At 40.4% G+C, this 113,925-nt stretch overlaps 1 protein-coding gene across 1 annotated transcript; it reads right to left on the bottom strand.

Moving 5' to 3' along the window:
• Positions 1 to 5,423: 5,423 nt before the first annotated feature.
• slc24a3 (solute carrier family 24 member 3) lies at positions 5,424 to 107,581 on the bottom strand. Its single transcript, XM_061040822.1, has 17 exons — positions 107,258 to 107,581; positions 74,409 to 74,534; positions 32,575 to 32,651; positions 25,959 to 26,033; positions 25,740 to 25,824; positions 24,786 to 24,889; positions 23,640 to 23,714; positions 23,151 to 23,176; positions 22,972 to 23,025; positions 22,349 to 22,476; positions 21,037 to 21,197; positions 19,305 to 19,545; positions 18,625 to 18,791; positions 15,479 to 15,593; positions 14,792 to 14,904; positions 10,397 to 10,462; positions 5,424 to 10,293 (listed from the first exon to the last, which is right to left on the bottom strand). Exons 1-17 carry the CDS (start codon positions 107,436 to 107,438, stop codon positions 10,144 to 10,146), a joined length of 1,944 nt encoding a protein of 647 aa, XP_060896805.1. The 5' UTR covers positions 107,439 to 107,581; the 3' UTR covers positions 5,424 to 10,143.
• Between the last annotated feature and the right edge of the window lie 6,344 nt (positions 107,582 to 113,925).

Below are 113,925 nucleotides of genomic sequence, written 5' to 3'. Positions count from 1 at the left end.
AAAAGTATTTTCCTCTGCAGACAACTTCCTCCCAGTCAGTGTGGTTCTTTCTTCAGTTTCTTTCAGTGTCTTTTCAGGGTTCTGATATTTTAAAGACAATGTGAAGATGTGCCAAAAGCATGTGTAGTTTCATATCTGCATAAGTAAAGCCCCAACACAACTATTTGTGTCTGTTATCGGTCTGCCTTGTTAAAGTTGTAGAAGAGTAAATGCTCTTGAACAATCAGACAGAGACTATGGCTTGTGAATTGAGGATCTGTTTATTTCTCTCGGAGCAGTTCTTTTATAGCATCCCAATCATCCCGTTATTGGCAATCATCACACTGGGCAGTTACAACATGTGTGCTATATAAAGACCATGTCCTAGAAGTTTCTTGGGCGGACACCTGGTCTATTACCAGGAAAGAGTGTGCGTGTATGTGTGTCTTGTGTATCAGAACATGATCTTATGACCTGGCTAAATTCAGAGGTTAGATAACTATTGCTTTGTGCCTGTTGCTGTCCAGATTGTGTGTTTCTGTTGAGTCAACCTTTCAAACTACAACAAAGTGTCTCGTGCGGAGCCAGTTTGTGTCCTGCTCATCATTTTACAGATAAACAAGGTCTTGCAAGTTGAAGAACTGAAAACTTCTCTTGAACTGTTTTTACCGACTACACAAGGAAGTATCCTATTTCCTTATTAGTGAAACCTTTAGGACAAGATGCTCCATGTTTGTCATTTGAGAACAGGATGCTGCTGCTCTTCTGATATAGACTAAAATAACCACTTTATTCTTTTAGACTTTAAAGACTTTAAGAGTTCTACTTTCATCATTTTCGCGTAGGCTGGTCTCGAACGACTTTATTCTCGTAGATTTTCGACTTTAATCTCGTAAATTTATGACTTCTTGAAATTCAAAAAAATAATAATTTTTAATGTGGCCCTATCCTCCATCGTACCTGACAGTGTAGAATGAATGAAGTTAAAAAATGGCCAATATGTTTTGTCTTTTCTTTATTACTGTGGGAGAGTTCAATCATCCAATCCAACAAGCAACTCTGAAAAAGAGTGAATACCAACAGAAGAACATTAGGGGCAAAAACATTACCCACACCTTTAGCTGTGTTGCTCATTCCACTAATGCACGATTCTTACAAGTTATACCTCGTTGTAAAGGTGACTAATCAGGCTTTCCAACGATGTATAATAGAACACCAATAAGTATTATTAAAGGGGCAAAAATAATTGACAGATATAACGTTTCCAAACTTTTTTGAGGAGTTTATTTAAGACGCTTTTTTTAAAATTATATTTTGCAGTTTTTAAATATTGAGGTTAAATATTGACGTGGAATTTGCTAATCCTGTCAATGACTATTGTTTTATGATACCTACCTTCTCAGCCACAACTGTGACACTTACTCACTGCTGATCTGTGGTGGGAGCTGACTCTTGATTTTGATTTGCCTGGATGAAGATTTGTAAGATGAAACACAAGGACAACTGCAAAGCATTTCACTGAGAGCAAAAATATTTAAAGAAACGCAAAAATGTTTCATGAAAGACTAAACTATTTAAAAGATAAATAAAACATTCAATAAAACACTGTTTTTGCATTTGATGAAATATTTCTTTCATGAGATGTTTTTCAGTTTTCACAAAATGCTTAGGCGTTTCTGAAAAAATGCGTTTTGTGGATTTTTTTTGCGTTTGGTAAATATGTTTCTTTTTTGGTTTAGTAAAATGTTTTTCCCGATGACCTTCAGGGCCCCCATAGGCACATTTATTAAAGGCTCTTTACTCTTCACAAAGCAGTGTGCCTTGGAATTTTTGGGTGAAGACTTATTTACCACAAGTCAAACCTTTGCCCTCCTGTTTTTTGTTGTTTGTTTTTTTTGCTACATTTGACGTAAAATCAAAATCAAGAGCTCCAGGCAGTTGGAGCGGATCATCAGCTCAGTCTTAAAGGATGAGTCCCATCCTCTGCATTGTTGAGTTTCAGCTCCTTCCCTCTGGACGAAGACTCTTAGTTCCAAAGTGCAGAATAAAGCGCTAAAGAAACAGCTTTTTCCCAGCAGCCGGTATAGAGCAGAACAAGTCGTAGGGTATCTGTGTGGATCATGTTTTTCCTCTTGGCTGTTTGATGTGGTTGTTGTAATTTCATGAAGGTCTTGGAGGGACAGAGATAGCAGGCTGGGAAGCTGTTATCATGCTTCTTCGAGGTTCTTTATTCATTTATTATTTATTCCGGTGTTCTCTGTAACTTTTACAGATCAACTTGTTTTATGAATCGTACAATTGGAACCTGCACACTTTTTGCACCTCAGCACTTTTAGTGATGTACCGTGCATTTGAACTTTGTATGTTTTATATATTGTCTGTGTTGAATTAAGTGACTCTACCTGCAACCTAATTTAGCTACGGGTATAAATAAAGTAACCTGAACCTGATGTCTGGAAACAAAATGTCCAGAAAATGACAAGATGAGAAAGATGATAAATAAAGAAATCCAAAGCGTGTACTGGGTTAATCTGATAGGAACATTGCACATTAATAAACTTTACTTTAATGCACCTGATAAAACCAAAATGTTAAATTTCATTTGAACTCCTGTGCAGACATTACAAAGTTATCCTGAAAAGAAACATACAATAAGTTTCAGGTTACATAACTTACATATTAAGCAGTACTACAGGTCTGTTGAAACATACAATAAGGAGAGAGCTCCTCTCTCTCTCTCTCTCTCTCTCTCTGTGTGCATATACAGTACATCATATTACTGCATGTATCTATCTGTAAATCTCAGTCACTAACCACCTACTTTCCTGGGAGCTCTTGAGCTCTCTTAGGCTCCTCAAGATCGTCGGTTGACGGCTTGCCAGAACAACCCCCCCTATCCCCTTCCAAGCCCGGTGCAGTCTAGTCCTGTGAAGACTGTTTCGTCATGAGCCGGGGATCCGGCCGAAGATTTCTGCCTTTTAATAAGGCAGTTTTTCTTACCACTGTAACTTTTGCTGCTTTGCTAAAGTGCTCATGATGGATAGGCCGGATCTTTGTAACATAACAATGAGTAAGGTCTTTTACCTGCTTTTTGTAACATAACAATGAGTAAGGTCTTTTTACCTGCTTTTTTGTAATGTTAACAGACAAAGAGTAAGGTCTTTTACTCGCTTTTTGTAAAGTGTCTTGAAATAAAACTTGTTATGAGTTGATGCTATACAAATAAAAATTGATTGATTGATTGATTTCCTGTGTCTACACTCTGCTAACAGTGCTATCTGCAAAGTGTTTGTCTTAGAATGCAATGAAAGTAGTGCAATGACAAAAGTTTAGTAGTGTGCTGGATGTTTGTCTGAGGTCGCTGAGTATTTAGAGCGCAGTCTGAGATTACTACCTGCAGTAGCTCATTAACAAACAGCAGGTGGAGCAGTCTGTCACTGAATGAGCTGCTCAGAGAATCCATACCTTTTTTAAGTGTGTTAATGAGCATACGGTCTACAATGCAAAAATTATGATTTTTGATAGCTGTTGATGTTCTAGGCCGAGAGGAATGTGCACCTTCCTCTCGGCCTAGAACATCATCAGCTCAAGAGTCGATGCTTGTGTCAAAATATGTAAATAATTTATTTAACTAAAAGTACTTATATTGACTTGACATAATTTATAAATCAAACTTTTTCCCTGTTTGAAGTGAAAGGAAACTGAATATTTTTTGTTTTATTTTTCTTTGATATGTTTGGACTTAAGAAGTGAAGTTTGGTATTTTTTAAAATTGTATTAATCTTACTGCTTGAGTCTCATTCACTTCAGGGGAGGTGAGATTAATTACACCTGGAGTCAATCTGGCACTGATTGAAGCTCCTTTCTGATTGGCCAAAGAGAACAGGTAACATGGTATTTAGGGTGCGTTCGAATTGTCCCTCCTATCTCCTTTCACTATCCACTTTACCTTAACCCCGGGGAAAACGTCATGAGGTTAAGGAAAGATGTTAGGAGAATTCATAAAGGACTTAGGGAAATCGTTGCTCTGACAATCCGACCACATTTCCACTAGACCACGTCATTAAATGCGATGAGCCGGCGGAGGTTAATGACGTGGGTCTGCCGTGTTGAAACTACAATGTTCTGAAAATAGACGCCAAAAAGCGCATCTAAAAAACTTTCCCCTGTGCCTTCTTACCGGTGAAATAATCCTAATCACCACAAGGTTGGGATTGAAATAAAATCAATATAGACTACCAGGCTACAAGTAAGAAAAGTGAAACCATCAGCTTCCTGTCCACTCAGAAATCAACATCAACATTATTAGTATGAAATTAATTGTTACATTAATGTAAGATATAACCTCCACATAATGTTTTAAACATACAAATGTACAACTGCACAAAGCATTCTTAAGTGAATGAAATATGTTGAATAAAACATCATCTGGATAAAAATGTCTCTTATCTTTTTATCCCTTACATGATCTGTGTCACTTTACGATCATCGTTAATGTTCATGAACGGTCGGATGCGCGACTCACTTTAAATGTTGCAGCTGCAAGGAATTGTGGGGCGTCATATCTCATCTCCTTTGGTAAAGGATGGTCCAGTGTATCATAAGCTAAAGGAGGTTATAAAGGAAGCATTGACCCACCTTTCCTTAGCTTTTAGAGAATTCAAACTTCAATCAATCATGGCCGCACCCTTAATGTCTGTGAGATCGGCAGACTGGGGGATGTGTTGTTTTGAGATGGCTGTGAGGAGAGCCAGTTTTTCGGTTTAAATAAACTAGTGCAGTGCCCGTTCAGAATGTGCTTGTTTGTAATGTGTTTGGTGAGAACGTGACTGGTCAGGATTGGCTAGAGGCAACGTGTAGTTCTGTGGTCAATCAAAGTGCCCAAATGAGCTTTTAAGTGAGGGATTTCATTAGACTTTTGTTAACGACGGTTATTGAACGTGTACCTTCAAGACATTGCCTTCGGCAAGTCTCCTGTGCGTGGGTGTGTTGTTTATGGAAAGGTGGACCTGATTAGTACTAAAGATAGCCTCCATTTAGCAAAACGAAAGGGTAAACCTATGTTGCAATGTCGAGTGTGTCCTGTCTAGTCCACTCAGCGACCTTAATACAGTATGTGTAAATAACTGGGCGAGTCTCCTTCTGCAGTGCGCTGTGTGTGTTGTTTCCACTGGTGTTGTGTTTCTCAGTAGTTTTTGATTCCATTGTACTGCGCCACAGCAAAACTATTTAAAATGTTTTAGCAACAATATGAGCCCATCTGCACTTCCTCAGGTCCACAGCTATACACCTGCCAAGTCTGTCGTCGAGGAATGGTTGTGTAGATTCTCGACTGACTAAAACACACACACACACACACACACTCAGAGGTCTTTGTTATGGACAACTTTCTGCGTGCATTTAAGAGTACGTTGATCCAAGAAAAAAGAACCACACAACAAGGATTTATTACCTTAAGCAAAGACAACTTTATTAATGCTCAGGTAGCAAAATGATCTCTAAAAGTACATTTGAAACACTTAAACACAAAGTAAACAATTCTATTGAAAAGTTTCTTGTGTAGAAAGAGGTAACGCTTGGACACGTAGAGAACCGTATCGTCTGCAAACACTCTCACTCTCCATCTCGAATATCCTATGCTAGCAACAGCATGCAGTCATCTAGGACATCCAGTTTGAATTAAATCCAGTGCCATCTAAAACACAATGGACTCTCATCCCAAATGTCATAAAGATTTACCATAAATAATTGATCATATTGAAATATCTCCATGCGAGTAAACAAAGGACGTTAGCTTCAGAGGTCTCAAACACATTGAAACAAAGGGAAGTACAAGGGAGACCTAGTATCTATGAAAATATATTCAACAGATATACAGATTGAGACAAAAAATATATAAATACATTTACACCTATCTATGTACATATGTACACCAGCAATATCATCCATGTGAATATCACAAATTTATAAGAAATCTCCTCTACAAGATGCTTCTTTACTTTTCAATGTGAGCGTCTTTGTGGTTGTTTGGTTGGTTTTAAGGACATGGTACCCCCATGTTTAGGTGTTAGGTCCATGTAGTGAATAGCAGCACAGAAGGTAATGAACCAAATAATCGATATAGTCAGTTGTAAAACAATAAAGTGCATGATACAGATAATCTCTGATATATACGAATAAACTGGAAAATAAAATGCCCTGGTTTGTAAAGATACTGCTTATACTTTGAGGCATTAAAGGATGATTTATGCCGTGTAGCCAGCATCATGTCTGACAAAGAGACTGCATGGCTCTATTAGTCACCTTATCAAGACCTGATCCTATTCCTAGAGACTAGTATGTGCCAGCAATGCTACAATACAGATACTTAAAGGTCCTATGTTGATGTTAACAAGTGACTACCAACAGTCATTGGGATTTTGGAACAGTTCAGATGTATTAAATAACACTTTGTTTAATTAGCCCTATGGCTTCTTACAAAGAAATATGTGTGTAATTGTAGATTCTGAGAGAGGAAAATCCCTGGAAACTGCAGTTTGTAACATTTATTATTAGAATTGATAATAGCCAGCTTAAGGGGAAAAGGTCAGAGGAATATGCAAAAATTAAGAAGAAAAGAAAAGCCCGAGCACAAAATAATGAATGGAGATTTAAATAATGAATAAATATAAGATACAAGATATTAACTTGTGGGAACAAGATAGTTATATTGTGCTCACATGATATTAACTAACTAAATGCTGCCATAAATACTCAGAACTGTTACTCAGAAAAAATAACCTGTACAAACTCCCACCTATCACTGCCATGAGGTCTGGATGGAAAGTACCAATCAAATGCCTCGTTGGCTCCCTGTGCTTAGCACCAGTCCACGTTTAAACCGCTTCCTTATTTATGTGACTAAAGACCGTGTTAACTAATGTGACGAATAGTGTATGCTGGATAAAATGACCAAACCTACCTTTAAAAGTGAAAAACGATTGAATTTAGTCGGTTTAAAAGATGTGATACTGAGTCAGAGATATGATGGTCAAAATGTTTCACTCAAAACTTAAAACAGTTCAAAATTACTTTTTTATTTTTGCTTCTTAATTTGACTTACGTCACTTTGTTTAATTTGTAAAATCTAAGTATATAAGTAATTGAAGCTTGTGAGTTCAAATGTCATAACTGTTTTGCTAACCCTTGTGCCACTTCTTACATTGAATCTATTGGTTCTTCTTCCTCACTGATGTTATTAAGCCTCCATAGAATTTCCCTTGATAGAAGTTAATGCTTATAAAGTCACACCATGATCTAAACCCGTGGTTCTCAAATGGTGGGTCGGGATCTAAAAGTGGGTTGCGAACATGTGACTGGAGAAAAAAAAAAGTTAAAGTCTATGAAGCTCTCTTAAAACATCTTGGTTTTGTTCCTTCTCTTTGTTCAGTCATACGTTTCATACCATCTGTGGTCCAAACTGCACTCTTTTTCATTCAATAAATCTGATTGGTTGAAGGACCTTCGAATAGACCAGTTGAGAACCACTGATCTAAACCAAGATGTTTCTTTGTTTCCTGTCTCAGAACATTAAATCTTAACTCCAGTTAGAATTTCATTTGTTTGAAAATGTTGAGAAAGATGGGACCTGAAAACATGCATTTGTATAAAGCTCTGTCTTTGTACACTGAGGTGCAACCGTTTTTCTGCACAGATACGACAGATTCTGAACTGTAGCCAAACATTTAGACCAGAACGGACCGTATCTGATGATGCTTTCGGTAATTCTGCTTACTAGGAATTTGACTGTGCTGTGTGGTAGTGCCGGCCATGCTGATGGGCTCTTTATGTTCATAACAGTCCTGTTTGGATTTGTTGAAAAGTCATTAACAAATAATTTCATCAGGAATGACGAGCTGTTACAGTGTCACATATAGAGAAAACATAATTTACAATTTGAATACATCTTTTTAAACTCTTATAAATTCATCTTTGATCTTTAAAGCATATTTACATATTTGTAAGGTCATATTATTATTGCATTACATAAGATTCAAAAGACATTGAAACCCTGTTTCCCGGTCATAGCACAGAGTTCTCTACCTGTGTCACTAAAAGAAATAAATACGTATGAAATATAAACACAAAAGCACATTAATTATTTGTACATTCAAACGACAATACCTCTCAGATTTGATATCTCATATGTCTGATCAATAAATTAAAATATACCTGCAAAAGAAGTTCGACTTTGTTTCGACACTTGCATTCCCTCAACGGGGAAAAGAGAGTGGGGCACTTGACATTTCAAATGAACCTTTCTGGAGGAAAAGCTGACATTTGGATGCATTCTGAGTGAGAATCAACGGGCCCTGACGGACGAGTGTTCACTTCTGCAGGGACGGAAGTCTTTGAGGAAAAAAAAAAGTGACTTCGCTGGCGTGCATCGACTCTCATAAATTGGAAATAAAAAAATCCTCATGTAGGGTTCACAAACCACGTTGTACATGCTTCTAAAAACTAGTAGGAATATTTATGTACCACAAACCTACCATAGCTGGACAAAAGTTAGACATTAGGCATTACAAAATACAAAGAACTCCTGGAAAAAAAAATAAACATCCCAACTTTTAAATATTTCAAGCTGGGACTAAAGTCCTGATGCTTTATATTGCATCTTTACTCTACTCCTACGGTAACACCACTAACATATCTCAGTCCCTCTTTGGGACCACAAAGGAGTAAGAACCCAGGACATCCATCCAACATCGAGGACACACCTCGTCCAACTTGCTTGGCTCTTCTCTTTCATAATGCCGCCACTGTTTTTGAGTCTATTTGGTCAGTTTCTTTGCAAAAACAAAAACAAAAAAGCAGCAGTGCATGAACCCATGACAACCTGCTGGAACCTAAAATCTAAAGTCTTCACTACGATAAACTCACAAACACTGCTTCATTTTACAAGGAGGCTGTCCCTGTAATCAGCATGCATTATGAGGAGGAGCACTTCCTGTCTCCCTGTGAAGCCTCTTTCAGCTCTTCAGTGCATGTTTGACTTCTGTTTTTTTTTACATCATCACAAAACTAAAAAACGCTATAAATGAAATCCACCTCCAGAGAAAATTGTGCTTGCTTCAACACCAGTGGTCTTCTGAATTTGGTGGTCTTAGGTGTGGACTTAAGCTACCCCTGGATTCATAAATAAAAACCTGCCTGGGTGTTTTGTGACCTCCAGAGGAGAAATGTGCGTTTGACATGAATAAATAATACATATCACATCTGGGGGGTATTTACACAGGTGGGCTATTTACACAAGAGAAAAGAAATACAAACTCTCCACAAATCTAATAAACTCTCAGTACAAAAGACAGAAGCTACAGCTGTGATGCTATTTCAGTTAATTTATAAAAATGGGGGGGTAATTCTGTGTCGTAGGACGGGGTCGTGCAGTTCTGATTTGCTGTATGTCTGAAAATGTTGTGAACATTATTGGAAAAAGTCACAACTCAACAATGGAGTGGGACAAAATGTGTCAGATTCCGTTCTTTTTCTGAAACGAATGCTCATTATCTGCGACACCGCACGCAACCCCCCCCCCCCCAAACCCTTTACATCATTGCTTTTATCAATATAACTCCCAATATCTATACGATTCTTCTTTCTTCTCAGGAAAGGTTAGCAGCTAGTAAACAATACACCTTTTACACCAAAACACTGTGGGGGAAAAAAAGGTCCTCGCGTCAGAAGCAAGCAGTAGTCGGTAAACAAGTTTTTGTTGTTGTGTTGTCGTCGTCGTTGTTGTTGTTGTTGTTGTTGTTGTCTTCAGTGCAGTCCTTTGGGAAGGCTTAGAAACAGTCAGTCATTCCTATCTCTGCGCCTGAAATGAATCCCACACTCTGGTTGTGAGCAAACACCAGAGCAGCTTCATATTGCACTGTGCAGAAAGACCAAGAAAAAAAAAAAAGAGAAAAAGAGCAGAACCGGATCTCTCCTCACAAAAGAGATAAAAGCAGGACACTTTTTTTTTTCTTCAAATCATTTCTGCTGTTTTACAGTTTTTTTAAATTCTACTTCCTCGTTCTCAATCTATCATCAAATACCACGTCTCTTTCACGCAAACACCACTTCTCGTGCGAGTGTGTGCATCAGTGTGTGTGTGTGTGTATGCGACTGTGTTTGTGTGTCTCATTCATCACGGCAGGTCGGCAGGTTGACGAAGGTGAAGATGTTGTACTCAATGAGGCAGGAGAAACACAGGAAGACCGAGTAGAGAAAGAGACACATGAAACCCAGACGCTTGTTCAACGTCCACTTGTTGAGGTGGACTCCCAGGACCTGGACCGAAGACGGAGACAGGATGAGCAGACAGGTAGAGAGACAGGCAGGGAAACAGACCAATAGACAGAACTCTGAATCTGACATGTTGTTGTGTACTCACAGTCATAAACACAGAGGCCAGCAGGAGGCCGACGGAGAAGATCAGTCCTTTGCTGTTGAGTTTGATCTGCAACAAGAGAAAGTGTCAACATAATCCATCAGTACTTCAAATACATGTACAACTCAAAACAATGCTAACTACATCTCAGCAAGATTTGTGATCTGGAAACAGCAGAATCCAAACCGGAAACATTTTCAATCAAATAAATTCTTGTTATAGATCACACCATTTATTGCCAACTTGTAATAGAGTTGACCTTGGTGCTGAGAGCTCAGCAATAAAGATGCTCACCGGGTTAGCTGAGCAGCATGCCACCACAGCTTTCCAGGGAGAGCAATGAGGGTGCACCAAAAGCTTAAGGCTAGAAAGGAGGAGGCTGTGGTGGTGGACGCAAAGCTTAGCCAGCAGCAGCGGTGCAGTGTGAGCAGCATTGGTGTAGCAGGGATCAAATGAACCACCGTGTTGTGAGAATGAGATGAGATTGGTTACTGAGTGAAAAAAAGCAATAATTCAATCAGCAGGCTGTTAGCCAATTACCGCTGGGCCACGTCACCTGCATGGACGCAAAGCTTCATTTAATTTCAATCAATTAGCCAGATCAGGGAATGGTAAATGGACTTGAGCTTATACAGCGCTGTTTTAGTCTTCTGACACAGGTCACACCTACACATTCACACCCTGATGGCAGAGGTTGTCAGCCCACAACAATCAAAGCATCAAAACCCAAGAGCCCCTGGCAGCAGTGTCAGTGCCTTAATAATCTTCATTTATGACATCATCCAGTATATCACAGTACTACTGAGGTCTGACTCACCAGCACTGATTTTGGCCGATTAAAAATCTATTATTGACAGCAAAAACAACATTTTCGGTCAATTTTTCAGAATAAAACACTGACGGTTAATTTACCAGTTTATTAAGGAAAGTCCTGGTTACCGGGCCTCATTAGATATCAGACAATGCCCCCCTTTTAAAACTACATTGCTTAAGTGGTTTCTTTTGTACACAATATACATGGGAAGTGGTAAATGGATTTTGTAGTACAAGCTAGTTTGACCATTTATAGTCATAAATTAAGTCACTCATTAAATGGTAAATGGACTTGAGCTTGTACAGCGCTTTTCTAGTCTTCTGACTATTCAAAGTGTTTTTACACCGCAGGTCACACCTACACATTCACACACTGATGGTAGAGGCTGCTGAGTAAAGTGACCATCAGGAGTAACTAATCCCATGCAAACAGGTTCATACTCCACGACAAAGCAGTGGGAGAAACTTGGGGTCTTGCCCAAGGACACATGGGACATGTGACTGCAGGAGCTGAGGATTGAGTATGCTGTAGGCTACATGGCAGTGTACTTAAGAAAATCTTCAAACACAGAAACTATTGTATGTCCCTGAGGTACTTAAGGTCGATCTTGTTTACTTGATCTTGACAACTATGCTTTTGTTCAAAAACTATTAATTAACTAATTTGAAAAAACTGAACAAATAACAACAATGTAGTTAAGAGCACTTTAATTCCTCTGAGCTACTTTTTCTTCGTACAAGACAAAAGCACTAATCTTACATGTTTGTTGATAATTTTGGATAGTGTAGTTCACGTACTTCCGTGACAGTCTCTGTTCATGCTTATTTCCACTTGATGATTTCTATCTTGTGTTCAGATTGAGTGTTATCGTGTGATGCTGGGTATCAGATTGCACTGCAGCTGGTTTCAGGGAAAAAACTTCAGGGAAAAAAGCAGTTTCATAATCTCAAACACACTACAGGGCTTCTTTTATGTTTTTATCATACTTTCTTACTTTTTTTTCTGTCAGCTGCTGTGTTCAAACACTGCACAAACAAGTGAAGAATCAAGTAGAGGAGAAATGATGTGCATCTTATCTGTTTAGCTGCAAAATGAGGACTGAGTTGAAAGACACAGTTTGACAGAACTTTTTCTTTTTTTTATACTTTACACTTGAATGTGGATTTCACATTAAGAGATGAGGGTATGTCTGAAACTGCTTATGGTTCCCAGTTTGCCTAAAACCAAGTGATAACAGCATTAAACAAAGGCTGACGTCAAGTCAGTGTTCATCAAAATCATTTTTTTAAATGTGTAGATTTGATGTGATCTAAAGGCGATATAAGCAATTATTAAATGTAATTTCTCCCTTTTTTACTGAATAAAGGAAACTAAATTCCCCTACAATGCAAATGTTTAAGATCTCACTTGATGGGCAAATAACACTTTGAATATAAGTTGAACATTGCAGGAAAAGATCAGTCTAAGTTTCTATCATGCACAAACAAATGTATCTGCAAATTCAAGATCAAAATCATCATAATCATATTTTGTGATCAATCCTGACTCCTGGGTTTATGTCATAGCTGCTCCAGATTGTCATATAGTGTCATTAGGCTTCTCAGCGTCTGACAGGTGAGTGGGAACACACGGGATTAAGAGCACTTTGTATTAAGAATGAATGAATAATGGAGCAGGGTGTTGGATAATAAATGAATGGATGGAGGAGCCTGTCGGTGTTTTAGGGATAAAACGGCTGTTGTTAGAGGGATACAGTGTTAAACCATAATACTGTCATAACATAACCAAGCCTCTAATAAAGTCTTTGAACAACTCTACTTTCCAGTATGAATACAGTGTAACGATTTAGCCTGTATTAAGCAGAGATAACCTAACCAAGAAGCATATAACACCAACCCCGCCGTTGCACACACTGACTCTAGACATGTTGATTGGTAAAAACCTTTTGAGTAGACATATGAGAGCTGGGACTTAAGTTCAAATAAGTTCAGCTATGAAAACTTGATGCTATCTGCTTCCCCAATGCTCTAAGCTTTTAAAGCTTAGAGCCCCCCCACAAGAGACACTCCATGGACTGGCAGCAGTCTTCATAGAACATGAACACGCACAATGAATTGAAATAGTGTTTCTGTGTGTTTCTGTGTGTGTGACCCAGATGACAAAGAGTTGTATGGGGGCGATTTGATGTGGATTTGTTTATTTTAAGGAGCCACAATGTGGTTGTTTGAATCAAAGTCGTGCATGTTGTTCTGACCCTGCTGTGGAGAAGTTTGAATCAGGTTATTGAAGGTATTATGCATACCTGATATTTTTAAAGGTGCCTACGCAGCTGCAAAATGCCCACATGTTGACTCCTGCATACTGTAATAATACTGTCATTTTAAGCACACAGCATACTCAGAGCTTTCATTTATGTGACCGGTGTGGAGGATTGGAGGGCAAAGAGATCATAGGAGGGTAACAGTCACCATTGAACACACTGCGGAGCTGCAGCACAGGCTTGTTAACTGTCCATCTCTTTTTTTACATTGTGACAACACCAGAAAAACAGAGATCTTAAGATAAACTGCAAGTTTGGGGCGGCATTAGCTCAGTCTGTATGGACTTGGGTTGGGAACTGGTTTAAGTCCCGGTGCGGACCAAAGTATGGAAGTTGGTCTGGTGGCTGGAGAGGTGCCAGGTCCCTTACCAAGCACTGCCATGGTCCCCATGGAACCACCAACAAGCTCTGGCCTGCTCCCTGTGTAGCAGCCCCCTCACTCTGACATCTCTCCAGTATTGTGTGTCCACAGGTCCTGTTTGTGCATGTGTGTGTATTTCAGGTCTATGTGTGTGAGATGCATGTGAGTGTAAACCCAAATTTCCCCTTGGGATAAACAAGGTATGTAAAAAAATAAAATAAATAAAAGGATCAGGGCACTTGCAACCCTCATATAGCACACAGGACACTATTTCAATCGCTAAAAACGGCACTGCTGCAGGATGAAATTTGAAAAATGAAGGCTTGGCTTTAATGTGTTTTTGTTGAGTCTGGGTCAATAATGCTTCCAAAATGGGATGTGTATCTCACCATCATAGCATAAGTGAGTGTTAATAAGCTAGCTAAGCTAGTTGACTTACCTAACAATACTGTCAGTGTTCTCGGGAAAGAATGTTAGTTAAAAGGAAGTAATACTTTGCTCAAGTGAACACACAGGGGACAGAGGAGCGTCTAATGGCCTTAATACACACTCTCCTCGTCCTTGGGGAGGAATGCATGTCCATAGGATCCTGTTTCTGCATGTGTGTGTATATTTCAGCCTATGTGTGTGTTCATGACTTACAGAGTGTAAAAACTGAAATTTCCCCTTGCGGGGATTAACTTAGACTTCCTTCCTACCACTGTGAACAGGTAACTGCTGAAACTGAAAGAAGGTCCAGATATCCGTCAAAGTCGTAAGAGGTACCTATTTTTATTCTCTGTTCTCTAAATAAAGTTAGATATTAGCCCTACCACTGGTTTGAATCTGCTGTGCTGACTAAAGTGTGACATTCACAGGTTCCAGTGTGACCCCGAGAAGAAGGGGAAGGAGAGTGGTACTTACGTCAGAGCCATAGTTGATAGCCAGAGTCTTCAGGGCCCAGGGGAGACCGAGGCCCACCAAGATGTCAAACACGTTACTGCCGATGGAGTTGGACACCGCCATGTCTCCCATTCCTGAGCAGACACACAGAGTTTAAACTTTAAGAACAGAGAAAGGCAAAGGGAGGTACAGAGAGAGAAAAAATCTAATGAGTAGGCAATGGATGCACAAGGAGTCGTGGGATGACACAGCAACAGGTTAAAACATAGGTAGGACGATCAGTGAAGCTATAAATCCGTTTGACGCCCACAGGAGGTGGTAAAGCAACAAAGCAAAGGATGGAGGACTAAACGGTGGTGGCAAGTGTGAGTTTCCAAGCGAGCCCCCCACACACAGACAGTGGCGTTTAAATATTTGATGACAGGAGCAAGAATAAACACAGATGAAAGGACAGAGAGGCACCCTGTTGGGCTGTCTTCTTTTACTGCCTCACCAAGCGGATGGATGAGGGACAGTGGAAAAAAAATAACAGGCCCACAATCTCTATCCCCCCCATCACTCCTTTCCACCCCATCTCTATCGCTGTCATCTCCTCCCCTCTCTGATCGTGGCTCCACTTTGATTCTGTTGTTTATCTTCCATCTGTGTGTCTGTGTGTTTGTGTAAAATGACAACTCCTAGCCTGTCATTTCATGTGAGAGTGATTACCTTGTCTTGCCACTATCAGGCTGGCCATGCAGTCGGGGACACTGGTGCCGGCTGCCAGGAAGGTAATGCCCATGATGACATCTGGGATACCGAGCGTGAAGCCTATAATTGTTACCTGACAGAACAGACCCAGAGAGAGACAGAATAGTACAGCTTGGTTTTTTTTCATAGTTTTGTGTCCTCGTGTGACACGACATGTCATCTTATCAAGCAAAAGATAAACAAAAAATGAGGAGACACTCATACAGAGAAGAGCTCAGTAGTCTGAAACTCCAGGGGGAACCTTTAGAGGGGATTGGTTTCTGCATGTATAAACCTCATCTCATCATCCATAAGCCTTTTTTTTGCATGCTTTTGGGTACGAATGACTAAAGGGTTTCTCCAGTAGTTCACTGGAGCTGGCAGAAGAGAAATTGCAGGAATAGCTGTGACATAATCATCCTCTAATCTTTCACCCCATCAAGTATGTCCATTAAAAGTACATCTCTTTGTTACATAAGCCCCGTTTCCAGCAAGCGGTCTGATTTGGTTGAGTACAGTTTGGTACGGTGAACCCTGATCTTGCTTGCTTTTCCACAGCAGCACAGCAGCGCGACATAGTGTGGACAGCCTAAAGAAGAATAACGTGACACAATAAACTAAGATCAATGACTCTTGGGGAGGTCTGCATCTCCGAGCTTGTCAATGGGGCGGTGTTACGCACTGACAGTAGTCGTAAAAAAAAAAAACAGCCTCCAAATCCAGAGGATATCTAAACATGGTGCGTTTTGTGTTTGTCCTTTATTACCACCGTCGCACAGGAAGTGAAGATTCTTTCGACCAATAATCGGACTGCATGTTGTCTAGCTCCAGCCTTTAGGGTCAGATCAGTACGCTTGACACCCCCACCAAAGAGTACCAAAAAAGTAGAATAGTACGGTTATTTTGGTATCATTCCCAAGTTTTGACAGTGGAAACGCCAATAAATGTGTACCGTACTGAACCAAACTGAACCAAACTGAACCGCACCACTAGGTGGAAACGGGGCTATACAGACTCAGATTGTTATCACCAGTGTCCAACAACACTATGTCGGTGATTCCTGGAGATATAGACCTATTTGTTAAAGGCTTTATATGTGATTTTTTGATCCAGCAGATGTCGCCCTTGAGCACCAGCATGAAACCAAAACAACTTGCGCTGCATTGTTGTGTTAGCATGCTAATGCTAGCGATCTTTATTATGCTCGTATCTTCACACTGCATGTAAATTTACCTGAAATGAGCGTGATCTAGAAACACAGTTAAGCAGTGAGTACAGTATGTTATTCTTCTTTTCTCTAGTCCCTCAATTAAACAACTTTTACACACGAGGGGAGGAGTCAGCCGGCCGTCCAGGCGATGTAAACAAAGTGAAGATAGGACTCTGAAAACTCTGAAAGCATCACAGACAGTGGGACTCGGGTGTTACACCCATTGTAGACAGTCATGACTCACAGAGTTATTTTCAGAGGATATACTTGATTTCTATTACATTTAAGTGTGAAAAATCACATATAAAGACTTTAAGTAACAACATTTTATTCAAACCAAAAATGCAGTTACAAGAATTATCTATCAAGCAACCAAACTCCATTGACACATATAGTCATTGAACAGTAAAGAACATTAGAGTCTCTGGACTTTCACCATCTCAGCTGCACCATCTCCCCCTTTAAAAGTTTATTCTATTATTTAAAAGAGCTCTGTCTGCTCTCTCATTGCTCTGACCTGCCTTAGCACTTCGCTTTTGATTTCAGCCTCACCACCACCCCAGCATCAACTTGTAGGCTCCCGGTAGGGGGTTTAGGGTGTTATATCATCACTCCTCAAGTTTCTGCATGTAAAGTCATCCGTGAGGAGTGTTGATGACGGAGTCTAGACGCCAAACACAAACTGTGTTCTGCTGCTTCATTAAACATTTGAAACGAATACAGTAAAAACACGAGTTGTCTGACTGAACTGAATGGCTCTGGTGTTGTAGCGGGTCGGCTGGATTCACTTAAACACGATGACTTAAACAAGATAACCAGCAGTGGCATTGGAAGAGCAGATCTCGTCTGTTCTTCAATCTAGAAAATACAATTCAAAACTAGTTTTAGTTTATCAGTCACCGTATCAATGCTGTTTGTTTCTACTCAAACTATTCATCTGACTGCATTCTAGTTCATATGACTGATATACAGAATCATTTATGCATTTTCCTGGAATTGTAACCTGAGATATTTAGAAATATTGGAAATAAAGTTAATTTGGAAAGAGTAAAACCTTGTAATGAGTTTCTGGTTTAAGTTTTGTGTGGTTGTTTATTTCAGTGTTAAGATTTAAATTAGTTTTATTTTGACATCCATCCTTGTATTTTTTGCCATGTAGCTTTAATCTCTCTGTGTGTCTTAATGGTCATATTTCTAGGTAAAGCTTTCAGTGTTCTGTTCTGTTTTTTCATTTGTATCATCATGTTTCTCTTTTTCTCTGTTTGTGCATTTCCCTAGTCTTGTCTTTAGTGTTTCCTGTTTTATTTTGTAGTTCTTGTCCCCTGTGTTTCTCTCCCTTTGTCCAGTTTCCCTCCAGTTTGAGCACCCTGATTGTCTTCACCTGTGTCTGATTGTGTCTATCTAGTCTCAGTGTTCCTTCCCTCTTCTTGTCAGATCTTCCTTGTGTTGCTTTGATAACGTGTCCTTGTGGCTTAAGGTTTTCTTCTTTGGGATTTGTTTGTTGTTGGACTTTTTTCTACTTAAAGAAATACATTTTGGTTTTTCCCTTTTTTGTTTAAATAAATATTTTTTGTTTCTGCACGTGGGTCCTGCTCGTTGTTTTTCCACCATTGTGGCACCGCCACAGTTAGTAATCACAAGCCCCTTACAGACACTACAGACCTCGGCGGATTGCCCGCAGGTTTGACTCCAACCTGTGCCCTTTGATGCATGACTACCCCACGCTATCCCCCTACTTTTTTTCTCTTTCTTTAGTTGACCTATCAAAAAAAGCAGAAAGGATTAAATAGTAACATCAAGAAGGCTAAGGCTGAGTAGCATCACTGGAAAAGCTAGGGCCCAACATGACGTTGTTTAACATTAAAAAGTGTTTATTTACATCTCTGTAAATAGTTAGCCATTATCCATCTCTTACCATCCAGACCATGATGTAGGAGAAGCCAGCGATCCACAGGGTGGAGGCTACGAAGGACAGCATGAACCAGTTCTCCCAGCGGGGCTTGGAGCAGTTAGGGACGGTAAAGTACAGCAGCAGGCACAGAGGCCAAGCTAGAAGCCACTTTAGCTTGTTGCATACACCCGCTGCAAAAAAACACACAGAGCAAGATACAGTGTCAAGACTGAGATACATTGTTGTAGTAAACAGAAAGAAAGGGCAAAGAGAGACAGATGATTATGTCCTCTTACAGTAAATACTGCTGTCTACTAATGACCACAGCTGTCTTTCTGATTCATCAGTTTTAAATTAGATGCAGGTCCATTTCCGACTTCATAGCTTTTAAATGTAGGGACATTTTCACGCTATTGTTTATGCATACAATAGATGCATTTTAATTGAATGCACGAGTAATATATGGGTAGTTACAGAATCTGATCAACAGGATGTGTATCATTGGTAAGTGTGACACAGATGAATGAAAGACTATTTAAAGAAGGCAAGATGGAGGAGTGAGACAAACGCAGCAGGAATATGTGCACCCAAAATTCAGGAGGCGGGGGTGATGACATCGCACATCTTTAACAGCTAATATCACTCATTAGCTGACACTGTGAAATATTTCTGTAGGTGAACACAGATATGTCTCCAACAGGTACCTGGGCACTGGAAGGGAACCAATGGTCCCTCTCCATCATCTTCCTCTTCCTCTTCATCATTCTCATTGTTCTCGTTGTCCTCGTTCTCTGTCTCGTTGCCCCCCTCTCGGTCGTCATGGTGACCGCTGACGGCCCTCTCGGCTCCAGACAGGCCATTTTCTACGCCCCGCCTACTTCCTCCTTTCACCGGGACATCAGAGTCACCGTTGGTCAAAGTCCGTGTGTTGATGAGACGTTGCCTCTATATCACGCGCACACACACACACACGCAGAGCGTGTCATGGAGAGAGCATGATAATGCCTGAAACTTTTCAATATCAAAATTTGAATTTAGATTTAGCTTTAGTATAGAAGCGACACTGGATCTTTTTTCTTCTTATATTACAGTAAACTGTGATTAAACCCAATCTAAAGGTATGTTAGTAACTGTGGTCACGTTGATTGGTGGGATAGTTGAAAGGCTGCATGGAGACACAATGTAAAAAAATCTTTATTTCGAATCTGACTGACAGATGATGTTATTTTTGGCTAGCTGTCGTGCCGAAAAGGAAGTCAGTGTTTTCCAAAGAGCTCCAGGACCGTTACAGTCTTCTTTGAAAAGTACCAGGCAGTGAATATGCTGCGTTTTGCATACATTTTTGCCCACTGTGGAAAGTCGCCATACAAAGCCATATTAAAACGAGCAAACAGTATGTACAGGCTGGAAGTAGCCCTGTTACCATCTACTTCAATGACCTGTGACAACCAACTTAACCTGGCTGCTCTGGAGGGCACCTTAGATCACCACCTCGTGTGACCAGTGCAGGTCACCGATCTGTGAATCAATCGTTTGGGTTTGCGGTGGATTTAAAAAAATATGGTCACCCTTACTATGATGCTCTGAATTTAGACATCCATCATTAAGACTACATCATTAAGCTCATGTTGTGTGTACAGCTAGGCGTTAGCTAAAGCAGCTAACTAGCAGAGCTGTCTACTGGATCATCAGTCGATACCAGTTTGTCACTGTCATACTTACTGTATTCATGGAAATGTCATTTCAAAAGTGATTACAGCTTGTAAACAAGTTTTGGATATAATGATTTAAATGGAAGGATCCATGTAAAGGATTGTGTCTATAAAGACAACTAGCTGAACTGTGAGTAGAGTCAGCACTGACAACGGTACAATTCAGAAACCAAAGAAATATGCAAAACTTTCTAGGTATCATCTCTGCACAGCATGGACTCCTAAATTAAACGAGCACGTACTCTTTGTATGCTGTGGCAGGAAAAACTTAATTTGAAGAAGACCAAAGAGGAGAGAGAGAGAGAGAGAGAGAGAGAGAGAGAGAGAGAGAGAGAGAGAGAGAGAGAGAGAGAGAGAGAGAGAGAGAGAGAGAGAATTTAGCTGCAACAGCTTGGCATTGTGGGTAGGACTTTGATTTATGGACTTTATTTAATTTACAAGTGTGAAATGCCAAATGATAAATGATCATTTTTGACCTAGGTGTCTACATCATGCCTTGACCAGTCCTTTGAGAAACGCACAAGAACACAGAAAGCTGATTTGTAGGCTGTGGCCTCTACTCAGCACCAGAACACCTTGTTGAAGAAGCTGTCTGAAACACCTTTCCCTTCTGAGAAATACACACTGCAGTCTGCTACAAATTGGAAATGGCAGCAATCTTTTTTTTTTCTCTACCCTTTTCCAATCAAAGGTGCTGTTTCAGAGCGCCTGTGTGAATCCTTACCTCAGTGATGAGCATTCGTGAGGCCATGGTGAGGCGCGTTCTGGGGGAGAAGTGGCTGGTGATCATGATTCTCATGCCGGCCTCAGAGAAGGAGAGCTGGTGGGGGTACGCTGACAGCAGCTCGTCCACCATCAGCACTGATGGTTTCCTGTGGTGGTTCGCTGTAGGACACACACACACACACACACACACACACATGCAGGTTATTACACATGTACACATGCATTTATGACTGCGAGAGAACAAGTCTTTCTCCTTTATTTTGCAGCTTCTAAAATCTTTGTGAGAACATACAGTAGCTCATACCATCAAAGTGTGGGTGATTGAGTCAGCTGAGTGATTCTACACAGGCAGATGTTTTACATACGACTCTGTACGCCAATACATCAATGCTTCGTGAAGCAGAAATCTCAACCATTGTAGAATTAATTACAATTACAATTCACTTAGCAGACGCTTTTATCCAAAGTGACATACATCAGAGAGTAAGTACAACACTAATCCATTCATACACCACCACCAAAGCAGCAGGAGCAATGCGGGGTTAAGTGTCTTGCCCAAGGACACATCGGACATGTTGCTCAGCTGGGGATCGAACCCTCGACCCTCTGGTTGAGAGGCGATGACTCTACCAACTGAGCCACAGCCGCCACTGAATTAAAATAAAAACATGTAAAAAACTGACTTTGGAGGAAAAAAATCACCAACATTTCAGACAATGTAGTGTTTCTGAGCCGAAAAGAAAAAAGTTTTGCATCAATAAATCTAAGTTAGGTACTGAGATGGCTGCTTTCTTTCTTTCTTTTTTTATGTTTAATTTTTGGGATTTTTAATGCCTTTATTTACGTGATCGGACAGTGGATAGAGTTGGAAATAAGGGAGAGGGAGTGAGAGAGTGGGGAACATCACGCAGGAAAGGAGCCACAGGTCGTATTCAAACCCGGGCTGCCAGCTTGGAGGACCACGACCTCCGTACATGGGATGCGCACACTAACTGCTTGGCTACCAGCGCCCCCAAATGGCTGCTTTCTTAAACAGAAAACTATACTACTGTATATTTTTATCCACCCCTAGTTCAGACTACTATCTTGTCAGCTGTGATGCTACGTTACATAAGCAGCAGATTAGTACTGAAAGTATTTTTAACTATAAGTTGTAACTCAACCCAAACAGATGATCAACATATCACTCAGGCTCTCGTCAAAGGCATGTCAACTGAGCAGGGAGGCATTTAGCTTAGCTTAGCTCAAACACTGGAAGCTAAAAATGCAAACGTTAGCGCTTTAAGATATAGCATAGTAAAACAATGCACCTTTCTTTAGAAGAACAGCCGTAGCATCACAGCCGTCCTCTAATTCAGCGTTACTGGCTGCTCCATTCCTCAAACCAGACGAGTTCTTCTTCCGCCTCTCCAGAAAACGGACGACATGGGAGTTACACCTGAAACATACATCAGGGAAAATGTGCATTACTTACAGTTATCTGATAAGTTCTAATAAAGGCTCCTCATCTGTGTTCTAGTTTGTTATCGGTGTTACTTCAGACTGTGAAAAGAAAGTCTGTTTCAAATGACTTAAATAATATGAGAGGTACTGTATATCAAATCTTCTCCTTGTGGTTATGAAAAATAATGCAAACAATGGATTCCACAGACCACAACGTATTTCTTGTAGCTAGTTTAAAAACGACAAGCTTTAAAAACCCTGTATGGTTGGTCCTCACAAAACCTTTAATATGAAAAACGTGTAGCAGAAAGATACGTAGCTCTAGTGGAGTCTTTTTGACTGAATCTTAGACTTTCCCTCCACAGGTTAAAAGCGTTCAACAGTCTGGGGAGTCCAGTATTTAATTACCCTCATTAAGTTAATGACTGTTTAAGAAAAAGCCACAACATGTTATTACTGTGTTGTCAGAAATATAAATCTGTGTGCTTACTTCATGATTAAAATGTAGACGAAGTACATCAGGATCAACGTGAGAGCTTCCCACCTGGAAATCAGAGTTTGGATTAAATAACCATCTGAATTATTTTACAATTTAGGTCTTAAATGTTACTAAGAGACTCAGGTGAAATAATATCAAATGTTAAATACTAAAAAAAAAAAAAGGCTTACCAAACCACTTTCTCGTCATATATGAACTGTAATAAAAAGGAGGAAAATGAAAGCGAAGTGAAAATCAATGACTTCATCAACATGTAATCCATTCATTGATAAATTCCTTCAGAGTGGAAAACATCAGTACACACATGGGTTATGATTTACGTTTTGGAAGACTGTACCAATTCCCCAAAAATATCACGGTAACACTTTATATCAAGGACACAATATTCACCATTAACTAGCTGATTATTAGCATGCTAATTAGTAGCATAGTGGCTTCTTATTGGATGTTGTTAGGTCTTATTAGTATCTTATTCTACATGGCCACATAGCTAATGGACTATTAACTAAGAGCTTGTCTCCAACACCCTTCTCATTACTACTTGTGTATAGTAAGTAAGGAACTAGTTGAACATGAATTATAATGTTATTGTGCTTTGCTTAGTGTGGCCCTTATAAGGTAGAATTATGTAACATGACTTGTATGACATTTTTCCTTACCACTATAAGAGCAGAGATAGATAAGGTGTAGTAGATCGAGTCTCTCATCAGAGGCCAGCGGGAGAGACGTATTGTCTGCGGGAGGGAGAGAGAGAGAGAGAGAGAGAGAGAGAGATAGAGAGAGAGAGACAGACAGACAGGAACAAAGGGGTGAGACAGTGCTAAAACTTATTTTTTGTCCTGTTGAGTAACACATCCCACAAGGTACTTGCTGCTGTGCACTACAAACAAGATAAACTGAGCTCTGTGAGTGTGTGTGCGTGTCTGTTTTGGCCTTACGTAACATGTAATCTAACTAGGAAAAAAAAATTCTTTCAAGTATGTTTCTCTTTTTCCTTGTGGGATTACAGCACTGAACAGGACGATGCTGCAAAAGAAATGCATACAGAGAGAGAGAGCAGAGTCGTTTCAAGCTTTTTAATGTGTACTGTGATGTATCATCTAAAAACTTCAGACATTTGGTTTGTTTAGACACATAAAACGGTCAGCACACTCTGTCTGTTCTGTACGCTAATTTTTCAGTTCATTAGAGTTTAGCTGGAGCTTTTGTCATTGTTTACATGGATGAATACCAGGGCTATCAAACAACAACATGTTTAAACACAACATTTAAATAGTTCATTGTGATCAATTGTATTTTTAACCACATAATTGAAATTCCATTATTTAGCATTTTAAAATAAAAATTGTTAGGCTTTTATTTTTGTACTGTCTTAAGCTGAGAATCCTTAACTTTCCATTTGAATTCAGCCATGCTTTTATTTTGAAACAAGGAAAGCCCTACCTTCTGTTAAATCAAAGGTTAAACTAGGTTAAGTAAAACAGCTAAAGTGAACAGTCAAAAAATATTAAATGTTGTCATCAGATGGATAATACTTTGGACTCAACAACTGAGCTGTTCTTTTTCATCACTGAGACTACAGGGAGACACCGTAGAGGCTAATCTACGGTAAACCAAAAGGGACAAAACATCATGAGATTAATTGCCATAAAAAAAAAAAAAAAAATTCCTTAATTTCAAACCTTAATAAATGATGATTAATTAGTTAATGCTGACAGACCTAATGCATACTGAATGTTTGCAGTGTTTAAAATGCTTGCTCATGGTTTGATTAGATCAGACTAGTCACACATTTTGTACTGTACCTGTACAGCGAATATCCCACACACTCCAATAATGACGAGGATATTGAACACTGCTGAGCCCACGATGGTGCCCACCCCGACGTCACCTTTAGTGATGAAAACTCCTGCACAGCAGATACACAAACACAGGTCATGACCATTTGTTTACTGCAACATTTGGGCTTCACCCTGGTTGGTTGGTGTTATGCTGATGTTGACATGGTACCGTGGTGGGAGGGCAGTCAAGGAGCCGACTGATCCATAATGGCTGCTTATGGTGACTGAATAGTTTTGTTTTTTCATTAATGGTTTCATATTAATGTCTTTTGACACTTTATTCTTCTAATGCATTCTTCTAATGCCATTATATTAGGGCCGCCCCCCTAATATGATGGTAGGGGAAACACTGAACTTTGAGATGCATATCGTCACTTGGAATTGATAGACCAGTCTTGTTTTTGGGATGTTTATCAGCACTGTCTGTCTCGCAGGGGGAAGTGTGGAGAGCCGCAGGAAGCTGAGTGATTCTGAAGGAGGTGTGTCCAAAGAGAGCGTTTGCTTTGGTCTTACAGCCTGCTCTGGAAGTTGCATAGAAAGCTTTTACATCTCAAACTATTTTAAACTCCTTATAAAAGACGTAACCCTCCACGAGTGGTCACACAGGTTTCTAGATATGACATCATTGAGATTACATGCAATACAGAAGAATGGTCCAAAATGTTGATATTTCATGAGCTTGCATTCAATGCAATATTTGACAACTGGATCTCTGAAAACAACTACATCTTTGACACTGGCATGGCCGCCCTCAGACAGATGTGCTAATTGTGTTTAGAAAATTGATGATGTGACTACAGATTGGACAGGAATATCAAAGCTGTTGCAAAATATTGTATCGCTTTTTGTGTTTATTAGAGAACAGACCATATCCAGCAGGAGAGGTTGTGTGTGTGTGTGAGGGTGTGTGTGTCTTACCTATGACAGAGGTGAACAGCTCAGGAGCCGAGCTGCCTGCTGCCATAAAGGTAGCTCCTGCAACGTCCTCACTCAGCTGAACACGCTGGATGAGGAGAGAGAGACAGAGAAACACTACTCTTAAAAGAAACACATCACTAAGCATTACTTTGAGAGTTCATGTGAGCTGATGTAACCTCAGCTGAAGTGCATTTATAACCTGCAGTGTTTTGTTTTTACCTCACATATCTTCTCCAGTGAGGGGACAAAGTAGTCATCACACACCAAAGCCAGGGCATAGAACATGTAGACTGCCTGCAGGGGCCAAAGACACACACACACACACACACACACACACACACACACACACACACACACACACACACACACACACACACACACACACACACACACACACACACACACACACACACACACACACACACACACACACACACACAAATACAATGGTGAGGAACAATACACCAGCAGCTTGCCAAAACATCCCCTGCAAAAAAACATTGGTAATCCATTTTCTGTTTACAGCTGAATCACTGATTCTATCTTTGTTTACCTGACAAGAGCTAAAAGAACCATTGAGTAGTGAAACATATCAAGTGGATGCAAAAATAAACCGGTAAAAAAATGAACTTTTATTCTTTCAGAAAAATCTTTATGTTTGCAGACAGCAGGCTACATTTTCAAATCTGGAAGACACTTCTTCATGTATCTGTTCGATGGATTTGAGAATATCTGTAAAGGAAAGGGTGCAGAGGTTATTCAGCACAGAAAAAAAAACAATACAGGCTAGACGGAATGGAATAAAAAAAATCTATAAGATGTCAGATTTTCCTTTAAGGAGTTAAGTTATGTGCTAAATAAAATAATAGCTTCTTAAGAAACTCTACCAATATATACGTCTACCTCTTTCAGATGCTGTTTCAGTAAAAGGAATGGAGAATAAAGAAGGATGTGGATAAGAACAGGTGTATAGAAATTCTTGGATAAACAACAGACAGCTGCAGGTTTTAAACTTACCCTAAATAAATGAGTGTTAAATACCGTAAATACATCTGCTCTAAATGAACAGGTGTCCAGATGTTTCTACCAAATATGCACAATGCAAGTGATCCTCCCCCAAACCTCCATCTTTGAAATACTAATTCTGAATCCTGCAGAGGAAAAGGTTAGTGACCCAAAATGCTACAGCACATTTACCAATTAGAACTAGGAAAATATAACACTCCTATATTAGCATCTCTTACAATATACTCTACACTCTCAATCAAATCTAGAATAGAATTTAAAATTATTATTCTCACTTAAGAAGGCACCATCAAATCTTAAAGAGCTCATTGTGCCTTATTGCCCCATTAGAACATTGAACTGCCAGGATGCAGGCCTTCATGTGAAACCTACTGTTTCTAAAACTACTATGGGAGGTAGTGCCTTTAGTTATTTGGCCTCTCTAGGACCAGGTCAAGGTCTGCAGCAGCAAAAGCTTCATTTTTAAGAATACAAATGCAGTTTTGCTAAAGATATCTTTAGGTATAACACAGAGTGATGGGGTGAAATACAGAATAAATCAATGCTATGAGCAACGATCTCACAACAGAGGTCACATACAAATTAAATCCATGTCTCAAACTGTAGAGGATTAGCATTTTTTTCACTTCAGTAGATTCTGTTGGCATGAGTGTAGTTTTCAGGTGGGCATACCAGGCTTCAATAGACATGAATATAATTTTGGGGAGTTACGTAACCTCTGTTTGGTGTCTGAATCTTTAGACAGTCTGTCAGAGTGTCCTAGCATTACACATAAGCCTCTGCTCAACATCTGCCAAACACTTCTGCATTACAGCGCCCAGGCAGCAGGCTCAGTGGGCGGCTACACTTTAATGTATTCTGTGTGTGGTGTGTGTGTGTGTTATTATAAAGTAGCACTGTACCTCATATTTCCCCCATTTTTCTATCAGTCCATCACAGGTTTATATTAGAGACAGGCAGGAGATAAATATGGATTTGTTATGTGTGGGCTGTGGGCATATATACAGAAATATCTTTCTTACGTATTTTGTACAAACTGTAAATAAACAATGTGAGAGAACTCACTGCTCTGAACACCAAAACACAAAGCCGTCATACTGCTCACTGTTGGTGGTATGAAAAACTAACAGTTTATTAAAATATAATAATGTTGCTAAACTAGCTCAGTGGCTAATATTTCATAAAACAGTATGAGCTTCTTCCTCTCGTCTTCACTTTTTCTAACCCTCACTTTAACCTTAATCATTCTGAATTTAGATTTTAGTCTTTGTACAGACAAAATTAAGTTGTAGTTGTAGAATAAGAGCACACGAGTGTCTAATAGGCTGTCGCTCAAATGGTAGAGTCGGTCATCTCTCAACCGGGGTTCGGGGTTCGATCCCCTGCTCCTGCAGCTACATGTCCAAAATGTCCATGGGTAAGACACTTAACCCCGAATTGCCCCCCGCTGCGACGTATGCATGTGTATGACTGTGATTAGTTACTTCTGATGTTCAATTTACATATCAGCCTCTAGCATCAGTGTGTGAATGTGTAGGTGTGACCTGCGGTGTAAAAGTGCTTTGAGTAGTCAGAAGACTAGAAAAGTGTTATATAAGTATTATACATTTACCATTTAATGAGCGACTAAATTTCTGACAATAAATGGTCAAACTAGCTTGCACTACAAAGACATAGTATAATTTGAGTTGCTCTGATAATCTTAAAAAAAACGCCAAACACCTTTTACTGCTGAGAGATTTGTATTTCTTTTAACATCTAATTTAGATGACAGATTGCCAGTTAGATTATTACGCCAGTTAGCGATCCATGATTGGAGATAAGCTGTAACAAATTACCTTGCAAGAAAGTATAATTAAAAAAAACATTATTAAGCAGAAAGCTGAGCAAATTACATTAAAACTTGCCTATTTCTGACCTATTTCAGTGATAGGGGTTGATGATTTTTGGGCAACTTAAAAAAAAAGAAAAAAGTTCACAGACAAAATAGGAAAACCTGTCATAGTTTTAAGGGTTGCAGGCTCTTACATCAACCTCATTAAAGGTCCTTGACCCCTACACAGTCAAAATGATTTACAGTTTTTGTTGTAGTTATTAGGACCAAGGCATCTATTAAAATGTGTCTTATTAATGCACGGTCTGTGGCTAACAAGACACATATCTTGAATGACTTGTTTACAAGGGAGAGGTTTTCCTGATTGAAACCTAGCAAATGGACATAGAATTAGTTCAAAGAATTGTGCCCCTCATACTGTTCTTTTATTGGGACTCCCAATCTGTCCGGGCATGGTGGAGGTTCTTTCTGTGGACTACAATAACAGGTTCTTCTGTCAGTTGGTGAGCACAGAAACCTTCATTTGATTATAGCTCACTAAAATTGGAAGGCTACTTCCTTTTCATTGTGTTTTGATATATTGACCTCTTAACAGATTTTACTGAATTTCTTACTTTTATCATTAAGCTGGATGAAGAGGCTTCATGATTGGGTGGGAAGTTCAATCACAGCATTAGATAGGTTGTCTTCCTTTCTTGCTGACAGAACTTTTGCAGTATGTATTTGTGACTGTGTCTCTGGGTCCTCTCCATGGTAGATATGGGTTACCGCAGGAATCTGTCCTGGGGCCCATGCCTTTGCCCCCTACATTGACGACAGTTCATAAGCAGATTTAATATAATAGCATATCATCTTTACGCAGATGACTGACAACTCCTCTTCACTTTTAAAACCAGTGAGAAAGATTTCGAACCTCCTGAACTTCATAAATATTGTAAAGCACTGGATGGCAGGCCATTATTCACAGCTCAATGCTGATAAAACAGAAGTTGGGGTCCCTCTTCACTGCTGCGTGCTCAAGTCTGTGCAATAGGAGTTATTTTTGATCAATCCTTTTCATTTGACAGTCAGATTAAACAGCTCATCAAATCATGTTTTTTTCCATCTACGAAATATAAGTAAACCACTCATTGAAATGCTCATAAATGCCATTTCATCCCGCATTGATTACTGTAACTCACTCTTCACCTCTCTCAGTATGTCTGCCCTCAATCGCTTGCAATCAGTAAAAAACGCTGCAGCCAGAGTACTAACAAGGTCAAACAAAGGGTCTCACTCCTGTACTTGAATCCATTCACTGGCTCCACGTCAGGCCCCAGATTATCTGGCTGAAATCATTCACTCCTATCAGGCAACTCACCCCCTCAGGTCAAACACACTACAAATGGAGCTCAGTGTAAGTTCAAGCAGGAAGACTGGTTATATTCTCTCACATTTATTCAATTTCTTCTGTCTACCTCTCCCTCCGTCTCCCTGCTCTGGTGATCAGCTGATTTGGGGTGTTCACTCAAGTAAGTAATAATCCAACCAGATTCTGCCCCAACCTCTCTCAACCAATCATCCTGCCACGGCCACATTTTAAAACCTGTTCTCTCTTCCACAGTCAGTTTGTCATTTCAGTGCGATCACTCCGAACCTCCTCCGCCCAGGTCACCTCCATTCCAGCTCAGCAGAGTTCAGATAGAGCCTCAGAAACCTACTCCTCATCATATCCTGTAGGGGGGTATCCTGTCCTGCTGTCGGCCTCATTACCCCTCCGAGTACATGAAGACGTCATGATGGAGTCTAATCCCCCAAAGACTTTGCACATTTAGTTCCTAAATTGTTATATAAATAATTGTTCATTCTGAATTAAGACTCTCCTGATTGAACTGTTCTCAGTTCCTCATACACACCTAAAGACCCATGGTGATAGAGATTTCCAGGCTATAGCTGCCAGACTTTGGAATGCTCTGCCAATGCCTTTGCACTCTGCAAAATATGTTAGCGATTTCAAAAATCAGCTGAAGACACACCTGATTAGGCATTTGTAATTATTCTTCATCTTTAAATGCACTTATACTTTACTGTTTATTTATTTTATCTCGGAACTGTGCTTTCTTATATGCTCTTCTCTGTGGCTTATGTGACAGTCTTGTCTTCCCTTTATTTCTGTAGTTGTTTTGCTGTTGTTGTTACCTATTGTGGCAATTGCATTATTCTTACTATTTTTATTATCTGTATGTTGTGTCATTGTAAGATCACTTTGTGGCTGATGTCTGTGTAAAACTGTAGACATGTTCATGACATGCAGAGATAAGCATGCCTTGCTGACTTGAAGAGAATGTCCCTAATCCCCGAAGACAGGCCATTATTTCTGTCATTCCCAGTTTTATACAGCATTATATATTTAATCATCTTTTAAAGAGAATTATTCTCATTTTCTGATCTGTTACAGAGGGCAGTTGCTGTTTATGATATGGGGTGGCTGTGGCTCAGTGGTAGAGTAAGTCGTCTCGAAGGTCGGATGTTAGATCCCAGGTTAACCCAAATTGCTCCAGCTGCTTAGTCAGCATGCATGTGAATGTGTATGAGTGGATTAGTTAATGCCGATGCACACGTTGCATAGCAGCCTCTGCCATCTGTGTGTGGATGGGTGTGAATGAAGTGTGACCTATCATGAAAAAAAGTGCTTTTCTAGTCTTTGACTACTCAAAGTCTATTTACCATTGACCAATGCTGTTTGCTGTTATTGTAAACTAAAAACATGCACCATGTTTACCCCTCACAGTCAGAATTCTTTGGTTTTAATCCTGTTTAATTTATAGCTGCAACCTGGCCATGTGTTCACTAAACCACTCTATCAAAAATATGTCTTGTTATTAAAGGATTACACATACAGGTTAATTTGACCAGGAATGTGTGTGTATTTTTCAATTTACCATTTCATATTATGTCAACTTTTTTTAAGACAGCCCAGACAATAATAACTGGTTTATTTACTGTGCATCCTACCTCCAAAAATGTTGAAATATGAAGTGCACTATCAGGAAGGCTTTCCTATGCACCCCTGCATGAAAGACTTGCTAGCATGTGATTATAACCATCAAAATCCCTGATTTACGGGGCGCTGGTGGAGCACTGGTTAGTGTGTGCCGCGCATGTACGGAGGCTGTAGTCCTCCAAGCGGTCGGCCCAGGTTCAAATCCAACCTGTAGCTCCTTTTCCTGCATGTCATTCCTCACTCTCTCTCTCTCCCAGATTTCTGACTCTGACTATCCACTGATCCACAATGATTTACTGTATTGTTATATGAAGAAATAGCAATGATGTTATGAATTTAAAGTGATACAAATCTAAAATCTGAAACAATGAGCCACATTTACACAAAATATGAATAAGCACCCGTGTATTACCTTTTAACTGTTCAGAATGAGATTAAAAAAAGAGGATATAAAAAGCTCAATTTCCCCCCAAAGTTTCAGTTCAATGTGGACCTGATACGAGCAGGGCTTTGGTGGCTTGGGCTTTCTCGCTCCATGCCTGATTGTTTACAGTGAGAAGGCAGACTCAGAGGGCAGAACAAACACCTGTGGGAGTGTCACCCTTTTGGGGAAGGGGTTACTGCTGAGAGAAGGTAAAATCTCCAAACAACCTGTTTGAGCACAGATTTTATGAAAAGGGAAGCAGGCAAAAGATGGAGAGGATGGATTTTTTCTCATGATTGGAGAGTTTGTAGACACATAGGGACACTAGGGACACATATTAGTGTTAGAAAAACATTTAAAAGAATATGTGTTCTTAAAGAAAATCCCAGATAACTTTTTTTGCAACTTTAGCTTGCTTATATCCTTCACAGTGGCTGTTTCTAATGCTGCTCAATGTTGTATAATTCATTTGAACCTTCCCACATGAAGAAAGCAAGGGCTACTTAACAAACACTGGAACCTTTTACTAACAGTGTGGCGTTAGAACAGTGCTGCAGGTGAGACTCACACAGAGGACGTGCAGGCCCACTGCTCCATCAACGCGCTCCTGGTTGGTGAAATAATCCCTGGGGAACTCATGGATTGCTGCAGAGAAAAAAAAACACAAACACAAATATTAAAAGATGAACTTCAGATGAGAGAGGAAGATTTCCTGAGGGAATCATTCAAACAAACATAAAAACAATAAACAAGGACAATGTAATCAAGGTGACCCACACAAATTCAAGTCAAATGGACGACTGAATTTAATATCCAGTAAGGAGGCACAGGATAAAAAGTAGGGCATGAATAGTCCCTATCCAAAGATATATACACAAGACAAAGCAGCATAAACCGAGCCACATTTCTCATGATCTGTTTGTTTAATCTTTTGACTTTTAACAGCTTTTACCTGTGAGCGATCTTCAATTAAACTCTCTTCATGCCAAATACATATAAACATCCCACGGCAAAGGAAAGACAAAGACATGAAAAGCTGATGCAGCACAAAACACACAGCTTCTGTTTGCTATTGAAATAAAGAACTTATTGCTCTCTTTTTTTTTTTTTTTTACAAGACTTTACATTATAATTCAAACTGATGTTGAACAATGACGTTCAATCTATCCATCCATTCGTCCATTGCTTAAACAGATTTTTCGCGTTCACGGTCGCGCTGGGCTGGAGCCGATCCCAGCTGTCATTGGATGAGAGGCGGGGTTACACCCTGGACTGTTTGCCAGTCAATCACAGAGCTGACATATAGAGACAGACAACCAGCAACACTCACATTCACATGTTAGGGCAATTTATAATTCTTTGGACTATGGGAGGAAGCTGGGGTATCGGGAGAGAACACGGGGAGAACATGCAAATTCAACATAGAGGCATTGTCCGACGGGATTTGAACCAGGAACCGTATACACCCGTATTCAACTCTACTGAATGCCCATATACTGTACATCTGGGGGAAAAAAAGTGGTCTGGAGGTTGCAAAGTAGCCTCTGCCATCAGTGTGTGATAAATGTGACATGCAATGTGAAAAGAGATTTGAGTAGTCAGAAGACTGGAAAAGCACTATACAAGCTCAAGCCCATTTATTAGTTGACCTAAAAGTCACATAATGTATGAAAACCTATGTCATTTGAAGCTAATAGGACGTCGATTGCTTTTGTCATGATGACAGCTTGGTATCGTTGCAGACGGTGGTTGCCCTACTCAGCTCTGTTCAAGGTTTTTTTTTTTCAAACTTCATTTTCATGGACCAAATGAGAAATGATTTGGCTTCAGTCGTGGTCAGGTAGCACGGCCCTGCGGTGCTCTGCCAAACACCTGAACCAAAGGAAGACGTGTTGTGATTTGAACATGCTCAGTGTGAAGCAGCCGTGAGTGAGATATCACTTTGACACCACTCTGTTCCTCCATCCCCAACCTGACAGAGGTGACAACATGAATCCATCACTGTCCGACAGCACGGCCAATCAAAATATGACACACATTTATTCACAGCCATCATGTGCATTTTGCTGTTGCATGAGTCTGCACACGACTGGCCAGGCTAAAAATAGCCTCTGCCCAGCGTGTGTGTCTATGTGTGTGTCTATTGTGTATATGTGTATTTGAGATCAGCTTGGCTGGCTCTTAGTGTGTTCTATCTGCGTGTGTGTACTTTTGTACACTGTAGGTTTGTTTGCTGCGTGTTCGTCGTGCGTCGTGTGTAACATGAAGGCAGCCCAATGTGCAGTGACATTCTGTCTCTCAACAGCCGTGAGGTTGTGAGTCAGGCGGCTTCAGCCTCAGCCTGCCCTGTGTGGCCAAAACACAACACGGGCCTGCCGGCTCATAAGATGTGACAGCAGCACAGAGAGAGAGAGAGAGAGAGAGAGAGAAGGAAGAGATGAGAGTTGTAGGAAGGGAAATGAAAACTGAGACATAGTTGTGATGGGGCGCTGGTAGCTTAGTGGTTAATGCGTGCGCCCCATGTACGGAGGCCATAGTCCTCCAGTGGCAAGCCCAGGATTGAATCCGACCTGTGGCTCCTTTCCCCCAATGTCATTCCCCACTATCTCTCTCCCTGATTCTAGATTCTATCCACTGTCCTGTCTCTACAACAAAGGAATAGAAAGCTCAAAAATAAATCTTCAAAAAAAATGGTGACATGATGTGGAGCTGCCGTTGAAAATGTTGAAAACGGGGAGTTAAAGGTTGACTTGAAAGGAAAGGGTAGGGCTTTATCTGAATCAAATAGACCTTCTGATCTAATCCTCTCCTAAAATTCAATCAGAAAACATGATATCTCTGCAACATCATGTGTATTTAACTTTAAATTCTTACACATTTTACATGAGCTCTATTTACTTATGGTCAGTTTAAAAGAAAATAAGTACAGGTTTGGACCGACATCACTTTACTACCACGATGTCAGAAAGGTTTCCCAAATGTGGCTGAAGTTAGCAGTTCTTGCCACCATCAGCCTTCGGTCCTCAGAGCAGGTTCATTGCTCTCATGCCTGTGCTGGTTACACATTGGTCTGTTCGAATGGTCGTATGCCAGTATAACCCTGACATGGCCAACACCGAGAAGTCGTCTGTGCTGGTTTACATCTGCGTAGTAGAGGAGGGAGAGGATTAACCAGAACTACAGCCCCAGCTAGTGGCGGACGGCTGCATTTCAGCATACACACATTATTTGATTTTGGCTTTTCGTGCCTGAATTAATAAAAATAAACATAATTAGTTTCAACAGCAAGTGATTCTGGTGCAAATTAGCGTGGCACCAATGTTTAATCTTTAAGTGGACTAATTGCACACATAGCGAGACACAGGCTTAGGGCATCAAGCTTGGGGACAGGTCAGGAGAAAATAACCAGATGTGAAAAGGTGAATCCAAAGTGTTTAGTTTTACAATCTGCTAGACTAGCACCTGCTTGTGTATGCACACTGTTACCATTTTTTTACCTTTGACAGGCATTCCAATATATTTACAAATCCACAAATACAGAGTATAGTTCTGTTCTATGATTCCCCGACTGGTTATGATGTCCTTGATCTAGCTGACTCTTTTGGTTACGTCAGTCAGGGTCGAGTTGAAGGGGCCAATAATAGGGAATTGGGTAGGCAGTATCAACATTGCATAAAAGTAGCCTGGGTCTGTTGAAGGTAGTGGTGCCATTTTGGTTGCTTTGGCAACTACGGGCCATGGCGCATAGTGGCATACTTGGGAAAAGGGGTTTCTTCATTGAGCCCTCATCCTTTCATTAGGGCACAAGTACCTTGTGTTTATTCAAAATGTTGGATTTTGTCTGTGAGAAGTCTTTTTTTGATGTAACAGAATGTTGTACCATTGGGATAGTCCAAAACAACAACAACAACAAAACCCAATATCCTATGTAAGAGTTAAAATAAGGCATTTTCTGATACTGATATCAGGGTTGGAACACGTCTAGTGTGCTGTAATAAGTGTTCAATTTACACCTTGAAAGCTCATTGGCTGGAATGTATATCCATACATAACATAACACGTAAATGATATGCAACAAGCCAGAGTCAGACACTCATCATGTTGTAATCTCCTAAAGGACAACTACAACCACATGCTACGCATTCTAAGAACACACTCTGTTATTTTCCCACCTCCTTCAAGACGGCTGAAACTTCTGCTCTTAACTTAATCTGCTTCTATCACAGCATCAGCCGAACACCACAGATGTCAAACATAAGCCTCTTTCAAATGTGACATTTTCTAGATAATTTCGGGACATTCGGGCCCTGATATTTTCAGGAACTGACCTTCAATCATAGAGGGAGATTATCTGTTGTCGGACACACTCTCACAACTTAAAATGCTGTGTTCTGTTTTTGTTCAGAACTGTGGGCAGTTTAGTCAGAGCGAGCATGGGGAGCAACAGGAGGAGTCTTCCAAGGCAGTGACCTTTTTTGAGTTTGTTATCACAACAGCAATAATAAGGAACGTTTTCAGGAATTCAGCTCATGTAGGAAAGGGGTGACAGAGTCCGTCAGTCAGTTAGAAATGTGTAGCATATCATCTGCTGTTGGAAATAATCCGTCAGAAAACAACTGCTTTACTTTCTTTAAGTGGAATGCGTTTTCCACCGAACCATCAAAGCCAGAACAGCTAAAAGACAACACACACACACACACAGAGAGAGAGAGAGAGAGAGAGAGACAAAACATGGATCCAAACAGAGTCACAGCGTGGAGGGAAGAAAACAATTAAGTTCAGTCTCTGTATCGTCTCACATCTGACACATATTGTATTCCTCCTTAAAATGACAAAAACCCATACACACACTCTCAAACACACATTCACAGGCATACACAGAGGCCTCTGTGAATACTGATGAGACACGTCTTCAGCCAACTCCACAGCCCCCCAAAATAACCACAACAACAGTCCTAGGTCTGCTGTCGTGACTCGTTCTTTTGGAGCATCTGAGGAGTCTTTGTGTTTTTAATTCACAGATTAGAGGCTCACTGAACCTGACCAAGGCCAGCGTGGACAACGGCCAACTGGATTCCTACCAGAGATGTGTGGTGTGTTTGTGTGCGTGTGTGTAATTCTGAGTGTGTATTTCTTTATTGTAGGCTAGACTTTAGTGTCAAAGCCTTCCTTTCACCTGAACCTTGCTCTGATATCCTCCTCAGGAGAAGACTGGCTGACATGTTTCAATATTATAATCAGACTTTCATACCTTTCCTTAATTGTATCTTTACTAAAAATATAAATCATATTGAAAACATTTTTTTATTAGAAAAGCTGTATAAATTAAAGGTTCTCGAGTTATCAGTATAGTTTTTTATGCTTTAAAATGTAACCTTTAGCATCACGCCGTGGTGTCTGTTAGTGCAGCAGCGTCCCCGGCACTGTGGTCACTCCTCTGGTAGGTTGAAGACCCACACTGCTGCATTTTGGATAATCTGCAATGGTTTGATAGTGCATGAAGTTTGTCTACTTTTGTCCTATGTTATGGTCTCTACAAATCCTTTTAGTGAAGAAAAACATGTAAAAAAAAAATGCAGGAAAAAGTTGTTATTTAAAAGAGAAGAATGTTAGTGTAAGTAACTTCTCATTACATTTGTGTATCATCATTTTCACTTTTAATTTAGGGGCACCTGCTCCTCCTCGATGTGGTCCATTTGTTCACTGTTTGACGATTGACCCTCTGGAGGCTTTGGTTACATGCCATGCGTGCTGCGTGCAATGTACAGATGTCACACAGGATTTATGTTTGTGTTGTCCTCTGACACAGTGGATAAAAGCCTCGGCTAAGCACTTGAAATGTAAATGTCAAAATGCTTCCTCAAATCAAAAAGAATCAGTCCTATATGAGCATCCGTCCTGATTTAGGATTAAATAAACCCATGTGGCTGCTTCTGCTGGTCTGAATAGGCCCAACATCACTGTGCTGATGTCACCCTCTCTTACTGTACAAATCTTGTTAAGTATTCTGTATAAAAAAAGGGAATGTCATAAAGAGAGAAAGACAAAAGGGTTGCATAATCCGTGGATTTAGAGAAAAAAAAAGATTTACAGTAACTGCTGCATGAAGGTATAATCTGAGTCTGCTGGCATTTTGTCTGGTTAAGTGCAGACTGCAGCCCCTCTGGAAACCTGTTTACAGCCTGCAAAAAGGGATAGACACACTGTTAACAGTCTGCAGCAGAGCTTTTTGAGTCATAATAGGCTTCAGATGAAGGTTTAGAGAGAGCCATGATTATATCTAAATTCACTCAGTAGCATAAAGCTGTGGCTTCTTTATTTAAAATGAATGAGAAAAAAAACAACTAAAAAATGTGTCTATGTTAATGTACACATGGATGTACGGCTGCATCCAACTTCATGGGTTTGCTTTTTCTTAATACATTTATGTCAAAAATATAGAGCAGCATCCCTTCTCAGAGCCAGGGCATACTTGAGATCATCAAATGCACCAGTTGCCCGTATGAGTCTTCACTGAAGTAGTACAATAAAGCAAATCCATTCATTTAAGCATCTACCAGGGTGTGACGCGTGAGTCCCTCTGGCTGTGATGTTGTCGTATTTACATCTTGTTACAACAGACGGGACGGCCGGCCGGCTCATCCCCTTGCATATAAAAGTTGTTTAATTGAGGGACTGCACATTCTTCCTTTAAGAGTAAGAACACAAGTACTGCCAGATCCTCCTTCTCCATTTGAATCTGTTACTTCTGCAATGTCATCAAGGACTTTGAGATCGAGAAATAAAGTTCAATATCATGATATTAATCAAGAGAGAAGAGTATGACCTTCAGCCACTGTTATTAATAGCTCTGTAGTTACGATAAATGGATTTCATTCTGCTGTCCTTTTCTGATGATTTGTACCAATCATGAATGGTGTATCAGTTCTGTAGTGATGTGTTTTAACTCAGTTCGAACTGAGGATTAATTTGAGGCAGACTTCATGCAAATATATTTTTGTCCTAGTGTATCAAAGGACACTATAAAGGACCATTTGAAAGTGGTAAACTTTAGTGAAAAACATACAGAGAATGATCCCCAGCAGGTTTGGATAAAGACTTCCCCATAAGCACCAAACAGAAGAAAGATACTAGTTTCCCACTTTTTTTTCAGAGCTGTGGAGACCAAAAACATAGAATATATTCTCCGAGAGCATATACTGGATTTGCAATATTTGTCCGCTGAGGAAGAAGATATGCCCGCACACTTACTCAAATGCCACAAAAAGTTATTTTAAACCGTCCTTGGTTTCCTGTCAATCCTAACGTCTTCTTCAATACATCATGACATTTGTGAAATGATGTCATTTTTAAGGGTAAAATAGGTGACAAACCAGGTTATGCTTGAGAGCAGGAATTTGTTAGTTTCTACACCTGCGACATGCAAACCAATGTAAAGATGGTGGAAACGTTGCGATGCAAATTAATTCTTTAACCAAATGTCACAACATGATAGCCAGGTCCCCTTTGGAAAACAGGTTCTTAATCTCAATGGGATTGTGGTTAAATAAAAAAAATGGAGAGACATAATGCTAAAAATAGAGGTTTCCAAAAACGTTCATGTTAACTTCTTCTATACAGTCCATGAAACAATGCAATGTTCTGTATGTGAAATGAAGACACATTGGCATGATCTGAAAACATTTGTACTGGAAGACCAGAATTTCTGTTAAATTTGGAAGTCAAGTTTTGAGCAACCATAAGAGAATACCGCTGACTAGTCACAGTTTACAACTGTCCAGTCAGACACTGGGGATTTTTGGTCCAGACGTTTATTGTACAAACACCCAGCAGACATGGAGCAGCATTTGTCAGAAGTTGTGTCCACTTGATAAATTCATTTCCTACATGTACGTCTTTTGGTCTTCCTCTCTAACTCCTTGAAAGAAAAAAACTGTGATATATGATGCTATCCAGGATGTTCATCATTTTCAAATAACACCTATTAGCTGATCCCAGAGGCAGTTAACACCCCTGAGCTGCAGGGTGCGTGAAAGCTGAAGAGCTAATGTGTGAATGGGAGAGCTGGGTTAATCCCACTATCTCCCCTGACACTTGTTGTTCTTCTACTTATGGCTGAACATGTGCATTGCTGTGTTAGTCTGTGATTGCTTTAGTTTCTTCATTCTTGACTATCGATGGTCCTCTGATATGAACAGATTTACTATAAACAGTAAATGATCCAAAGCATGACAACATTCACAATAACCAATCATGTTCCAAAGCAGTTTGATTTCTACCAGAGAACAATCCATGTCCTTTTTTATTACTATAGGCATCTCTCAAACATCTATATCTACATAATAAAACCGTTTTTAAGACAGCAATAATATGAAGACTTCAACCTGCACCCAGATAAATATTATCGTCTGGAGATATTTGTTCTTTTTCTGTAAAAACACACCAACAATCCTAATGAAGTCTTACCCAGTAACAAACAATATAGAACACCCGAAAGTCAATTAATCAATCAAACAAACAATCTTTATGTGTATAGTGCCAATTCATAACAAACGTAAACTCAAGACAACCGCCTCTGGTTCAGTTGGTAGAGTCGGTCGTCTCTCCATCGGAAGGTCGAGGTTTGATCCCCAGCTCCTGCAGCAACAAGTCCGATGTGTCCTTTGGCAAGACACTTAACCCCTAATCGCTCCGGCTGCTTTGTCAGCGGTGTATGAATGTGTTTGAATGGGATTAGTTACTTGTGATGGTCACTTTACAGAGCAGCTCTGCCATCAGTGTGTGAATGTGTAGTTGTTACATGTGGTCTAAAAGCGCTTTGAGTAGTCAGAAGACTAGAAAAGCGTTTTACAAGCTCAAGTCCATTTACCATTTCACAAAAAGAGCGGGTCTAAACCATACTCTGTGGAACATTATCTACTAAAACCCAACATGAACTTTTGAAATTTACAATGGCTATGAAAAACATCCTTTTAGAGGCAGAAACCTCAAACAGAACCAGACTCATGATGAACAGCAATCTGCCCAAAGACAGGGTGGAGAGGGAAATGCAGAAAGAGAGAGAGACAGATAGAGACAAACAGAGTACCAACAACAACCACAACTAAAAATAAGATTTATTTCCAATGCCAGTAATAATGGTAATGGTATGTTGCATGAACACATGGTAACAGACTGATCATTCTAATATTAAGATTAGCAAATATAATGATCATGAAATGGGGAGGAAATCAAAGCAGTTGAAGTATTATAATAAATGTAAGGCTGACAATAAAGTCTCTCCGTGGGTTTCAAAACTTGTTATGTTCAGACTTCAGTTTAATCTGAAATAATGTTTCTTGAGTCTGCAGGGTTGTGCATTAGCTTGATGGCATTGTGTTGCATGTTGAACATGTAGAACTTGTGTACTTGTGCTTATGATTAGTGTGCTGCTTTGTTAACAAGTTTCTTTAATAGTATTTTTATGACTTTTCTGGAGGCAGTTCTATGTGTTCAGCTTTTAAGTCCAAGATACATTTCCCCATGAGGAAATAACTTAATGGAAGTTGACCTATATTAAATCCCAATTCTATCCGGGGCAGAATGCATCAAAACTCATGAACCAATAAGAGTGATGAAACTCAACTGGTGGGAAAAAGCTAATAGTAGAGCCAAAGAGTTAATGCCCAAATAATTGGGGTCATAGAAGGGGTCTTATCAGCCTGTTCTGGTGTAACCAAGGAGATTAACCTGGCACATGGATTTCAAATTAAAATCTTTGAAGCAAATCACGAAAAGAACATGTTCACATAACATTTCAATGTCATGACAATTTTTATATCGAACCTAAGCAAAGAATGTTTCAGGGTTTTAATATTCTGTCTCTTAATTGCATAATTCATTTTAATTGTGGGATTATTTTACAATTTATTTTCATGTTTTATTTAATTCTATTTTGTTTTATTTACATTTTACTGTTAAAGGCAGGGTTGGTAATTTTTCGAAAACTAGCATGATTTTGAAAGCAACATTCCCTCAGTGCTCTGTCTACACCCGACCCCTCCCCTCTGTGCTCCCTCAAAAGCCACGCCCCTCATGAGCGCCATTGCTCCAGAAGGAGACCTCAGCTCATTGCTTATATCGTGTAGAAACGACATCACCTCATATCTCATTCAGCAGTAAGTAAACACTAAAGGTCATCAAAATACATGTTAAAAAAAAGACAATTTTACTCCTCACAACGGCCAATGAAAAACTCACAGGATAAACTCCTTCATCTGTGACGAGCTATGCATGTGTATAAATGGGGTTAGTTACTTCTTATTGTCTCTTTACAGAGCAGCTCTGCCATCAGTGTGTGAATGTGTAGGTGTGACCTGCGGTGTAAAAGCACTTTGAGTAGTCAGAAGACTAGAAAAGAATAAGCTCAGGTCCATTTACCATTTAAAGGTATTTTTATTGTTATTTATACCGCTTTTAATCATGGATATTTATTGATATCTATACATATATATATTTGTGTATTGAATTTGTTTGGAAGCTGCTACATAAATATGGCTTGACAGACTGATTGATTGATTCAGCTTGGCATCCATGATTCCGCACAGTTCAGTCTGTCAAAGGTGTGCTTCACCAGAATGATAGAGAAATAATTGAGCCTACATCTGGTAGTAGTTCTTGAACAAAATTACATTTTAAAGTCTCAAAATAATATTTATTTAGTGTGTGACAGCCCTGGCCATGGAGTCTTGCTTGGTATCGTTGTTTTTCTTTTGGGTTTCAGAGTTTCAGCTTCCTCTGGTGGGTATTAATGGTTACTGGTTACTTGGGAAACCCCGCCCACCTACCTGTAATTACGGATTGGCTTCACCTGAGTGGAAGGGCATATAAGCCAAGCTTCCACAGATTTCTTTCTCTCTCTCTGTTTCTCTCTCTTCCTCTGGACAGCCAAGACAGACAACCTTCTGAGATGTTTTTTTTGGTTTGTTATTGAATAAAATAAAACCTTAAAAGCTAGTTTACTGTGTGGACCTCCCTTGACTGTTATGGCCTAGACAAGCTGGTAATAACAAATGGGGGCTCGTCCGGGATAACATGTGGAAAAAAAGATGATGAATTAATGTTTTGCTGTATTTATTCGATAAACAAAGTTATCTGTGGACTACCAAATAAAAAACGATTTATTCCATTCCTTTGTTTTGTTGATTTGGATGAACCAATCCTTTAAGTCCTCGTCCTTCTGTAGGCGGTTATGATCTAAAAAGAAAAGAACGATGAGCTCCCTGAATACGGTGCTCAAGTATTGAATGTTCATCAATAAATACTGTTAATATTGTATGATGAATCACTGCTGCAGTTTTGGATATTTCTGAGAACCATACAAAGCCAAGGCTTAAGCCCCAGATACACACATATACACGCACAAATACACACACATGCAGTTACTTGTCAAATCCCTGAGCTCTGTGAGATCAATGTGGATTGACCCGAGCCGAGACGGACAGCTCGTCACTCCAGGGGCAGAGAAACAACAGTCGACCCCCCAACCCCAACTCAGGCTGCTGCCACCCCCAACACTTACGTAATGCCACAAAGAGTTACGTAAGAGCTCTGCAGCTCAAATAGAGACAAAGACTCCCAGAAAGAGAGAGAGAGAATAATCCTATACATCATTAAACGGATCTCAGGAGGCCGCTGTGTTTTAAGAGCAACATAAAAGAAGCTGCTTTATGCAGATGACAGATGGCTTTTCCCCCATCTCTGACAAAAGCGTGCTCAGCATCTGTTGAGATGCATGGAATCACATATCACACAGAAATATAGAGAAAGATAGTGCTGTCAGGAAAACACAACTAATCTGTGATATATAGATATAGATACTATATAGATAGATATATATCTACAAAATGCTTAAATGAACACCTTCTTTTTGACATCATGACTTAGTTTTATACTTTCTGTACGAGGGTTTTCAACTTTAGCTTGAACTTTAAATGATGCTGCCCTCAAGAGAGTCTGATTTCACTTTACAGGTCGGTAAATGAACAGCAACAGAAGATAAAACAAAAACAATACAACACTAAAAAGTACATGCACAAGCTGACACACACACAACATTTGAAGGGCCAAGAACAGATTCAAAACCCATGGCCGCTGTAACAAGGACTGTAGGACTGTGTACATGGGGCAAGCACACAACTGTTAGGCTACCCGGCGCCACACTACTTATATTTGTGCCCAGCACAGATGTGTTGTCGGTTGGTTTGACATATTACCGCTAGAATATGGGCTACACAGTATTTGAGTAGTTTGATTAACATGAGCTAGCCAAAGCTTAAGTTAGCCAAACTGAACTATTTACTGTAGCTCCACAGTGAGAAGTGCCGTGGGTTTTTGCAGTTGTACCTTGAAGGATGGTCTGTGTGATTCTAACACAAACTGAACAAGAGATGGGATTTCATGGTATGTTTAAAGACTGAACCAGGGATGGCTTCATTAAATGGTAAATGGACTCGAGCTTGTATATTTTCTAGTCTTACCTACATATTCACGCACTGTTTGCAGAGGCTGCTACATAAAGCGTCAATCAGTATTAACTAATCCCATTCATACACATGCATGGGATGTGACTGCATGTCACACCTACACATTCACACACTGATGGTAGAGATCATTATGTAGTATCATCCATCAGAAGTAACTAATCCCATTCATACACCACCACTGAAGCAGCGGGAGCAATTCAGGGTTAAGTGTCTTGCCCAAGGACACATAGGACATGTTGCCCAGCTGGGGATCGAACCCTCAACCGACCGGTTGAGAGGCGACACTCTACCAACAGAGCCACAGCCTCCCTGTTGTCATTACAACACTGAAACTAAAAAGACAAGTAAAACACATTAAGGAGATTTTACAATCCTTTCTATCAGTGAGAAGTCCACATTCTAAATATGGCTTTTTAATACACAGAGATATGACCAAAACACTAGTAGTGCCTTTCTGTCACTGTCATGTATGTAGGTTCTTTGTGTGATTCAAAATATCCTTGCCTCATGTATTTATTCTGTGGATTGAGCAGCTTATGACAGACGCAGTCAGCACGCCAAGTACATGTACACAACAACTCATACATGAGTGAAATATGATGTAGGATAAAGGATAAAATGCTCGACCCCTTGGCCTTATGCCTGCTAGTGTTTAACAGTTTACTGCATAAGAAAGCATGCAACTACACACACACAAAACACACACACTGCAGCATGTGGTTACATTTATTTTCTGCCACAAGTGCTTACGAATAAGTGGGTGGTATTACCTAACACGTCGGACATTCATCAGAGGTAAAAAAAGAAATGTAGAAATTAAAGAAAACGAGGGGGAAGCACGAAGCGAGGTCGGCTCTATTTACAACATTTTCCTGTAAATCACCCACGACCATCAGTGTTTAATAAAAACAGATAAACATGTCTTTATAAAGGCTTTTTTAAGTCTGCAGAGATGTATGTAAGGTACTGGTTAATAGCAACATTGATATACAGAGCAAGAAACAGAACAAGAGAAGACAGGAGGAGAAACAGAAGGGCAGGTTGAGCCATCCTCCACCCTGATCCTCCATAAATGGTTTCTCTGCAGCCTCAGGCCACAATTAGCACCAGAGGTGGCTCAGTAGGTGTGATGCCAGGTTCACACAAGCCCACCCCTCAGCTACAGTATCAGGGCAGCTCACCCCAGCACTGCCCTGCTTGTTAGTTTGGAGCTTATTTCTTCTCATGGATAAAGTTTTATATCTATGTTTCTATTTCGGGCCTGGCTCTTGGACAAAGTTGAAGTTAATCTTTAATGGTACCAATTTCAATTACCTATATTTGTTGGATTCAGTCACTATGTAGATTAAAAAATATATCTTCAGTATTTCTTTCCTTCCACATTACAACTGAACACAATTATCATACGAATACTAAGACATTAGCATTCACCAATAGAGTACCAAGTAGTATCCAATACACAAACTTTTTTTTTTTGATGTATTGAAACAATCAGTTACCTGACATATCACTTCTTAGGAAATAATGGAGGCTGATACTGATTATGGTAAATGTATCTGAACAACTCTGGTATGTACGATACGATACACTTTATTGTATTCTGCCTTTAGCAGCTATAGAGCGAGCAGTAACCTATGTTAAAAAAAAATGAAGCCAATGCGATGTAAAAAAGAAAACTGCAGTTCCTCGAGTGTCCACTTGAGGCTGGCTGCAAAAGCCAAGGATTCCCCATTTGATATAAAATATTAAACTGCCCATTTTTACAGCAGAAATAAACATATTTACAGCTTGGTGCAAAAACATTTGTGTCCAGATAGCTCTACGTCTCTGTTGGTACACAATGTTCAGGGTGTGATTTTTTTCAAAATAATTTCTGCCTAAGACATATTCATGAATCTGCATAATTAGGGACATGGCTGAGTTGACTGACAGGTGGACACTTTGTAGATGTTTCAGTCCCACCTCAGCTCCACCTCTAGGCCTGTTTCTAGATTGATTGAAAGTTAGGCTGAGATACCATTTCCAGTATGGAGACAGCTATCTTTGGGTTACATAAATCCTTCTTCAGAATACAGTGGATGCCGTCACTGTTACTGCATCCATGTTTTATACAGTCTCTGCTAAAGACCCAGGTATCTCCTCAGCAAGTGTACTAGGAACTAAAACAGCTTTAAAAAAGGTTAATCTTACATTCATTAGGTGGTCAGAAAAACATGGTTCATTAACTGTTTCCTGTTGACCAAACCCAGAGTCCAAAAGCGATAAACATTTATAAGGTAGAGTTGGTATTACTGGTCCAAAAGGTGCAGCCGACTTGTTGAATTATATGTACATTGCTTTTTGCAGATAAATATTTCAGGAGGGAAAAAAAACAATGTATCTTTTTAAGTAGTAGTTTTCTGTTTAATTAGATGTTACAGCTGTATGTTGTGCTGTTTGTCTCCTCTCCACTCTGCCCAGGTGAGGCTACTAATGAGGTGCACCTGGCCTCAGTGCTTAAAGGCTTAGTGCTGAGTTCAGGAGGAGAGAGGCTTTTGGAGTTTGGGACTGCTGCTTGGTAACTGTCAGTCAGAGTGTGTGCTGTTGTGTCTAATTAAATCAATTTTTGAGTTCATCTTTGTTATGATTTAGTTGTTGGTCTATTAATAATAAATCCCTTGGTTTTTACTTTGTTAAGGTGTTGTATGTGCTTAGCCCCATAGGGTCACCTGAAGGTGGGGGGTAAGATTAGTCTCTAACTAATACACCCAGGGTCACGAGTTACAAATAATAGTGAAGGTTTTGCTGCTCACGTTTTAAACATCTTTAAACTTTTCTCTTGGCAATGTTGCTTCTTTCTACCTAACAAGTTGGTGATTACAAGGGAAACACTGAAGCCAACCACTGAAAGGGACCCAAGTTGTTATGAAATGTGATTTATTAGCTGTTTGACTTAAATTCAAAGATAAAACAACGGCAAATGAGAAACCCTTTTTCCTGTCCATCAGTGAAACCCTGCTGACGGCCACTGCACATAAAGACACGTCTCTGGTTTTGAAGAGTCCCCACGTCAGGATACATTCCCGCTCAATCACTCTCTTCTCTGCACCGTGACAAGCTGACCACTATGACAGGCTTTTAACAAGCTCTGGACAGAAATAGTCACTCCCTCTGTGTCTGTGCTGTGCTGGTGCAGAGCGAACAGAATATGTCGTTTCCCCCCCAAGGGAGATGTTATATTCATGGGAATGTGTCTATTACCAACTACTGGAGCCAAGTGAAGCGATAGCTGGAGGAGAAAAGGAAATAAATGGAACGCAGAGGGGGAGATTTATTGTTTCATGGGGTCACCTCTGGCTCAACAGGCAATTGTATGTGAACAGAAAGATAGAAAAGTGATAGAAGGATGGAGGGTATTTGTGTCTTTTTAGGTCTGTGTGTTCCATCTGAGGGCGATGAATGACAGGGAGAGCAGTTTTTTGTTGCCAATGGACAGATGTGCACACTGGGAACTTGTTGGTTGTGTGTGTGTGTGTGTGTGTGTGTGTGTGTGTGTGTGTGTGTGTGTGTGTGTGTGTGTGTGTGTGTGTGTGTGTGTGTGTGTGTGTGTGTGTGTGTGTGTGTGTGGGTGTGTGACTTTCCAGCTAAAGGTTACATGGTAATACTGGCATTTAATCAGTGAGGCAGCAAACGTGGGCAGCAAGAAATCAGATTATGACCTGCACTGACCTGGGACTTACATTATACAGGAGAGAAAAATCAATACAATGTTTCTTTACATTCTCACCTGTGGATGACAAGAGTGTATATCGTATGGGTTCAATGGATTTCCTATTTCCTATTTTAAATCCATGTTAAATAAATGTGTTTAAAGTTGTCTTTAAAGGCATATGTTTCAGTTAAAAGCAGGTCATAACTTCATGATGAAACATCCTGCATGTGTTACGAAAAGTAGTTGTTTATTTTATTGTTTATTCTATTTTTTATTTATCATAATTGGAAATAAAAAGAGAACTACAATGTTGAATACATAACCCCGCCTGTCAAGCTGTACTTAACTTCCACCCAACCAATATAACTGTAGCCTGGCAGGTTTACACTGAAGATACATGGAAGAATCCATCCACCCATTATCTATTCCACTTTTCCCATTTGGGGTCGCAGGGGGACTGGAGCCGATCTCAGTAGTCATCTGGTGAGAGGGTACACCCTGGACTGTACGCCAGTCAATCACAGGGCTGACATATAGAGACAGACAACCAGCTACACTCACATTCACACCTACAAGCAACTTAGAGTCACCAGTCAACCTAACGAGCATGTCTTTGGACTGTGAGAGGAAGCCGGAGTACGCAGAGAGAACCGACAGAACAAGAAAACTCCACAGAGGAAGGCTCCTGTCCCACAGGGATCCGTACCAGGAACCTTCTCACTGTGAGGCAACAGCACTATGGAAGAATACAAAATGTTAGAAATTACAAATAACAGCAACATAAGTTATTCACAGGTGAGACAGGTGAGACAGGAGAGACGTGATCATACCAGTGGTTATCGCTGTGTTTCTCTGCAGATCACGTAATAGTCAGGAGACCCTTCTAGCTATTGCAAGAAAATCATACGTTAGAGGAGGGCGAGTGGAGAATGTTCACATTAATCAAAGACAGCTTTGTTCTCTTTGATGGAAAAAAAAATACTCATGAACTAGATGTAAAAAGAATGCATTCATCAGCATGGTGAAGACATAAGGTCACAGTCAAGCTGATCTTTGACCACCAAATAAAATCAGTCATCCTTAAGGCTACTTAGATGAGACATTTGAGTCTGGACAATGGCGGTCTAAGTTCTGCCAATTTACTTAACATATTTTAGACATACCTGGGAGGACCACCCAGGCATATCTGAGCATATTTACTTTTACCTGTTTTAATCCCTATAAGAGGGCCATTTAAAATCAATAAAGTAGTAGGTGATCTGTACCGCGTTTCTACCCGTCACATACGTGTTGCGAGTAGCGTCTATCACCTGTTCTTCACGTAGTATGAAAGGGAGAAACCCGCTGGTAAAACCCTCATCAGAGCATAGAATGTGTTGAAACGCCTCGTGTAAAATATGCACCGTTGTTCAAACCGTTTTGTACAGCTGGTTGCTGTTGATGTTATTCTGCACTGTCTTGGTTGTCTACGTTATTATCACCACCCTCCCTACACAAGGCTCACCTGTTGTAACATTATGACTTTCCTGATGATGACTACGACACAACAGACAATTGCTAACAAGCAGGGCAGCGCTAACGTTAGTTGCCCTGCTCTTGTGGCTGGTTATGATGAACACAGTTCTGTTGCTGATTGAGGCCTGAAGCTGAGGACACTCAAACGGACCTTTAACAGGTGAACAGAGCAGAGGGCAGCTCCACCTTTCAATCTTTTCCTCCAGTCTATTAACTGATCACCTGGCTTTTATTTTTGTCATTGATTAATCTCCTCTTCTTTCCCTCTTTCCTCACCATTTTCTCTTCAGTACACATTTTCTTGACAAATAACAGATCTATAAAGAGAGGTACGCTACTAATTGATTACACCACCTGACGTATCTTACAGCCTTAGTGTTTTCTTATCTACTCTTTTAAATGTTTAGAAAGATTAATAACATGAAATGTACTGCAGTGGTATTTTAAAGTAATGTCTACTGAAACAAACGAAAATTATCTCTGTCATTTGGACAGAGATGCAAAATACATGTAAATGTGCAGTCTTTATTTTATATTGTTCATCAAAGGAACTGGCTTCTCTGAAATAATATTACGCCTTTTGTCAGACATAATTTCGGTCTTTAATTCCCTGACAATAACCTTCAGAGAGGTTGTAGGCATATATTGTGGTTGTTTCTCCTCGTCCTTTATTCTTGGTCTGAGAGGACCCCAGTCTGTAATCCCTCAGACTGGGTGTATGAGTATGTGGCAGCTGTGGCTCAGTGGTAGAGCTGGTAAAGCTCCCAACCCGAATGTCGGGTATGTATCCCCAGCTCCTGCAGTCACATGTTGTCCATGTATCCTTTGAGTAGTCAGAAGACTAGAAAAGCGCTTTACAAGTTCACAAAGGTTAACAGCTAGTGAATTACAACTAATTAAATTGTATTGCTCTGCAGTGCATGAGTCATTGATGCAGTACGTTTCTACCTGAAGATCAACAATAGAAATGAAAAAGAAAGGATGGCAGACCGTCTGTAGCTGGACTGAGCTGTTCTCATTTACAATCCACTGAGCCGGTGTAATCGTTGCTCTGACAGCATGTGAGTGTGAGCCTGCTGCTTAATTACAAACACATTTGCGGAGGTGGAATACTTGTTAAATAAAAGGGTTGTGAGACAGTCATTGGAAACAAAGAAGAGGTGACTGACTGAGTAAAGAGGATCCTTTCATGGTTTTCCTTTTAGCTGCTGGATCAATATGTTCAAGTAAAAACAAGTACTGTCAGTGTTAACACGTTGATCACAACGTCTGCAATGAATGTATTCCTCTTTTTTAATAGCATTAATTGCGTGCTATTTTGTCACTTTAGGCGTACCATAGGTGAGCCGCTGCAGAGTCTCCCTGTAGACACAGTGATGGAACAAATGATCCCATCTGAGCCTTTGAACATATCGTTTCACTTTAAAAAACTCCTGAACAGGTCAGTTGATGAGTCAAAAGTAATATCCACCTCGTGGTGTCAAAGATTTACCTTTCTCATCATTCCCTTCAGCTGATTTCTTGTACTTTTTTATCTGTAATGAGTTCCTTTCTACTTCGTAAAGTTAATTCGTAACCTCAGATCTACCGGAAGTTTCCTTTTTTTATTTCAAAATAAAAGCAGGATTATATCCAAACCGGAACTCAAGTAACCTTTGCTGTAGACAGATCCATTATTCAAAATAAAAGCATAATTTTTTTTAAAAATGCAAAATATTTGGATGACATTTTCGCGAGTTAATCGCAATTTTAAAAATGTATCATTTGACAGCCCTCACATTCAAAATCACATAGTAGAATCACAAATTGATTTGGACAGCAGAAGAAGGAGAGCAATATAATAATAATAATAATAATAATAATACATTTTATTTGTAATGCACTTTATATATATATTTTTTTTAAATCTCAAAGTGCTAAGAATGCTGAATATGCATCTGGTTGAACACTACTGATGATGTGCCTGTGCTTTAAAACCTCCAAGAGTTTTTTTTCGATTTGATCATTCCGGTTATTATGCCTGCATTGTGAATGGATGTTCTATTTGGACCTCTATTTCTTGTGTTATTTTACATATTTGTTACACCTATTTGCTCCTCTGTTGTCATTCTTTGTCTGCCTGCAGACACCTGATGTAGTTTGGCACAGGAGAAATGGAGAGGAAGAAGTGAGCTGTTAATTGAGCCAGCATCATGTTGAGTTTGTTTGGCTGCAGCGTAAACAGACAAAGTGTTCCAATGATGTATGTCTGCCAAATGCTGCTGCTCCAGGTGTGTTTGCACATCCTGTTTCCATGGTTAACCGGGGTGTCGCCATATCAGTGACTACAAGTTAAGCATTAAGCATCCAAACATACATAACAATGGGATCTTACTGTAATTTGACCAGATGCAAGATTTTGCAGGATTTTACAATCTGAAAATGAAGAAAACTTTGTGTTTTCTTACCAGGAATTGGGATAAATACCACATCAGATTTTGCATCCAATGTTTTGTTTTCTTCATCAAATTGAAGCAAATCTGTTATTTTGGAGTAAGCTCAAGCAGCATGACAGCCTTTCTTTGCTACAAATTGTAGAAATGTGGACTACTTTTTGCTTTCATTTATGTTTTAATTCAAATTCTGAAAATGTTGCTGATCTGTATTTCTTTTGGTGTTGGTGTTTCTAAGTGGTGTGTTTGTTGTGGTCTGAGCATCCGGGCGCTAGATTACAAACTGTGTTAAAAGAGAATGGCACACGTCATTTATGGGTTTAGATTTAGTTTTCTTATTGAAAAGTGTTGAGCTCTAAAGGCATGACCCACACACACACACACACACACACACACACACACACACACACACACACACACACACACACACACACACACACACACACACACACACACACACACACACACACACACACACACACACACACACAGTGACTCAGGTAGGTTTGTTCAGAGAACACAGTACTGCTCCATCACTTGTTGCTGTGTTAATAACTGGTGTTAATGCTCTGCTGTCATAGAGCACTTAATCAGCAGCCTGTTCCCGTGGTTTCCCTCTGCAGCTCCTCACAGCACAGACCACAGCTGTTTTTGTGAGTGAGAGACAGATCTGCAGATGTATAGTCAATTAAAAAAAATGATAATGATTACACATGTGAAAGTGTTGTAAGTGTGGAAAATGCAAATACACTTCCCCAAGAGTGCAAGTGTAACTTTGTGTTCACAGGAAGTTACTGCAGGAGCAATAGAGTGTACAGGCGTCGGCTTCTTCAGTAACGGCGGTTTTATTATGAGTCATCAGTAAGCATGGATCCCTGAAACAGTCAGTCTTTCTACACCTTAAAGCTACACTATGTGACTTTTCCACCTTAAAATGTTAGTTTCGAATGTGAATTTAATAGCACAATAACATTAGACAGGGTGAATGGCGTCTCTCCTATGTCCCCAGCACACCTCGATCGCCTGTTTACTGTAGTATGTAACTCTGGCAGCAACCGGGGTCATCTCGCGAGAAATGCCCTCACCCTCTCTACCCTCTCGCACCATTTTTAGTGTCATTAGCGTCCTCATTCTTTAAATCCAGTTCCCAAAAATATACCACATAGGCAAGAACACATGTTCAAATGTCTCAGCAACAAGCAGACCTACTGGTATGATCTGAGGCTGCTTCCAGTTTTACATTAGGGTGCAAGCTGGTTAAACAGCCTGAACTTTCAGCTCAGATTCTTCTTTTATCTACTCAGTCTATGAATCAAACATTAAGCCTCGAGTTTGACATTTTGGTCGTCTTCTTTCTTTTTTGTAGGGGAGGTTGGATATTGATGCACATCTATCCTTGCTGACAGAGTGCCAATGTAGTGACAGGTAAACAACAGGTAGTCATGCCCAAAAGCATACCCTATATGCCGTCTCTTTTAGTAAGGGGGGGGACTACAACTAACCAAATGGTCCTTGCTTTCTCCCACAGTCCAAAGACATGCTCGTTAGGTTAACTGATGACTCTAAATTGCCCCTCGGTGTGAGTGTTGCTGGTTGTCTGTCTCTATATGTCAGCCCTGTGCTGTGATTGACTGGCCAACAGTCCAGGGTGTACCCCCGCCTCTCACCCAATGACAGCTGGGATCGGCTTCAGCCCCCCCGCGACACCGAATGGGAAAAGTGGTAAAGATAATGGATGGATATATACCTATATATGAAGGAGGTATATACGTATAAGATGTCTGCAGGAAGTCTGGTACTTGGTTAACTGTGTGATTATAACATCTTCCTGAGCATTTACACACAAAAAAGAAAGAAAATACGGCTCCATTTTTCCTGTATGTCTTAATTACAAGTTAGCATCTCATAATTAAGAGAATACATGTCCATAATTATGTGTCTGTGTAATCACAGTAAACGGGACCCTAATTAAGAACATTTTTCTTTGATAACGGCAACATGTCTCTGTATATATTTGTAATTACTCTAATAGCATACTTTTAGTTTGTACAATAATGGGTTATACTGACACGTACTGTAATGTACTACTAAGGGACATTAAAGCCAGAATACGACATAACGTTACTTTAATAACTTACTCTCAATCTCTCTTCCAACCCTTTGGCTTCTGCTGCATGTTGTCCTGTGCCGTCTCTCTCCATGCTCTGCTCATGAGTTAATACCGTGAAATCAACAGCACAATCCTCCCTCTGACCAACAGGAAGATTACATATGCCCTCTCTTTAGCATGTGCCCTCTTGACATGGAGCACAATATCCTCTTTATACCATTACCGTCCGTAGAGCTCCTTAAAGCCGCCGCCCCGCCCAACACATGTGCAAACTACTAACAACATGTATTGTCCGTCCACATTGACTGTTCACACACACATTAGCCTGTACTTCATCATATACATGGCATCCTGCAGAGACAGATGGGCCTGATATTAATCCCATCGCAAACACTCACATTACATTCATGTTCTTTTTATTCCCTTACATCCTCTCTCTTCTGAAAATCATGACATCACTCTGTAAACCCAGGAAAGGTCGCTAATATGTGATGTATGACTGCGCACTTACATATGTCGTGCATTTTTTTTTTTTCTTTACTGATGTAATCTTCATTACATGGCAGCCCTTTGGAAAAACAGATATCTTGCTGCAGGTGACGTTTGATGTGTGGGAATACAACATCAAGGTGAGAATCATTATAAATGTGATGCAATCTGCATCTTTCTTTTTGAGAGAAAATCTGTAAAATACGCCTTGTGTCTCCTGATTTTGACGGTTAAAGTAAGGACGATGTTTTACAGGTAGGCATATATGTGTTTAGTCGACTGAACAGATAGATGTCATCACCCTGGCACGACAACTACTGGTCAATTCAACATATTGTTATATTTCTATATGTTGGCTCTCAATGCCGGTCAAATGTTTATCCAACCAAACACTAGTTGGGGCTGTAGCCGTAGACTGGCTGTAACTCTGGTGTTCGTGGGCTTGGGTATTGTTGGCAATATTTTGATCGAGAATTGAGATATAAAATTTATGAATGCTGAGTCAGCTTAAACTGTCACATCCACCAGTATCCATATTTAGCACAGGTATGTGGATGTTAACCTGCAGGGAGGACTGAATGCTGGCGGTGCTAACATTGCTAACATTAGTCAATATCAGCAAACTAAATTACATTGTTGTTAAGCTGCCCTTAATAAAAGTTGTTCTCTATTTTGACTGTTTTCTGGATGTTTTCTTGCTTTGAGACTAGTTGGTATGGCTGAGTTTGAATTTCGGTTTAACCGACTATTTAGTCGCCTGGGAACTTCCCTTGTTCCAGGAACTACATAAGGTAAAGATATGCAGGTATGTGTCTGTTTGCATGTCTCTGCTGAGCCATATTATATGAAATCCTGCATTTCTGGCCTCAAATGGGTGACAACCTCAACACTCGAATAACATGGTGAAAAAAATGTGCAGACAGCATACTGATTTAGAGCATGAAAGACATTTGAGCATTGACTCCGAAAATAAACCGAGTTAGAGAATGGATGAGAGGAGGCGAGGGGAGCTGAGGAGAGGGGAAGATAGAGTGAGAAAAGAGGAGTGCTGACGAGCGAAGGGGAGAAAGAGATGAGAGGAGAAAGAGAGGAGAGCTGTGTTAAGTAGCTGATTGGATGAATTACAGCAAGAGCTCATAAGGATTTTATAATGTTCACGATGCAGGGAAAACAAAGCAACAATGTTGTTGGGTTGTTTACTGATGCAGTCTGATGCTGCAGCATTACTTACAAACAGTTTTTTTTTTTTTTTTTTTTGTGTGTGTGTGTGTGGGGGGGGGGGGGGGTGGGGGGGGGCAAATGAGGGGGCTCTCAATCAAAACAATAACAGAAGATGAAGTCGAGGCTGGTGGGGAATCATGGGAGTGATTCTCCCTCCAACCCCACACCGGTTGAAAAATTAACTCTGAGTTGACTGTAATCAAGACGACTGGACGAAACAGACCCGAGGAAGAGAATATGTTGTAACCGAGTATCATTTACATGAGGTTTTTATCACAGTACAGTACGGCAGCTTTCAGTATCAGTTCCACCTTCTTAATGCAGCAGTCTTTGGCGTAACATGCAATGTTTCCATGGCAACCGTAATAATGTCGTGTCTGTTATGGCGGCTTCCAAGAAAGAAACCGGCCATTACAACTTTAAAACTAAGGATTTCTCTGGCTTTGATAGCTGTTGGAAATATTTGAGGTAATGTAAGTACTCAACAAACAAAAACGATATATAACATAGGTTAAGTCAACTTTTAATTAATTTAGATATTTGAGTTTAAATTTTTTACATAAGACATATTTAAAAGATAGCTTTACGGATCCCGTCATGTTTGGGTGCCTATGATAGGTAAAACAACGTATGATAAAGGGTATTTCAGGTTGCCCTTACAATGTAAGAATTTCAACATGAAGGCTGTTCTACATCAAATAAATGTCTGCGCTCTAGTGCCCTTTTGTTTTCTTGGCCCTCGCCTCGCTCGCCTCCCCGTGCTCTGATGCGCACTGACAAGTGAAAAGAGGTCACTTTGGGTTGTGCAAATTTTATCTCGTCTCTCTCATGGGTGGAACTATACATAAGAAAATACTGTCATTACTGCAGCAGAGTACTGAGTGTTTACTCCTCCTCCATCTCATGCTTTGTTACAATATGTGTTACAGAGTACGATATAGTGTCACGCGAAAAAGTTCTGATATGTTCTGTGAGAATGGAACAAAAAGAATGTGATAAACGGGCAGCTACAGCAGAAGAAAAGATGTTGATGTGTCTGCAGAGCCCCATTTTTCAGAGAGGTAAACTTTTGAGCATCTGCAAAGTCTTCCTGGTTGAACAATATTACAGGTAATACGCTTTGGATCAAAGCATCTGCTAAATGAATTGTAGAATGTTGATGGATAATTAGTAATAAAGCTGCAGCAGGGTTGCCATCCATCCATCCATTGTCTTTACCACTATTCAAGTTGTGGTCATTGGGCGAGAGGCGGGTACACCTTGGACTGTTCTCTAGTCAATCACAGGGCTGACATATAGAGACAGACAACCAGACCCACTCACACTCACGGGTAATTTTAGAGTCAGGAACCTCCTCGCTGTGAGGCAACAGCACTTCCTTTCTTATTGTCATGCAAAATATATGTCAATAAACCAGAGGGAGAATCCATGCAGGCAGTTTAACAAGTGGCATTTCCTAAAATGCATTCTTCAATTCCATAATTAGAGTGACTGAGCGTAAAATATCAACATCCAAGAAGATCTGTATGACTTAATCTCTCTATTCTGTTCACTACTCTAACTTCCATTCCCGCTCTCTCTTTCTTTTTACCCATTGACTCGCTCCAGATCTTTAGTTTCCACCAGGAGAGTTTTGAAATGTAAACATCCCCTGCAGAGCTGAGGAATGCAGAGCGGCACGCGGAGACACCAGAGACAGCCAAGAACGTCTGCAAAGCCTCTGGTATGCCAAAAACTGGCATTGTGCACCGTTACTGGCAGAGAGCTATCAGCCGTGGTGCAAAGAGACAGAGACATAGAGTGACAGTGAGAGTGAGAGAGAGAGACAGAGAGAGGAGGTGGGTGTTTCCAGGTATGAAGCTGACATGCTCACGGACAGAGATTAGAAAAAGCTGCAATATTGAATTACGATTTGGACATGGTGTGTGTCCTCTTCCAGCTAATTCTGCGTTTTTGTAAATCACACACAACTGCATGAGCTCTCTCACACACACACACACACACACACACACACACACACACACACACACACACACACACACACACACACACACACACACACACACACACACACACACACACACACACACACACACACACACACACACACACACAGGTCACACAGTTCAGTGGTTGCCATGGCAGCAAGGGGAGGTGGGTCTATTCCAAACAGCGAAAAATTTGCTGATTTGCCTGAGCTGCAGAATGGACTGAAAGAGTGCACCTCTATTACACACGCACGCATGCACACACACACACACACACACACACACACACACAGTCTTTAGCCAGGTAACAGTGCGGGTGCCATGTTTCTGCTCTCATGAGAGTTTGTTGTGCTGGCTGCAGATCTGTGGGGCTGCGAGGGCATCTGGTATGTCTGTAATACAATCCTGGTGTTAAAGGGGAATTCCACTCTTAGTTTAAGAGTCTGCTAGTAATAATGTGGTATAATTACAGCAGTGTGTGTCCTTCTTTGTACTTATTCTAGCTAATTGGACAAGTCTCAGGGATGTGATGGGCAAAGGACTAAGAAGCAGGAGAAATACCCCGAACACACACTACAACCCTAACCCAAAAAAGTGGAACACCTGTAAATGTTTGAATGCATGAATACTTTGTCCACAAGTTTATTTAGAACATGTCTTTGTTTTGAGGAAAAACCTGTTTAAAGTTACACTCATGTAATTGTTGGCAACAAGGGGGCCTCTCTCAGAACTTTTTTATGGCACCAAACATTTATTTTCTGATCAATCTTTGACCCTTTTCTGAACAACTTTATAATTATCATCTAACCTTATGGCCTGTTTTGTGTCTTTAAAAAATGTCTCCTTTAGAGTTCATCACATTTTCATCTTCAGTTGATCTGATGCAACAAAATCTATTGGTTCAAGCTTATTTATTCAGCAGGTACAAACAAATAAAAAAAATGTTGGTAACACTTTAAATTAAGGTCACAATATTCACAATTAACTAGTTGTTTAACTAGTTGTTCTAATTAGTAGCATTCTGGTTGTGTACCATCATTATTAAGGGCGTATTAGTACCTTTTCTGTAAAACATGTGACGTGAGTCTCCACTCATTGTCTATATAGTGAGAACAGTCAGGTATGAATCTGTTGCTCTGGATGTCCAGCAGTCACAGGTTAGGGTGACTCTCTCTGCCTACTTAAGGTATGTTGCCACGCTATTTTTCACCTCTGCATTCAGTTTTGGGATGGCCACTTCACCCAAATGATTCAATAGGTAAGTGATTGGTAAATGCTACAATTTGGTAAGTGTCATTTGTTATCAGGTGAAAAAAACGAACTTGATCTCTACCTTTTAATGTTGGTAATAATTTAGTGAAATTAGTACAGACGGAGCTGTTTTATTTACAGTTCAACCAGAAAAGGTTGTGTCTATACCAGCTTTTTAAGAGAAATACGTTTCTAGAAAAATTCACTTGATAGCGATTGCCCTTTCAATACCACAGCAACTAAAGTAGACGTCCTAGGTATCCATCATTGGTAAGTTCCTTGAATGAAATTACCAAAAACTGGCAGGCAATCTCCTGGAGCACAAATGCTTTGCCAGCATTTCAATATCCAAGCACATTCTCTATTTGAGTTAAAAGACGACTGTATTGTTTTCAAAATGCCATATCAAAAAAGAGTATCGACGTTTTGGAAACCTTAACCAGCAACCCCTTTCGATTACAGTATAAATAGATTTATAACACTTATTGAGAGACTGTCAACATCACCTACAAGCTTTGTTTTTTGTATCATTGAAAGAACTGCTGTGAAACCAAGAAGGTGAAAGGTCATCCTACAGTTGAACGTTTGTCTATGGTCACTAATAACTGATCAAAGTAACAGGGGATGTTCAGCTCCTCAGTAATTTCCTCAGAGAATTATACACTGAAAAGAGAAACTCAATAGTGTTTGCAGGTGTAGGTCTGGCAGTCAGCATAGTCCCAGGGGGTGTATTCAATTGACGAGGATGAAGGCAGTCCCACAGGGCTCCATACTAGAACATTTATCTTTTTCCAACAGTGAGATGTCTTCTTAAAACGCAGCTACAGTCAATTAACATAGATTTTCCTTCGTGGCGGAGAAACCCATCACAGATCCACTACCAGAGTGTGCTAGCGGTGTGTCTACATTTGGTGTGTCTATATGGAGGGGGATTTATTGGCTTTGTTAAAAAAAGATCACCAACCCAATCCTCAGTGGGGTTAGACATCATTGTGATCAGTAGCATTTTCCTTTCTGCAACCTTGGAGTGTTTTCTAAATGTAGCATTTATTCAGCCTCTGGACATCCATCACTGCTGACAACCATCAGTCACACTGGACGCTCAAACTGACATGCTGCCATTGAAAATGGTTATTAATTGTAACATGTCGATAAACGTCACTGAGTATTAAATCAAATCACACGCTACTTTTCATTTTTATTGCATCGTAAGTGGATATTAACGAGCTGATCTCACGGTAAATTGTATTCAGGGCGGGTGGAAATCAATATCGCAGGCTATATATATCACAGAATGGGCTCAAACAAATCAAAATTCATATACAGTATACTGAGAGCCATTTTCAATGTAAAGTGTCAAAAATGATCATATCTCAAGAGGTTCTGATTAAAGACAAGTGTGGCAATGTATTTGAAATTGTATTGAACGGAATGTTTGCTTTGACTGCTGCATCAGATCAGACGTTGTCGTAGTTTATTCATTATTTTATAAACATATATTGTATTAAAATTGTAGACTCAGGGAGTATGGTGTTGACAACAGTGAGCGCCCACTTTTTCGGTGCCTCTGGTTCTTGAAGTAAATTTCCCCATTCAAATCCTTCATAGATTTTATACAAAATCCTTATATCAAGAGACTGAAGCCTGGAACCAAGACCACCAGCTACCCCTATACTCATGACGTAACATCCAGTGTTTCCTTGGCAACGATAAACATGTCGTGTCTGCCATGGCTGTAATAGCAGCCTACTCGCCAATACACATCCCATTACAAATATAAAACTAAGGATTTCTCTGGCTTTGATAACTGTTGTAAATATTTGAGGTAATGTAAGTACTCAACAAATAAATATATAACATAGGTTTAGTCCATTTTTAATTAGTTTTGATGCTTTCATTTGAACATTCTAATAACATTCAACATAGTATACCTTTAAACTCAAAAACATTTTCTTTTACTACTATTTTAGATTAACTCTTCACTTATTGTTTTTTATGAGGATAATGTTAAAAAAACCTAAAGTAAATTGTTTTAATTTGCAAAGTGACTAATGTGTAAGACTTTTGAAAATAATCCAAACTTTTGGTATTTGCCCAAATGTACAAACTTATTTGTTCTTTTTTATGAATTACATGTTAAATGTATTTAATCAATCACATCATAAAGGAGCCATTTTTTTCCATGCATCTGCTTTTGCTTTAAATTCAAGATTGGAATATGCAGGTGGCGTATGATGAGGTTGAAGAGCAAATGAATTAGAAAGTGAGCATACTTACACACACTCTTAATCACAGCCACACTTAAATGGCCACTTGACATTTACCTGACACTTTCACACGTCTTTTTGCTGTATGGCCTGGCTCAGCAGAAGATAGAGCAGAGTGCAGCTAGCAGCTCAAAAACCAGGTTCTGCTCTAATGTTAATCCACGATCGAAAATAAGCAAGCAGACTGCAGTTAAACAGAAAAACACACACACACCTCAGAGATGCTGATAAATCTGACACCTCCTATATGTAGCTGATCTCACCATTACACCGCTGAGTAATATGACATTTAGGCCTTAATCTCCATATGTGTCTGAGGTTGAGTTTGTGTGTGAGTGAACTTAAATGCAGTGGCAGCCTATGCATAATATCACACCATTATGCAGAAAAACAGAGCTGTAGCTGGAAGATTCAAGCGTGCACGCACATCAAATGACCACAAGGATAAAGCGACATACTGCCAAAACTGTTTCATAAATCTCACTGTTGAAAGATTCTGCAGGTGCAAGAAGCAATGCTTTCCATCACAGCATGTTGGTTTTCTGCTTTTTCACTTGTTTTGTTTGTCTGAGTGACACCAAGAGGATCCCACAGCCACCCACTGTAGGCTCATTATGGTAAATGGTAAATGGACTTGAGCTTGTCTGGCCCTTTTCTAGTCTTCTGACTACTCAAAGCGTGTATACACTGCTGGTCACACCTACACATTCACACACTGATGGTAGAGGTTGCTATTGTAAGTAAACGTCAGAAGTAACTAATGCCATTTATAAACATGCATACGACACCGAAGAAGCGCAAGCAATTCGGGGTGAAGTGTCTTGCCCAAGGACATATTGGACATGTAACTGCAGGAGCTGGAGATTGAACCCCTAACATTCCGGTTGAGAGACAACCGACTCTACAAATGGGGCGAGCATTGTCCGTACCAAATAAGGACAATCGTTAAACTACAGGCAACAAGATAACTGGGAGGCATATCTGCAGCATTTCTTACCTGACATACCGGTACACACTGAATCTGGAGCTCAAACCCAAAGCAGAACCAACTGGACCCTCATCTGTCCGAGTATGAACTCTTGACTTTAGGGCGCAGGTACAGAATGCCCAGGATGAGGACCAAATAGGCAGCACTTCCTTTGTACTGTGAAGCATTCAGCTGCTTAATAAGCTCTGATGATACTGAACTTGGCACTCTGCACTTTACTGAACCTGCTACTTGACATCCCTTACATGTAATCATGAAACACTTAAGTGATGTATTGAGTGATTTTTTCCATCATGTGCTGTCCACCATGGTTGTTGATGTCTTTTGTCTCTTGTATGTTATATTGCTCTTGGTGCAAGATAATTAAACCCCAGCGGTAATAAAGGTTTCATTCATTCATTCATTTTGGGCCTTAGCCTTTTTTGTAAGTCAAGGACTGAGAAAGAATTTAACACATAGTTTTAATACTGGGTTGGATTACAGAGAATTACAAACCCCATAAAACCATAAAAATAGGCGTTTCAAATCTGAATGGCGATAATGATTCTTATCGTCCCTTACATGTTACTTAACCCTAATCACCAAAGATATGCTGCTAGATAAATTATGCCTGAACTGATAGAGTTATCTTTCCAGCTTCATTCCAAAGTTCTATTGGCTGACTTAATCGACTTCAGGCTGGACCAATGCGGCTGAATATGATTTTTTCTGTAGGAAAACTCAGAAGAGAATGGTAGTCGGACCCTTTTCAATATTTTAATATGCTTAAGCACACCTGAGCTCTGCTGGTTTACGTCAGCACACTTGAGCTCTACAGGGTGTAAAAAGTGACGCACAGTTTTAGAATCTGTCAGTGGATATCAAGCAGATAAACGTGGAAGATGTTCGGGCGTAAAGGCTGCTCCATGGTGGAGTCTGTCCTTACCTTTGGCTACATCGTCTGGTTTGGTAATCTCTCAATAGTAGACAAGAGTTGTTGTAAAAAACCCATTAAAGTTGGGATTGAATAACCTGATATGTCTCTCACCCTCAGTAAGAGAGCAACAACTAAAGCTCCAGGTATTCTACAGTGTCTTACTGTCCTCCACCTCCTCTCTTTGGTGAGTTTACATCTGCCCTCAGACAGGTGATACAGATTACCAAAGATTAAGTCCAACAGGTTGAAAATGTATTTTAAAACTCAGACCATCAAACTACTAACCTCTAATGATGACCATGATGACTGATTTATTTAGTTTTTTTATATTCTTGGTTCCTTGTTGTTACTCGATAAATTTCTGCATTACATTTTTGTATGATGTTTCTATTGTCTGAGTCTCTGTGCCTGTGTTTTCTATATGTTCTAGTTTTCACCTGGCTGCAAAACTATTCCCCTTGGGGACAATGAAGTTGAAGCTCCCACCATAACAGTCGTAATGTTTTGTTTTTTTTAATTAATGGGTAACTAGGGGGAAGAAAGCCACATGAACACAGGCCCAAGAACACAGAGTATTGCATTTTATGCCTTTAAATACATGTTAAAAAAAAAAAGTGTCAGTAAATCAAAAGAACTCAGCACATCTGTATTACACAGCACACTTGAGCTCTGCAAGGCGTACAATCTTTTTTTTCATTGATTTGTTGTTCTATTTTTGTGACAGTTCAAACACAGTAAAGGGATGCGCTGCGGATATCAGGTATCACAACATGTACAGATTTTGTTCTCCTTGGTAAAGATGTCTCTCATTTTCCTCTTTCAGACGTCAGATTGTTTCGTGCTGGTGGGATTTCTTAACAGGAAACAATGCGATGTGAAGTGACAGAAATCAGGCGACCCCTCCACCACCAACAAACGCACACATAAACACACACGAACACACACACACAGCCTTCCAGCTGGCCCACAGAATCTGACATGACGAGTGAGCTTTCTTGGAGTGACAGATGGACCACGGGCAAAGGAGGGGAAGGCTTGGTAAACATTCTCATATCACACAAACACACACACACACACACACACAAAGGTACACTTACATACACACCCACATGAGGGCGAGCACATGTAATCGTCCCCACATCAGCACACGAGCTTCCGCCCTACATGGAGCTGGCATCGTGCCCTCTCTCCTGCCTACACCCACAGTCTGTTCAGAGCTGTATCCACGGGGCTCCACACACATGGGGGTACATGACCTGCCTGCCTTTCACAACCTGTTTGTTCTCCTGCCCTGCCATCACCACAGGCAACACAACGGCAACAGCTAGGAAGGACCAGGGCGGACTATGATGTCTAACCAAATCTGATACAGGGGCTTTTTTTCTTTAAAAAATACAGCTGTAGAAGTTTAAGATCAAACTGGATTCAGAAAGTATTTCCTGCATCTGATAAGAGAATGTTGCACTGTGACATTAATACAGAATCCATTGATCACTGAAGAACAACACTGTTTAATTTGTTTAACATTGGCTGGGAAGAAGACGTGAACATTATTCTGTCCAAAACTAAAATCCTTACCCCTATATTTTCATCTGACATTCATATTGAACTATATTGATTTTTTGTTGTATTTTTTACTCTTTCACTCTTTACATTTTGTTGTTTAACTCCAATTAATCACTTAATTGGACATATTGCGTCACCACTGACAGTTATAGTGTTGCTAAAATCCCACATCCATAGGTAGAACACAGTGTGCATGCCACAATGGTCACCATTATGTTTATTTTCAAGAGTGTCCTGGCCAAGACAGAAAACAGCACAGTGGAGAAAGTTTCTGACAATAAGCAGCAATTCATCCTCGGGATTTTCCTACACTTCTAATTTCCTGGTCGGTTAAAGGCTTTATATGCGATTTTTCACACTTAGAAATCAAGTATATCCTCTGAAAATGACAGTAAATTTACATGCAGTGTGAAGATATGAGCATAATAAAGATCGCTAGCATTAGCATGCTAACACAACAATGAACCGCGAGTTGTTTTGGTTTCATGCTGGTGCTCAAGGGCGACATCTGCTGGATCAAAAATATATATATAAAGCCTTTAAACTGAAATTTAAATTTAGGCTACATGACTGGTCTTAGGTAAGAAAACAGTCAAAAGAGAGCACAATTTTTTTCAAATTGTCAGCAGGTCAACAATGTAATTTAGTTTGCAGGGTGTGGCTAACGTTAGCAATGCTAGCTCCACCGCCTGTAGAAAATGTGGTTGATATGCCAGTTTCACCTGATACGACCTACATTCAAGAACCACCTACTGATAGTGATACAGCTATGATTATATAAAGTAAACAGCATGGAAAAAGTGCCAGCAACAGTTTTTTTAATACAGAGAAGTTTGGATGTCTTTGGTTACATCACTGTATCCTGGAATGCCACACAGCACTAAAATGATCAACCTTTTTTTGAATGATCAAAACTGACACGGTTATATTTAACTGTTGTTGTATGTTATGTTCTGTAGAGGTGCTTTGGTGGTAAGATCCATCCACAGTTTTTACACTTCATCAAGTGAAATGTTTAAAACAATCAAATTATGAGAACAATCACAAGTAAATACATATGAATTAAATTGAAATAATTAAGTCAAAATGAAATAACTTCTGGGAATGCAGCAGTAAATAAACATGTCTTGAAAATTGTTTTAAAAGTGCCAACAGATGGAGAAAGCCTCACGTTCTCTGGTAGGTGGTGGGGAGCGTATATAATCTAAAAGTTGCCTCACCCTGCTTGGTTCTGATTCTGTGAAAATTGAGTAAAACTGTCCAAGAGGACCAGAGGGGTCTGGGTGTCTCAGAAGGGGTTAAAAGGTCCAATAGGTTTTATGGCTCAAGATCATGTAATGCTTTATATACAAGGGGTAGGATTTTAAATCTATCATTTGACTAGAAAGCCAGTTTGCCATCTATGTAACGTGTATGAATTTGCTGTTTTTTGTGCAAGTCACACCTACCCATTCACACACTGATCGCCAAGGATGCTATGTTTAAAGGCTTTATATGCAATTTTTTGATCCAGCAGATGTCGCCCTTGAGCACCAGCATGAAACCAAAACAACTTGCGGTGCATTGTTGTGTTAGCATGCTAATGCTAGCGATCTTTAATATGCTCGTATCTTCACACTGCATGTAAATTTACCTGAAATGAGCGTGATCTAGAAACACAGTTAAGCAGTGAGTACAGTATGTTATTCTTCTTTTCTCTAGTCCCTCAATTAAACAACTTTTATACGTGAGGGGAGGAGTCAGCCCGTCCAGGCGATGTAAACAAACTGAAGATAGGACTCTGAAAACTCTGAAAACATCACAGACAGTGGGACTCGGGTGTTACACCCATTGTAGACAGTCATGACTCACAGAGTTATTTTCAGAGGATATACTTCATTTATATTATATTTAAGTGTGAAAAATCACATATAAAGCCTTTAAGTGCCCATCTCAATCAACTATTCCTTTCATACTTGACTATACGCTGCCGATGAAGCGGTGGGAGCAACTTGGGGTTAAGTGTCTTGCCTAAGAACACATTGGACATGTTGCTGAAGGAGCCCACAACCTTCCAGTTGAGAGACGACCGACTCTACCAACTGAGCAACAGCCGCCTGATATATGTTTACCATTTTCACCAATATTTCTTCAGCTTGTTTTTTAATATGCAGTATGAAGTGCAGCTGTTGCTCATGGGAATGCCATTTAGTTTAAAATATATTTACACAAGTATTCGATAAAGTGAAATCATCAGTCTTTAGATGAGATACATCAAGTTAGTCATTGTCTTTGGACTTCCACCAATGTTTTTTAGGATTCTTCTTAAATGACATGGCAATCTATTTAATGATTGAGAGAACAGTCTGAACTAAATCAGTGGACCAACCAACCATTACTGTTCAACCTGGAGCCACAATCTCAAGATTTTAAGAACCAAGTCATACACACAGTAATGTTAGATTTCTATCACTCATGTTTTTTTTCCCAATACAACACTTTCAAAATGCAATACTTACAAAGCCTGAGACATGATAAAATCTCCCCTAGCTCAGTATTATGAGAAGCTCTGCTGATGAAAATGTATTTTATGTATTTAACTTGATATTGGCCATGTGTTTTATGTGGTTTGCCAAAAAGCCAAAGGCAAATCTTCATTCTATGAGATGTAATGGATGATGAAGTTTACTTATCTTAATCCTACCATTTCTTGTTGTTTTCTTTTTTTTTTGTTATTGCTTATGACAAGTTCCTAAGGCTCCGAATGCTTTCAGGAATCCGATTTGAACACATTTTAGTTTCCTCTGCCAAAACGGTCTCCAAAAAGACTCTCACTCTGCCTTTAAGGTTCACTTTGCCTCAGTGTGCAGTAATGGAAAAAAGAGAAAATGGTCCCATTAAGCTGGTAATTAGCTGCATGTTAGAGAAACCTGCAGTGCACATGCTGTTTATGAAGCTATGCTGTAAGTCAGGGCTGTGGTTTCTTGTGTTCTTTACAAAACTATTTGAGGGATGAGGTGAATCTGCAAAAGGACACAACACTGAGAACCTCGTAGAAAATAAAAATCTAAACATCTTAAGCCCTAATGGCAGCCCCTGAATACTGCTGTGACATTGGTTCATTAAAGCACATAATGTGGAGGTGATGAAAGGAATAAACAACAAACTTTTAAAGTTTTTCTTAGGACACAGAAAGAGTAAAAGTCTGCAGATGGTGCTGTGGAGCATAAACGTGCTTTGAAAATGCTTTCTATGCTACTCGATGCTAATAACATTATGAGATCAGGGGCTGCTAAGAATCCCTGTCTTTGATGGTACTTTTTGTATTATTGTGTATTATGGACCTTTTTTTTCTTCTTTTTTTTTTTTTTTTTTTTTACTTTTGGTGCTCAAATAAGGATTTGATTTTTCTTAAAACCTCTCATTTGGAGATGGTTTATTGTTGCTGCACAGGTCAGTTGTTGCAGGCTAACTATTTGGCTTTAGGGTGGTACACAGGGAAAGTGTAAGGAGTGTCCATACTGGAAGGGTTACTCCTGAGGAGAAAATGAATGTTGTCTGCATTTTTATGACAATGAAATAAACATTTGTTAAGTAAAGTAGAGAGTTTTAGCATGTTAACCGATGGCTCAGCTTTCATTAGACACATCAAGAGCGGGAGTGGGAGGGTCCAAGAATAACAGTTTGTCAACCGCTACTGCCACTGTTGTACATCATTTTCAGCAAAGAAACATAAATCAAGTGTAAGTGCATAATGAAGATGCATGTATTATCTCCTTAAAAAACAGAAATGTAGAATGATAGTAAACACACCAAACATATATGTGGTTTGATTTCATTTTCATTTTAATGGATGAAGCATGGACAAAAAGTGTACAATGTTATGTTATATAATCCAATGCACTGGGATAATCTGATGCTAGCACGCTGTTAGGACACAGTATTAAACATTCACGTCAAAGAGCAGGACTAAAGCTAGAGAGCTGACAGTCTGCAGACAACCAGTAATGTCAATTATTCAACGTTATAAATACCTATTGTAATAAATGAAACTAGCACAGTGAAGAGAGAAAAACAAGAGTTTAGCACTTTAAAGTATTGTCATTAGTGTAACATGAGTCTAATAACACTGTAACGAGTCATTATTAATGGTTGATTAACATTTGATGGATGTAAATGAGCGACAGTGTAAATGCTAAGGCAGGAACACGTTCACAGATGCCTACATCTTCCTGCCCTGCTTTTTATGATGAGGTGAGATTGAACAAAATGAGAAGAGATATGAGTCACGGAGGAAAACGACGGGGCCGAGGTCACTGCTTCCACCGTGCACACACACACACACACACACTCCAACTGAAAATAAATACACACATTGTAATGAGGCAGAGGTTGTTGTTTGCGGTGCATGAGCGGAGAGGAGAAAGTCGGCTATTGTAAACATGATTATCTCTAATCCAACACACTCCACTGCTATAATGCGTAATCATAGCAGGATGGGAGTGTGTGTACGTGTGTGTGTTTGCAAGTGTGTGTGTGTGTATGTGTATGTGTGACCTTAGAAGGATGGAAAATGCCCCAAAAAAAAGTTGCAGCAATGCCAAACATGAGCCAGAAAGACAAAGAAAAACAATGTATGTGTGTTTGTTTATGAATGGCCTCCAGTGTCTATACACCTTTCACAGCCTGTCTGTGTACATTTGTTATCCTCCGATTTTTGGGGGTATGGATACGTTTGTGCCTGTGTCTGTATTCGGTGTGTGCTGAGATCAGAGGGGGAAGTAAGAGCCATTGATCCGACCAATTACAACACAAGCAGAGTGCTGCAGAGACAGTCAGCGCTATAGGAATGCATACAAACATTTATTTTGATGGATTAGAGGAGACTTTTCTCAGCTCTGTCTGCAGCTGTGAACACTGAGAGGCAGTTTAAGCCCAGACGCTGAATGTGTCTCAGACGCGTTGGGGAAAGCTGTCAGTGTTAATGTTCCACTGCACAGGTGATCAAAGCAGGTACAATTTAAAGAAGTATCCTAACTTTGACACATCAATTAAACAATCTGCTTAAATCTTCAACTTGCTTTTTGTTGTGTTTAGCAGTCAGTGCTGCTGTTTCTTCGTGCCGCCCTTCACCTGTCAATCAAATACTACAAGTACCTGGGATGTCCTCTTAGTTGTCTTAATCTAACCAATCAGGATAGGTTTAAGTGTTTAAACATGGGTTTGGGGAATGAATGTAACTACATACTGTAGCAAATGAATGAGTAGAAAAACAATCACTTACTTAATTATCTCCAATGTAAGAAGTGGCTTCCAATCTGTTCTATATCATAACTGATTAACTATGGCTATTGATTTGGCATAACACCACCCAAGACAATAATTTAAACTTGGGAAATGTGGCATTCATATCAAAGTAATTGACAGGTCAAATCTGAAAAAAAATGCTTGTAACTCAGGTTTTTTGAAGCATTGTTGGGATATATTCCTGTCTGGCCTATTGCTCAGCCACTCTATGGATTCCACTGTCAAAGTCTTTCTTGGTCTTTTAGCCACTGCCCTAACATCTGTACTACTGACAATGCAGAGGTTAGACAAGTAAAGGTTTGAACACAGAAGGTGTTGGTCTACCTGTTACGTCTGGCCCATACTTGAATGTTTTTTAAAATCTGAACAGATGTTAAAAATGTAAGTTATCCAAACCAGGAAATTTGAGATAGATTAAATGAGCGGCAATATGACTAAAACAGCGTACCAGTCACTAACAAAATCCATTCACAGTCAAGCAGAACTCAAAACTAGAAATCTTGCAGTCAAACATGCAGACAACAGGCACAATCAGCTTAATTATCTTGGGGAATGTACCCTGCATTGTTTTGTTTGTCATATTGTGTTCAGCAGATAACCATTGAAAATCACAAAAATCAAATAATTACACAAATAACTAACGTTGGCAAGGGACGATTGGTCCTATCTCTGTACAGCAATGATTATAGCAATCATTTCCATGATGGTGTCAGACACCTAGACTAACAATCTGAGCCTGTCAGTAGAAAAAAAAAAGCACTTGTAGTAGACAAACCTTGATTGGATACATGCTGAAGCAAATTATTGGACCATAACCATAATTGTTTGTGCTTGATATTCATTTAGACCCCAATTATGAAAACAAAAATCCCATTTAAGTTCTTGTGAAAGGCAGGGAAGTATTAGAAAAACAAAGACATGTTGAACCTACTTCTCCAAAACAATCTAGCGATCAGACGCTAAAGTCCCTCACCATATTTAATATCTTATCTGACCCAAAATGGTGATGATAAACTCTTCACATAAATCTGGAGTGTGAGGCATATACCTCCATCAAATAACATTGCTAAGAGGCTGAATCCAGCTCTACAGTTCAATTGATTTGTTCACTTGAGGAAGTGTCACAGACCCCAGCTGGCCCGAGCCGACAGCAGAAGGAGCAACGTTATTTTGGGGAATGTGCCATCACGTGTTATAACTTCATTGTTGCGTATTTGCAGCGAGGCTGTCAAGTGAAAGCCACTAAAAATAGGACCAAAGCCATTTTCCAAAAAACTGTTTCAGGGAAAGCTAACACAAAAACTGCAATAGTTTATCCCCCATGGAGGGATCCTGAGCAACTGCAGCAAATATTAAACTCCCCTCATCCCCCTTGAACAGTCATTTTCTCGCTTAAAAATTAATTGGAAAAAACTGTATGTCTAACATTATCCAATCCACTCCTCTTTAGACTTTTTTTCTTTGCAAAAGAGGATTAAAAAGTGACTTGTTTATCAAGAGATTCAACCTAACACAAGCCAAAGCTAATCTTTTTATTTTGAGACATTGCCATTTGGTTTTGGGTCTAATCTTGCAGAAAGTTAAGCAAACCGAACAAATCCAATTAACCACCACGCCTGAAATTCTCACTTTTTTGAGAGCAATGAACAACACATGAGATTAAACATCTGCTTACATAGAGAACTGCATACACATTTTACCAAATCAGCAGCATGCAAACATACACATTTATCAGCTCAGTCTACTCAGTGTTTGTCTGTTTATAGTGTGTATAAATATTATACAATATAATATTATATGTGTGTGCAGACACTTTTCTGACTTTGTGCACGACGGGGATGCTCTGTGATTTGAAATTGAACTGGTGATTGTATCTCCACATGAAAGAGACCCAGGGGAGGGAGAGCGAGAGAGAGAGAGAGAGAGAGAGAGAGAGAGAGAAAGAAAGAAAGAAAACACAATAATAAAAGCAGAAGACAGCAAGCTCTCTAGGGGAACAAAAGAGCTAAACACATGAAGGACAACAGAGGCAGAGAGATAGTGAACGAGACGTGAGGAGTAAGTTATGAAGGCCCCTTTTAGTGCAAGAAAGCAAGAATAATCCCTTTTAGGGTAAATAGTGTTTCAGGAGACAAACACATAATTAAACAGAAACCGGCTGTAAACTATGTGCTGTCTTAATACAACTCATCCGACTGATACAGTCAGACTGCAGGATCTTTGCATTCTCAAACTGCAGGCAGGTGGAGCACATGTGTGCACAAATGTACATGTGTGTGCATGCGTGCATTATTTGGGGGCGGTTTGTTTACAATGAGATCAAGAGAATGCTTGGCAGGACGTCAGGCTTGTAAAGCCCCAGGATTCCACATGGAAAACACTCATGAACTCCGAGCCACGGGGAAAAAACACACAAAAACACACATGCACACTCACACAGACGAGCCCACAGAGAAAACAAACATACGGCATGAGAGCTTTTGGTACACACAGAGGAGTAGACACACAGGGATACACTCACACACAGTGATGCTGGCAGCTCTCAGGCTCGAGAGGAGCAGAGAGAATTTATACCTGGGAGAAAGTTTGTGTTTTTTCATCAGCTTTCATCGTCATGTCAACTTCCCCCTCACTTTCCCTCTCTCTCCTCACCAGAGGGATCGCTGTTCATTTTTCATCTTCAACTCAGCTCCTCTGTTGCCAGATCTCCTGAGCCATGAGAGTGGGGTGTATGTGTGCAAAGGTGAAGTGAGAGTGGGGTGTCAGAGATCCCCACAGGATCCTTACCTTACCCTAAAAATTCAAGAACCAGACACGTGTAAAAAATGAAAATTCTACCATAATGAAAATGAATTAGAGTAGACTCCTGGGTAGTGGGTTACTAAGAAAATAAGCATGTAGTGATAGCCAAATAATTCATCATCTGACAGCAAACAATTTATTAAGTAAACAATTCTTTCATTTATTTGAGTGCTAACATTTCTGATTATTAACAGCACAATGTATCAGGGAACTTCTAAAATAACATAATTAGTGGTACCAGTACGCTTCCTAGAGGAATACCACGAATTATGAGGCTGAGTAAAATTTAGATTTCATGAGCATATTATTTCAAACAATATGCATTCACTTAGCAACATATCTCCAAGTCTAAAAGGTATAATGTGCAACTTTCAATCCAGTAAATGTCACACTCCTCTTAGACACCTGACTCTCAGACCAAAACAATATTCCCTGAGTCTTTTCTTTGGTTAGGAAAGTCAATTGGTTTTTGTTTGGTTATACTCCTGCAATGACACTTTGCCATTATGCCTTTATAAACAGCATCCCTGAGTGGGCAGGGCTGATGGTTAAAGAGGGAGGGAACCATCTGAAACATAGATGAAGCATGTTTGAGCCGCTGAGTGACATAGGCTGAAATAAACGCTGTCACTTCAGTGTGAACAGAGAGCTCAGAACATGTCACCTAGTCAGTGAAACACTTCTGATCCACACATTTCTCCAATGTTTGCAATGTTTTAACTTGATAAGTAATAATAAGACCCTATAATTTAAGTTTATATTGTGCTCTTGTAGTGCAAAAACCATTTAAATTCATATATGGAATAAGTAGAATAACTAAATACTAAGTACCAAATTGAGAACCAGGATACTTTAAGAGGAGCTAGAGTTTGGGTGCAAATATCCAATATTATGAACAACTAACACTGACCTAAATAAGAATTCAACAACCTACGACCTCTTTAGAAAACAATTTACCCATTTCATGACTCATATATGTACAGAGGGAGTCAATTACACTTGATGAATCGTCTACGTCAAAGTCAGTGAAAAAATGAAAAGATAAATTATATCCACACATACAGTAGCTAATCATGCAGATTGGAATACAGTTTTAATATCGACTCTTGAGTTTTGGCCACAAAAGAGATGTGAAACTTCACAATAGCACACTTCAGTATGTATCATACAGCGATGAGAGCCTTCTGACGTCATTTGTTCTCACACCAGTGTTTGCATTTGGAGATTCAAGGATGAATTCCTCCTCATTTCTTGCAAAAATCCCACACATGGGGTTACTTCAAACCATCCCAACTTGTTCCTGTGATGTGTTTTCCCTTATATTTAGTTTTAAAAAAGCATTCTAGCTCTTCTTACCTGGTTCGGTACAGTTTTTTTCAGGCTCAACGTAGAGCTTGGATTCGTTGTCGTAGACTTCTTGTAGTAGGTGACGACTCTCCCACCTCGCCCCCTCATCCACCATGGAGTTTGAAACGTGATATCCTATGAGAGTCAGAAAAAGAAAACAGCAGCATGGTTAAAATGGTTTGATAAAGAAAATACTCACACAACCCAATTATCAAGGGCAGTTGGGTTGTTAAATGATATCGAACACATCATCATATATGCAACAAACTGGTTTGAGTAGCAAAAAGAGAACCAAGCATCCCCATGTGTCAATTTTTTCCGACGTTACAACTATTCCATGTTTTAATGCTCACTGGAAATGTCCCAGAAGCTGTTAGTTCAAACAATAATTGACATCCCTGAACCCTCCAAACCGTCGCTCTCCCTGCAGAACAAAGGCAGATGAGACATGCATCTTGTGTCATTATGTTCCTGCGGGAGCATTAGCACGGCAGCACGCTGAGCGCCGCCAGGCCGATCATTCCAGCTCAGTCATCTGGGTCACAGTATCCTGAAGCGCCCCACCTCCGACCCATCTCCTCTCCCACCATGCAACAGGCCCTGACTTAGGTAAAGAGCATGACAGGGGCTTCTATAAATAGCACAGCGCTTGGCTATATTTATTAAAATGCACACTGTTTGCATCATTCTGCAAATAGCTATGTCGCAGAGAGAAGAAAAAAAAAACAGCGGGGAGCTGGAACCGGATGCTTTGGAGTGATGCTTGTAGCTAAAAGAAGCATGTGCTTAGCTTATTACTGTGAACACAAATAAATATCCTCAAGCTAAATAGTCTTAGTGGTGTGACAGAGACAAATCGACGTGTCATCTCGGTTCAGGCTGCTATTGACACTAAAAACAAAGATTTTAGAATTAAATGTCTTGGAGGTGATTATTTTGTTAGCAAACCGAAGATTCTTCTTACATTCACTGATATTTGAAATTGTGTTAAATATTTCCTCATAAAACATGCAAGGCTGATTTTTTTCATCATTTTTGGACCCCAATTATAGACATGAATGTAAAGTTATTTGCAGTGTTTTTCCGTGAGAAGGAATTTGTATTCTTTCCTTCTCTTTGTGTGTTGATGGTGGTGAATGTGCATGAGGCAAACAGGCAAAGCACAACCTTATAAAGAATATCCTCTACGCTCAAGTAGAGGTCAAACATGAAACAGGGAGAATTAGCCTTGTGTTTTTATTATTTTTATTACTAGAGCCACATTTTTGGGGCTGATACCGATATTGATATTTGGGAGAAAAAATAATCCAATACCGATATATTGGTTGATATCTTCCTTAGATCTATGTTTAATCTGTAGAGATAGATAGATACATACATGTATATATATATATATATACATTTAAATTGTTGAATGTTCAACTGTGGATCAATTTATGGTGAAAAAGATATACATTACAAAAGATGTTCACTCAACTGGAAAGTAACTGCGCATGTGCATGCATCACTGCTTGACACTCTGGAGGATAATGCTTGTTGTAATCCATACAGCGCACGATAAAATTAGCCGATACTTATAGTCAGTGGATCTGATATTATCGGCTGGTAAATTAATCGGTCTTGCTATTTATAACACCTCTAGGAGAAGACTCTTGTTCCAGTGTTGAAAGAGATCTTTATGGTAATAGTGTTTTTATTCGTCATCACTATATAAATTGCTTTTTAAGGGAAAATCTTAATCATTAGGAGGGTGATATATTCGCCTTACTGTGCATACATTCATTATGGCTGCCTCATGTCTCTCACATCTGTGCATGTCATCCAAAATTAGCAAAACCCAGTCGCAGGATGTGCAGTGAAGAGACAAAGGGGGATGTTACAGGTCAACGCAACAGGGCCAACAATGGCAGAATGTTTGGAGACAAGCTGATGGACAAAGTTGATAGTTATCCTGATCTATACCATGTGTAATTGCCAATGCACTTGCGTTTGTCGTTAAACGTTCATGTCAAACTAGCTAGAGACTAACAAGTTCCATTATAAACGTCAACGTGGGAATACTAAACCGACTGTTAAACCATCGAGGGAAATGTTGGAGATACATTGTTGGGACTGTGCCATAGTTGTGCTTGTGCTCTGTCAATCTCCATTGGTTAAATGAGCTGAGGTGACTTATTTAATGATAATTTATATCAATATTATGTTAGTTCTGACCTCAGAAATAACATAACAGTAACCTCCTGGAGTGTCACCATTTTTGTAATTTACATCCTGCACATCAGGTAGTTGCAAACAGCCTAAGCTCTATAGTGTCCCCTATAGAGATATCCTTCAGTAACATGTGGCAAGTTTAGGGGTAAAGAGTAATATTGTTTGCTCCTAGTTTCTTATCTAAGTCCAAAATGTTCTTATTCTTAGAACCCTAGTCCATTTATTGTCCAGTTATTGTGTTGGTATCATTCCAATAACTTCCATTTTCCTTTAATGTTTTTTGGTGGACGAAGAAAATTCAGAATTTGGAATCTAAGAACCAGGTCAAAAAAATAATTATTTCCAAGACCAGATGCAATTTAAGGTGCATGAATCCTAAATATTGGCTTTTGAAAAGAAACGTGCAACACATATAGCTGCACCTGCTCACAATGTGTATTTTTCTATAAAGAGAACTGAAGGGTGAAATCTGCCGAGATGCATCATCGCCAAGCTTCTGCACAGCTGTGACACCTTTCTCCCCCTTACTGTATGCTCTTCCCCAGAGCCAAAGAGTCTGTGTATGTGTGTATGTTCCAGTGTGCTTGTTTGTGCGTACATATATGACATTAGAAGAAAACTGACAATTTTACAGTTTGAAATAGCCAACACACTCCACAGGAATCCTCTCTATTTGTTGTCATTCCTTCGAGTCTGTGCTCTATAATACACACAATAAACAGTACACACACACTCACACACGTCATCTGTGTGAGTTGCATGCATGCAGGCATGCAGACACACACACACACACACACACACACACACACACACACACACACACACACACACACACACACACACACACACACACACACACACACACACACACACACACACACACACACACACACACACACACACACACACACACACACACACACAAGCAGACCTTGTTGAGTGTTTTAGGTCTGCTAGTGGTCCAGTGAAGCAGAATGCATCATCGATGCCGTGGTTACCATGGTGACGTGACGTCATGGTTAAGACCCAGGGAGGTGCATGACATAACACCGAGTAATACACACACATGCAACAGACACACATCCATGAGAGTACCCACTATAAGCACATGCGGTGAGACGTGGCTTGCAAGTGCGTTACTTACAGAGTTAACACAATCATACCAGCAGCCACAGGAATTTCTTTTATAGCTGTTTTACATGACAGAGAAAAATGTGAGCCAAGATGATCAAGACCATTGGAAAAGTAAAGGATGAAATGTTCCTTCTTATTCATTGAGAATTTGTTTTGTTTGTATATTCACATTTACTTTGAATGTTTCAGGACTACTAATGACTCTTTTTTTGTAGATTATTATTCTTCCTGAAAGGTTTGTGATGAATTCTGTCTAAAACAGATCCAAGGCAATTTCAGCTAACAGAACAGTCCAAATTGACATTTGATTGGCTTAATTTTTTCCCTGGTAGTGTTTTTTCTTAAACGTACAATAATTCTACACTCAAATATCTAAATTAATTAAAAATTGACTAAAGCTTTGTTATATATTTTTTTGTTGAGTACTTCTATTACATCAAATACTTCCAACAGTTATGAAAGCCAGATAAATCTCTAATTTTATAGTTCTAACTGTCTTCTTGTGGCCGTCGCCATGACAGACACAACATGTTCATCGTTGCTGCGGAAACACCAGATGTTACGTCAGAGAGACTCACTCCCATGATTCCCCGCCAGCCTTTGACGTCATCTATTGTCATTGTTTGGATTGAGCCAACTGTAAGACAAGTTGGGTTTTCAGTAAACTTCAACAAAAGTGTGAATGATACCCAATGTTTCTGCTGACCCTACGACCTGTTATTTATCAGACCAAAATCCACACAAACTCTGCTTCATGACCTGGTGTCTTGAAATTGAAGATCCTTATTTTCTTGAATAAGGATCGGGATAGTCATGGTTCACAGAGATTTAATCCATATGTCCCATATATCCCATGTCCAACCACAGTACTCAGAACTTTTTGTTAAAGGATGTACTCTAAGTACTAAAAGGTTGCTTCAGCCCCTTGCATTTAAACAGTTTTTAAAGTAATTTGGGTCAGTGAAGGTCTATCATTGTCCTTGTTTGTGTGGAATGGTTGGGCAGTGATTGACCTTCTATGAGTCCTCACCAAACAGTAAAATTCTGGGAAGTGGAACCAATAAAGGGAAGCTGAAAGACAGAAAGAGACTCTGTAGAGCTGAAGGAAGCTGTAGGATCAGTGATGAATTCTCGTTGGTCTGCTCCTTTCATGTTACAAGACCTCAATCTTAAAAGCCACATTAAGACAATTACAAAGTCAGCCTACTATCACCTGAAGAACATATAAAGAATTAGAGGACTTATGTCCCAGCAGGACCTGGAAAAACTTGTCCATGCTTTTATCTTCAGTCGTCTTGATTACTGCAACAGTGTCTTTACAGGTCTGCCTAAAAAATCAGTCAGACAACTGCAGCTGATCCAGAATGCTGCTGCTAGAGTCCTCACCAAAACCAAGAAAATGGATCACATCAGTCCAGTTCTGAGGTCCTTACACTGGCTCCCAGTCTGTCAGAGAATAGACTTTAAAATCCTGCTGCTGGGTTATAAAGCGCTTAAAGGTTTAGGGCCAAAATACATTAATGACCTCCTGATTAATTATGAACCATCCAGATCACTCAGGTCGTCTGGGACAGGTCTGCTCTCTGTCCCCAGAGTCAGAACCAAACACGGAGAAGCAGCGTTCAGTTTCTATGCTCCTTATATCTGGAACAAACTCCCAGAAAACTGCAGGTCTGCTGAAACTCTCAGCTCTTTTAAATCCAGGTTGAAGACACACCTGTTTACAGCTGCCTTTCATTAAACAGCTTTAATAAGATTTTAAACTTTAACTATGCACTGTAACTTTTAACTCTTTTTATATTTTTACTTCATTTATTTCAATTAATTTCATTTGAATTATTTTTATTTGAACATATGTTCAGATTTAATAATTCCAGTGATTTTGAAATGCTCTATTTTAATGTTTCTTTTCTTTCCTCTGTCATGATGCTTTTGATGTCTTGTGTGAAGCACTTTGAATTGCCTTGTTGTTGAAATGTGCTATAGAAATAAACTTGCCTTGCCTACAAGCAGTCATTTGATCCTTTGCTCATATGAAAGTACAACACAAGGTCAGTCCGAGGAGGTGAGAGAAACAGATAATAACATCAAGACAAATGTAGAAAAAAATAGGTTAAGTGAGTGTACACTTTCTGTGTGTGGATGAATTTCTCTTCAGATTTCACACAGCATGTGCTGTACCTGGAGGAATCATACGTCTGCGTAGATCTAGGCCAGCGATGTATGTGTGTGTATGTGTGTGTGTATATCTATAAAAAAAAAGTACACCTCAGGGAATCTTAAACACTCTAGGGGTGATGGAATGGGCCACAAATCTATTCTACATGATAATACATTTTGATTCATATTTCTTCTCCCGTCCGTCCACCTCTCATTAACACAGTATCACATATTGGACGATGTCTATAGGTGCAAAGCCGACCCCATAACGTCACATGCCATGGTTGCCCATCGCTCCTCACTGTCATGTTTAATTAGCTACTTTATCTTCATTAGTGTCCCTTGGCAGGCAGGCATGTCTGTGTGTGTCTGTGGGTATGTGTGTGTGGGTACATACGTTGGTGCACATTCTCTGCCAATGAGGCCACATGCGAGTCGTTGTGTATTGGTGGATAAGGCAGTGTATTTTTCTATGCATACCAGGCACAGTGTGTATTTCAGTAATGTATGTGTGTGTCTGTGTTTGTCTGTGTGTGCATGTATGTGTGTGAGTGCTAGCCACAACCTTGTCCCTGGAGAGAACAGAATCAGGCCACGAGCACGTGCTTCCTCTCACCATGCGCTCCTACTGTATAACATAGGACACGTGATGCCAACATCCTTGGCTTCTCATCATAGGACATACATTATCTAGGTTACTCTTTTGTATTCATTATTACACAATATATACATTAAACATACATAGATGTACATCAATATACATGCACAGTATTAGTACTCGTTAAGAAATCTAGGTGCATCAGGCCCTCTGTTGATCTAAGTAATCATTTCTGCTTCATGTAGGGAATGTAGGACGGAATTTTCAGGTCCGAAATCTCAATCAGCAGCACAGCCACACAAGTGTACACTATACATACAGTAGTGATGTCTATAATGACTAGAAGAAACGTATAGTATCCAAACAGAGAGAATATAACTTGTAGCTTCCACAAAGAACTTCAATCATTTTCATCCAAAACAGAATTGTTTGTATTATTCATGATTATATGGTATTATCAAAAAACATCCTGGTTGTTAATCCATTATATAATTTGCAATAAAGTGGGAGTTGCAGAATTGAAGATCATTTGATAACTAGTACAACCCAACCAGGGCTGCACACTGTGCACAGTAGTGCGGTGGTTAGTAGAGGTCGGAAAACAATCAATGTATGTAAAAATCGAGATTCTTCTCTTCTAAGATTTAATATAAAAAATTTTAATTCATAAATCTATGAATCCAGAATTGTTTTGAATCGAAAATCGATTGTGAATCGAATGGTGATCCAAAGAATCAAAATCGAATCGAATGGTGAGACACCCAAAGATTCCCAACCCTAGTGGTTAGTGCTGTCATTTCCCAGTAAGAAGGTTCCTGGTTTGAAATCCTTTAACAGAGGGCCTTTTTGTGAAGGGGTTTGGCTGTTTTCTCTCCGTGCATGCGATGGTTCTCTCCAGATACTGCGGCTTCCTCCCTAAATTCATACTCGTTAGAGACTCTAAATGATCCCTAGGTGTGAATGTGAGCACGACTGATTGTTTATATGCTCTGTGAATGACTGGTGACCAGTCCAGGAAGTACCCCGCCTCTCACCCAATGACAGCTTGGCTTGACACCAACCCCCCCACGACCCAAAATGTGGAAAAGCATAATGGATGGACAACCCAGCTGACATGACTGCACAGTTTATCTCGAGAAAAATCAGTTACTTTGACTTCATACACAAAATATATATTTAGACTTGTGCACAAGTCCATGATAAGGTTGTGTTAATGATTTAGAAACTTCGGCTTAATGAAGCACATGATGACAAGACCAAGACGTTCCCAAAACTCCAGAAATCATCTCGTTTGAGCCCAAAAGATCTATACCTGAAGATCTAGAAGTTACTGATATCTAATCTGTAGTCTGTAATAAATGATCACTTTATCAGAGACACTCCACATTCAACATCACGTAATAACACTAAAGAAATAATCCCGTTGGGTTGAGTCACAGCTGTGGCTGGCAGAGGCATTGTTCTACTTACTTCTTTGCTTAACTGGACAATTTATAGATGGAGAGATCCATAAGCCCTTCATGAAACATCATAACCGATAATAACCCTCTAGAGCTTTCAGGTCAGAGTGGAAACAAGCTGCGTCTTCTGTCCATTAGAGAGCACATGAGAATCTGATGTGCCTCACTTTGCAGCTGCGTGCGAGAACTTCACTGTTACAGAACACAGTTTAAAAGTCATGTTAAATGTTGAGCTAACGTGAGGAAGAGAAGGACGAGAGGAGGAGATCCCTCAGCAGAAAATGACAGCTCTGGTGCCTGGGCTACAATAACTATTAATATGATTGATTTGGTATTACACACTGATAGCTCCTTGCTGGAGAAAACTTGTGTTACTTGTGAATCATGCAGTCACACATATTACTGATATGATGCTTTATCTATAGAAGTAGTCTAGCAACAAGTCAACTTCACTTGCAATCTCTTGGCGCTTTGCTCCTTCTGCCATCTGAATTTGTCTTTGCAGAAAGGAAAAAACTAATTACAAATCAGAAAAACTCACGATCAAGTCCATCTCTCATTCGTCCCTCTTCGCATGCTCACTCACATTTCCTCTGTAATTCTCGAGCTGTCATTTTCTGGGGCTGCCATTGGATAATCAGCTGTCATGTCAGCGGTACTCACTCCTCCCTCATTGTCAGCCTATCATCGTTCTGCTCCCCTTTTAAATAGGATTATTTCCCTGACTTTAGGTCCTTCATGCCGATGTTTTGTCACGCCCCTCCACCTCCCCATCACCGACCGTCTATGCAGAATCATCATCCATCAATTCATTCATTCACTCATCAAGTCATCAGCTTCACCACCACCGTCTGGACTCCATGGGGGGGATTTATTTTGTCAACGCTCAGAATTACAAACACATCAACCACCCCATAGACGCCAAGCATCGAAGTCTTTCTGTCAAGTCACATTTCCATGTTATCCATTGTAATAAATAATTGTCTTAATTAATTTGCTTGTCTCTCCTGATTGAAATGTAACTTGTTTGCATGTCTGAATAACCTCCCCACAAAGATGGCTCATTTCTTACCAGCTCATCATGTTCAACATATGAAATTAACCTGTATGAAACTCTGTCTATTCAGAGCTTTCACGTGACATCACACTCTTATGGAACCGCCCACCTGGAGGGCAAGAAAGACTCTCTACCACTGTACCCTACTTGTTTTTATCTGTTTTATTTTTTATTTTTTCAAATGAAATACAGGTGTTGTTTAATATGATACACTAAACGGCGAGGAGACGAGCCCGAGTTTTGCTTCTACAGAATTTAATCCGAGAAAAAAAAACAGAAAGGAGGACGTTTGTGGATTACTGAAGTTAGACCCTCCGCAGCCCCTGTGAGGGGAAACATCGGACTTCTCCTCATCCTGACATCAATTATTGTGTTGACTAAATCTAAATATTCCTGCCGTTAACTCAAATTACTGCCCCAGAACACTAAAATTGACAGCTGATACTATTGCTAGCTAACGCTAACTAGCTAACGCTAACTAGCTAATGTTAACTAATTAGCACTCACAGATGCTTGAATGATGAGGAAGTTCTTGCCCTTCACTTCTCAAACAGCAGAATTATCGACCCAGACCGATCAATAATACATAAAGCTGCCTGTATGTTTGTAGACTTTCATCCTACAGCGATGTAAGGGGAGGGATTCTCCTCTTAATATCAGCAATATCACTGAAGTGACGTTCTGGTGTTATGGTGAAAAGAGTGACTATGTTAACTGATGACTTTCAGACAAATGCGACTGAAAGTGTCCTAACGAAAGCCTCTTTGTTCCGTTTGTGTATTATCATGTCAAAATTACGTAAGAGATATGTTTAACTGAAAGCTGAACAAATAGGCTTTCGTTAGGACACGTAACATACGACAACCAGACTCACTCGGCTGACAGTCACCAGTTAACACGGCAACTCTTTTAACCGCAACACCGGCACAGACTTTGCCATTTCTAGCGATATATGTCCCGTGTGCTGTATAAGTATCGCAACTGCCCCAAACTTAAAGTTTATCTTAATATCTTAGTTTTGCTACGGTTGTCAGGTGATGTAAACGTGTCGTTTACAAGAGATGTTAAATTAAAAGCTTGTGCTGCAGTTCTACAGGGTTTTCAACAGTGGCTGTTACTTTCTTGGGCGTTTTTTGCCCTCCAGCCCTCCACGCTGATGACATCACTGAAAGCTAGGAATTGACCAATCGGATCTCTGGATCACAGAGGTCTGTGAGCTGATTGGTACAGTATAGAGAGAGAGACTAACGAACCCCTTGTCATAGTGAAATATGTTGTAAAAGCTTCACAGTTCTCATCCTACAACAGGCTAAACAGACTAAGAGTACTTACTGCTTTCAACTACTTTTTTATATTCATTTTCAAGCCCCATACTGCTCGGTATACCATGAGATCTGCAGCTGAAATATTGGCCGACATCTTTAACAGTCAGGAACACCACATGAGTAAATAATTCAGTTAAGGGAAGAAACTGGAGTTATTAGATCAGATCTATATGGCACTTGTGCCTTCATTTGCACAGTCACAGTCACAGTCATTGATTTTGTTTTCTCTGTCATTTGTTCTTTCTACAGTTTCACTGCAGCCGTGTTGATTTTAGTGTGGATTATGTGTTTAACTTCTTTATGTTTTTCTAATATCATAGATTACTCTGAGTTTAATATTTCTGACGATCTGCTGACGACAGATTGTCCATGATCATGACAGCTTGGGTGTTTGTAGTATAAGCCCCGGCTCCCATTCATCCTGTCAGCGCTGAACTGTGATCAATGACGTCAAGGTCGCATGCATTCCGACCAGGCTGTTCAGACATTGGTCGCATTGCGAAAGATCACATATGGAAGATGAAATTGGACCAAAATTGATTTGAAAAGTTCAGATCCCAAGTGTCATGTGTCTTTCAAAAAACAGATCTGAGGCACATATATATAAAAAAACAACCTTTTTGGGTCACCTTGTCCTGCAGTGTGAATGTAACCTTAACCCTTGCAACACCGTGTCATGCATTTATTCACCAGTCGAGGCCTCTGATTTCAACTTAAAAAAAACTGAACTTTTTTTATGTGTAGACTCCGATAAAATCAAAGTCTACTCCTGCCAAAGCATCGGCAGTGTCGGCTCTCGGTGGCAGCACCTCCTCGAGCAGAATTTACTTTTCCACATAGTCAAGCAGTCAATGTGCTGTCGCAAATCCTGACTGTCACACTGCCAACTGAAATTCAGAGACACACTATCTGTGTACTCAGCTACATCCACTCGATAGTTAAGAGCAGGAGCAGAAAATTCAGAAGACACCGCTGTGAACTGTACACCTCACTCTCTCCGCCACACACACACACACACACACACACACACACACACACACACACACACACACACACACACACACACACACACACACACACACACACACACACACACACACACACACACACACACACACACACACACACACACAGTGTGCCCTCCTGTGTGATTTCCCATGAACTAATCAATATGACTTTGAGTGAGTCCCTTGTGTCTTAAAGAAAGACAGTATATGTCTGTGCAGATGATGTCCAAGATGCCCCAGAGGAGTTATATGAATCTGTATACAGTGGTTTTGTTCATGTGTATTTTCTTATGTCATGGTATGAGTTAGGGTAGAAGATTCCCTGAAATTAAAGTTCAAGATATGTCAGAGAGTTTCTCTAACTGTTGCTTAATGTATGTGACAGCTCGTTAATAGTCTCATTAGCTGACACTATCAGATGCCATTCCCGCTGTGAGTGTGAGGGTGCTGTCATCGCAGACTCTTTCTCTATCCTCACACTCTCATCTCTCTCTCTCTGTCTGAAGACGTGACCCGGGCATGACTGTCAACTTTAAAGAGACAACTGTGTCTGGGAGTGTTCCCAGAAAAATGTAAGCACCAAACATTTGGTTTCCTGCATTCTGATCTTTTTTTTTCTTCTTTTGAACCAATTTCTTCCTTTTCTGCACAACTTTGTAATAATGATCAAATCTTTTTGTCTCTCAGTGTTCATCAGACACACAATGAAGAATGCATTCATGAGAACACTTTCACATACATTTGGACTGGAGAGTTGTGGTTTTTCTGCACTGTTCCAGCCAAGTAGGATTTCTAAAGCTGTAGCAGGTAGCCCATTTATAGCTGTTACATAATTCAGTATGACAGTTAGATTTGTTAATGCACTTGGAAGAATGGCAGACAATATGATAATGAAACATGATCCAGAATGTGATGATTTTCTGGGTTTACTGGGTTGTTGTTTTTCTCTTGTTTGAAGAGGGGTCGGGACAGATGACAGACACTCTTGCACCTGCCTGCACCATTGAACGTGAGAGAGAGAGGGAGAGACAGAGAGAGAGCGCTGATATGCTGCACAGAAATAATTGCCAACGTCCAGTCCTCACTGAGCGAACGGATTTGTAAGCTGTAGCCTGCGCACAGATTTTACACAAATTCATGAAAATGTTCCAACCGTTTGCAAATCCATGCGCACGAACTGGTGAAGTGTGGGTAAGGATGTGCAAGCAGCGTTTTATTATTTCTGAACTGAGCCTTCTGGGGGCTCCGTGCAACGAAACACCCGTTTAAAAAATTGTATCTTGCATCTCCATCATCACAACAGGTGAGCCTCGTGTAGAGAGACTTGTTATAACAACACAGCAAAACCAAAAGAGAGCCGAATCACATCAGCAGCTGCAGAAAAATATTGAAACCAGGGCATGAGGAGATTCAGTTTTGACATGACAGGAGTGCTGCACCTCAATCAGTGCATTAACGGGAGGGACGTATGGACAGTGGATCTCTCTCTCTCTCTCTCTCTCTCTCTCTCTCTCTCTCTCTCTCTCTCTCTCTCTCTCTCTCTCTCTCTCTCTCTCTCTCTCTCTCTCTCTCTCTCTCTCTCTCTCTCTCTCTCTCTCTCTCTCTCTCTCTCATAGAGAGACATAGAGATAAGTGCAGCTTGTTCTGAATGCAAAGGGAACATTTGAAATATATTTTCATGCATACATTACGTCTGTCAAATGTAACCTTCAATCAAACTTGAACATATTTGGTTAACATTTTTTAAATGTTGAAGGATATATTGTTATTGTTTCTATATCTTTCAAATGGTTATACGTCAGCCAAATGTTTTTATAAGGTGGTTCAATCTGTTGGCTCTGTTTCTATCTTCATCACAGAACTGCTTTCTTCACCGGCTGTCATGATGAAACTACCTGCAGCAAATCCAAAGCGGGTACTATCATGTGTTGGTGCCTGCAGGGAGTCTGTCAAGATTCAGATATCACCTGGAGAAGGATCAGGGATGAGTTCTTATCTACCACCAGGCTGTAGTACCTTCTGCAATGTCACCACAATAGAATCAAATAAACTACTAGCAAGCTGTTTCAAGACTGTGTAAGCATATGAGACATCAAAATGGAAAGATGGTGTTGTCTGTGTAGGTTCTCAGTCATCCAGGTCATGGTGTATTCAAAGCTTGATCCAAAGGTTGGTTGAAGATCTTAAAGATGTTTCACCGCTCCTCCGAAAGGCTTCTTCAGTTCTACATTAACTGGTGGATGGAGCAAGAAATGTGAGCCTCCGTGGATCAGTAGCAAGCTAATGATCTCAAGGATGACTCACATGAGTCATTGACCTAGTTACGAGTCATTAACCATCCCGGTCTGTGGGTCGTTGGGGTATCATGTTCCAATTATTATTATTTTTAGAAGCATGATTTGTGTCACTGACTGCTAAATAAATGAACTTTATATTTGACTGAGTACAATCACCTGGACAGAAGATGTTGCAAAGTACTCATATAGAAACAACCATGGAATGACATAAAACAACAACAAGGGGTGTTAAAATTCATCTTTTCTACGATGCATCCTGATGCAGATGTGGACGATTCTACTTAAATGCAGTTTCAGAACATGTGGCTGGATCAATATTTTGGTTTAGGATGTAAAGACATTGTTGTTGACATTGATTTCTAACATACTTTCTAAAGAATATCTGACTGCTTGTTTTCAATGAAAAAGTAGCCATGTGCAGTAATATAGAAAATGGAGGAAGCAACTAGTGTTGTCGTGCTGGAAATCAGTCTTAGTGTCATGGCTAGTCTGGAGATCACCTTTTGAAGGTCTCGTCTTGGAATCTCAAGCATTTTTACTCGGTCTTGTCTCGGTCTCAGACTGGGCGGACTCTGGATTATAAATCAAGACCACCACGGACAGGCAATTTATCCACATTACTGCGTTTAGAAGGAAAACGCCCCTTTCTAAAAGAACACATAACTGCCATTCATTTGTAGTTTGTTTTTAATCCCCCGGTTACGACCTAAGCTGGCGTGTCACTCACAGCAGAACACAAGTTGATGATTTCTTATTGATACTGATGGTCTTGGTCTTGATCCCTAAATGTCTTGGTCTTGATCCCTAAATGTCTTGCCCTGCCTTGGTCTTGGTCTTGGTCTTGGTCTTGGTGTTGGTCTTGCCTTAGTTTCGATCCCTGAATGTCTTGGTCTTGTCTCGGTCTTGGAGCACTCTGGTCTCTGGTATGTCTTTGTCTCTGTTAGTGTGGTCTTGACTACAACACTATATGTAACCCATCGTGATGCACCATGAAATCCAAATCGAATCATTGACAAGATAATCAAAAGTGAATCAATTTGTGAGACCAGTGATGATGCACAAAGCCCTAACATCAATCCCAAGACAACTGAAATATAAGGAACATATATTCCACGGCTAACAACACAACTGCTAGAGGGCTACTGATGGGGTGGCTCAGTTGAAAGAGTCGACCTCTAAACCTGAAGGTCTAGAGGTCGATCCTCAGCTCTTCATAAAAACTCATAATCTACAGAGGTATAAAGGGGTTAATCACTAAAGAAGCCAAAATGGTTGTTTTGGGTAAGCATTATCACTGAAAGAGTGATGTTTGCCAGAGAATTCTGGTTTCACATTTAGGAAACACTGACATTTAGAGACAAATGTGGATACCAAGTTATTTTTACTCTGATTCTGCTTCTATTTTTGTTTGACTCTTCTGACCTTTCCTTCAGACGAGTGAACCAAATCTCTCCTTTCTCCCATGGCCCCCAAGGAGATCCACGTCTCTTTGGATGAGCAGCTCCTCCAGTATACATGTCACATACAATAACCCCACAGGATGTCCCTGTGATGTCACCTATGTCACAGTATGTGAATGTATTACATAAGTGTCATGTTCCCCGTGTCAATCATATCAACATATGATGCAGAAAAACATCCACATCCACTTTCTGAAGAGATTTCACTTCCTCTCTATAAACACATCAATCCTGCTCGTCACTGCAAAACACACACACAGAATAATGGAAGAGCTCCAGGACAGCAAAGAAGAAGTGTGTGTGGATGTGAGAGAGAGAGAGAGAGAGAGGCGAAGATTACCGCCATGGAGATGGTTTGTGTCGAGATCAGACAAAATACACACACACAGACGCAGAGGTTCAGCACATGATAGTTATGTAATCTGGGTGTATTTGCCTAAATTATACAGAAATGGACTCTGGGAAGACTCCGGTGATTTCTGTGTGTGTCTGTGTGTCTGTGTGTGTGTGTGTGTTATCGAGGCCTACATCTTATTGAAAGAAGCTCACCATGATTAAAGGCGGTCAGACGTATTTCATGTTCTCTACAGGTGTGAGTTCAAAGCTCCATTCAAACAAGACAAGTATTACTTGGGGATCTGGCGGACCTGCAGCATGTCTACAAATCCTCCATCGCTCTACAAAGATTGTCTTCCTGCATAACACCAAAGCCCACTACAGTGGTATGATCAATACTACTCACACTACATCAAGCTTGTTATCCCTTTCCCTGTTTTTTCTCTTTAAGCAACATGATGTAGGAATTTGGTTTGGTGCGATTTGGCGGCCACCAACGGTTTCTAAGTTCAACTGCACTGTTGTAAGACACACATTGTGCTGTTACATCTACCCCTGCTTAGACAACATGCATTTGTTTACACGTAGAGGGTGCAAAGACGGCTGACAAGGTAGAGGAATGTTACCAGATTTTACTAGAATATGACTCTGCAAGCGTCTACAGCCCAACAAGAGAGGGTTGGATTTGTGTGTAGAATCCAAGTCACTGCATGCTTTTATCTGCTGGAGTTGTATTAATGTATTTTGTGTATTTATAGTATCTATATGCATAGATCCTGTGGACCTTATGAATGTCTTGCATAGCTTGTATTCTATATTGTTCATGGTATTGTATCACATGACCTGTCAGGTGACCTCAGCGGTTGTATATATGTGGAGGTGTGTCTATTCACTTGTTCATGTCTGATGAAGGGCAAGGGCCTGAAATGGTACATGTGGTGATATTTCCATTTAATTCAATTTAATTGGAGCATCTTCTGGTGTGCAGACTTGGTCTTTTCTTATCTTTGGATGTTTTTTGTTCAGCATCCAGTACTAAAGTTTTGGGATGTGCGTGCTGTTTGATATTTTTGTAATAATTCTTATAACAATGAGTAGTTCAGTTTGTCAAACACACACACACATTTATCTTCTTCTGACTTAAAGTTGGTTGTCCAGTTCTACCATGAAGACTGTAAAAGAGAAAGGTTCCGTTTGCCTATCTTTAAACAACATTAAAATTGTGTTTAAGTTGGAGAAAGCCAACCTGTTGTTACTCAGTCCAACGTTAAGACTTCTTGGACAACTAATACATTTTGATGGAGGTCTGAAAGCCTCAGTGAGTCTATTTCTCAAAGCCTATTCTCCTGTCTTTAGAACATAATATCCAGACTTTAATATCGTGGCTTCTGGCTGCTAGACTGCCTGTTAAACAGTGAGTTCTCTCACTGAAGAGCAGGCTGAAGATAAGAAGACAGTTTCACTCATTATCCTTCCAGCGAGGAGATTAATATCCCAAGCATATTTGTCTTTTCAATAGAAAAAGGCTTTTCTAATCTCTACTACAATAGGCTTCTCCCCGACTGTCTGACACACAGACAGGCACACTGACAGAGACACACACACACACACACAAACACAGATCGTTCCATTTCATTCAGAGTCATCTGACAGTGTGATTAATCGGATAGGAGTAATTAAAAGCATACTGGGTTCCTGTGGCCCAGCTAAATGTAGCTGAATAGCATCGTGATTGTGTTTGCATTGGTCTTGGGAACAGGAGGGCCCTGCAGGCTAATTGCTTCAGGAGAGCTCAATCACACATCTGGCCGTGTCATCATCAGCCAACAAGTGCCATCCAGAGCATCCGGAGAGAACACTGGTTGAACTTGGTATTTTCCTAAATCCTATGAACGGGGTAAAAGATGGGCCTATACATGTAAGGGGGTAGCAGGCTGTAAAATGAATTTACAAATGTTTGAACTGGGTTTTCCTACAATGTTCAAACACCTAAAGACTGCCTTAAGACAGCTCAGATCCAGTATTAAGACCACCTCACATCAAATGACCGCGATCACGGGAGCGCGCCCCAACTCTAGCAAAACTCTCAGGATTTTATTCCGACTCCGGAAATTTGTCTGTAGGTATAAGGCCAGCATTAGGCGTACATTTGCGTACGATTGTTTCCAAGTCTTGGTGGAATGTCATCTCACACTGTGCTCACTCTGTCAAGCCCAACCTGAGGGCTTACATACATTATATGTATTACATCGTGCCAGAACAATTTTTACTGGAGCATTGACAATTGTCATTAAAGTTTCCATCCAAAACCCCTAGAGACTGGAGTTTGAGTCAGATCTGTATTTAAATGTTCTTATATGCACGGCTCAAACGCAAACACTGTCAAAAACACCAACGCTCTCCCTCTCTTGCATGCACACTCACTCAGCAAAAAGCTAGCTTTCAAGCTAAATCATGGTCATGGAGGTGCACAGCTTATACCAGTCTCTTTCATCATCTTTCTTGATATGAGGGGAAAGATGCATCAAACAGGCATGCCCGCTGAGCTTTCAATAAAGCAAAAAAGACTGAAAGGAGCAGTCCAACCTCACAGTCAAGCTAGGATAAGATCCTGGACATGGTAAACACTGCTTCAAGAGATCAGCCTTTGGTCTTAAAGTAGCAATATGTAACTCTGATATGAAACGTTTAAAATGGTCCTGGAAATTCAAAACATTGGATGAAGCAGTCTCTCCCCTTCTCCCCAGAGTTGATGCACACGCAGGTTGCTATGTCTTGGTAATGAAGCTTCAGTGTTTAGCCGTAGGGGCATAGAAACAACTGGGCAGTATGTAAGTAATGCTGTCAGAATGGGGGAACCACAAGTCGTTGACACTTCTAATGTCCAGGGAGGGACTCCAGTAGAATGTAGTGGATAGGTGAGAGGTATGAAGCTATTTGCTGAGCTCCACAATCATATGTTTAAAAAGGACTTTAACCATACTAATTCATCAACAAGGTGTAAAAGTCAGCTTGAACCAGCAGAGGGACATGATTTAAAAAACATATATGCATAATGTTTATTTGTTTTTCCAATTCTTCTTATTTTCTAAGCTGGACATCAGATTCTATCATCCAGACCATGGGAAAATTTAGTGGCCATTTCCTTGGATCTTTTTAATGTTTTTAGACTAGATGTTGATGACATCCTGGTCCAGTTTGAGCCCATTTTAATGAGCCTATATTTCTTTACATTTGGGGGAAGTAAGGTTTAAAAAATGTTGATACTTTGAGATACCACATGTTTAGAAACCATACAATCTCTATTATTGTAATGATTTAACACTTTAAAATAGATATATTTCAAACTACAGTCAAATTTTCAATACATGAAAAATTGCTGGCACACTCCTGCAAACTGTCTTAATTGCCAAAAAACATTGGCAATGTTGGTGTACCAAGACGTTGCCATTTTTTGTTTGCAATTTAGACTGTGCACGAGTTTGCCTGCAACTTTTGAAGGGTTCATTCCTCTCTTATTCGCCTGTCTTGTGAAATAGATCACGTTTTTAAAACCAGACACAACACAATACTGGGTGCCAAGGACTTCTATTTTGGTCCCTGTGGTATCAAAACAAGTTGTATATGTTTGGATAGTATCATATCAATGTATAAATTCTTAGATAAATGTCTATTATTGTATCTCTCTCTCTCACTCACTCACTCACTCACTCCATCCATCCATCTATCTATCTATCCATTGTAAAGTGGTTAAGTTCAAATCTATTTAAAAAGCTCTCACAGAAATGGGACTCTTGGTCCCCTACTAAAGATGGTGATTGCAAAGAAAGCATTACCAACACTCAGAAAATCCACATTAAGGAGACAAAGTTTTGCGCTGAAAAATGATTTTGACTTTCAAAACTCAGCTAACTGCTTTGGATGGCTGTTGTGGAGCATGGAATCCAATCCCTGAAAACAACTGGAGATTTCAACAACGGATGATAGTGCTAAGCCTCAAACTGAGCCCTTTGTCAATTGTGATTACCAACACACTGTATAACAATACATTTTACAGACAATGAGAAGGAACATGAGATTAGAATTGAGGAAGAGCAAAGGTGAAACGACATGGAAGCAGAAGTGAAAGGAAAGAAGTGAGAAGAGCACGCAGGAATAAAGGAAGAGAAAGAGAGAGGTAAAAGACAATAGGAGGTCTACAGAATCTTAAACAATGGTCACACTCCTCCTCAGGGATGGACCTCTCCTCAACTCTTCCTGCTTTCATCTGTCTCTCCGAGCTGTGCGAGGATCCCAGAATACACATGGCGGGTTGCTAAAATAGGCTTTTGGCTGGGTGATGAATTAGCCAAGGCATATTTGGGGAGCAAGGGAGCGAGAGAAAATGAGAGAGAAAGGGACAGATAGAGAGAGAGAGAGAGAGAGACAGCAACTGTGAGAGAGTGAGAGATAGAAAATAGCTCCTAATGTTTCATCACAGCTTGATCTAATACAGAACAGAGCCCACAGACAAACCCAGTGACCCTTGTTTAGATTTGCTCATCCATCAAAACAAGGCTTTAAGCACGCGTGTGTGTCCGTGTGTGTGTGTGTGTGTGTGTGTGTGTTTCTGTGAACCAACTTAAAGCCATCAGTCAGACTCTCTGTGTATCTTTACTATAACATACCATGGACATGGTAAAAGGTAAATGGACTGAAGCTTTTCTAGTCTTCTGACTACTCAAAGCACTTTTTACACTGCAGGTCACACCTACACATTCACACACTGGTGTTAGAGGCTGCTGGGTAAAGCGACCATCAGAAGTAACTAATCCCATTCATCCACATTTATGCACCGTCGATGAAGCAGGGGGAGCAAATCAGGGTTAAGTGTCTTGCCCGAGGACACATCAGACATGTGGCTGCAGGAGCTGGCAATCGAACCCTCGACCTTCTGGTTGAGAGATGACCGACTCTACCACTGAGCCAGCCGTCCCATATCATAGTCCACTGGTACTATAACATACCAAACTGTACCATAACACAATATGCAGTGAAATAAATACTATAGCTCTTTCACTGCATTATAGTTATTTATATGCAAGCTGCATCATGATAAAATAAAAATACCAAATGATATTAAACTAATATACTCTAAACCCTTACTGTACCTATTTAAATTACAATGTAATATAATGACATTGTGTAGTCATTATACAGTTTACTTTACAGTATCAAACAGAAAAATAAAATGTCCCGGCGAATTCAGGATGATTGGGAATAAAGGTTGAATGGGATGGTAAAACAACCAAAGAATGATTTTCTTGCTTGCCGAATAAAAATCCCTTTCTGTCCCACTTAAGAAGGCCTAAGAAAGAGTCATACACAACGTTTAACGTCTCAGTGCTGTTGCTCTCTATATCAGCACTCATTGAATGCCTTTGGTCCAATCAGATGACGTTGTCCAACCGTTTTGGGTTAAACCGGTTTCGATACCGTCACATACACGAGGCAACACCGATGCCGCCAATAGCTCCACTTACCAGCCGCAGTGGCGGGTAAATAAAAGCAGTAACAGACTGATTTGTGAGAGACAACAGCTCAGATTGAGTCCCTCAGTCGTCAGCATGTTTTATGATCTGACGCTTCAGAGCAGAGACAGTCAGACCTTAACGCTCACTGACCAAACTGAACCGCCTCCTTCCTGTGTCGGAGCGGGTGTCAGTGTCTACAGCATTCCTACCACAACCGGTCTGCTTGCTGAAAGTTGTGTTTCACCTGATGACTCGTTTGTCTTGAGTCTGAGATGATTTAAAGAAGCTGGCTGTAGCTCTAACTTGTTGTCAAAGCAGTGGATGTAAATACTGTAACTCCCTATTTGCCACTAATTATAGCTACGCTAAAGCCCAGTTATTAAATGATCAAAACAATTATTTTTCAGCAAACTTTTCAGCTTCTTGATTACACTCCCTGCTTACTGTGTTATAAGAAAAGGGTATTGTGGTGTTTTCATCAGCAGTTTAACACACCTTCACACAGAAGAGAAACTGAACTTAAAACCACACAGATTCAGTTCCAAGCTACAACAGTAAATGACCACACAGCAACCTTTAATATCGTTCTCTGGTCTCATGCACACATATGAGTTAAATAGGGCATCACAGGCTTGTTTGAGTGTGAGAAAGGAGGTTGTAGTGAGGGAACATGCAGTGCAATCTCTTTTTAAATTTTAATCCTTACCAAAGAAAAAAGAAAAAAAATAGCATTGTGATATAAATTTCAAGTCATATTGCTCACCTCTAACTGTTGTACAATGTGGAACTAATGCAGCCTGAAAGCACAGCGATATTTGGCTGCTGCCGGGTGAGCCAAGTGGCCACTTCATTATCAGCTCAACACCAGAATGTTTTATGTGAAGTGCACACATGTACACACTCATCACTCTTCTTCTTCTTCTTTTTCTTCTTCTTCTCTGCCTCTCTGTCTCATATTTCAGAGCACAGTGTGAAATGATTCTCACCTTGCTTATTTAATCATTACCTTACTCTCATTCTGCTTTGAAATGCAAGTGGCTGTACATCACAGTGTCCTGACTCCCAGCAGACTGACGGAGCAGCATCACCACATGATCCCACACTGCGCTGCTGCATGCAATCCCAAGTATTTCCCCCGCAGTTCAAAGTGTCATGCAGTCGACTCATGATGTTTCACACCGGATCCACTCTGCTGTGGATTTATTATTTATATCCAGGCTTAAATTAAACATAGGTAGGGACTTTCATGGAATCAACAGGAGTCTTGGATAACCTCATTAGTCGCCAGAAGCCTGGGAGAACCTGTTTGTGTTTATGCTGCAAAGTGATTATATTTATTCAATTTATCTCACTTTACCTTTAAGTGAGAGGTAAGAAACATTCTGAGTTACTTTAATGGGCAACAGAACATTTTTCTTGTTTGTCCTGTGTAGGTGTGTGTAGGTGTGTGTGTGTGTTCACCTGGAGCTGGGTGTGGATCCACACACCTTGCCACCTATCAAGCCTGCAAACCTGCTGCTTATCTGCAATCAAGCTACCTACACACTCCACAGTATAAAAGCCGGCTCAGTCTTCGACTGTCCGTTAACCCACCATCTTTTCCTGAGTCCAGATTTCCATGCCTCAAGTCTTCAATATTCCGCGCCCAGCTCCACGACCTTACCGCTGCTGCTACCCTGCCTCTGAGGCAAGAAGAACCAGACACTAGAAAGCAGCTCTCATAGTGCTATACCTCAGGCCTCCCAGCCAGTATCCAACAGACATACAATAAATAACTTCTTAACTTCACTCAATTACTTTTTGTGTCCGTATTGTGGGTCTGCATGCGTTCTTTATATCATATTAGTAACTGCCAAGCTGCAACCTCTGGTGTTGAAAAATGAAGCCAATGAGGAAGTGCAAAATCCTGCAGTTCATCGAGTGTTCGCTTGAGGCTGCCTGCAGAAGCACAGGAAGTCACACACACACCCATTCAAAAAAGCACGTTTTTAAAGCAGAAATGAACATGTTTACAGCCTGGTAAAAAACATTTGATAATTCATTAATTTGATTCTATAAAGGACAAGCGTTATTCACAACAGGCGGGTGCGATGTAACAGTTTGTCAAGAGACCTTAAAAAGCGCCTCAGCTCCAGCTCTTAGCATGTCGTTAGGATGACTGAGAGTTAGGTTGAGACAGTAATTCCAGCATGGAGACCGCCATCGGTGGGACTGCAAAGCCCCCTGCAGTAACAGACAGGTGACATCACTCGGGCTTCGTCTATTAAAATTTACAGTGGAAGGTCACTGCTTTACAAATGTAGATGTAATGTGAAAAGGTTTGTCAGAGAGCTATGAGTGCACGTGTCTGTATGAGCGTGTGTTCAGGGGCCTCCTGCAGTGTTAATGCCTGGTACTCTATTATAAAAGAGTGGATCTGTCACCCACACATTCATACAATGGTGAGAATAGAGGCTTTGAGTGACTCACACCTGCAGCTCATTGGTCTGCCGAAGGTACATTGTTTAAAAAAAAAAAGGAGTGAACAAAGTTATGTGCTGACATCTCATCCAGCTCACAATGCCATTTTACAGCCTGTCTATAGACCCTGTAGACCCCTGTTTGAGGGACCCACTGATACCCCCATAGTAAGTGTTGTACACCAGTTACCAGTCAAATTTTCCCATTAAAATCCTCCATGGATACTTCAGAAATTCCTCAGATCCTTAAAAAAAATGTTTCCTGGAAACAAGCCAACCAGCTACCTGATTACTTCTGACTATAAAACATTTGATTCAGCGCAAAAAAAGATTGGAAAACAAGAAAAAGGCAATGGTACCAGACCATGTAAGTACATTTTTTGGGGGGCGTGAATGAACTACGCATCCCACAATCCATTGCAATCCCAACGAGACCCAACAAACAATGTTTAGCATGTTCCTTTCTAAATGTACAAAGACCATCATTCGACATACATCTTTATTGCAATGTTAATTCTGCAGGTTTCCACCAATCAGAGACGTCGCTGTGACGCTCAAGGATTGTGGGTATTGTAGTTGTTCTCCCCAAAATTGAGAATAATGCTTTTCTCAGAATTAAGTTTGAGTTTGAAGTTGATTTATTACGTGAAAATAAAAAAATAAAATAAAAAAGAGAGAAGAAAAGAAAGAAATATGTACAAACAATGAAGGACATCATACAAAATAAGCTCTCAAATACGTTCTATCAATTCACACGTCCAAAAAGTCGATATCGAACTTGTGTGATCTGCAGGAGCCTTCACCGTCACCCCACTGATGCAACATGAAGCAATTGAAAATTCACTCCAATTTATTGTGTATTGCACGCTGTGCCGGGAAACATAGCGCCGCTGACCAGGCTGTCAGTGCCACTTAGCACCATCCTTTTTCCGCCATGAGGTCATAGTGGTGCATTTAAAGCAAACAGTGGTAACAAGTTCAGTAAATGCATCTTGTGGAGTACTGATTGGACTGAAAGACCCATCAATAAAAATCAACGATTGACCAGCGGAGGTGGGCAGAGCGACTCGAGGGACGTAGGTATGTCTACTTAACAACTTTCACTGTAGTCCGAGAGCTTAACTACTGTACTGTAGCGAGTTGGAGTGCAACTCGAAAACAGATGACGTACTAAAAGAGCGACAGAGCTGAACAGAAACTGCACATTGTAAACTTCGTTGAAGAAGATAGAAATCATCACGTAGCAAGACGTTGAACCTTTTTTCTTTCTGCGAGACCTCCAAAATCAGACTGCATTGGGACTCGACACATTTAAATTTGCAGTAGAAGTGATCTTCAAAAACGATAGCTTTATATATCTGCATGTGTCACAAACTATACTTTGAACAGTGCTTCACTTGACCTGATTGAATATACTTCTGTCCATCATTCAGTCGGAGAAGAGGACAGTATGAGTCTCAGACGAGCCCCATTACGTGCTCAGCTTGTTACAATAACACACAGCCATCTATCAAAACGGGGGACCCGCTGTCACAAAGCCTACAAAAAGGAGCTCCAATAATGAAGTGCTGCACGGCCATCAGATCAAGAGGGCTGTATAACAGAGCGCTGACAGACGTGACAAAAGAGAGAGGGGATAAAAGGGAGACAGGGAGAGAGAATAAAGTAGCATCGATAAAAAGCAAATGAGACATAGAGAGAGAGAGAGAGATCCATATATTGTAGTCCCTGATGAACACCAGCAGGCCATTTGCACCTCATGTTCTGGCTGCTTCATTCATCACACGCGGATTTGCGCGCGCACACATTTCCCTTCCGTCATGTAGTTACCGTGCCCTCTTCAAATCGCTGCAGTACATTGCACAGTAATGTCTCCTGTGAAGAACACTCTGAGAAGGCTGTGTGTGTGTGTGTGTGTGTGTGTGTGTGTGTGGAATAACCATGATGTGTAATGTATTAAATTGTGCACAAGTGCAGATGAAGGTCAGTTCATCCACGCTTAGCACAGTCACTCGCAGCAGAGTGGAGAGGTTAATCTGTGTGATGCTCTCATGTTTGCCTGTCTGTTCAATCACACATGTATACACTCACAATGATGCACTTTTGTTTCTCCTTGAATATACGTAACTTCAACTGATTCAACACTGGTTTTTAGCTGATTGGATGAATTTTTATAATACATGAACACAGACAGCGTAACATGCAGGAGGTGAGGCTCATTGTGACACACCCACAGAGAATTATATAATCTACAGATCTTTTTTTTCAAACTCTAGAGCATCCACTGCAAAGAGTAAAAATCTTGAATCAAAGTATCTCAAGTATTTTTTCCCCCTTTTCCACAATGTAACAGTTTTGGTTTAGTTTCAGCACCATCAACCTCATTCCAGTATAAAAACCACTGTTTACAATGCTAAGCACCAAACTGCAAAAAGAGAAAAGTGATGAATCGTCAAACATATTGTAGGGGAGCATGTAGCAGTAAACTTGAAGTTTAGCTGGTGTAGACCAAAACAGAGCTAAAAGGAGAGTGAATGTTGGACTTTCATTGGGGCTTGGGGACAAGAACATGCTAATTGAAAGATAATGTCGTTTAGAGTCACTTGGAATTTCAGTTTGTTTGTTTTTTTCAGGGTTTATTTTTGGGCTTTTTTCAGATGGGACAGTGAATAGAGTAAGAAATTGGGAGACAGAGAGATTTGGGAATGGCATGTGGAGAAGGAGCTGCAGGACGGACTTGAATCTGGTCTGCCGGCATAAAGGACATTACCTCCGTGGGGCGTGACCTAACCGCTTGGCCATTAGCACCGCCCCTTAAATGACCAATCTTTAATTTGAAATTGTTAATGGTTACAATAAATATTTTTTTTCTGTTTGTACACAGTGATGACATGTTTTGTGGGCGGTGGCAGAAAGTTAGCTAGTGGTAGCTTGCGTTCAAGACTACATCAGGATGGAATGATCCAAAACCGCAAATGAATAACTGAACTATGTGCTGTGCTTGAGCAACATGCTTATGAAACAGTATGGTGATGAAACAGAAAAGAGTGACTGGAAAAGACGAGCAGAGGAGAGAAAACTGTAGCTGCTGTGTGGCTGAGGAGCTACAAAGGGCACCCAGGTTACAGCTAGAGGGGGAAATACCAAAAGGACAGCAGAGTGCCACTGAAATGGAGGGAGATGGAGGGACGAGATGAGAGCATAGATGGAGGGGATGATTGCGAGAGTACAGAGGAGGGAGGAATGGATGGAAAAAGGAGAGAGAGGTTGTTTGTGTCTGTCTCAGACGGGGGGGGAGTGTTGCTCTCTGATCGCACAGGCTGACCCAGATGCAGCTGAATTAGACACAGACCTGTGTGGAGGTGTGTGTGTGTGCACTGTGCATCAGTGTGTGTTTGATGATGGCAGCGTAGGTATGAAGCGAGCGCTAAAGAGCTCGAGGTAGAGAGACATGAATAGTGACAGAGTTGTTCCAAGCAGATGCCTCTCTGTTTTTGAAGGTTACAACCTCATTAAGTGTCACTAATAATGCTACAACGCGCTGTGTAACGTACACATACATGTTGAAATCATAATCCCCTTTGTTCCATGCACTGCACTCCTGAAATGAAAATGTTCACTCCATCAGCCACATCTTGGAAATGTAAATGCTAACGTCTGAACGTAAGGGGTAACAGTTTGTGAGCGCTCACTGATGGTCAGTGAGCTGGGTGGTAACGACTTCCACGCTGAGCGGAGTTTTCCTGCTTACTCTTTACGAGTCATGTAAGCTTAAAGGCTTACATGATCCAGCAGATGTCACCCTTGAGCACCAGCATGAAACCAAAACAACTTGCGCTGCATTGTTGTGTTAGCATGCTAATGCTAGCACTCTTTATTATGCTCGTATCTTCACACTGCATGTAAATTTACCTGAAATGAGCGTGATCTAGAAACACAGTTAAGCAGTGAGTACAGTATGTTATTCTTCTTTTCTCTAGTCCCTCAATTAAACAACTTTTATACACGAGGGGAGGAGTCAGCCGGCCGTCCGGGCGATGTAAACAAACTGAAGATAGGACTCTGAAAACTCTGAAAGCATCACAGACAGTGGGACTCGGGTGTTACACCCATTGTAGACAGTCATGACTCACAGAGTTATTTTCAGAGGATATACTTGATTTATATTATATTTAAGTGTGAAAAATTACATATAAAGCCTTTAATGATCACCATCATCCTTCTAGTTGGTACCAGAATTACTAGTTGGTTAAAATTATTATTAATATTTGGATCAATTCAGGCCTGCAATCCCAGTTAGTTGTTGTGTCTAAACAGCCACCTGCCACTAGATGGGGCTGTATCTTGATTAATAGCAACTCTCATACTGCCATAATGCTCTACTACTTGGATGATAACCAGTACATCTGCTTTACAGCTAGTTTACTGTTTAGTTTGGAAGCATTTGGATATAGAAAATGGAGATTAAGATGTGTGTGTTTTTTCTTCCATTAATTCACCCAAGCTGTTGGAAATGCTGTCTCACACTAACATTTGGTCAACCTTGTAAGAGTCAAAGAGCTGGAGCTACAACGCATTTGACATTAAAAAAAATTAAGCCAATGTAAAAGTGCGAGTTGGAGCTGTTTGCCAAGAGGCTAGAGACCAGTTTCAGCTCAGCTCTTTCCCTGTTACTAGGTTGACCAAAAGTTTGTTTGAGACAACATTTCCAATATGGTTACCGCCATCGATGGGCTTCAAAATTCCGCTTCAGACACCAATGGATGCTGTCTCTAAGTCCATGTCTTATACAGTCAATGGTTGATCCAAGAAATGGGTTTTGTATGCCGCTGCAGTCATTAGTAAATGTTCTGCATAAAACAGCAGCTGAACGCCTCAGAGCTTAATGGATGATTATTTCAGCCCTGCTCTCCAGAGAGACATACAGACTGATCTAAGACATTTCATCTTGACCTCTCTCCATATGTCATCCTCTTTCTCCACTTGCATCCTGCCTTCCCCGTTCTCTTATCCTCACTCTAACCCCCCCCCCCCGTTTAGTTTTTTTTTCCACCGGCCACCTTAGACTCCATCTGAAGCACAACATCTCACCTTCTCCCTCACCACCTCCCCCCCCCCCTCCAGTCTATTCCTTCAGCATCTCCTTGATCCATCACTGCTGTCCTCACTTGCTCCCACTTTCCTCTTCACATCAGCCCCCTCACCCTCTCCCCCGCCGTCTCCAAGTTTCCTTCCACTCATGTCTCTTTTCCTTTTTGTCTAATTCACCAACGTGTCCCGAGGCTTTGTCAGCGCATAGTGCTCCGTCTGTCCCCCCCCCCACTCCTGTCCTGTAGTGGCGTGCGAAGAGAAGGGGACCCACCAACTAGAGCTTTAAGTTATGTAATGAGATCATCTGGAGACTAATGCTATACCAGATATACCAAGCAGCAGCCATTAGTGGCGTCTCTATAGCATAACCATTTGTCTGCCCTGTACAAACATCCTTTAGGTTTGTCACAGATGGAGCTCAATGATATTAAAACCTCCAGATAAAGCAACATGTGTTCGCACGAGTAATCCTCCTTTCTAGTGCTTTTGTCCAGAGTCTCGCTTTTTCCTTGTGTTTTAGGAGGGGATACATGGATGGAGCTTAGAGGGTTGTGCTTTGCAACAAGGACAGATGGAGGACAAAGAGAAACAAGAGGAGGTGTGGGCAAATCCACGTGCCTGTCTGCAGGGAGGCGAAGACAAGGATGACTACACACACACCTTCACACATGCCTGTTTGTGTGTGTGTGTGTGTGTGCATCCAACACCCTGGAAGCCTTGGTGCGGCCCGAGGGGCAACTATGACCGACATGAGAGGAGGTCTGGGTCTCCCATGTGAAAATGCTGTCAATTAGCACCCGAGTCAGAACACATTTCTCCATCTCGGGAGGTCGGCACTGACGGTGCAGTGAGTTCAGTTTGGTGCTGTAATGATTTCACTGTAACAGGTCGTTGGTGGTAGAGGTGGTCATATGTACAGGGTTGCTCTTACTTTAATTCCTAAATTTGAATCAGAGCTACTAAAGTTTATAATCCCTGGTTTTGGATTGTAGATTGAACAACATAAGTAATCTATAAATCACTCTATAATGTTGTTTGCCATTTTTCATTTAATTTCTACCATTTAGAGATGAAACCAGGGTTTCTGAAACTCTGACCTCTTCCATTGAGTCTGTTTTACATTGTTCAACTACTTCTTAGGATCGTTCTCTGCAGAAACAGTTGGTAAACTTGTATTCAGATGAAACAAATATTCCCCTCCAAAGGTCAACAGGGGCAGTCAATAATAATAATTGCATAAATGTAATATTGAACCCGACCTGTTATTATGCCCCAATTTGATATCAGGTTTACTGCTTGCTTTTCCCTCACTGACTGTTACACACTCATTTGCTCCTGCTATCTGCTCTCTCTCTCAAGGTCTAATACACAAAGCGTTTAGAGATTCAGGCGCAAACAAGCCCATAAAGTTGTCCTGCTCTGTGCAGTTTGCTCTTGTTTTGCATCCAAAATTGGAGATGGTCTATCAGCACCTCTACTCATTTTGCTCTCTCCAAGATCATTAGCTAGACGAAGGGGAGGGGGAAGTGTTTTGGGAGAGCCGCAGAGGCACTGCTTGTCAACAGGCAAGGCAGGCAACAGCTTGGGGCCCCAGACTATTTAGGGGGGCCCCAAAGCAGCAGCCGAAAATGTGCAAATGTTGCAATGAATGACGGTAGGAAACCTCCCTAAAGGGGGGTTCCCCATCTGACAGAACTCACTCTTGTTGTCCTGCTGAATGCTGGTTGTAGGATCGATTTTTTGCCCTATCAGACTCTCGAATCGCCACTGGAGAGCAGACTTCAAAAGCTTAATGTGAGTCTCGATGATTAAAACAAAGCTGAAAGGAGCAAGCAAGGACTACTCAAAGACAAAACAACTCGGCTTCAGACCTCTTCATACATGTGTATGAGTTTCTAGCCACCGGCAGCCCCACAATAATTTCACCTCTGAACATATTGAAAATATATTTGAATTTCCCTCGGGATCAATAAAGTATCTAAAATAGACATGCCACCGATTACCAAGTTGTTAGTTTCTGCATCCCATGTACTGAGGCTACAGTCCCCAAGCGGGTAGTCTGGGTTTGAATCTGCCCTGTGGCACCTTTCCCGCATGTCATTCTCCCCCATGATTTCTGGCTCTGTCCTGTTTCTCCATAAAAAGGCCCAAAATAAATCTAGATCATTTATTTTGAAGTACTCCATAGATTGAATTGTTTTCCTGATTACTGGCAAGTTGTCACATGACATCATACTGTGGCGCAATGTGACCACCTAGTCTCAACAGACGTTAGCTGTTTTCTCCCTCTTGACTGTGCATGGCTGGTGGTGAATGAGAAATGATTTGCAATGAGGCTGATTTTGTATAGAAAGGGGTCCATTTTTGTGTAAAAATTATAATTGCTTCATAGAATTCCTACCAAACAGCACCCCCGCACAGAGATGGTGTTTGCTCTTATGTACATATCGGGGTGCAGTGAACCCTTTGCATGTGTTTTCAGTGTCTTTTTGACTCATTTGCACAGATGTAGCAGCAGCAAAAGCCATGCAATCCTTTTGTGAATCAGGCACTGGGTTGCAATGTTTAATCTTACTCAAGTCTCAGATTCTCGAGAGTCCCTTAAACCTTTAATTCTGCCACAGTACTAAAAAAAAAAAAAAAAAAAATCAGAATCCTGGTTCCAGTGACCCTTCCTCATCGAGCCATCCATCTGTAAAGGCTCACTCCTGTCCTCGTTCTTTCATCAATTCTACGCAGGAAATGATTTCTTTCTCAGTAACAATACAGACCTCTACATTGGACTAATTATAGGAAAGGGATCTTACGTCAGACACAGGTCTCCCTCATCAGAGCTCTCACAGCTGAACATGTTTAACAGTTGCCATAGAGATATAACTAACTGTATTTGTAACGTGAGATGTGATTGAAAGCTCTGGGGGGAAAAAGGCAAGAAAGTGGACTGTAAGTTCATCCGTCATCGTTAACACTTGCATCTTAAAAGCCAGAACCAAAATACATTTAGCATTTTGGCTTTTTGATTTAGGGACAGATATCAGGGAATTCTTGCTTTGATTTATGATAAAAACATCTCACAAGACAAAGCAGTTTAAGTAGGAAACAGGTGCCTTAATTAATAAAACCCATAGTTCAAGGTAATATCAGGCAAGTTTGTTGACTAAATGGTCAGCGTTGTTATTTTTAGACAGCCATGGTTGGTAATTCTGAAAAATGTGCAAGATTTGAAAGTAGCATCTCCTCACGTACGCGTCATTTATTTTTACTTGACTTAGAACTGACTGACTTTGTTTTTGTTGATGCTTTACACAAACAAATATGGAGATATATCTCATGTATTGAGAAATTTATTGAGAAATGTATCACCATTCAGTTAAAAAATATCGAGAAATATATCGTGTAACGCCAAATAGTTAAAATGTATGGAGATATAATTCTTGGTCCATATCGTCCAGTCCTACTTGAGAATAGGGTTGCCTCACACTGTCTCTGTTATCAATTGTCATTTTTATAATTAATGTAGCCACACAATGTAAACGCTTCCACACATAATACCTCCAACATCATGAACAATTAGCCCTCAATAGAAAAAAGAAATATACTACATATCTGTTCCCATACAGCTGCAACAGCTGTTTTATTGACATCCTGATGACATCACCGGTGCTGATACACACGGTGTCGGTGTCAATACTATTCTGTAACTTTAACTGTGCTGCTGACTTGACCAGTTAGACCGACTTGGCAAAAGACACCAAAACATTGGCTGAGCTCAGCTTTTGGCAATCATAGAAAAAAAAAGTCTGAATCAAGCTCACACTATTCAAATGTTGCAACTGACACCACATGGCTCATGAGCTCCACTAGATGATTACTGATTATTCATGTCCGTAAGAAAATCCCCGTTAAGCTTGTCAGCGTGCTATTTTCAATTCTTTTTCCAGTTAAAAGAATGCTGATCTCAAGCTTGTCATTGAATCGATTTCAAACCTTTTCACAGAATTAAAAAGAAGGCATGTACCAAGAAGTACACATCTTACACCCAGCTTATTCTGAACCTACTGGAGCTAACAGGAAATGCTTGAGAAAAGTGGATTTCTGTTAAGTAATGCATGCAGCACAGTCGCCACTACCATTTCCAGGGGATTATTAGTTACAGATGTTGAGCTCCAAGAAGGCATGTTGTTGTTGTTTTTTTTCTTTCCAGTGATTGTTAATGAGTGTGCATCGAAACACTACAAGCTTTACCCAAACAAGGAAATCAATCTGATTTCTGTGAGCTAATCCCAAGGGAATCTATTCTGTATTTCATCTTTGACAGCCTCTTCACTGGTGACTTTAAAGACTCTACTGTACTTACAGTAGCCGATGCAACTGGCACCCAATCACTTTTGTTTAGTGGTAGCCTCCTTCATGTAGGCTAAGTGCATGAGTTTTGGACTAATATTCAAAATCCTTCGTTTAAAAATAATACAAATGCTATTTTTTCCAAGTTTTCCCACACATTACCTGAGAATGCCCACACTAAAGCATCACAGAAGAGCGGACAAGCGTTGTTTTTGTTATAGGAATTCAAAATGTACTAACAGCATATAAAGCCTAAATAAAGAGACAGCCCAGGAAATGTTTCACAAACCTGCCTTTTGTTCCTGTCACAAACTCCCTCTAAACGCTGTTCTCTTCTGTAGGCTACATTAACATTACATTAACATTACATGCAGTGACACACAGAAACATGTAAACTGCCCCTCACCTGCTTTCTGTGCCAGAGACTGGAACCCCACGACGAGCCCCAGCAGTACCCCCGCGAAGCACATCTGGAAGGCGAACAACTCCTTTCGCTTTCTCCGCCGGGCTTTGCTCGTCCGTCGGTTCAGCATCTTTCCTCCTCCGACGGCCGTCTCCGGCATCCCTTCAACCACCACGCGGGCCATGGCGCTCTTCTCTCGGCGAGCGTTCTGGAGGAACCCCCGGTGGTGGTGCAAAGGTATGAGAAACTGAAGCGAGGGGGGAAGAGATAGAGAGATGTGCTGTGTGAGCACTGAACTTACTCGACGAGAGATGATATGACGAGCTCGTCGATGGATTTTTAAAGTCAACCACAGTGTAAAGAGTACAACTTCCGGTGTTTAAATTTCAAAACAAATCCCCGAATCATGGTCATTTATCATGGGCATGTAGCCTATTGCATGCACAAATGTTAAAACCAAAACACCATTATTTTATCATTTATAACGAAAAATAAATCGAAGTTTTTGTTGTCGTGGATTCTCTCCTTACACATATTAAAATAAAGCCTTGTATTATCGTCACAGCTGCATATTTTAAGACCAAAGCTATGTTAGGATGCATTAAGTCTTTAAATAAGATGCAAATGAAACAAATGTGTCAATAATGTTGTCGTTATCCTATATAAAACCCACAAAATTCCCTAATTATTTAAGGTTAAAAACAGATCATTCTTACTGTAGGTTATATAGTTTGAAATGTGATATAATGGAAATAATACTGAAATCACCCCGCAGAGAGTGAAACTCATTAGTTATATGAATCATGGCTAATATATTTCTCGATAGAATCTGAATTATTCGGACATGAAGGTTATGGTCATAATTATTTGCCAACAGCTAAATGTCCTGTTAAAGGAAAAATAGGAAGGTATTGATGTGGGATACATGCACTATATGGTGAAAACCATTCACTGTATAAGATAAATAAAGGCCTTAGACAGAAATACATTTTTTTAATTAAATGGTGAAATTTAATTACTTTAATTTCAAACTTATTGTGTTTTGTTCATCCTGCAGATAAACTGGCTTTTGTGGGCTTCAAGGGCTCCTTCAAACCTGACTGGGTTCATCTGGAGGTGGATGCAGACCATGCCAAGGTCCATCAAGTTCTGCCTGTGCCTGTCGTCCGCAAGTTCAAACTATGAGTGAGCAGTGAGCATAGCAGGGAGGAGAGCCCAAAGACTATGTAGCCCCCCCAGACACAGACTTGCCCTCGCCCCCCTCCCAACTATCAACACCATAACCACATGCACAGACACACAAATTACACATTCTATACACACTGCCATCTGCCATACTCTAAGCCATGGGTCTTGGTAGGTTATTGTGGTTTAAAAAAAACAAAAAAAACAACAGCAATTATCACTGCCCATGAACAATCTGCCTGTATAAACACAGCTTACAGCTGGAAACACCCTTCAGCTGGAAGTCATCAGCCCTTTAACAATCGTGGCTAACAGTGGCCAATTGTGTGTGTGTGTGTGTGTATAACTGGGCTGTCTCCACAGACATTATTAGAGACAGTCATTGATCATGTTTGTGAGTGAACTGTTCTGTTGGGTTGTTAGAAAAGCATTATTACTGTGCACCAGCTCACATGAGCACCTTTACACAGACTGGCCTCACTGTCTTTAGCCATTTTCACATATGCACTCCGGATAATATCTAGATATTTACAGGAGGACTTCTCCAGAGATTCTCCCGAACTAGCCGTTCACATATGCTCCTCACAGCGGGGTAGTTACACCCCACCATAAGGCGGCCCTATGGGGCTAACAACAAACCACACATTGACCCATTAAAAGACACTAAACACCTTCACAAAAGTCAGAACAAAGGGATTTATTACAATTACTTAAACTTAATGATAACACAGATCAAATTAGAAAGTAACTTAACAAAAGAGAACAGACACTCCCTGACTGCGAGGCACAGCAGTCCCAATTCCAAATGCCTCTCTCTGCAGCCAGCACTGGCCTTTAAGCTCTGACGCCAGGTGTGCCTCGTTGTTCAATTAGTGGCTTCACCTGGGCTGGAGACAACAGGAAGTGGAGAAGGAACACAGAGCACAGGGAAACACACAGCCGTAACAACCCCACCCTTAAAACAATGAATACATTTTTTCTTTAAAAAAAAAAACACTACAAAATACCATAAATTATAAACTAATATGGCAAGTCACTCTAGAACATAACAATATTTATTCAATGAATTAAAGTGCATTGTGCAAATAAATAATTTACACATTAACATTACTAAATGGGTGTTACCTACCAAGGCTATTTATCTAAATTGCAATGATTCAAACACTACATCCACAGAATACAGCAAAACAACAAATGTCCAATTAGGATACAAAGAACAAACATGGGACTACTGACTAAAAGGTGTTAACATGGGTCAATAATGGAACATACATCCAACAAAACCAAAAGGGCCATCACAGATGCTTCAACAGAGTTTACATTTGAGCAACTACAACAGTAGCCAATCAAAAATGGCTACCACCATGAGGTGAAAACAAAGGACAGTACTGCACTAACCTACATTTAACATTATAACACAGGTGCCCAACATACAAAAGTGGAGTGCAACAGTCACAGCAAAAGGATCAACACAAGTAGACCCACTACAATAATTGCTGCCATTCAAAACAGCCACAGAAAGAGCAAAATAAAGTGAACTGCCACTACCACAACAAAAGATGGACACCATGTAGTCCACAACCACGTGCACACACACACACACACACAAGTTACTCTGGTAATGTAGGCAAGGAGTCACACAAACAATTGAACAATCCAGGAGGCCACACCCACCACTCTAAGAGCCACTGATCTGTGGCGTGCCATCATGGAACATGAAAAGTCAAACACTTAATTTGCCACAGTAAAGTACAAAACAGTAACACACAAGTGACCACATCTAAATGTGGACTGCAACACACAATGGCCACCCTGTAGTCACACCGCAATAATGTTGCATACTTACACCAAAAGTAGCAACTCGAAGTGGCCCAACGAATGCGGATTGCAGTTACCGCCAAAATGTCACAACCAGAAGTTACTGCGCACGAAAGCACTTACTGTAGCTAGTCAAACATACGACAGCTTCCATCAGCGAGAAAAGTGAGCAAGCCCCCTGAGTGCTGCAACAAAAAGTAATCTCACCTGGTACCTTCAACTAAATCCTGACTTTCTTCAGAGGCTTGCCGGGCTCGAGGCGACTTTAGAGACAAACATCAGAGTTTCAGTCGTAACCGAAAGGTCTGACACGCCTGCCCCCAACAGAGAACAGGTCTCCACCCAGGATTACCTCCAAAAATAACAAATAGTGGACCGTTGGAAGGATGAATAAATCAGCCCAGCTGGCCCACTCCCTCACTAACCAGGGAGATCACTTAAAAATCTTGAAAGCACTCAGAAACTAAACTCAACTGATACTCACCAGGAAACACAATGGTGACCAAACAAGAAAACCCAACGAAGGCCACAAGTTACACAAAACAAACCTCACGGTTGTTAGATCCCAGAAGAGCCCCCATTTTGTTATGCCCCACCATAAGGCGGCCCTATGGGGCTAACAACAAACCATACATTGACCAATTAAAATACTTAAAACACCTTAACAAAGCCAGAACAAAGGGATTTACTACAATATGACACACTAAATGATAACAAAGATCAATGAGAAACAAAAGAGAACAGACGATCCCTGACTGAGAGGTACAGCAGTCCCAACTCTAAATGACTTCTTAAAATGACTCCTCAAAATGCCTCCTCAAAATGCCTCCTTTCCTGCAGCCAGAACTGGCCTTTTAAGCTCTGAGGCCAGGTGTGCCTTGTGCAATTAGTGGCTTCATCTGGGCTGGAGAACAGAAAGGGACAAACAGTACAGGGAAACATACAGCTGTAACATACACCAGGTCATCTACACTAATCAAAGCGAAGACATCTGTGTTCTCCTCAATCCAAAAAGCATTTAAGTGATCATCAAAATACATTGTTGAGACTTTACAAGTCAGAAGATGACAGTTTTCATCTCGAACAATTACATGGACAATCCGGTTAATTAAAGGCATTTCATTTTCAACACCAGAACATACATACATCCCAAATTGATACTCTGTGCCAAAGCTTTTGACCCAGGAAGTGGTTGAAACATTGGACCACACATCGGAAGTTTCACCCAGTGCCTCATTGCCTTCTAGACTGCTGACCAAGACCTCAGTAATGGGGCCAAACTGTAGCCTTTGAAAATAAAAATTCTCAAAGTGAAAAGCGAGCTGATTCTGATGTTTCTTAACCAGTGTTTTTGTGATGTTTTTAAAGTTCTTTACAGACTTCTTAAAGAAGTTGTGCTTTCCTTCAAATCGCATGCACCACATCTGTGAGTGGCCCAATTTTCCTTATACAACTTGGGTAATGGATCATCAGATGGTGCTTTGGAATCAAATTTCGCTCTGGAAAGAGTGATTTGAAGAGCTTGTGATGATCAAAAATCAGATGTTTTAAATAGCAGGTCATACCATGGGTTACAATAGGTGAAAAAACAATGTTTACGATTTGAATTAAGAGGAGCAGCAAGTTCCAGCAGCCATCCTCTCTGTGAGCTAAATCGCCAAACATCAACGGAGCATTTCGTAAAAGGCACCAAGACTGTATAGCATTTAGACCAAGATCTTTGCTATGGTCATCCAGTTTAAGTCTACTCGGCCTGTTTTTTCTCTGTGTATATCCATAATTGAAACTCATAATCCTCTCAGACAATGAGTTCAAGGAAATGTAGTTTTTAATCAGGTGCTGAAACACTAGTTTTAGCTCGTACTGCACCACTCCCTCCAGTAGATCATGCATTATATCTACAGCGTAGTTTTCTGATGTATGGAACAGCTGGAGGGAATTTAGCAGACAGGTTCTTTTGACACCAAATGTTGAGGCCAAAGCAGGATTTTGTTGAATGGCATCACAGTGTGTTGAATGAAGCTCTTTTGAGCGTAGAGTTAAACCTGGATGATCTTCACTGAAAACAGACTGCAACTCCATATTTTCCGTTAGACAAAATCGACTACAGTAATTCGCACTGAAGGATTTGACAAAACCACAAAGGCCATGAATAGCTAGGTTGTCACCTGTAACCTGAAAATTGAACCCTTTAAAGGTGAAGATGAAATGGGCACTTGCATTCCTTCAGTCTCTAAAATCAAGAGATCATCAACAAGAGGCTTAAGGATTGGGTCAAACCCATACTTTCTCAGGTCTTCTGAGTGAAACAGGGCTACAAGATGAGTGTTCATTAACACAGAATTAAGCTTTGGTGGCAAATTTCTCAAAATAAAATAAATGCAACAAAGTTTGTGCACTCCCTTTTTTGAGCCTAATGGATTAGCTGTTTCAAAATCATCATAGTAAAGCTGGATCTGAAGAGCATGTTCTTGTTGTGAGAATAAACTGTGATTCCTAAAGTACGAGCCATCATTTAGATCAGTGTAAAAACCTTCCTGGTGTACTTTTGCTTTTTGGAAAGCTTCACAGACTTCACTGTTCCTAAACATGGATGAAAGAGAGCCCATTATGGGTACATACATGAACTTATCATTGACAGGAACTTGCCTATATGTGCCTGTTGTTCTATCTCTGCGTGTATCAAAGCGCACACCAAGAACATGCTCTACAAGCTGAACTATCTTCCATTTTTCCTCAAAATGCCTCAGTCTTTTAGATTCTGTGACGTGAGAATGGGTTTTCAAGATTTGCAAAACAATCTTCAACTTTTTCTAAGGTTTCCCTGGATGCATCAGGTGACAAACATTCAACGACAGCTTCTTCTGCATGAGCATGGATGTCATTAACCAGTTCTTCCATTGAACCAACTAAACATTGCACAGTACTTTCAGGAACTCCTGATGCTTGAACTTGAGCTATGACAGAGCTACACATGTCCACTATTTGCCGTTTTTCAATCGGAATGTGTGTAGTGACAGTCACGGGAGGATCCTCATATGCTTGCTGTGAAACAGAAGCTCCAGCACTAGCTCTGTTCTCCACCTCAAAATTGCTGACAAGATCCGAGTCAACACAGTCTCCATGTGCTCGAGATAAGTGTCGCTTGTAACCAGAATATGTGCAGAAAACAAACAAACATCCAGGTTCTCCACAGTTCAAACGCAAAGACCTTCCTGGGTACAAACCATGCTGAAACTTCAAATGTCTAAATAACATGGAACAACTTCTGTGATGTACCTTGTGAATGTAACAAGAGAACATGTTTTATCAGCCAAGAGATGTTCCTCTTCAAAGTGCACTGTGGAGGATTCTTGCTCTGATTTCCTTGACCCGAGGACTCTCCCTGACACTGCCCACATCGATGCCATACACAGTGGACTGGATGAATGTGTAGAAGTTGCACAAGGCCTCATCGCAGGACACAGCAAAAGCAAAATTGCGGTCTGTGTTGAACAGGGGATGATCTTTTGGTCCAGGACAATGTAGAAATTTTGGATGCTGTTCTTTCTTTCTCCGACACACAGGAGAAAGGGCCGAGTAGGGCCAGTCCCCCTGAGGAAGGTCCCCATGCTTTGCCCCACCTTAAAGAAAAACAGTGAATACAATTGCATGTTTAGAAAAATGCT

Source organism: Labrus mixtus, chromosome 6, assembly GCF_963584025.1.
Source record: "Labrus mixtus chromosome 6, fLabMix1.1, whole genome shotgun sequence".
NCBI lineage: Eukaryota > Metazoa > Chordata > Actinopteri > Labriformes > Labridae > Labrus > Labrus mixtus.
Note: the sequence above shows the minus strand (reverse complement) of the source record. Positions and strands in the feature narration are given on the sequence as shown.

Excerpts from the sequence above, each read along its gene's own strand:
- slc24a3 (XM_061040822.1), bottom strand. The coding sequence starts at position 107,438 with ATGGCCCGCGTGGTGGTTGAAGGGATGCCGGAGACGGCCGTCGGAGGA. Across the intron at positions 23,715-24,785 it reads GTGGGATATTCGCTGTACAG|ACAATACGTCTCTCCCGCTG; the intron begins GTACAGTACAAA and ends TCCCTCCCGCAG. Across the intron at positions 19,546-21,036 it reads CACGAATGCTCATCACTGAG|AGGCAACGTCTCATCAACAC; the intron begins GTAAGGATTCAC and ends CGCGTGATATAG.